This window comes from Prionailurus bengalensis, chromosome A1 (genome assembly GCF_016509475.1).
Source record: "Prionailurus bengalensis isolate Pbe53 chromosome A1, Fcat_Pben_1.1_paternal_pri, whole genome shotgun sequence".
NCBI classification, from domain to species: domain Eukaryota; kingdom Metazoa; phylum Chordata; class Mammalia; order Carnivora; family Felidae; genus Prionailurus; species Prionailurus bengalensis.
Genome location: NC_057343.1, coordinates 235,727,332 through 235,869,102, shown reverse-complemented (window position 1 = coordinate 235,869,102; position 141,771 = coordinate 235,727,332). Strand labels below are relative to the sequence as shown.

The window sequence follows — 141,771 nt, the reverse complement described above, 5'->3', positions numbered from 1 at the left end:
TGGATACCCGGGAACATTGAATTAAAGAGACATCTCGGAAAGCGAAACGTTCATCAATTCCCAATGCTTAGGGCGAAAAAGCATCGAAGCCTCTAGGACCAGCGCTGCGTGCCCGCTGACTGTTGCGGGGTCCCGTTAAGTGTCGTGGCCCACAGCCACCCAGCTGTCATGCAGCCCCACCTCCAGAGGTGCACCCGAGAGCAGACAGCGTCCAACTGGAGATTGCAACAGCTCAAGGGTCACGGTCAAACTGGACACCGAAAGTCCTGGCCATCATATTCTTTTTTTTTTTAATTTTTTAAAATTTATTTATTTAGATTGAGACAGAGAACGAGAGTTGGGGAGGGGCAGGGAGAGAGGGAGAGAGAATCCCAACCACACAGAGCCCAACGTGGAGCTTGAACTCACGAACTGTGAGATCATGACCTGAGCCGAAACCAAGAGTCTGACGCTTAAGCGACTGAGCCCCCCTGGTGTCCTGGGCCGTCACATTCTTATGAGTAGATGTTTGCTATCCCTGCTGATGTCTGTATATTAATACTGTCTGCCCACGGTGGTGAGGATAGAGCCACCGCTCTGTGCATCTCTCGCTGAACCTGACTCGGTGGTCCTCAGTGTTACCGTCCTAGTAAGCAGTGGCTTAGGGAGAATTTTCTGGAGCAAGCACAGACACTGAACTTCTTCAGTTTGACAGCATTAAAAGCAAGCTGGTTCTGTCAGTGAGATGATGATTTTCTTTCTCTCTTCAAATCCAGCTGGCTGGCCTAACACACACACGTGAGAGGCAGGATTGTGGAAATACCTGACATCTCTTAGTGTCTTACTCTTTGCAAAGTAGTCAGCAGTCTGGATTGGTTGCTTTCGCTCCATGGCAAGGCTGCAAAATCTGTTCTCAAAGGCTCCACGTGGCTGGGAAAACTTCATTCCCAGCTGGGACCCCCTAAGGAGGGGGTCTTATTTATTTTGAGAGAGAGAGGCTTATAACGAGAGCAAGAGTATGAGTGGGGGAGGGGCAGAGAGAGAGGGAGAATCCCAAGCTGCCTCCACCCTCAGAGTAGAGCTTGACACTGGGCTCGATCTCAAGACCATGAGATCACGACCTGAGCTGATAATCAAGAGTCAGAAGCATAACGGACTGAGCCACCCAGGGGCCCCTCTCCATTACTTTCGAAAGATGTGTTAAGAGAAGGTTTGGCCCAATTAGTCTAGAAACATATTTCTCTCATAATGATAAGCCAATTTATTCTGCTTACAAGAAGAAATATCTACATTAGGCCCACGAAGAAGAAGAAGAAAAAAAAATATCTGGGTAACAGGCATATGAACAAACACTCAATATCAAATTAAAACCACCCCAAGGTACCACTACATGCCTATTAGAATAGTCCACATCCAAAACCCTGACAACCCCAAATGCTGATGGGGTGTGGAGCACAAGGAACTCCCATACATTACTGATGGGAATGCATCTTGGGGCACCCACTTCAGAAGACAGAACTGACCCCATTCTTACCAAATGATCCAGCGTGTCAACTCACCTGGTTGAAATGAGCTGAACATTTACATCCACCCCAAACCCCGCACACGAACGCTTCTAGCAGCTTTACTCACAATTGTCAAAGTTTAGATGCCTTCCAATAGGTGAGTGGATAAAGACACTGGTCCATCCAGACAGTGTGATATTTACAGAGATCAGAAGAAATGAGCTATGAAGCCACAAACAGACAAGGAAGAAACTTGACCCATTTGCCGCGTGAAAGAAGCCAATATGGAAAGAGTTTATGCTGTATGACTCCAACTACATGACATCCTGGAGGAGGCGGAACCACGGAGATGATAAAAAGACCAGTGGTTGCCAGGGGTTGGGGGTGGGGACAGGGATGATGTGACAGAGCCTGGAGGATTGTTAGGACAGTGAAACTACTTTGTATGATACTGTAACGATGGACACACTCCATTATGCATTTGTCCAAACCCACAGGGTGGACAGCACCAAGGAGGCACGCTAACGGAGACCACGGACTTCGGTTCCTAATAATGGATTGTTATCATAATGTTATTTCATTATAGTTAGGTTTATCGCTTAAATTTTAATCTATTGTAGTTATTAAGTTTAAATGCTATTTATGTTTTCCTCCATTTGAATTATCACTACACTATTAATATCTCCAGCTGTTACAAATGTGCCACGCCAACGGACGATGTCACTAACAAGGGAATCTGTGTCCAGGGAGAGCACAGTAAGAACGGTAAACGGGAACCCCACTTCCCACCCAATTTCTGAGGCTCGGATTTTCACGGGGCTCTGCTCCAGCGCCCTCCTGCTAAAGACGGCCAGGAAAATGGACACTTGACTCTGAGCCACTTCACAGAGCCCTTGTGCTGGACGGATTTCTCACAGGCAGGTGTGTGAACTCCCAACAGGGGCTGCCCTCCCAGGAGTCGATCCCAGGACCCACTGGCACAGCTGGTCCCTTCTGCAAACCAGACCATCTGGAGGGACAGCTAAGGTGGGATGGGCCTGCCCCACGTGGTTGTATCTCAGGTGGCACTCTGGGGCACGTTATAAAAAGATGCCCTTCTTGGGGTGCCGGGCTGGCTCAGTCGATTAAGCATCTGACTTCGGCTCAGGTCATGATCTCTGGGTCGGTGAGTTTCGAGCCCCGCGTTGGGCTCTGTGCTGACAGCTCGGAGCCTGGAGCCTGCTTGGGATTCTGTGTCTCCCTCTCTCTCTGCCCCTCCCCAGCTCACACTCTGTCTCTCTCTCTCTCTCAAAAATAAATAAACATTAAAAAAATTAAAAAAAAAAAAAGAAAGTTACAAAAAATAAAAAGGTGCCCTTCCTCAAGACACTTCACATCTATCTGTCAGAAAATTGTTGCAATGTTCTGATTATTTCAGAACCAGACCCTTCCGTCCTCCTATATTACTGTTTAGAAAAACATAAACCTGTGCTGTTCACACCTCTGAGGGCATCCCCGAGATGTGGTACCCCAATTCAGCCACCACCCATCAGCTCCTGGCACATCCCCGGCTCGTGATGGACTCCCCGGACGACAGACCAGGACGCAGAGAAGCTTCCTTCTCCATACTCGCACAGCCCAGCTTAGGACCCAGAGACATTTCAGATGATGGTCAGAATCCCTTTGTGCAGCCTCATCAGGAGTCCTTTGTTTCTTAGATTAATAGGAAACAAACGGGCTATTGTCCCACATGTCTACATATTTCAATCAGTTGATTGGACTCAGTTCTGCCTGACCAGAAAGGGTTTCTATCTTGAGCCCTTTGGATAGAGAAGTCTTGGGACACAGTCCTAAATCTCCAGGGGACAGACTCCCCACACATCTCCCTCTGGTACTAAGTGGCAACTTGGGTCCTGAGAATGTCCGATGCCCACATCTTTGGGCTTTTTTTTTCCTATTATACGTAACAATTTAATATAGGAGAAGAGATACTATTCAAAGAAATAGAAATAATGGCCTGTACTGAGAGTTTTCATTGCATGGAGACTAATCCATTGGGAAATGCAAAATTACCAGGTAAATGCCAAGAATGAGAAGGGGAAACAGTTTGCCCACTTGAATAAATTAAAGAGAGAAGGACGTTACTTTCATTTTTATTAGAAAATATGTCTGATAACGACCCTTGATTTCCCCCTTCCTGATGGAGAAAACCCATCCTGCTCTACACAGAGGATAGCCTCTCAATATTTACTCCTAGCCTGACCTCCCTCCCATCTCGACCTTCTCTTGACAAACGCTCTCTCAGCACCCGCATGTGCCAGGCCCGGCCAGAGCACCAGGCTCACGGGCTAGGAGACGTGTTCGGGACAGTTCCTAACCCCAAGGCCCTCATTACCCGGTGGGTCTACAGACAATAAAATAATTTGTTGCCATGATGCAAGTTACGTACGAGACACAGCATACGTGGAGGGGAACCGCCTGATTCTGCAGAGAAGTCAGGTGACTCTTCAGATTGGTCTTTGCAGCAGAAAGAATTCTAATTATTGTCAACCATTTAATTACCTTCCTGGGCACCCCAGAGGATGACATTTACCAGCCCCCGTGTACCTGATGGGGCCGTAAAACTAAGCCCGACTGATGGAGTGCAGGTAGATGTGACGTCTGATACGTCCGGCCCCATAAACTGCCTCGTACACCCGATCCTTTCCCTCCTTCTCCTGTGGCAAAATTGGAGCCACTTTTTGGAAATGGCAGCATCCCAGGAGAGAAAGAGCCTGGATCACTGAGACGTCATCTGAAGGAGGTGCCCTCACTGGAAAATCTTCAAAGGACATGGGGAAGGCAGGAAGCACATTTATTTTGCTGTGCCTCTGCAATTTGGGGGCTGTTTCCAGCAACTAGCACGATTTATTTAATAGCATGGAGACTGGTATCTTGCAGGGGTATCTTGCTGCTAAAACAAAAAGATGTGGCCATTTTCTCAGCAATTGGGCAAGAGGTGAGGAAGACCTAGGCAAGCTGGAGGGCTGGACAGCTGTGGTACCTATTGACAAAACACGGCAAAACGGTTGTCCGCAGGGACTTGGAAGGCAGACCCATCACTGTAGGCTCCTGGGAGGAGTCACTGGAAAATGGAACATTGGAAATCTCTTTTAACTGGACGTTGGCTCTGTTTGGAGAGGCAATGCCAGAAAGAGATGAGCTCAGGAAGTAACTGGCTGTTTTTAAGCAGAAAATGATAGGTAATAGATGGAGTCCAGAAATCCTTGGCCGTGTAGGGTTGCCAAAGGTAAGCTGCTTCTAGTCCCCAAATGGTAAGTATGGGAAGGAAGAATAGTTTGAACTGATTGAGTGCCGGTGAGCCGTCTCAGCTACATGAAGTGACGCGGAGCAGAGGTGTGGACGTCCCGCTCAGCCCTGGGGCCTCCGAGAGGCTGCCGTCGTGTTGAGGGACAGATTCAGAGGAGTGGAATCGATTCCAGAAGGACATCCAAGAAACGACGTGGAGTTGTGGTATTGATACAAACAGATCAGAAGTCACTAAGTTTTTGAGATGATCACACCGCCAAGAAGACCACGCGTATCTGGACCAAAAGAAAAAAAAAAAATCCTTCGATTGTTTGGGACTCGAAAACAATCTTTGAGTCCCCAGCCTCTCTTAAGCAGGAGGCGAGCTCCCAAAGCTGTATTGCCACAAGGGGACAAGGGGAGGACACCACCCAAAGTCCATGTGGCCCTGCAGAGAGTAAGGAGCACCGAGGAGCCCCCAGAGGGTGGAGTCGGGGGCCGGGACCATGGGGGGCCCGGCATCCCGAGCAGAGGAACTTTGGCACACCTGTCCTGCAGGACTGAAGCACGTCTCTGGGCTAGTGCTGGGAGGAGACGCCCCTACTTCCTCTCTCCAAGGGGGGAGGCCTCCATGCAGGTCCCCTGCCCTGATCCATCACTGCTGATTGGAAATCAGGGAAGCCAGGCACAGATCAGTGATCTCTCAGGTCACAGGCGACTGGACCTCAGGGCTGTTCCTGCTTTTCACCGAGAGGCCGAATCCATTCAGAGATCCTGGATGGGTGTCCGCGTTCTCCGCCTTGGGCAGAGGGGGGCAAGTTGTATTATTATGTGAGAAGAAGAAGAAAGCAATTTGGTGACTCGACGGGTCCAGCGGCAGAGACGATTCTAGCTAGCACTTGATTAGGCTGCTTCATTTTCCTCCTGGGATCCAGTAAACGACATTGCCTTTTCTCCCGCCTGTGGGTATGACCTAGGATTCGTTCTGACCAGAACTGATGGGCAGAAATGATGCGAGCCTGTGTCGGCTTGTGCTATTTAAATAAACAACAGGGGCGCCTGGGTGGCTCCAGTCGGTTACACGTCCGATTTTGGCTCAGGTCGTGATCTTGCGGTTTGTGGGTTCGAGTCCCACATCGGGCTCCATGCTGACAGCTCGGAGCCTGGAGCCTGCTTCGGGTTCTGTGTCTCCCTCTCTCTCTGCCCCTCCCCGGCTCTCTCTCTCTCTCTCTCTCTCTCTCTCTCAAAAATAAATAAACATTAAAAAAGAAAGAAAAATTAAAGAAACAACAAATGCTTCTGCACGTCTTTCTGCTGCAGTGAGGACAGATGCTGAAGTGAGTTCACTGGAGCGGACCAGGATGGACGTCACCGAAGACAAGGACAGCCTGAGGATCTGTCACAGGCTGGAAGAGACTAAGGACACAACAAATTAGACCTGATGTGGAATCCTGGGCAATGAAAGGACATCTCTGGTAAAATTTCACAAGATCCTCGGGCACGTGGGTGGCTTAGTTGGTTAAGCGTCTGGCTCTTGGTTTTGGCTCAGGTCATGACCCCAAGGTCATGGGATCGAGCATTGCTGTCAGTGCAGAGCCTGCTTGGGATTCTCCCTCCCCTCCCCCCACCTCTCCCCTGCTTATGCTCTCCCTCTCTCTCTCTCTCTTAAAAATAAATAAATAAACTTTAAAAAAAAAAGTCACGAGACCTGCAATTTAGTGTTGATTTCCCGGTGTGATGACTGCGTGAAGGGTGTAGCAGGTACTCTCTACCACTTTGCAACTTCTCTGTGTTCATCTAAGCCCATGACAAAGTGAAAGAATTAAAAAACACATTGCAGGACATGGTATCAGATTGAACAGCGGAGCAGGCATTCAGGAATTCTGTCAAAAAGGCCTCTGGCAAGAGGTGGGTGGGGGGAGGGGTGGGAAGGCCGGTAGGATAGCAAAGGTGGAAAGAGGGGCAGGTGGAACCCTCCAGCCATCAAAGCCACGTACAGGTTACTCAGTCAAGGCCTCAGACTTGGACCCCAGCTGCCCGTGAACGTGGATGGGGCATGAGTCCTGACTCAAACGGATGTCGAGGGTGACTCAGTCTCAGAGATGGGACAGGCGCCTCTGCAGTCCTTTTTGTGTTCAGCCAAGATTTATCCTTGGAGCTGAGACGTGGGTAAGCCTGGACGTGGAGAGCGGCGAGGTGAGTTGGGAAAAGAGGCCGTCTCCAGCCAAAACAAGAGCCTATCTCCGGTTGAGAGATGGTCAAGATTCGGTATTCTACTGGTGAAACCCGACCTTTCCATTACGGGCTAGGTGCTACCTGACCCAGCCGGCTGGGCTGAGTGTGGCAACATTCATCATCAGGCGGGTGTTGGTGTCCACGCAGCTGGCCTCCAGCAGGTACAGAAGGCCCCAGCGAGTTGCATGATCGCGAGGTTCAGGGTCTGACACCTGTCCCTGCTATGCTGCCTCCTTTTCCTCGTGGGGAGCTCTGTATTCCAGTTGACCGGGGGAGGCCGTCTTGCGTGTGTTATGGATGGTCCTGCACGACGCGGAGGAGCCAACTGGAAGCGGTCTACTGAAGCATGTCAACTGACTTTCCAGTCAGGAAAGTCCCAGGAAGACCATGCTGGAGGGAGAGCTCCCCGAAAGGCGGGGCGTGAAGCAGTTCATCCACTCGTCCACTTTGCCTGGACCGAGAACGACCGGGACAGATCTACACTCGTTTATGCGTGACTGCTGATCTGTGTGGTCGCTCGGAGACTCAGAAGGCAAAGGATTGGGAGACTGGTAACGAGGAGACGGGAGGAGCAGGTACGTGCATGATTCTCTCGGAATTTTATGTGAAATCTCTGCAGTTTTTAGATGTAACTAATTCAAACATTTCAAAAACACTGCACAGGCCCAAAAATCCATGTCCTTGAGACACTCGTAAATTGTAAAAACACAATTAAACAAGCGCTGGAGACCTGACATGTGCCTGCACTTCGGGGACAAATTGGGACAAACAAAAAATCGAGACAAAAGGAGACATGTGTAAGCTTCTTCATTTTGGGCTCTGAGGATTGAGGTTGGGGATTCAGGTGAGCCGGGGTGCTGTGCAGCGGCCTCAGTTATCGTGGGAGAACGGCTACCACAGCTGACGACACCTAGGCCATGCTGCGCGTCGTATTTCTGCGACATTAGATACAGCCGGTTCCCGCCACCCACTTTCCTTACGCCTGCGAAGCTGCCCCACGTGTCAAGTTGGCAAATCCCGAGCCACCGCTCCTTGAGAAGGTGCAGGGTTAGCGTCCCGTGAGCCTCCCGTCATGACATTTTCACCGACCAATCAATACAATATTTTGTTTCATCATTGATTAATTAATGAGTTATTGAAGACGCCTTACCTGATATTGATCATTTCACGTTGGATTCACTGTCAATAGTACAACAGCATATGCGTGAACCCGGGTTATCGGACGCGTGGATCTCCTCCGTGAGGTGCATCACAGCCCTCTTGCCCTTAGGGTCACTAGACGGCGCGGCAGCATGTGCCGGGGCCACTTTACACGGGGAAATCCACAAAAGGCCCCAAAGTGAGGAAAACGGGGTCCTACACACGCCACCTAAAGGACTCTCGTTTACAGTGTGCAGTTGGGGGCAGGGAGACCAAGAAGGCAGAGTGCCACTCTGTTCTCTCTCGGCAGGAAACGTGCACGTTGGGTGATTCTTTTTATCCTCGCTCTATGCATGTCCGTGAATGGCCGCGGCAGTGCTGCAGGTGGTTGGCGGGGAGGGACTATCAATGTTAGCAAGTAGGTGAATTCATGGATATGGAATCCATGATAATGAGGGTTGACCCCATATGTGTGTGTCCACATATGTGAACATTACGTGTGTGTGTGTGTGTGTGTGATGGGGAGGGGTCAGGAGGCCAGCACAGACAGGTGCCGAGACAGCGGGGAGAGCTCCACAGCATCCGGGCCCCCGCCCACCCCCACGCCAGCTGCAGCACACCCATTACTGGGGCGTAGACTGCGGACAGGGCCGGGAGGGCACAAGGTGTCGCAGAAGTCGGGGAGAACGAATCTCGGAAGCTTCCATCCGGTGACAGATCTCAGGGGCTTCGTGTCCTCTGTAGAGCCCTCCCGGAGCACCCAGCCCCGGGGGGGAGCAGTGCCGGGGGACTGGAGAGTCTGTGGGCTGGAGGGCAGGGGCAGCAGGTGCACAGCCCTGCCAGCTCCCGCTCGGCAGTCCTACCACCTTTGCAACATTCCGGTGGGTTCCTACCACCAGATCTCCGGCTGCGAGGATTTTATTTCAAAGGTCAGATGGTGTTTTCATTTGTCAGTGGTCACTAAGACAGACGCTTTTACGCATAAAAGAAAATAACTAAGGAAGTTTTTTTTACCTTGTTTCAATTTTTTGAAAAGAACAAATCGATACCTTAAATTGATATAAAGCAGCGGAAAACAACCCCCACTCCCACCCGAGGGGAACCATTCAGAAAAAGCACAAATGTTCATGCAGCACACGTTTCTATTCATCATGACCAAAAATGAAAGTCCCCCGGGAATAAAATGTAGATTCTTGCCATTCTATTGCCTGTTCGGTGAGTATAAGAAGACCGCTGACAAAACAGCCCGTGCCTTTTAAGTACAATGTTCCTTGTTTAAGCCCAATTGAGAAGTCACCAGAAAGAAGCCGGGCTCCAGTTTTCTTTTGCCCTCCTGTTTGCCCCGCGTTTTATACGCTCTCTGGCGTGTGTGCTATGCTTGGAAGTCTGCCTTCAGCTTGTTCTTGAACATTGTGCCTCTATATTTTGAACACAGAAACCTACCAGAACGGACACCTTAAGTAAATTTTCTTCTCTAGTTGGGGCGCCTGGGTGGCGCAGTCGGTTAAGCGTCCGACTTCAGCCAGGTCACGATCTCGCGGTCCGTGAGTTCGAGCCCCGCGTCGGGCTCTGGGCTGATGGCTCAGAGCCTGGAGCCTGTTTCCGATTCTGTGTCTCCCTCTCTCTCTGCCCCTCGCCCGTTCATGCTCTGTCTCTCTCTGTCCCCAAAATAAATAAACGTTGAAAAAAAAAATTAAAAATTTTCTTCTCTAGTCAAAACTCAGCAATATTTATATAACTGAGAACACTGTGTTTTAGATGTGATAATTAAATATTAAAATATGATGCATAATATTAAGACTATCTTAGGATGAGTCATTCATAATAACAGTGAGGGCTTTCTATGAAAATTAAATAAAAAGAGATGTTTGGAGTCATTACGATGAAAGAGGAAGATAAAGTAGAGGGAAAAGGCAAAGCCTCTGACCGCCCGTGGCAGGGTTGGGCAAGCTTTATCTGAACGGCAAGACGGAAAATATTTTTGGCTTTGCGGGCCATAGCGTCTCAGTCACAATGAGTCAACTCTAATGTGAAAACACAAAAGCAGCCAGAAACAATATGGGCCAAACGGACATGACTGTGTCCCAATAAAACTTTACTTATAAAGACAGAAGGCTAGAGCGGGCAAGGGCCATACTTTTCGACCCGTGATCTATGGGAGACAGACGACGAAATTAATGATGAGTAAGATGAATCAGCGACCATCACAGACCCTCCATAACCACACAGAGAATATTAAAAACCACTCGGGACTTGATAATATGCCCGGGGCATCCATCTGCTATGAATTATTTCATACCTGCCTTTACAGGGAAAGCTTACATTTACTTTTCATTTCTAGAAGGATTTTAAAGTACGCGGAAGATGTATTTTGTTACGAGATAAACTGGCATGGCGGATACTCACAATAAATTAAACAGTGATTGTTCTCAGGGAGTAAGTGATTCTGTGTTTTCCAAAAGAAGTTGCTTTTGAATTTCTTGAATATGCATAGCCCGTGTTGAATTTACTGCGTGGGATCTAGAAACCGGGATTTTCAATATGGGTAATTGGGGGGTAAGTGGGGGCGGGGGAAATTTCTAACCTGATGAAGTATTGTAGCTAATTCATTTCAAAATAGTGAGAGGCCCGATCAGTGGGACGGGCTTGCGTGGCCCTTGAGTTGCTGTGTGTGTTTGTGTGTCTGGTTGCATGCAGGTCCTGTCTTTCTCCCTCGGGCGCATGTACAGCTAACCTCCAAATGGTCACAGGCCACCCCTGTCCTGGAGCAGGCCGCGTGGTGGGCAAGGATGGTGAGACAAAGACCCTTCGGGAGGGGCGGCCACCAGGTATAGGGTCTCTCCTCCAGGCCAGCTTAGAATCCCTGTCTCACTCTCCTGTCCTCCCCCCCGGGGGCCTGCGTCGTGCTCCAGAAAGAGCTGGAGCTCTGGATGGGCCCCCAGCACCCCCCTCACCAACCGTGTGATTCTTCATGTCCCTAACTGCTCTAAGCCTCAGTTTGCCCATCTGCAAAGTGGGAACAATCGAATTTCCCTGGCAGAGTTCCTCTGATTAAATAAGACAGCGTTTGAGCTCCCAAGGCGGGGACCCCAGGCGAGGCTGGCTCTTAGCCCAGTTCAAGGTCTGCTTAGCCCAGTTCAAGGTCTGCTTCCTGTATTCATTCAGTCTTCAGTGAACATGAGTGCCTGGTCCGCGTGCCTTCTTTAACAGAACATCACACACATACAGGCACGCTTGTTTCAATACCTACATCACGTTTAAATATGTACCTTTTCAGGGGCGCCTGGGTGGTTCAGTTGGTTAAACGTCAGACTTCGGCTCAGGTCACGATCTCGAAGTTCATTCTCTCTCTCTCTCTCTCGGGATTCTTTCTCTCTCTCACACACACGTTCAATCTCTCTAAAAAAAAAAAAAACAGAAACAAAAACACTTTTAATATGTATCTTATGAATCAGAGTTTTCTAGAGAAATGGAACCAATTGAATGGATGGATGGATGGATGGATGATCAATTGATCAATCAATAGATAGAAATAGAGGGATCTATTTCAAGTAATTAGCTCGCATTTTTGTGGAGCTGGCAAGTCTAAAATCTGTAGGGCAGACCAGCAGGAAGGCAGGCTAGAGACGATGTTGATGTTTGCATCCACAGGCAGGCAGGTTGATGTTTGCATCTTGAGACAGAATTCCTTATTCTCTGAGAGACTCCAGTGTTTGCTCTAAGGTCTCCATCTGATTAGATGAGGCCCACCCATGGTATTACTTGTTCTCTCTGACTTGAAGTTGGTTGATTATAAATGTTAATAATACCTACAAAATATCTTTACAAGAACGCCCGCATTAGTGTTTGCCCAAACAACCGGGCACCGTGGCCTAGCCTGGTTAACACATAAAGCTAACCATCCCAGTAACATTTACAAGCCCATAGCCTATTCCTAAATTTTAATCAAGAGGGATCCCACTAGGGGCGCCTGGGTGGCACAGTCCAGTAAGTGTCCGACTCTTGATTTCAGCTCAGGTCATGATCTCGTGGTTCGTGAGATCAAGCCCCGAGCTGGGCTCCATGCTGACAGCACAGAGCTTGCTTGGGGTTCTCTCTCTCTCTCTCTCTCTCTCTCTCTTTCTCTCTCTCTCCCCCTTTGTCCCTTCCTTGCTCTCTCTCACTCTCCCAAATAAATAAACTTAAAAAAAAAAAGAGGGATCCACTGTAAGAGTTTATAACGCTGCGGGGCAGGTCGAGGACTCGGCTGTTGGAAGCTGTCTGGGGAGGCAGGCACGCCTCCTCAAGCAGAGGGAAGTACAGAAGGCACACAGCCTGCTGCTCTGGGATCACCCCACAGCCCCCAGGGCTGCCATGAAGTCACACAGGCCTTCCTGGGCTCCCGCCTGCCGTGTGCTTGGGGTCAGATCCCTGGGGAGGTCCCAGGCTGGCAGGTTCCTGCCCTCAACCCTCCCCACCCCCACCTATGTTTACCCTTCCTTTCACAGTGGATTTATTCCCACCTTCATATTCATTGAGTATCTGCTGGCCCTGGAATGTGAGACCAGGAAGCCAGAAACCCAGAAGTCAGAAGGGGGTGGCCTCTAGGCTGACTGTGGGAGGGATAGGTTAGCTGTGGGTGGTCATGGGAGCTTGGGGTGAGGGGGGAGGGGAGGAAGGAGGGAGGGACATTCCTACATTTTGAGAAGGTCAGGGAAGGCTTCCTGGAAGAGGCGACCCCCACCAGTCTTGAAAATCCTTTAGCCCTTTTGTAAAAACAAATAACCTGAGGCCGTTTGTTAAGGTTCCAAATGATGGTGGGGAAATACAACATGTTAGGAAAGACTTCAGACTTTCTCTGTGACATGAATTATATAAACGGTCCGAGCTGAGTGTCACAAACTCCCATCTGCCTACTCTTCTCCTATTTCCCGTGCATCTGAATCGGGGTTCTCAGAAGTTATCTCTGGGAAATCTCATAAAAGTCTCTTCAAGACAACTTAGACTCATTTACACGCCATCTATAAGGCAGCTCAAAACCCAGCAAGCTGGGGGGGAAATGACTAAAAACCCAACAAGCAACGCGAGCCTTTCCAAAAAGGTTGAAAATCCAGTACGGGCGTGAAGCAGGTTGGAGGCCACCTAAATTAGCCGAGTGCCTTTGAAAGATCCATCAAGGCAAGTTTAGGATCCAGCAAACTGACAAACCCACGGGGACATCCGAGTGTACATTTACGGTGTGAGCCTTTCCGCTTGAGGGGGGAGTTAATGAGTCATTAATACACCACAGTTCTTTATTGAAGGCCCTCTCGCCACAGCGGCCCCTATTCAGTGGCATTCTTGGAGGGGAAAGTGGGCGCAGAAACGAATGTGTGCTCAGAAGTTTAATTTATACGCGAATGAAACTCGGGGACTCAGCAAGAGGAACAGCACGGATGCCTGTGCGGCCGCCACACAGACAGGGCACAGAGATGTTAATCCATGTGGGGTCGGTGAGCAAACGGTCCAGAAAGAATTCTTGAGACGTCTTTGGTGCAAAAAAAGCTGTCCTTATTACAGCACGGGGACGGGACCTTGGGCAGGAAGAGCTGCTCCGGGACCACGGGACTGGCTGATTCTATGCTTTTTAGTCACTGGGGGTCAGGGGTAGCATGTCTCTAAGGAATTTGTGTCTGCTGAAAGTGAGGTTCACAGGACCTTAGAGGGCTGGCTATCATCAAGATAAGGTTACCCTTTATTATCTAGTAAAACATTACTCATGAGACCGCCTACGGATGCCATGTTCTATCTGTCTCAGACGTGCATCAGTGAGCCACGTGTAAGATGATTTTTTTTTGGTTACATTTCCCTTGCTTTGGTTCTCCTCCGCATTCCCCTCCTGAACATTTTTGACTCTTCAATCTTTAAGGTTGCCGAGGGTGGTAGGTCTCATCTTCTGTAACTTCTTTGTCTTGAACGAGGGGTGTAGAGACATCCCTTCCTAGAGGCCAACATTGGTCGGTATGTAGGAATTTCGAAAGGCAGAGGCTGCCGAATCCAAGGTGGACAACATGTATGAGTCTCCTTGAGTAGAAAGGATCATCTGTCGGCTTCAAGTCACGGCAGTGAGAGAGACATTGGAAAAAAAGATCAAAACGTGATTAAAATCATTTTGAGGAAAAGAAGCCCGAATAAGAAATCTTTGATGATCACAATCCCCCTCCAGTCCAGGAGTTTAATTTTTTTTTTTTTTAATTTTTTTTTTTTTTCAACGTTTATTTATTTTTGGGACAGAGAGAGACAGAGCATGAACGGGGGAGGGGCAGAGAGAGAGGGAGACACAGAATCGGAAACAGGCTCCAGGCTCTGAGCCATCAGCCCAGAGCCCGACGCGGGGCTCGAACTCACGGGCCGCGAGATCGTGACCTGGCTGAAGTCGGACGCTTAACCGACTGCGCCACCCAGGCGCCCCCAGGAGTTTAATTTTTTAAGAAGAGGAAGGGATCATTTCAAGCACCAATTTGAGTACTCATATATTTTTTTGCCACGCTGTTACATTTTTGCGATCATCTGGAATATATACACAACATTCCATTTTAATAAATGGTGCAGGGGCGCCTGGGTGGCTCAGTCGCTTGGGCGTCCGACTTCAGCTCAGGTCACGATCTCGTGGTCCGTGAGTTTGAGCCCCGCGTCGGGCTCTGGGCTGATGGCTCGGAGCCTGGAGCCTGCTTCCGATTCTGTGTCTCCCTCTCTCTCTGCCCCTCCCCCGTTCATGCTCTGTCTCTCTCTGTCTCAAAAATAAATAAAACGTTAAAAAAAACATTTAAATAAATGGTGCAAATACCTCCTTGTGCTCCTGTCAGAACCTCCAGTGCCGTTCTGTTTTATAGAAGTTCTTTATGGAGGTGTGTGACTTCAGTATCTAATAGGGTCATGCTATTTTGGGAGTCATGTAGGGCTCTGACTGTGCACTTACTACGGATTTCCATGTGCCAAATGACATCTTCTAGTCTTAAATAGGGATCAAAGATGCATGTTAGGTGGTCATACCAATGAAACGTAGAACATGTCCACGGTTGTTTTGAACTTGGAAGGTTGGCTGGGTTGGGATGGTTTTAACAGCGTGTCCATTTTTTCAGACAAAACCCAGAGTGCAGTGACCTCTGCAGCCTGGAAGAAGCCATGCCCATAGCTTAGAGCTGCACAGCCAATGGGTTCTATTAGGAACCAGCCACCTAATTCTGGGCCTCCTTCTCCAGTCAGTAGCAAACCAATCAGTGGCCTGAAGAATAATAATTTATGAACATATTTCTTAACTGTCGTGTGCTGTTTGCCCATGTATCGTAAGTATGGTTTCTCTGTTCCCAGCATAGAATTGCTTTTTGCCTTAACTGTCCAGTTGTGGGGGTGAGCCATATGCATTTGTCCCAGATTTGATACATGCCTTCCTGTGTATACCGGTTAGTTGGGGTCTGTAATTTAGGCACCCTCTTGTGCCCATTCATTTGTGGACGAGTGAAGCCAGTCAGAACCTTAAGGGTTTGAGGGTATGAAGAGATCGGATTGCGGCCTGGGAGATTCCAGGTGGTTCTGACGGTAGGCCAGAGGGCGACATTTTGTTTTGCGATGGAGCTATCACGAAATACAGTGGTCCTCGAGTCACGCGTCGCATCTGAGACACAGGCGTACAAGGAACGCCAATCTGTGTGCGGTAATGAGGAGACCCACCAAGGCTGACCGAATGTGCTCGATGCAGGCAGAATTCCACATATCTAGCCAGCCGTTCGACTTTGAAGTTCGGCATAATGTTGTGTCCGTGGTAAGAGGGAGGAATCGTCAGTATAAACGGGGGGAAAGAGAATGAGGAAGACGAGTGCCACCTTTCTTGTCGTTTGAAGAGAAGTTCGAGGTCCTCTAGGCTTCGTGTGGCTTGCCTGGCTGCACGGTCTACTTGGTTATTTCCTCCAGATTCCATAGACATTTCCTTATGATGTCCCCTGAGGTGAATTACAGCCACCTTCTTAGGCATGTGTGCCGCCTCTAAAAGGGCTATTAGTTCAGGTCCGTATTTAATGGGAGAGTTATGACGTGATAATAACCCTCTCTCTTTCCACATTGTCCCGTGCGTGTGTAGGGCTAGGAAGGCATATTTAGAGTCAGTATAGATATTAATCCTGAGGCCCTTCGCCCGTTGTAAAGCACGAACGAGGGCTTTTCGCTCCACTTTCTGGGCCGACGTATTTGCTGGGAGGGCTTTGACCTCAATAGTCTGGGTTAGACTGACTACAGCCTACCCTTCACCGTGAAACTGCTGCCATCAGTAAAGCAATTGTCATCTGCACCATCAACAGGAGAATCTTTTCAGGTCTGATCTGCTGGAATGAACAAGATCAAAAGCGTCTGGACAGTCATGTCCTGTAGACGTACCGCGGTCAGGTCCCAGCATAAGGGAAGCCGGGTTGAAAGGCGGACAGGTCTTGAGGACCACTTCGGGTGTGTCTGAAAGCGCAGCCTTCTTTTACAGTCTTGCTGCAAAGCAGTGGGTCATTTGGCACGTGGGTCGTCCATCGGTGGCCTTGAGTTTCTAAAACACTTTGGACCGGACGTGACGGCATCACGGTCCAGGACCGTCCCATGGTCACTTTCGAGGCTTCCTCTTTCAGGAGGGCTGTGGCAGCCACCGCGCCAAGACAAGCCCGCCACCCTCGTGCTACACTGTCGAGGGACTTTGAGAAACAGTCCGCTGGTCTTTTTTCGTTTCCTAATTTTTGGGTAAGAACTCCCAAAGCTTGACCCGTTTCTCTGCTACATATAAAGTAAAAGGTTTTTTCTAAGTTTGGTAGAGCCACGTCTGGCGCTGATAAAAGCTTAGCTTTTAATGTTTTGAAGGCTGTCTGCTGGGCGTTAGTCCAGAATAAAGGCTCTTTATCAGGGCCTTTCACTGAATCATACAGTGGCTTGGCTAAGAGCCCAAATCCAAAAATCCGCAGGCGGCAAAAGCCTGCCATGCCCAGGAAAGTGCGGAGTTGTGTCTTTGTAGTTGGGAGCTCAAGATCTAATATAGCTTTTTTCCGAGTAGTCGATAGAGTACGGTGGCCTGGTGTTAGTTTATATCCCAAATATTGTACTTTCTGTTTAGATATTTGAGCTTTTTTTTTTTGGGGGGGGGGACATGATACCTTCTGTCTGCCAAGAAATTAAGTAAGGTTAGAGAATTGTTACCAGACGCTTCCTTTGTGGGACTACACGTTAAAATATCATCCACAAATTGAATTATATAGTCGCTCGAGGCAAGGCGACATCACGGAGGTCTTCACTAAGTGCAGCCCCGAATAAGTGAAGACTGTGTCTAAATCCCTGCCACGAGACTGTCCAAGTTCATTGAGCAGCCTGTGGACTTGAAGGTGAGGTCCATTCAAAGGCAAATAGTGGCTGCCTTCTCTCACTTAGAGGGCTGCAAAAGAAGGCATCTTTTAAATCAAGTACTGTGAACCAGTTAGCCTCCCCACGGGCCTGGGTGAGAATGGTACATGGATTTGGCACTGTGGGATGGGGAGACCCTGGTGCTTCACTTACGGTTCTTAAATCTGGGACCATTCGATAGTCCCCATTTGGGAATGGTAAAATGGCAGGGTTCTAAGAAGACTGACGAGGCCTCAAAATACCAAGTTGGAGAAACCTGCCAATAAGCGATTGGAACCCAGCTTTTGCCTCTGGTTTTAAGGGATACTGTCTCTTATGAGGTATAGTGGTTGGGCCCTTTAAGGTCACTTGAACTGGTTGGGTTTTTAGAGCCTGTCCTGGGACCCTGCAATCCCAGACGTGCAGATTTACTTCCTTCCAGATATTAGAAGGGATATCAGGCTAAGGTTTTAATTCTCCAGGTGTTAAAGGGAATAAGCCATGCCCTTCTTTAGTAACAGCAAACCTGCTTCCTAGACTGTACATTAACTCTTATCCAAGTAATGGAGTGGGACAAGATGGAAGGGCTCAAAAAACATGAGTAACCAACTGACTTCTGTATTTACAAGTCAAAGGCATTGTCTGAGGGCACGTTTTAGTCCCCCCCCCCCCCTATGCCAACAGTCTTATGGTGAGAAAGACAAATACCGGAGTGCAGAATAAGAAAAGACTAACCGTTCCTGTATCAGTAAGAACATTGATAAAGAAATTGTGGTTGACATACACAATGGAATACTACGTGGCAATGAGAAAGAATGAAATATGGCCTTCTGTGGCAACGTGGCTGGAACTGGAGAGTGTTATGCTAAGTGAAATAAGTCATCCGGAGAAAGATAGGTACCATATGTTTTCACTCTTATGTGGATCCTGAGAAACTTAACAGAAGACTGTGGGAGAGGGGAAGGGGGAAAAAAAAGTTAGAGAGGGAGAAGGCAAACCATAAGAGACTCTTAAAAACTGAGAATAAACTGAGGGTTGATGGGAGGTGGGAGGGAGGAGAGGGTGGGTGATGAGCATTGAGGAGGGCACCTGTTGGGACGAGCACTGGGTGTTGTATGGAAACCAATTTGACAATAAATTTCATATTAAAAAAAAAATACGAGGAAATTGATGAACTTACCTCCCACATCCAGGGTAACCCAGGGCTCAGACATCTTGATGTCAAAGGAAGTCAGACCAGCCTCAGGGCCGCGTCATGCCAGATCCCCCAGTTCCTGCTTTCAGGCGGGGAAGTGATTGCCTGACCACCCCCCTCTCTGGTGACGAGGACAGTCTCTCTTCCAAGGCCCAGGGACATCCTCTGCTCCAATGCCAGTCTGGTCACATCTGAAACATGGGCTCTCACCTGACTTCTAATGCGGAGCCGGCCCTTTGGCCCCTGGCTAGCCTGGTGTTATACAGAGCCCACAACAGCGGCAGCCAATACTCGGACGTGTATCTTACCCTGTAACTTAGCCCTTTGATTATTTTCCTGTTTTAATAGCACGTATCTATTATTAAAAACTCCTGTAGTCACCTCCAGGAGGTGTTGAGTGGGAGTTTGAGGGCCCAAAGCCATTTCAGTTCATTTTCACCAGATGTAAGGTGCCTACTGATTTATAAAGTGCATATTTAAAATAGGTACCCTCTCAGGTGTAGTCGGGTCCAGGTTTGTGTATTTACAGACAGCTTCTGTTAAGCGACCCTGAAATAGAGCTGGATTTTGATCAGCAATTTAAAGGACTTTCTGAATTTTGTTGAATTTCACAGGTTTGAAGAATCCTTTTTTTTTTTTTCCATTCCTTCTATCCGACCAGTGATCATAGGAGCCCATCTCCCTCTTCTTCGACCCTTTTCCTGGTAGGTCCAACGTGGCTCCGGATTGGGACAGCAGCGCCCCCTACCGGGTAACGTCCCCTGTCTCTTATCGCCTGTTGGTCAGCAAACCCTGGAGCCCCTACCCAGATACGGTTCTCTTCCTCAGGGGTGCAGCGGTGAGTTAGTCAGGTCCAATCAAACATGATGGATACTTGTTGAAAACCCTCGATAAATTAAGGGATAGTGACAGAATCAATGTCCTCTCTCTTTGGAGAGGCTTGTGATCCCTCTGGTAGCCTGGGCTTATTAGGAGGAATGGGCCCATTTAGACAGTCATCATCCGATATGTCGGGAGGGGTTTATGAGCCTGGTTGGTGGCCAATCACATTCCGCAAGAAGCCCTTAGGTTGGGGTCCTGATCTAGAGCCACCAAGGCCTGGACATGGGTACCTCAGCCCATTTGCCCTGTTTCCTGCAGAAGAGATCTAACTGATAGATCATACTGAAGTTTAATTTCCCATTAAGGGTCATTTTTCCTCGTCTCCTAAGAAGTACCGAGGCCATACAGTGTTACAGAGGAAGATCAGGCTTTCCTTTCTTAAATATTGCAATCCGAATTGATTCCAGTGGGTTAAAAGGCATCCCAAGGGAGCATCCCTGGGGACTAAAGAAGAAGATCTCATGTTCCTGGAAAAATAGGGAAGGCTTACTACCAAAAATCCATCCCCACCCCCAACTCTCAGGTGGCACCCTATACAGGGTATGTCAGAGGTTCCTAGTGTCAAAGTGACTGGAGGCGTTCCTCAAACAAAATCACTATGAACACAACCTTGCCCTCTGGGAGGGATCATGGCATTCCTCCACTACCCCATGGCCCCCTAGGCTACAAATGGGTGCCAGTGAACAGACATAAATAACATGCTGTTTTTAACCCATGGAAAACACCAGAAAAGTTTTACAAGTGGAAACTACCCAATGTTGTAATTTAAGTAGTCAGTAGGGGACACTGATGAAAACCAGTGGAGACGGAAATCCGCCATATTCTAAGTGACATCCCAACACACGAGGTTGTCACAGCTGACTTCCCTGGGAAATGCCCCTGGTTGGGCTTTAATTCGGTCGGGTCCTAGTTTCAGCTGGCTCTGGGTGGAGGTCTTGTGGCCCAAAGTAGCTAGACCAGGAATGTGGAGTGGACCACATTAGACCCATGAGGAGGACACCTCACATCTAAGTCTTTTTTTTTTTTTTATGTTTATTTATGTTTGAGAGAGAGAGGAAGAGCATGAGCAGGGGAGACAAAGAGAGAGAGGGAGACACAGAATCTGACACAGGCTCCAGGCTCTGAGCTGTCAGCACAGAGCCCAACGCGGGGCTCGAACTCACAGACCGTGAGATCCTGACCTGAGCCGAAGTCGGACGCTTAACCGACTGAGCCACCAAGGCGCTCCTCACACCTAAGTCTTAACTGAAAGTCGTGCTAGTCACTTAGGTGGCTGTCTCCTGCCCAAGACAGGCAGCTTTTTACAAGGACAGAAATAAAGAGAAGGCATCATGTTTCTGGGTCTCACTACCATTCTGGCCAGGGTACTAACTTCTGGTCAAAAGGGAGGCTTTTGTGCCTCCCTGTAGAGTAGCCACGGGCTACAGGATTGCAGCCTGAGCAATCGCTATGAAAGTGTTCCAGTAAGACCACACTCTCTGAAAAGGCCCTGGTATGAAAGTAAAGGAAGAGAAAGTACTCACCAAGTTTGCACTAAGACTCAGAGTCCCGATGAGAAGACAGGCCCCATGTTGGGCACCGAAATATGATGTATTGTCAGCGAGTCAACAGTCAAGAAAGAATTCTTGAGATGTTTTTGGTGCAAAAAGGTGCTTTCGTTATAGCACAGGGACAGGACCCTGGGCAGGAAGAGCTGCCCGGGGATTGTGGGACTGACTGATTCTATGCTTTTTAGTCAGTGGGGGTCAGGGGTAGCATGTCTCTAAGGAATTTGTGTCTGCTGAAAGTGAGGTTTACAGGATCTTAGAGGGCTGGCTATTGTCAAGATAAGATTACCCTTTATTATCTAGTGAAACATTAATCATAAGACCCTTTAGGGATGCCATGATCTGTCTGTCTCAGACGTGCATCAGTGAGCCGCATGTAAGACGATTCTTTTTTTGTTACTTTCGTTCTCCTCCTCATTTATGTTCTACCAGTTCTGGAGACTGGAAGTCCAAGACCAAGGTGTTTCTCCTGAGGCTTCTCTCCTTGGTGTGCGGATGGCTGCCTTTGCACTGTGGCCACATGTGGTCTTTCCTTTGTGATGATATCCATGGTGTCTCTCTGTGCGTCCAGGACACCAGTTCTGGGGGGCCTGGGTGGCTCAGTCAGTTACGCATCCGACTTTCACTCAGGTCATGATCTCCTCATTCATGCGTTCGAGCCCCACGTCGGGCTCTGTGCTGACAGCTCAGAGCCTGGAGCCTGCTTCCGATTCTGTGTCTCCCTCTCTCTCTCTGCCCCTCCCCCCACTCATGCTCTTTTTCTCTCAAATAAAATGTTTAAAAATTAAAAAAATATAAGGACACCAGTTCTGTTTGATTAGGGCCCACTCCAATGGCCTCATTTTAACTGAATCCCCTCTTTAAAGGTCCTGCTTCCAAAGACAGTCACATTCTGAGGTCCTGGGGTTAGGGTTCACATAGTAATTTGGAGGGACACCATTCAGCCCTTAGCACTTCTTTAGATGTTGGGGAAATGAGGAGGGGTGTCTGTGACCGCCTCTCCAAGAAGGTGACACTAAGGTGAAGGTGGGACAGGGGAGGAGTCAGACACGGCAGGGGGTGGAGGGCCTTCCAGATGAAGGAAGTGGCCAGGGGCTCCGGGCATTGCCAGGAGGCCAAAGTGGCTGCAGTTGGGTTCAGTGGGGTCCGAGGGACTAGATGGGCTGGGGGGAGACCTGGGTCAGATCTGTAGGACCCAGGAAGGGGTTGGGCTTGATAGAAACATAGGGACTATCTGGTATAGTTTTAACCCCAGAAGTTGCCTTTGCCTTCCTGGTAGCTGGCTGCTATTATATCTGACAGTGCTAGAGACCTGGAATGTTTTCTCAGTCGGGTAGTTTTTATAGGAATTCCTTTCTGTCCTCAAGACCAGCCTCTTATGCCCTCCCCCCATTATCCCCAAGGCCAGATCAGCCTGACAAGTGCTTCCAACTCCTTGGCCCAATTATTCCCACCAAATTAAATTTCTAGTGCGCAAAGGCCTCACTCTGTCTTCCTGGCCGTTCTGTCTCTTGCTGTCAGCCAGCGGGGTGTCAGGCCCGTGCCTTGATGGAAGGAGGAAGGCTGGTATGGGGGCTCGGGTGTTCCTGGCGGTGGTTAGGGGTCAGAATCCCAGCGGTATAAAGGGCCAGGGCCACACCCAAACCTCCTTTCTGGGCTGTCCTGTCCCCAGCTGCCCTGCCCAAGCCCTGGCGTGTCTAAAGAGAAGAGCCAAGGTCGACCAACATTGCATTCCAATAGATGCCAGATCTCTTGTAGGATAGCAGACATTTGATTTTCTCAGGGAGTCCCAAATTTAAGCCGGACGCTGTTCCCTGCTGCTCTCACAAGGCCGTTCTGAAAAGCAGAAGTGTCTCAGGCATCCCGTGAGGTGTTCCGGCGCAAGGTCAGCGAGGCTGAGTCCGTGAGCGGCAAAGCCCGCCCCGTAGAGCCGCCATCCAGGCTCTACAAAGCATTCGGCGAGACAGGATCAGAAAAACCAAGTTCCAGAGAATTGCCATCCCCTGTGGCCACACTTGAGAGGAGAGCGCACAGTCTGATGACCGGAGGCAAGAGAAGAAAAGTGTGGCCTTGACCTTTAAGTACCGTCCCCTGCGGCATCCCGCGGCGCGCCCTGCCCCGCACAGGTGAGCAGTGCAGGGCGAGCGAGGGCCACGCCTGGGGCAGGGGGGGGCGGATGGCTCACAGGGACAGGGAAATACACCAGCAACACGGAGGCCACGCTGCCGTGGGCAAGAAGCGGGCCCTGGGCCCAGACAGCCCAAGGCTGGACTCCTGGGAAGAGTGGCCCACGAACCTCGCTTTCTTACCTGGGAACGGGGACGCTCCCATCGTGGAGTTGGAGGCCCTCAGGGATGCCTTCTTCCTTGCGGACAACCGTTAGGACCACCTGCCTCACCCGATCACTTCCCTCTACTGTTCCCGTTTCCGCTTTATAAAAATCAGATGTTCCTGAGACGGAGCCGTTTCCCACCTCCCACACACAACTGCACCCCAACACACACCCACACACCACACGCTCCCTCGCACGCACACCGCACCCTCGCTCACACATATGCATTCCCCCGCACACTCACTCGCACTAGGCACACTCACACACATTCGCCCACATACACACACTCTTGCGCGGGAACCCACACCACAACAGGCTCGGAAAAGTGTCAGTCATTTCGCTAATGCACCAGCCTCTCAGGGACCCAACACGGGGCCGCCTGCATCGATGTTTATAAAATTTGACAACCGTCTGCTTCCGAGCCACGTTACCTTTTTTTCTTTTCTAGGAAAAGCCAGTTCCTGACCTTTTCGTCAAGTGTTTGGGACACCACATCTTTTCACCCACTGGATCTTACATCCACTGGGGTCTGTTTGGGTGCTCCCTACTTTGCTTCTTAGTGCACCAAACACAAGAGTCGCAGAATACCCTATTGTTGGAGCGTATTCAACTACCCAGTACACCCAATGGGTTGGAATCTGATCCTTTTACACTATTGTTTGATATCCGGAAGGACACGTTTCCTCTCATTAGTTTTCTTTCAAAATGTTCCTCGTTTAAAACATTTGTTAATGCTTTCAGACATTTTCCATTATTGCACGTCAGTCTTACTTTATCCCACATGCAATTTTTGCCGGTGGAAGGGGGCTAGATGACCCATAGTACGCTTTGCTGAGGGATTTGTTCAAGTTTTCCTGGCTCGAAGCACCCGAGTGAGTTAGATGAGGATGTGCGCCTCTCGGCTAAGACGTAAAGCAAAAGCTGGAGCCTGGAAAGAAAGTCAGACGCACGGCTGGCAGTGAGTGTAGGACTCTCGGAATGTAAATAACGCATTTGTTCTTAAAAGAGAGGATTGAGAATGTAAAAAACCAGTGAAATTAAATGAGTGGCTACAAGATGCCAGATCATATTTAAAGTGTGCAAAAGTGGATAGAAGATAGCGCTAAAATCAGCGTAGGGGGCATGTGTGCACTTGTGTGTACTTGGGGGGTTGGGTGAGATCCAGAAATGGATGATAAATCATGAAGTAACATGTAAACCTTCACTCTGAATTCGGGAAGGCTAGCTCATAAGCGTATATTAAAAGTAATCCATATAGTCATCGCCGGAATTAAAAGCCAAGATATAAAACTTTTAAAGACCAGAGCATATAAAGCACCTCCTCCAAACCAGCAAAAAAATAAATGAAACAAATAAAAACTAACAAATAAACAAACAAATAAGGGATATCAAGGAAGTGGAAGACAAATCCAAAGAACAAGAGAAATAAGTAATAGACTAAAAAAATATAAATGGGGTAATACCCTAGAGTAAGAAAGAAAACTTCCAGAAAGTTCCTTAAGACAAAATACAAGCATGTGCTCTTTATGAGTCATGCCTACAAAAAAAGCCGATGTTCATAGGTTAGAAGTTGAAGGAAGTGTCTAACAGCAGAAGGAAGCCAACTCTGTTCTAATTTAAGACTCTCTTGGCTATTTTAGCATTTTGCATTTCCATATACATTATGGAATCAGCTTGCCAAGCTTCACGATGCTGGAATTTTGCTTAGGATTGGGTTCAACCCACAGATCAATCCAAGAGAGTTGGCATCCTTACAACGCTGGCTTTCCAATCTATGGAGATGGAATGTCCTCCGCTCACAGAATCCTCCTTTCTTTCTCCCAAGAATGCCTCGTACCTTTCAGTGTAAAGATCCCACACGTATTTAAAAAAAAGATTTTTTTTTTACATTTATTTATTTTTGAGAGACAGAGAGTGAGTGGGGAAGGGCAGAGGGAGAGGGAGACACAGAATCCGAAGCAGGCTCCAGGCTCTGAGCTGTCAGCACAGAGCCCAATATGGGGCTCGAACCCACGAACTGTGACATCATGACCTGAGCCAAAGTCGGACGCTCAACCGACTGAGCCACCCAGGCGCCCCAATCCTGCACGTATTTTGATAAATCTTTATTTGTAGGTATTTTATTTTTATACTATTGTAAACGACGCAGTTTTGAAATTTCATGTTCTCCTTGTTTACTGCTGATATTTAGAAATACAATTGATTTTTTTTTTTTTGGTGTATTGGCCTTGTGTTCAGTAACCTGAATTTCCAAATAGAAATTGTTTCTTTTTCCTTTTTCTTCATCAATTTTATTGAGGATAAGAATATGCTTTTTGCTTTGTTTTTCTCTATTGTAAATTTGCTATTTCATGAATCTCTACCCTTGTTTTTATTCATTCCTTCTTATACATTGTAGATTTTCTATTCTTTTTCCAGTTTCTTGAGATGAAAGCTTAGATGGCTGACTTTTAGCCTGTCTTCTCTGTAATATATGAATTTCAGGCTGTGAAATTTGCTTTCAGCTTTAGCTTTCTAGTACAGTTTTAATATGTCATATCCTCATCATCACCTACTTCCAAATATTCTCTAATGTCTTTTCTGATTTCTCCTTTTACCTGTGGATTATTTAAAACTGTATAGTTTAATTTTCAAACAGTTGGAGATTTTCTAGTTTTTTTCTCCCGCTATGATACTTCCATTGTGGGAAGAATATTCTCTTTATTATTTTAATTTTTGAAAAGTTTTTGGAGGCTTGTTTTATTGCCCAGCCATGATCAATTCTGGCAAATGCTTCACATGTGATTTAAAAGAATGTGCATGTCGTGGGTTTAGAGTGCAGGATTCTACATATGTCAATTAAGCCAAATTTGCTATTTGTGTTATTCAAGTTTTGGGTTTTTTTCTTTTTGTAACACATATGAAAGTGTTAAAATCTACCATTATGATTGTGAATTCCTCTATCCTCTATATCTTGTCAATTTTGCTTTACATATATTTTGAAGCTCTGTTATTAGTTGCATAGATTAAGATTTGTGGTATCTTCTTTGTAGACTGATCCCTTTATCATGTTCAGATGTTTATCTCTAGCAACTCTTGCCTTAGAGTTGACCCTGTCTGATGTCAGTATACGTATATCAACTTTGTTTGCTTTACCTGCCATATCATTTTCCATCCCAGTACATTCAACCTTTCTGTGTCTTGATATTTAAAGTCTGATTTTGTAAACAGCATACAGTTGGGTTTTAAAAGCTTTGAGTTGCAGACTTCATCTTTTTCATGGAATATCTACACTGTTTCTGTTTAATGTAGTTAGTGACGAGAGTTGTGTTAAACTTGCCTTTTATTCCATTCCCCTGCTTTATGTTTTTTCTCTTTCACGCCTTCTTTTGTGCTAGTTAGATATTTGCATCATTTTATTTTCCCCACATTAATATTGGTTACACATTGGGGTGCCTCAGTGGCTCAGTCGATTAAGTGTCTGACTCTTGATTTTGGCTCAGGTCATGATCTCATGGTTCGTGGGATCAAGCCTTGTGTCGGGCTCTGTGCCGCTCTCTTTCTGCCCCTCCCCCATGCACATGCTCTCTTGTGCTCTCTTGCTCTCCCTCAAAAATAAATAAACATTTAAAATAATATACCGGTTACACATTCTTGCAATACTCTTAAACTGGTTAGAGAACTTTGTATTTTAAAATCAGAGAAAAAAAAAATCTAGTTAAACAAGTATCAAAGCGTGCTCCAGAGCATATTGGGAAAATCTATCAAAACGAAAATACCAATGACAAACTGTAACTCAGTGTATGTTGGTTTTTGTATTATATAAACTGAGTGCAGGCCTGATGAAACTACATTTCCCAGAACCCCCTTTTCTCTATGGTTCTGTTTACAGTTGAAAGGAGAAATGCGCAAAATTTGGAAGGTGGGATTCCTAAGCCTTAGAGGCAGAAGTCATTAAACCTAACAGGTTGTCCTGGTCGGCCACAATGACAGGCAAATGCAGACATGAGTGGCAGACCCCAGCTCTCTTCACTCCCCCCTGCTCTGGGTCCAACGCATCCTCCTAACTGCTGGCCCCGCTAACCAACCCTGTCTGCAGGCCACCACCAGGCACCTGGTGTGGACCTGCACAGATGGCGGTTACTCAGAGGCAGGCTCTCCCTTGAGGCAGAAGTTTCCGTAGAGTTCACCACAGACGCCACCCTCTGTGATCCCACTCTGGAGGCTAGACTTGCAAACTCCCTTATGTCCACCAGCTCTGGCACTTGAGGGGAGCTGGTGCGTAGCTTCTCTGATCCTCCCCTTCCCTTTCTAGACCTCCACTCACTGAGCTCCGCCCGCGCCTGTAAGCCTTCATTCCTAGGAGAAGTTCCTTATTCTCTTCATGCTAACAGTGGCTCTGTTCTTCTGATAGAACGCTGACTTACATACAAGACAAAAAGGACTGAATGGAGCACAGGAAGCCATTTTACACTGTTAGATTATACAGTTCAGAATGGATATATGACTCTAATGAATCTTCGGTTACCAAACAGCAGCGCTTAAAAACAAAAGGCGAAACTGTTCGGAAATACAAACAAGAAATGGATAGAAACGCCACTTCTTGCTCTCTCGCCTTGAAAACACTGATGTTTTGCTAGAAAGACACAAATAACTCAAGATAATAACTCAGGATTTGATAAGAAATAGGAAACCAGGAAAGAGCTCTTGAAATTTTGGAAGTTATCAAAAATCTGTCTTCAGTAATATTGTTGTAGCCACCTAATTTTACAAATCATTATCATGAAATCTTTAGGGAACAAATGCCACTCTTTAAACTATATAAGCGTCTCACAGATGCAAAAACTTTAATACAATATTAATGTATATCATCTAGTGGTCCATTCCAGTAATAACCCACCCAAAGTATGTCTTATTGCTGGAATGTAAAAATAATTTTAACGTAAATGAAGCCATTCTATAATTCTTTTTTTTTAAGGAGATGTTTATTCATTTTTGAGAGACAGAGAGCAAGTGTGAATGGGGAGGGGGAGAGGGGAGGAGGACAGAGGATCCAAAGCGGGCTCTGCGCTGATAGCAATGAGCCTGATGTGGGGCTTGAACCCACGGACTGTGAGATCATAACCTGAGTTGAAGTCGGATGCTCAACCAACAGAGCCACCCAGGTGCTCCAGCCATTCTATAATTCTTGAATGAATAAATAGGTCAAAGGGAAAAGGCTATATGCTCTTTTGATAAATATAAGAAAGGTATTTGATAATATTCATTGCTAAAATTTAAAAAAAGCTTCTAGAACTAGGAATATAATGCTATTTTCTTAGTAATCTAATAACCTACAGGGAACTATCAAAGTATATTTAGCAATTAAAAAATATGAGCACTCCCATTAAAATCAAGACTAAGGAAAACGCCTGCATCATTGGTTTGGTTCATCATTGATTTGAAGTTTTAGATAATGAAATAAGACGAGAAAAACATGAAGCCACATATACTGCAAAGTAGTAAACGGTGTTGTCTGTCTTTACATACAGATTGTCTACCTGAAGAGCCCAAGGGATTCAACCTATTAAAACTACTTTAATTAATCACAAACTCAAATGGAAGGGCCAGTTAGCAATCCAATGTACAGAAATCAATATCCTTCTGACATGCAACAATAAAGTCGTCTATATATTTTTAATAAAAAGAATAAAGATAGTAGCAATAAACTTAAAAAGAATGCGCAGTCTCTGTGAAGTCGCTAATCGTATTCTACTAAGAGACACAAAATTCCCGAATGAGGGAAGAGACAGAAAATTCTTCTGGGTTGGAAGATTTATATTAATTTTTATATATACCTAATATGATTTAATAGAACTAATTTATAGAATCTAAAAACATAATAGTTAATGTGTTTACATTTATAGAATTCTATTAGTTTTTTTAACCTTGAAAAATTATTCCAAGATTTACCTAGAACAATAATACATTTACTGAAATTAACATGATAATTTGTTTCTTATAAAATAACATTCAATTTTGGAGGACGGGAGCTCCCCCTTCCTTACCAGACATTAAACATCTCAATTTACAATCTAATAATTAAAATGGTATTTTTCTGGTCAAGGAACAGACAAACTAATAATGATCAGAGCAGAGAGAAACTTCAGAAACACGCTCAAGCGTTTGTAAGAATTTAGTAGGTCATTATCTCAATAATCATAGAAATAGTATATTGGATGGAATGACTAATTATTTGAAAAAAGTAAATTAGATTTCCCATCTCACATCATATAGGAAAATCAATTCAAAATGCACTGAAGATTTAAATGTAAAATACAAAGGCAGATGGTGGAAATATATGTATTTGACTGGGGGAGGAAATGCTAAGCATGACTCACAGAAAGTATCCCATAAATAGCTCTTCTCTTTGCTTTGGTTGATCATTAGCCTTCAAGTTTGGGCTTTGTTTTATTTTTTTTATTCTTTAAATTTTTTTTAATGGAATCTCTACACCCAACGCGGGGCTCAAACCCGATGACCCCGATATCGAGAGCTGTATGTTCTACCAACTAAGCCAGGGAGGCACCCTGGACCACCATTCTTAAAATATTATGCTAACCCATCAAACTGTTGTTTTATGTTTCATGACCTACTAGTTGAAAACAGTGGACAGGCTTTTCTCTCAAATTATTCAATCATACAAGGAAAAAAAAAAAAACCCTCACAAATGTAGAACGTATTTTCCAGTGCTGGGCTTACATTTACTATAAATATTTTTTTCTTCCCATGAAATTATGCATCACATTTTAAACATCAGGAGACTGGGTCCTCAGCTGTCCCAGGTTGAATTTCAACTTTTCTACCTTTTAAAAACCAACCGTAGAGAATGTGCCTGTGTTGGCAATAATTGTTCACAGCTATTTTCGAATCTCGAATTCTGGAAGTGCCTTTGCCTGGCTGGCATGTTTTGTTTGCTTTGGGCATTCTGCAAATAAGATGCTTTTGGAACAGTACTTTCTGTCTTCCCCCAAGATAATTTGAAAAACACTCCCATGGTTTGTCATTTCATTGTTTGGACATGAGGTGGATTCATCTGTCCATCACCAGTCAAGCCTTTATTAACTACTAACATAATTACAGCATTTATGCGTATATTTCCTAAGACACTTCAAGTTTCACTGACTTGTTCCTAGAAATCAGTGGTAAAGAACAAGGGCAAGTTTCCCCCATCTCCCTCCAGCAGCTGTGTGCCCTGTGGAAAACATGTACTATGTTCTGTGTCTCTAAAATAGGCTGAGAGCATTGTCCTAAAAAGAGCCAGCTTCTTTGGAGGAGAAAAAAAAAAAAAAAAAACTTAGTCAACTCAAACTGTATGATAAAATGTAGTGTTCCAATGAGAAAGCACGAATTCCATCACAAAAGGAACGGAAGTGAATTTTAGAAATATTGCTTGAGCCAAAGGTGAAGACTAAATAAATTGAATATTTCCCTTTACTGTAACTGACATTTTCTCTGAAAGTTTTAGCACCCAGATAATCCAACGGATTAGCGATTCTGTTGAGTTCATAAATATTACTTGACTAATTAAGCAACCCACTCCAGTCGTTTAGTTTTTACTTAATAAGTACTTCTTTTTCCAAACCAGTGTGAAAACCTCTCTCTTATCAAGGACTTGTAGACGGTGGCTGGTTCAGAGGCCGACAGGCACCCTGGGCCTGGAGGGGATACTCCTGAAATGTTCACAGATTCAGATACATTTTTGTCCTCAGACTCCTTTGTTCTGTCTTCGGTCCGGAGCGTTTGGAGGTGAACAGTATCCATCACCTGCTAGTTTGGGATTTTTTTAAGTTTTTTTTTTTTTTTTTTTTAATTTTAGTTAGTTAACATACAGTGCAGTATTGGTTTCAGGAATAGAACTCAGTGATTCATCACTTACAGACAACACCCAATACTCATCCCAGCAAGTGCCCTCCTCAGTGCTCACCCCCCATCTAGCCCACCTCCCTCCATCAACCCTCAGTTTGTTCTCCATCACTAAGAGTCTCTTGTGGTTTCCCTCTCTCTTCTTCCTCCTCCCCCTTCATACGTTTGCTTCTCAAGTGCTTCCAAAAGACCTACACCCAATCGCCGCTTGCCTGTGCGATGCAGGGGTCTCAGGACACCCCTGTCCCTCCGTGAATCATAGGGGAGGGTGCCAGAGGTTCTAAGTCGCCCATGCGTACCGAGCGCCTCCCGCTGGCAGGTGTGGGGCTGGGGCTGAAGGGCTCCGTCCGATTCCCAAGGAGGTCGGGCTGAAACTGAACACTCCTCCGATTCAAGGATGTAGTTGAATGGACAACGGCAGAGAATGGCGTCCTGGCCTCTATCGTTTTCTTAAACGTTGGTATGTGCCCTTTCTCTGCTGGTGGGGAAACTCCTGCCTTTTTCACAACTACCGATCTGTTAAGGAAGCACTGTAGCATCCCCGACTGACTCACAGCCTCGGAAATGCATTCCCCCGATCGCACACGCCTTTTCTGGGGTGTTGCCCTGTGTTTCTCACAGACGGGGTCCATCTTCTGCTTCTCCCACCTGCCACGTGGCCCCCCTTTGCCGGGGCGGGGGATCTGGCCAACGTCCTGCTGCTGTGCCTCACATTCAGAAGGAAGGAGACATTACGATGAGCACTTTTTCTCAACCAACAGCCGATTGGTGGGCTGGAGACAGCCCAGTCATAGCCTCCATCTGTTTTTCTGGTGGCACGGAATTCACTGGAAAGCTCTCTGCCAGCACGTCTCCATGTCCAGCCTCCGACTGTGCCTCTAAGGGGGCCCTGCGCCGCCGCCCCCCCCCCCCCCCCACTTCCTGGCTGGGCCCCGGAGGCCTCGCTGCCATGAGAAAAGAATCCACAGGTCCGCAAACTCGCTATTTTTAGGTCTTGGTGGACCTGAGCCAGTTTCCCGAGTGTAGTAATTATCCAAATATTTTATTGAATAGGGCCTTGAAAAATAACAACACACATCTTGAATCTGCTCGGAAATTTAAACAGGTTTAAAATGCCATGCAGCTAACTCACAAAGACAAACGGCAGGCACCTTGGCCCTGCGCTCTGGGGCCGGCCGCACCCCGCTCCTGGGTTCACGCCACACCCACCCCTCACAGGCCAGCAGTGCCCGGTTCGTGCCCAGGCACGCCTTTGCAGACCAGCTTCTCTTCTAAATGCAGCACTTTGTGTGCCCCGCTGCCTCCGGGACCTGTCCTCAAACCTGACCTTTCCAAAAGGGAACGCCTCCTGCTCCCCGCAAGGCGCTGCATCTGGGGAGAAGACGACTTCTTCAACTGCTCAGGCCGCCAAACCGGGTCCGATGCTTTGCTTTTCCCTCTGCCTTACTCCCCAGTTGAGCCTGATGACTCTCCCCTCAGACTCTCCGCTGAATCTGCTCCTCCCACCAGTGCCCTTGCCTTTTCCCGAGGAACTCGTTCCCTGCCTCGAGACTGGCGCCCCCCCCCCCCCCCGCCCCAGCCCCGGTACCTTTTCACAGACACACAGATTGATCTGTTAGAGAACGTAAACCCCATTTCGACTGCTTGGCACAGACACCCAGGTGGTTCCCACCTCTTGTCCTGGCCTGTGACGGAGGGGTGGCGTATCTGTGGGTTTTGAGGCCCCTCTTATCTCTGGTTGTTACATGTCAGCTACAGAAGCTCCTGAGTCAAACGGTGGTTTAGCAACGCGAGGTGCCTTCGGCCTACCCCCCTCCTCACCCCCAAGTCCCAGTTTGCACAACAGAACAAAACACTCACCCCAAGGGTTTGGCTGGGAACGGAGAACAGTTAGAGAAATAGAAAAATTAATGAGTTCATTAGGGTGGGGAGCAGTGAGCTGTTCCCTTCCATCAACGGGCAGTTGGGGCCTGCCCAAGAGCCGTGCGCCCTCGGCCCCGTCTCCCCCTCATTAGAGGACAGACCGGCAGGAGACAACATTGCAAGGGAAATTCCAGCTTCTCTAAGAATCTCGGAGGCATAACATCCTGAGCACAGGTCTGGCAGGTGCCGTGTATGGGTCACTCTGGCAAGCACCTGAGGTGCACTGATCCTTTTAACCTTCACACAATCCAAAGCTTCACTTACAACTATTGTCCCATTCTGCAGATGAGGAAACTGAGGCCACCGAGGTTCATGAGCTTGCCCGAGACCTCGCAGTCAGGAAACGGTACAGCCATTGCAAAGAAAACTCGCTCCACAGTCCCTGCTCCTAACCAAAGAGACAGATCTGAGTTTGGCAATGGGCTGTACGCCCTGACTCAAGTCCAAAAACAGAGGAATTTCAGCAAACTCCCTAAGCTGGACCATCGGGTTCATTTACCCACAACGGCGTCCCCGCACAGAGTCACAGCTCACGGCGCTTTGGGTTATGAAGACAAGGTTTGGACAAGGCTGCTGATGAGCTCAGTGCGAGAGGGACATGGCAGCCTGGGGGCGACTCAGCTGCAGGTGTCGGGATGGAGGAGGGCAGGGGATCTGGAGCATCACACGCGCCACATACGTAAAACAGTAACTGCTTCTTGGAAAGAGTAAAGGCAGGGAGCAAGGAGCATACTAGGAGACACTGGTGTAAGTGGAACACAGGCCACACAGTGAAACACGTGCCACACGTCAAGTGTCCTGTGGTGCTTTTAGAATGGACCCATTGCGTCACCTGCTAAGGCAGGGGCTCCTGCGCGCGCCCCCAAGGCATCCACCCCAAGCCCCTTGGTGGGAACCCGGAGGCTCTCCGCTCCGCCATGTGGAATCAATTACGCGGCCCGATGATGATTTTACCCCTGAAACATTCTGTGGCAGTCAGGGCTGTCTGTTGGCCAGACCCGCTTCCTTTCTGCTCTGGGCTCCCCGCTCCACTCCATTTTCGAGACTCCCTCACGGGATATGGGGCCGCGGCCCTGGTTCTGACAGCCGGGATGCGGGCAGGAATTACGTGTGGGCTCCCCAGGCCTGGGCCCTCAGCCTCCCGCAGGATCTCTCGTGCTATTTGGTCCCTCTGCCGCTGGCACTCTGCCGAGGACCGCAAGGCCCTGGGAATGGCAGAACTTCTGGATGGAGGAGGCTGGGTCCCCGAGTGACTGCGTGGCGTGGGCCCCCCCTGCCACAGCCGGGCCCCATCACAGACTCACACTGGACTCGCGTGCGAGTGAGAAGGAACTCGGCCTCGGGCAGGCCCTGAGATGTGAGCTTGTTTCCTCTGCCAACCGCGGCTGCTTGACCAATCTCTTCTCCTTGGAAATCCCTCCGAAGTTAATGCTGTGCCCGTCACTGCCTCTCTGCTTCTCTCCAAGTCTAGGAGACACCTCTCCTCCACCTCCAACCTCTGCCTCACAATGCCAGCCGCTAAGGCAGACTCAGCCTCTTAGGCCACAAGTCAGTCCATCGGCTCCTCAGTGTAAATCTTTCAATGGCGCCTCCAGACACAGCCTTCCAGGGGCTCTGATGTGGCGAACGGACTTCCTGTGACTGTCGGGTCTACAGCACCGCCCACGGGGGCCCGGCCGTGGGACCGCTGGGCATTTCTGCCCTTGGGGCTGTTTCTCTCACCAGCCTCATCCTGGAACATCCTTCCATCTCTCTGCCTTCTACTTCCCTCGGCCAGCTTAACCCCTCCGCGTCTTGTAGGATCAGTCTGGCAACGTCCACCGTGTGGTTCCCCACCCCCCCACCCCACCCTGGCCAAGAACCTGCACACTGTGCACGTCACCATGTCTTCTGCACCAAGAACACTTAGGACAGAAACTCTGCTTTGGTTGTCTGTGTGCCTGACACACAGAAGGGCCTCAACAGCTACTTCTCAGTCGTGACAATGAAAAATGTCTCCTGTTGGGGCATCTGGGTGGTGCTCAGTTGGTTAAGCATCTAAATTTAAAAATTTTTGTTTCTGTTTATTTTTGAGAAAGAGAAAGACAGGGTGTGAGTGGGGGAGGGGCAGGGAGAGAGGGAGACAGAGAATCAGAAGCAGGCTCCAGGCTCCGAGCCATCAGCCCAGAGCCTGACGCGGGGCTCGAACTCACAGACTGTGAGATCATGACCTGAGCTGAAGTCGGACACCCAACCCCACTGAGCCACCCAGGTGCCCCAAGCATCCAGCTTCTGCTCAGGTCATGATCTCATGGTTTGTGAGTTCAAGCCCCATGTCGGGCTCTGTGCTGATAGTGCAGAGCCTGCTTGGGATTCTCTCTCTCTCTCTCTCTCTCTGTCCTTCCCCCACTCGTGCTTTCTCTCTCTCTCTCTCTCTCTCTCTCTCTCTTTCTCTCAAAATAAATAAACTTAAAAAAATGGGCTCCAAGTATTTACCACTAATTTAGTCTTTATTTTTTATCATTGAGATGTTTAAAATAGACACCATACATAATACATCATTTATCTTACACTCTGAGGGAACAGGACTTTCCACACCAACTGATACTACAGAGAACTTTGTGTTGACAAACTTCTAATATTCTCTACTCTATACCTACTTAATATTAATCCTGAAGCATTTTGAAATATGCATTTTCTGCTTTCTCAAACCAATCTTTTAAAAATATGCTTTAATTTATGAGAATTAAAAAAAATTCAATCTCCTTTATATTAGTTTAATAATGATTGTATGTATTTAAGGTATACAACATGGTGATGTGATACACACAGTAACACGATTACTACAGTGAAGCTAATTAACGTATCCACCTTCTCACATAGTTACTCCCCCCCTTTTCTTTAGGTGGGGCCCTTTGACATCTTCCCTCTCCTACAGAGCCCACCTTCTGTTGTGCCCACCACGGTCAGGGAGTGCCTTCTTGGTCCAAGAGAGTCAAGGCATAATTTGGGGCTCCCTGTTTCTAGATTCCCTAACAGACTATCTCCCCAATCCTTGCACGTTCGATTATGTCATACTCCGCGTGACATAACAAAGTTAATTTTTATGGGGTCTAATTAGTACAACTTGTTCTGCTGAGCCCCCAACTCTAATCGTCCCTATTGGGCCTTTTTTGCGGGCAAGCCTCAGACTCCTCATCTGGAAAGACAGGAGACTGACCTGACCATCTGCAGGGCATCGGTTTCTCAAATCCCGGGAGAGTGGCAGTCCTGGGATCCCATGCTGTTTAAAGGGGATGGTTCCTACTGCAGAGACAGAGGAGCAGGGCTTGGGGCAGTGCTCAGCAAAGGGGCCCATGCTCACATCACCAAAGACAGCACCAGATGCCATAGGCCTCCAGGTGAGACACAGCATCACTTCTGCAGTTGTCTTGCCGATAAAAGACAGAACCCGAATTCGATCAAGACCTTAGATTCGATGGCCAGTTTACAAAAAACACAGATGACAGGAAATGTGTCAAATGATACCACAGGGAGATATAATTGGCAAAACGCAGACTGTGGGAACAAACGAACCATTTGTTCTTCAACAACAGATTGCCCCCCTGCCCCCCCAAAAGATAGGAGAAACCATACATTAAAAGCATTAGAAGACACAAATCAATGAATTGCAATTTATAGACCTCTTTTTTGAGATATCAATAACACATTTTATGATAATCAAAAATATGTATTATAGATCAGATGTTTGGTGATATTAAGTAAAACATCATTCACGCTTTGATATGATAATATTGTACTTATGTTTCAAAACGTGTATGACTATAACTTAGTGATGCATACTGAATTATTATTTTTTAATGTTTTTATTTCTGAGAGCGAGAGAACGAGAACAAGCATGGGGGAGGGGCAGAGAGAGAGGGAGACAGGATCCAAGGTGGGCTGTGTGCTGACAGCAGTGAGCCCGATGTGGGGCTTGAACTCACAAGCCACGGGAACAGGACCTGAGTCAAAGCTGGACGCTCAACCGACTGAGCCACAAAGGCACCCCCCACCACCGCATACTGAATTATTTATGGGTGAGATGAAATATTATCTGGGATTGGCTTCAAAATGATTGGAGAAGGAGAAAGCAGGTGAGGACACTGGTGAACAAGTGTGACCTCGCCTTGGAGTTACTGAAGCTGGGTAAGGAGCACACAGGAGTTCAATACGTATGGTCTCTCCACTTTTTGTCGAAGTTTGCAACTTTCCTTAATTAAGGATAAAAGGATGATCATTTTGCCAAAAAATCCATTCCCAAGATTTCCTTTCACGAGCGACACTGGGTGCTTGAAACTCAAAAACCTCAGCAGCCACCTGGGCAGGAACGCCGCTCTCCGAAGGAAGCCTGTCTCCGTGAATGCGCACGGTATCGCCCGGCCACCCCATCGTATCACGTGCTTTCTGGGGATCGGAGATTACTCACCAGCCAGACACTACTCGCCTCCTACTGTCCGCTTTCCATGCTGCGTTGGCACTTTCTGAACTGGCTGCTGCTTTAAGGTGCTGTCCATAGCAAGTGGCAGTGAGATGTGTCCAGAAAATGGTACAAGTCACCAGAGAGCCTAGCGCTTCCGATGCCAGGGAGCTGCAGGGGGCCCATGGTGGAGCTCGTTCTGCTGCTTGGTGGCACGGTCCAGGCTGTCTTTCCCTCATTCGGCCTGGTTCCTGGGGTGGTGGTCACATCTCTCCTCTGGCCTCAAGGTGGCTGCAGCTGTCCCAGGTGTCCTCTGCGGATGCAACCCTGTCTAGGGGTGAAGCAGGGAGTGTCCCCCTGCCGTGTCTCTTTTTATTCATCCACAAGGCTTTCCCATGAGTGTAGTGTCCTGGCAGCCTTTTCCTCTAGAACGGAGGCGGGTATTGTGCTTACATTGGTGCTGGCAGAGAGGATGAGACCACCAGCAGTGCCTGGCCATGAAAATACCTGAGCAGAATCAGGGCTCTGCCGGCTAGAGCAGAAAGGGGCAGTGGGGACAAGGGACTTGTGTGGGCAACCAGCAGCATCCACCTAGAGGTTGACATTTCAAGACAGGAGAATTCAGGCTCACGGTGCCACAGCTGGTTTCTCAGGAGAATGGCCGTCTCGCACCTTGGGTGGCTCCCGCGTTCCCCCCAGCTGCAGAGGAGTGGCTTTACACCCCTTTACACCAGGCAGGTGCTCTCTAGGACCCTACCGTCCCTACTGCTCCTGGCTCACGTCATACTGGGGCCCTGATTATTCCCCTCCCAGTGTCCCATGCCCCTCACAATGTGACTGCAGCTTCTGCAGAGGTGGAGGCTACACCCCCCCCCCCCCTTGAATCTTGTCAAGGCCTCATCACTTGCTCGAGCTCACAGAATGGTGAGGAAGGAAGTGAAGGCATGCCAGTTCATAATTCGTGCATGTCTGCTTGCCTTCCTGAAACCCTGTTCAGCGACCCTGAGAACAAGCTGGGGCTAGCCTGCTGGATAATGAGAGATACATGCACCAGTTGACCCTGGTGTCCCAGCTGCCCGCCAGACAGCCAGACAGCCAACGGCCGGCCGTGTGAGTGTGGCCACTCTAGACCAGCCGGCTTCAGCTCACCTGGCCGAGGACTGCAGCCTGGAAGCGGTCCGTTAGCCAAGATGAGTGTCTGAAGCAGATCAGTAGAACCACACAGGTGGTGTGCAGACTTCTGAGCCACACTACACCTTAATTTTAGGCCACTGTGTTTGGGAGTGGTCTATCTCCCAGCAGTAGCTGTCTAATACACGCACACCCAGATTTTTTTCCAGCTTTTTTTTTTTTCTTTCAACGTTTATTTATTTTTGGGACAGAGAGAGACAGAGCATGAACGGGGGAGGGGCAGAGAGAGAGGGAGACACAGAATCGGAAGCAGGCTCCAGGCTCTGAGCCATCAGCCCAGAGCCCGACGTGGGGCTCGAACTCACGGACTGCGAGATAGTGACCTGGCTGAAGTCGGACGCTTAACCGACTGCGCCACCCAGGCGCCCCTCCAGCTGTTTTTATAACCTATTCAGTTCCTGTGAGCAATTGGGCTCGGGGACCCTGAATTAGCCAGAGTTTTTCCAACTTCACTGTGCTTGGGAATTGGCCAGGGAATTTACTTATCCAGATTCCTGGACTTCACTCTTAGAAACTTTCCATAGATTGGGTGAGCTCCAGATATCTGCATTTTAACCAGCATATCTGATTCTGGCACAGGAAGCCCATGGTAGTGTCAGCTTCGGAAACCATTTGTTCATGAGAATGAATCACTAAACCACAGTATAATCTCTAACATTACCTGTCCTTTAACATCAGGAGAGAGACCGAGAAAAGTTGATTTTGGCCACAGAAAAAAAAAAGCATGCTTATCTGTGAAAACTGATAAGCAACGACCAAGACCTCCCCTACCCAGAGTCACAGGGGATGCAGCTGACTTAGTATCATTTCTTGTTTTACAGAAAGAAATATATTGCTTCTCATTTATATAAAAACTCATGATCAGATACATAAATAATGAAACCCTGGATTTAATGATAGGAAGTTAACTATGGCTGATGAACCAAAGTTAGAGGGATCAGCTGGAGACAAAATACAAGCATAGAGCAGACAGCCATGGGGAAAACAAACTGAGAACGTTGAAAAAGAGTAAACAACAATCTGTGGAAGAGATCCTGGAAGCCAGGAAAGGCTTTCATTCCTGTTGAGTTGGTCAACCGACCGTTGGCCATTTCACCAGCGTTCATCCAGGACTTACCATGTGCCAATCACAGTCCTCAAGCTTGCACACAGCAGGGAAAAGCACAGATAAACAGCCCTCTCCTTGTGGAGCCTTAGATTCTAATGGGGGGAGGGGACATAGATAATAAACAAGGTAAATAAAATTCACGCGATGGCATAGCGGATTGAACTGTGCCCCTCGCCCCGCCAAGATGAACTTCAAGTCCTAACCCTCCAGGAGAATGTTAGCCTTATTTGAAATAAGGTCTCTGCAGATGTAATCAAGGTAACATGGGGTCATTAGGGTGAGCCCTAATCCAGTATGAACGGCATCTTTCTAACAAGAGGAGACATAGACACAGGGAAAACGCCACGCAATGACGGAGGCAGAGCCCCGAGTGGGGCACCTATAAGCCAGAGAATGCCAAAGAAAAGAGCAGAAGCTAAGAGAAAGCCATGGAGCAGGTCCTCCCCTAGAGACCTCAGAGGCAGCCTGGCCTTGCTGCCTACATTGCGGGCATTTAGCCTCCAGAACCGTAGGAGAATAAATTTGTTGTTATAGGTCACCCAGTTTGTGGTATTTTGTCATGTTCGTGGCCCTAGGAAACCAATGGAGATGCATGCTAAGAGAAAAATAAAACGGAATGGACGGGGGGAGTGCTGAGGATCAGGTTTGCGAGAGTGGGGAAGGAGAAAGCCAGGTGCGGACGTGGGGGAGGAGAATCCAAGTGGATGCAGCAAGTGCAAAAGTCCTGAGGCTCAAGTCTGTCTGCTAATGCTCGTGGCTTGGAGCAGGGTGGGTTAGGGGAAGAGCTGAAAGACTAAATGAGAGATAAAGGGATGAGAACAAGACAAGGTAGGGACTTATAGGTCACAGTAAGCCTCAGTTCGAGAAAGAAAGCCACTGGAGGCTTTTGAGCAAGAGAGCGTGATAACCTTCTTTTTTTTTTTTTCTTTTTAAACGATCACTCACAAGCTGCTCTGTGGAGAAAAATGCCAAAGAGGGCAAGAATGGAATGTGGAAAACTAGCAAGGAGGCACTGGCTTAAAATATGCTAGAAATAGCAGTGGCTTGAAGGGGCTATAGGTGAGAGCAGGGAGGGAGCAAGGGGTAGCTGTTGGATTTGGATGTTTCTTGCAGGTAAACCCAGGAAAATTTTTTGGTTATGGAGAGAGGAAGCTGGGATGACTCCAAGAATTTTGGCCCTAGGCCCTGGAAGCAAGGGGTTCCAGAATAACGATTTGTTTCTCCAGTTTGTTTAACGCACACGTTCTAATCCTTGGTCGTGATTTCCACGTGTACAATATACACTGGCTGAAAAATGTCTGAACCAAAATAGTCATTTTTATTATTTATACCATTTGCCAAAACGCCTCCGTAGGCAATCCACGGATTTTTCGCCGTGTTAGGATGTTTGAAGTGTCAGCGCTTAGTAATGTGTACTCACCTACGGCAGAGGCCAGGCAGGAGAGCATGTTGAAAAGGCCTTGTTTCAATATGTTTCAAAGGAATGCAGCCCAAGCGCTGCGCTTCCTCGAAGTTGCAGGGCCAGGGCTTGCATCCGCTGGGCGGGGACCAGATCTCTGGCGGAGGGGGTGTGGGGGCTCTGGAAGGGCCATGGTGTCCGCGCTGGCCGGGCTCCAGTGGCTACACGCAGACTTACATAATGACACTCTGGCGTTTGCCTTGGACTTCACAAAACGTGTGGTTAGCGTCACATTCCAAACAATACCATTGTCACACCGGGCTTAGAGCATCCTCGGGCACCCGGGACTCGCACTGCGTACAGGACCTCTACGGAATCCTGCCAACCCAGTGCCGGCCTAGAGGCCAGACACCCAAGCACGCAGGCAGCACTGCCAAGTCGGCCTCGGGGAATCGCACCAGCGAGCTAGCTTGTAAGTTTTAACTTCATTTTCTTCATAGAAAATCATTTTTAAAAGGAAACAAAAAAGCCTTAAAAAAAAAAAAAAAACCCGCCAAGGAGAGTCCTGCTCCGGGGCCGCGACTTAGCAGGCAGTGCTGCCCAGGCCGCCGGCGAACACGTGGGCGGGCACGAGTGACCGCAGCGTGACCGGCTGCACACGGGCGCCTGAGGATGCACGGGACGGGACTCGGGGCATTTTTGTCCTTTCTCTAAAAGAGCGGCCTATCCGCGGTCCTTGCTGGCCTGGCCCACACGCACGGCCAGCGGGCAGCCCCAGGGCATGGCTCCGGGCGGGATCCCCGACCCCGCCCGGCGGCGCGGAAACTTCCACCCAGCCGCGGCGGCCGCGGCGGTGGCGGCGGCGGCGGCGTCTCGTCCTTGCGCACGCGCAACGTGACCGGGCGGCTGCCGGGGACCCCGGCCACAGCGCGCATGTCTCCACGCCTCGGCCTTCTCGCGGCGGCGGGAGGTGGGGCCCGCAGACGTAGCCCGGCCAAAGGCGACGCAGCGACCTCCTCGTTTCTCCCTCGCTCACCGCAGCCAAGTCTAGTCTAGGGAGACCCACGCCACCGCCGCCACCGCCCGTTCAGTCCCTCCCAGTCGCGTCTCCTTCCGACGCGTTGCTCTCCCCACCCTCTCGGAGGAGCGCCCTCGTGCGCAGGCGCGGTAACCAAGGCGGCGGTGTCTAGTGAGGATTTGAAATCAGCCGCGCGTGCGCACTGACGTCTCGGCCCCGACGAGGGAGGCCGCGCTTCCTCCCCGCCCCGCTCCCTCCCCGCCCCTCATTGGAGCGGAGGCGGCGGCGCCCCCTCCTTCCCCCGCGCCCTGTCGCCGCCGAGAGTGTCTTTTCGCCGCCGCCGCCACCGCTGCAGGAGCACGGAGCGAGCGGCGCGAGCGTGACCGAGGGCCCGGCGCACGGCGGCGGCCCTCCCGCGGGTCCCGGGCCGCGCGGCGCCTGGGCCCGCCCCCTCGGCCCGGCCGCCCGCCCCTCTCCGATGGCCTCTCCCCCCGGCCCGAGTGGAACGCCGCCGCCGCCGCGGCCCCCGCGCCCGCCCCGCGCCGCGTGAAGGGAGCCCGACAGGCCCGAGCCGCCCGCCGCGGCCTGCCCGGGCCCGCCCCGCGCCGCGCCGGGACCCCGACGGGAGACGCCGCCGCCGCCGCCGCCGCCGCCGCGAGCCGGCCGGAACCGGGGCACAGGCCCGCGCGCCCGTCTTCCCGTCCGCCCGCGGCCCGTCCGTCCGTCCGTGCGCGGCGCGGCCGGGGCTCGGGGCGCGGCGGGGGCGGGGCCGCGGCGGGGCGGGCGGGCGCGCGGGCCCGCGGGGCGGCGCGTGGATGGATCCGCGCGTGGCCTGGATCCAGCCCGAGCAGAAGGGGCCGGCCAATGCCCTGTGGATGCAGATCTGGGAGACCTCGCAGGGCGTGGGCCGCGGCGGCTCGGGCTTCGCGTCCTACTTCTGCCTCAACTCGCCCGCGCTGGACACGGCGGCCGCGGCGGGGGCGGCGGGGCTGGGCGGCGGCGGCGGCGGCGGCCTGGCCGGGCCCGCGCTGCCCGCCGCGTCGCCCCCGTCGCCCGTGCCCGGCCCCACCGCACTGCCCCCCGCGTTGCTGACGGCGCTGGGGCCCGCGGCCGAGGGCGCCCGGCGCCTGCACAAGTCGCCGTCGCTGTCGTCGTCGTCGTCGTCCTCGTCCAACGCCGAGTCGGGCACCGAGAGCCCCGGCTGCTCGTCGTCGTCCTCGAGCAGCGCCTCGCTCGGCCGGGCGGGCGGCGGCCGCGGCGGCGGCGGCGGCGGCGGCGCCTTCTTCCACTTCGCCGACGGCCCGCCGAGCGCCCCGGGCGCGGCCAACGGGCACCCGGGGCCGCGCGGTCCCGCGCCCGCCGGCTCCCCGCCGCAGCACCAGTTCCACCCGGGCCGCCGGAAACGCGAGAACAAGGCCAGCACCTACGGCCTCAACTACCTGCTGTCGGGCAGCCGCGCGGCCGCGCTGAGCGGAGGGGGCGGCCCCGGGCCCCAGGCGCCGCGGCCCGGCACGCCGTGGAAGAGCCGCGCGTACAGCCCGGGCATCCAGGGGTGAGTGCGGAGCCGGCGGGGACCGGGGCTGGGGGGGGGGGGAGGGGAGAGGAGGGGAGGGGGGCCCGCTTTGTCCGGAGGGTGGCTGCGGGAGGCCCGGGTTCCACTCTGTGCCCCGAGGTGTTTAGTTCTATGAACAGTTAAATTCCTCTTGTAAACGAGGGCTCTGCTCGGGCCCTAAAACTGACAAGCGCGAGGAAGGGGCCCCCGAACCCGACATGTGCAGAGGTTTTCCTTTTCAGCCTCTTGAGTGCCCCTGGAAGGGGGTACGGATACTTCTTTCGTCCTCTCCCCGACGCATGTTAGGTACCCTTCCTTGGTCAAAGCGGGGTGCATGCAGATAGCTGTGGAGTTTTACGTCAGTTGCAGACGGTGTCAGCCTTGCCAGGAACTTGAATCAAGTTGAAGGCAAATACTGGTTAAATACTAACTTTTTTTCCTGAGAAAATCCTTTTGAGGGATGATTGGTTTCTTTGGTAGTGATACAATGTAACCAACAGTGAGTTTACAAGTGACTTTTTGGGATAAGGACTTGCCTGTTGTAATTTAATTTTATGCAGAAAATAACATAAAAGTTATTTTGTAGTTTTTAAAAGCCAGTTAATAGCATTTGAGGGGAATAAAAACATTTGTAGCACATATTCTTTGGAAGATGCCATCTTTTCTTGAAATATGTTCTTCTCAGCCTGGAGAGGAGGAGAAGTTCTAAGTTTAGTGCAATTACGGATGGCAAGGTCCGGTTAAAAACAAACAAACAAGCAAAAAACCAAAGACAGCGTGGGCGGGGGTGGGAGGGTGGGTTGAAGGAGTCCCAGGTGAGGCTGCTCAGGTGGAAACACCACTTACCCTGCTCCTTTGTCTTTCTGTGCTCTTCTGAGCACCTAGAAATGAAGTATTTGTACCCAGGTTTTATGTCAGTATTTCAAGACTTAACTCATCAACTTTCCTTGCACATCGCACCCTGATTTAAAAAGGCGCTCGGTCAAGGATCTTCTAGGCTGTTAGGGTATTCACAGATATTAGAGTTCTATAAATCTTGCAATGGCTAGATACTGAGGCTACTTCTTAAGAAATTCTCTTTTTTCTTGCTGCTTCTTTTTTTAACATGTCTGTTCATTCAAGTTGGAAAACACTTAAGCTGGTGCTCCTTTAAAGTCTGTGAGGTGCCCACGGTAAAAGCTCCATGCCCAGCAGCCTGTTTCACCTGGTTGGGGTTAGAAGTGTTACTTTGGTAAATTGGCCGAAGCCGGAGCATGCGCCTCAGCCCCGAGTAGGAGCCGTTGTGGACCTGTCCAAGAAGAGGTGTCGCGCAGTGGGTTCTTGATGTTGGCCTTTGACCTGAGTTGTTGGGGTGGGGTTGGGGACAGGAACCACAGGTTTCCAGCCTGTCCTGTCGCTGGAACCGACTCCGACTCCGTGTCTTAGCCCCAGGAAAGTAGGAAGACACGTGTTTTTCACTGGGAGAGCATTTGGGGGCCCAGACAGTCCCAAGTCCCACGTCTTCCTTCCGTGAGCTTCTAGTGCTGGTGGCGCCAGGCCCTTCTGCAAATTTCTCAGGCCCCAGAACCCCTTTCCTCACCCCTCGGTTTCCAGTGAGCTGCAGTACGTACGTTGGTGTTGCTTTTCTTTACAAACGAGCCCACTGTGTACCGGGTTCTTTGCTAGGATCTGGGGGCAGGGTCGGCCTGGGAGACCCCCCTCCCCCCCGCCCCGTCTCTAGATCCTGACTCTGAAACCAGGCCCTCCGTGAATGCCGCTGGCCAGCACACAGCAGTCCGGGCTGTCCAGGCGTGTGGGTCCTCCTTCTCGTCCCCAGTGTTGTCTTTCAGTAGGTCCTCTGCGCCTTCTTCTTTCTCTGTACCCTTTGCAGAGCGGTCCCCTCTCCTCGAGATTGCTCCAGCGGCCCGTGGTCATCTGACACGCACTTGCTGGCCTCTGGGCCTCTCCCAGAACTGCCAGTGGGATAATGGCCTCGGTCAGCAGCTTTGGTCAGCTCCCATCCGTGTAGAACCGGGTGATGGCACCTCCCGCGTCCTCAGCCTGAGCCCTCAGCATGCCTCCCGGGCCCTGCTGCTCGGTGCCCTGTCTGGGGGCCTGCTGACGGTCCTGCCCCTTCACGAACCCTGCTGGCCCTGTTGGACCTGTGCAGAGGCCACGTGTAGGGTTGAAGAGTAGGCCCCGGGGGCCCCCGGGAACTCTGCATTCTAACTTACCTAAACGGGAGCCACTGCAGCAACGCGTGGGGTCACGCTCCCGTTTTCTGTTTTGCTGGCCCCCCTTCCTTGCCTGCCTCTGTGGGTCGCGTGCCCCGCTCTGGGTCTCCCCACTTCCTGCCATCTGTGCCTGGAGGGAGGACCCTGTGGGATTGCCTGCCGGGCGCCTGCAAGGGCTCTGCTACTCTGCACGCTTCCAGCAGACCCCGTTTCAGGAGGGACAGAGGAGAGGAATGGGAAACCTCGCGAGCACTTGAGCTGTGCCTGCAGTGAGGTTTCCGCCGAGGCCCGCTGGGCCTACGCGACAGAACTTTCTGGCATCGAGAAGTAGCGCTGGTCGAGAACTTGGCTCCGGGCGCCGGCTTCCTCCAAGCGACGAGGAAGGGTCACCACGACGTGGTTCTTCTGTAGCTTAGAAAGAGGGCCCTCGGCCCGGTCAGTAGCAAGGAGCCTTGGTGATGAGGAGCTGCTCAGGCTTCCTGTGAGTTCCCAGGACAGGCATTGCTGGAAAGATCGTGTCTGCGGCCCCGAGAACGGGTGAGCGGGAGCCCGGTGCTGCGGGAGCCAGAGTAGCATCAGCCAAGGCCATTCGGGCCTTTGCGTGGTAGCCCGTGTGGCAGGCAGCCTGCACTGCTCGTTCCTTTCTGGGGAGGGGGCTCTGCCCTTAGGAACCTGACCTGGTGGCCCAGCCCTGGGGGAGGGTTGCCGGTCTGCTTTCCTCCTGGAGTGAGGTGAAGAAAGAGAGTGGAGGAGGGCACGGGGATCAGTACAGGAACTTCCGAAGCGGGGAAGGCAAAACGCTGGTTCCGGAGTGCTCCGGATCGCTCTAGTTCGTGTTCTGCGTTTTGGTTGAGCCGTCCAGCTTTTTGTTTTGGGAGCGGTGTGAGTTGTGCCCTCTACCCAGGCTTCTGACTCGGAGATGCAGGTGGGTGTGGACAGGCTCACGGGCCCTGCGCATCCCAGCCTCTGCCCCTGCCCCTTCCCTTTCCCCATGCCCTCCCCTCCTCACCCCCGCCCAGCAGTGCATTGTTACTTTGCCCGGCTTGGTCCTGAATCCTTCAGAAACCTCCTTGAAGGCCAAGAGAAGGCCCGGGTGAGAGGGCGGGAGCGTGGACCGCAGAACTCGGCCATGTCCTGACAGGTGCCCTGGGAAGTCCCGGGAAGAGCACAGGGGAACGAGGCAAAGCCTCCAGCTCCTGGCAGGCACCTGCAGGCCTGCGCCCCGCCCAGGCTTCCCAAGGGCTTTGGCCCTCGGCAGGTCTTCTCTGGCGTGCCTCGCTCGGGCCACATCCTCTCTGCGGGGTACTCGGCAATGTTTAATTTTTTGACATCTATTCACTCAGAGAAAGACAGCTCTCGATCTGAAGTTGGTGAGAGACGGACACATGTCGCTCAGAGGATGTGGTCAGCCACGCTGGCCTTGTTACTCCACGTGTGCTCTCTTCGCTCTGTTCTGAGAGCCAGCCTGGAGGCGCGCCTGGCATCCCTCGTCCCCCTCTGTGCTTGCGGCCTGACTTGGCATGCCGGACGTAGTGCCCGGCACTCCCTCCCGCAGCATGGCCCTGCGGGGACCCGGTGGGAGGGCACAGGTGAGACCCGCGGGGCTGCCGCAGACCCCAGCGTGCCTTGCCCGCACACCCCGAGCGATGCATGGCAGAGCTTAGTGCGAGACCTTCCTCAGAAGGTGATGGGTGCGTGGGGGGCCTCAGTGGCTCGGTTGGTTAAGCATTTGATTTTGATTTGATTTTCTTGATTTTGGCTCAGGTCATGATCTCAGGGTTCCTGGGTTCGAGCCCCATGTCAGGCTGTGCGCTGACAGCGTGGAGCCTGCTTGGGATTCTCTCTCGCGCCCTCTGCCCCGCCCCCCCGTAAATAAAGTTAACAAAAATTTTTAGAAGGTGATGGGGGTGCACATGGGCCTCCCTTCCTCATGCTTGTCCCCTGTGACCCCAAAAGTGTAGGGCCATAGATGGAAATAGGAGCGACCACATGGTGCACACATGAGATGAGCCCCCACCCCGGAATTCCTCCCCACTTGGTAATAGCATCGCCTGGTCCAGCCCATCCTGCTGGCGGCTGTCACTGCACAGTGATGTCGGGAAGCTCGTGCAGGGTGCCGCTCTGGTGAGGTTGGACACACTTCCACCTGCTCCCTGATAAATGCCCATGGGCAGGGTGAGGACTGCGGACACGGGAGAGGGGCACCCAGGAGGAGGTGGAGGGCAGGACGGGCGCCCCAGAGAAGGATGGGGCAGTCCTGTGGGAAAATCGAGCCCACAAATGCTTCTGCAAAAACTGGCCTTGGTAACGCTCCTGCTGAGGACGTCTGAGTGGGGGAACGGGGACCCCGTGTTGCTGCTGTGAGCTTGTGACCAGAAAGCAATGACACAGTGCTGTTCGTGCCTTAGAAATAACGTGGCCTGGACCGAATGCCTTCGATGATGGTTTGTAAGTCAGTGTTTTAAAGTATCGGGTTCTCATAATTTTAAGATTTGTACTTCAAGGTTAGGCCTCAAACCTCCTTTTGGTTGCTATTTGATAGGAAATTTGGGTTCCTGTTTTAAAGAGAGTCCCATACCTCCGATGGAAGGAGGGATGATCGTTATCCTTGGGAAATGAGGATTTTCTATACCTTGGTATACTCTGGTATTGTTTAGGATCTAGGTTTTGGGTTATGCAATAAAAGTGGGTTGTGAAAAATACAACAAACCGAAACACCCTGTGATGCAGAGGTTGGGAAACCGGATTTTGACGCTGCTGCCACAACACAGCCCAACAGGTGAGGGGTAACTGCCTCGTGCTAACTACGTCCATAGGACATTGTGTAGCCACAGTGCCACCTGGAAGTTGCTGCTGGCTGTGGCTCTGGAGGGGCCCCTCCAGAAGGCTCTGGGCAGCCTGTCAGGGGGTTCTCTTTTCCTAAGGCTGCTGAGGGAGCGGGGCGGCCGAATAAAGGCAGACAGGTGATCTTGGTAACAGAGACAGTTGCCCCCCGTGCAGGTATACGTCTCAAGCGGGGTGGTCAGGGGCGCATCGTCCCTACGGCGTGGGATTTGCCCTGCAAAGTAAGTGTCTTATTTTAAGAATCCTGTGCGCAGTGTTGTTTTTTTTCCTGTGTAACAAATGACCACAGACTTAGCGGCTTACACCAGTACTCGTTTGCTGTGCCTCAGTCTCTGCGTGTCAGAGGTTGGGATGGCTGGGCTGGGTTCTTGCTCAGGCTCTCCCCAGGCTGAGGGCAGACTGCTGTATTGTCAGCTGGAGCACAGGGACCTCTGGCAGACTTATTCCTGATACGGGCAGAATTCAGTTCCTTGCTGTTGTAGGACTGAGGTCCCCGATTCCTTACTAGCTGCCAGCTGGGGACCTATCTCAGCTCCTTGAAGCCATCTGCCTTCCTTGACTCGAGGTCCCTCCGTCTTCCAACTGGCAACAGTGCCTTGAATCTCTCTGGCCAGGTCTCTGCCCGCCGGAGGAAGCCCTGTGCTTCAAGGGCTCGTGTGCTCAGATCAGGCCCACCTAGGCGATTGTCTCTTTTCAGGGCATGTACTAATACAGTGGGACCACAGGAGTGATGGTGATGTCGTCTTAGCCACAGGTTCTGGGGGTTGGGGCCCAGAATCTTCTGGAGGCCGACTGCCATGTGTGGAGGCGTGCTCCTGTAGGTAGACTTCCCTGCCTTAGGTGACAAGGAGGTTGTGGTTTTTTTTGCCAGCTCTTCTCTCCCTTGACTGGACTCCAGCCCATCATGATGACTCTGGTAGATTTCTGGTCCCTGTCCTCGGGCTTGGCTGTCACAACTGAACTCGGACAACCAGAGTGACTAGCTCTGAGTGCCTTTCTGTGCCTCTCTCATGTGAACTTCTCTTAAAATCTGTCATCAGAGAAAAGTGTACGTGGAAGCCGTGTGACTGAACGCACGAGAACTGTAGTGACTGACGGACCATTCAGGAGGCATCCTGCATGGGCCCGCTTAGGAAAGCTGTCCTTCCTGCGGTGGGGTCGGGCGGCGGGGAGGTCAGGGGTGCTAGGTCATCCATCAAGCTGTCTCTGGAACTTCTAAATCCATAGCAGTCCGTCTTTGCTTTGAGAAGACGCCACACCACTTAGACGGCGGCCCAAGTTCGTGGGGGTGACCCTGGCTTCAGAGCCCTGTGCCGCCTCCAGGCGGAGCATGAAAACCCCACACGGTGCTTCCCTGGTCCCTTCCTGCGATTCCCTCTGCTCTGACACTGCTGACCTCTGTCCTCCTGCAGCCCCGGGTCTCAGCCTGCCTTCCCAGTGCCAGTACCCGCTGGCGGCCACCTCCCAGTGAGCGCCTGGTGACCGAGGGAGGGAATGAATGGCAGGATCTGCCCACTTAGGTGAACGGATGAGGAGGGGCAGGGCTGTATAGTTGAAGTCAAATGCTGAAGGTAACTCATATGGTTTGTCTTAGAACTTTTGAAGATTTGATGGCCAACCTGAAGTTATATTAATGCAGAACATTAAAATAAAATTGATTGCAGTTTATCTGCTCATCATCCCAAAGAGCGTGGTTAAACCAGTTTAATATCTTGCAACGTAGAACACAAAGCAGAAAGCTTAAAAAAAAAAAATCCTGTATTTGAAAGGCATCCATTTAGATTTAGCCAGTTTCTCTTTGTTATTGTAAAATTAATACCTAACCCTGAAAAGTTAGGAAACACTAAGAGTATAAAGACAGCTTGCCCATCCTTCGGCCACCTGGTGCGTGCCCGATGATCAACGTAGGGGGTCCTGAGCTCCCGAGGCCTGCTTCCCGTGTGTCGGTGGCCAGTGGCGAGGCGGGGCTGGGTCTCCAGGCTCAGCAGGCCTCTGCACAGGTTAGCCACTGACAGGGAAGCCTCGATGGCAGTGTCTTGGAGGTGCCCAGGTTCCCGTTGGCAAGGAATGTCTTTCACTGTCAGCGACGTGCCTTTTTATGGTGGGTCTGTGCTCGTTTTTAATTCCTAAACCAGCCGCTCCGTGGAACCGTTTAGGCTCCCCTGTGGTTTAAGACTGGAGTCCATTTCCTAAGTGATAACATGTGGATGTAGGTAGTTTTTATCTTTCCGTGTGTGATCCTCCTGTTTCTGCGATCCCGTGGATCCGAAGGAGTGGCTGGGATGCAGGAGTCCAAGGGAAATGCAGAATCACATCATTTCCTTCTTGCTTTGAACCCTCTGACGGGAGTCCGTCTCCCACCGCTGAGGCGGGCCTGTGGCCTGGAGCTCGGTTAGCCTGCTTCCCGCACCCCAGGGCCTCGTTCCCAGGTTGGGTTTTGACCTCTGAGCCTCAGTTTCCCCATCTCTGAAGTGCAGTCTGCCACATCGCCCTCGCAGGACGGACCGAATAAAGGGGACTTGGAAGAGCCATGTGAGCTGTCACGTGGAGGACGGGGACGGCCGCTCCTTGCCTCCCCTTTTCTTCTCTCTGAGGAAATGGAAACCAAAAATTAGGCGGTGCTTGTTGCCAACTGGACAGAAAAAGCCTTTCGCTCCGGGTTTGAAAATACAAGTTTCCCCCTCGGGCCAAAGCTTTTCTCGGAGAAATTGCTAAAGCCTGAAGTTCCAAGTCCTCTGGGGCCCCTGCCATGCTGTGAAGACGCTTCTCCCTTTGAAGGAATTCTTCTCCAAGTTTAAAAATTTGAACTGTGCCTAAGTAATGCGTTCTGCAGTTTTTAAATAAGCGTCTTTCCAGAGCTTTAAGGGCACTCCTGGTCTCTTAGGTCTGTCTCCGCATGTCAGCTGGTTGAAGTCCTTGCGGGTTTTTTGTCCTGTGTGCATGGTAGGAGTGGCTGTTGTGTTATTTCTGTGTTATTTCTAGAAGCTCCTTGCAGCTTCTAACTTCCGTTCTGGTGTGGTGGTGCACACAGCAGGAAGGGGCAGGGAACTTGCGACGTAGAGCAGACTGTCTGGCGGAATGTTCTGGGAAGATGGAGGAGTTCTGTGTCTGTGTGGTCCAGTCCGGTAGCCACCAGCCACGCGTGACCCTCGAGCGCTTGCGGTGTGGCTGATGCAACTGTGGGACTGAGTTTTAGTTGCATTTAATTTTAATGAAAACTTAGATAGCCTTGTGTTTGGACGGCACCAAACTAGGGTAACTTTAGATTCTTTATTCGAAACACAAAGTTTGATTCAGTAGCTGCTGCCTAAACGAGCCCAAACCTGAACAACAGCAAAAGCCGTGGTGCTCGGCCGGTCCCCACTGGGAAAGCTCTAGAAACTGCGTTTTGGAATTCCTAGCATATATCCTCTTCAAAGGGCTGCTGTTTCGGTGGCACACGAAGCCTGGGCTCCGTCCGTGGCAGGGTACCAGACGGAACCACTGCGTGTGGCTCAGAGCGTCCAGTCTGGCCCGTGGGCGGTGGTGTCAAGCCCCCTCTGCCGGGCGCGTGCCGGAACCTGGACGGTCCCGTCTTCCCTGTCACGCAGCGGCCACGGAGGCTCTGTGGGGCTCGGCTCTCTGCGCGAGCCTCCTCCCTGTGTTCTGAGAGCAGGCCCAGGAAATGGGAAATACCACCCCTGTCTTGCAGACAGAAAAGTAACTAACGCCTAGACAGGCGAACATGATCGTTCCAGTGTCGACGTCAGGAGCTCCAAGCAACGCTGAATGACGGAGACGTCTTCGTCTTCGTCTTCGCGGGCGACGGTTCGCAGCTCACCCTGCAGATCTGGCTCCAATGTGTTTGCTTTCCTGAAGAGCGAGATGGCATGGGGGAGAGGGAGGGCGAGGTCCTCCTGTGGGGGCTGTGAGACACGGCAGATGATGACAAAGATGCTGTGGGGGAGGCTCGGGGACAGGGAGCCAGTCCTGCGGCCCTGGGAGCTGCGGTTCCTGCCTTCTGCAGACATTCCAGAACCGGCCTGGAGGGAGCAGGGCTCCTCCCATCTGGAGCTTCCTTACGAGCTGCCATCTAGGAAAAGTGGAGCCCGTGATGAGTTGCTGTTTTAGCTGAACACAACTGAAGGCCAAGAGCAGGACCCGTGAGCGTTTTTGGACTGCCTCCTCCCGGCTCTTCTTGACAAGAGCTCGTTTTAAAGAGAGAATAAGCTTTAGTAGATGAGGCACCTTGTCCAGGGTGCACCTAGAAAACCAGAAGAGCTGCAGCCCCATGGCGGGCCCGCTTGACCACAGAGCCCCCAGGCCTCGCCACTGCCCCTCCGGGAGCAGAACTGGTGTGCTCGGGTTAGGAGCAAGACGCGAGGACTTGGTGAATTGGCAGAGAAGGGAGCCATAGGGCAACGCAGTGGAGTATCTTGGTTATAGACGTCGTCTCTAAGTTTAAGCAGAGATTTCTAAAACTTGAAGGACAACTCTGAGTGATCCAAAATACAGAAGAGGATACCTTACATGGTTTGTGAAATGCAGACATCCCAAGGTCTTGCTATAAGTGAGCTCCTGGGAAAAAGCTGATGATGAGTCTGTCTAGAGAGTTTGTGGCTCTATCAGAGACCGACTCACAAGAGATGCAGGTCTGCATACAAGCACAACGTAAACGAGCATGGAACGGAGACCAATTCCAGGTGAGAATTTGTCACAGGTTAAAGTTTGGAATGAACTGAAGCTTGCAAAATTGGTAAGAGTGAAAATGGCCTTTTAAGATTGTGTTTGGGTAAAGACGGGCAGAAGTGAGAAGCTTGTGGTTGGGGAAGATGGCTCACCGTCCTCCAGTCTTCCTTCACAGGCGAGCACTCCAGTCTTCCCTTTGCTCCCGTCTAGCCAATGGCCTACAGCACCTGTCACTGTAATGATAATCACTGGCCCTGTTGACTCTCACCCCTTTGTGTAGCGGCTCCTGTGGCCCACGGCCGGGAGAGGAGGAGGGTGTGGCTCTGGGCAGGGCGGCCCCTGGCTCACACAGCTGGCAGGTGCCATGCTGGTTTTGGGTCCCAGGCAGTCTGAGTCCGCAGTGCGTCGTGTCAACCGCGAGACGTGCAGAGCAAAGAGGGAATTGTTCAAAGAGGTACAGCAATAGGAAGAAAATGATTACGTTGAATTCCGGTCTCTCGGCTTGCAGGTGGCAGCCTGAAGTTCTGCCCAGGCTCCGAACGAGGCAGGGACCCCGAAGGTGGGCTTCTGTGCCTTGATCTCCCCAGAAGGAGCCCGAAGTAGTTTCGGACCAACCCAAGTGTGAGGTCCTGGTGCCGTCACCCGGCATTTCGAAGTGATTCCTGTAAGCGGCCAGTGATGCCACTGCCACATGTGATGTTGTGCCTGTTACAGTTCTGTGTGCTGATTGCTTTTTTTTCTTTTTGATATTTTTTTAACATGTATTTTTGAGAGAGACAGAACACGAGTTGGGTAGGGGCAGAGAGAGAGAGAGAGAGACACACACAGAATCCGAAGCAGGCTCCAGGCTCTGAGCTGTCAGCACAGAGCCCGGCACAGGGCTTGAACTCAGGGACCATGAGATCATGAGCTGAGCCGAAGTTGGATGCCCAACCGACTGAGCCACCCAGGTGCCCCTGTGCCCTGATTGCTTTAGAGGGAGTTTCCAAGAGTGCTTTCTGCTGATTTTTAAATAAGTGTATTATTTTATTAAATGGACTTGTGTGTGTTTGTGTTTTCTTAAAAAAAAGAAAGCTTAAAAATCATTACTTTCACCACCTGGAGAAAAGCAAAGTGCAATTAGGTGACTGCCATTGGGGACCTCTCTCTCTAAGCCCACGCACGGGTGGACACGTGGATTGACCAACAGAAATAGTTGCATTACCATTCACGTCTCTTTAAATACACTCACTACATTATTAATTTTGCCTAAAGTGAAAGTAATGTTGAGCATCAGATAGAAATACTAGCTTCTGAGAGGTGTTGTGAAGACCAAGAACATAAAAAAAAGATGGAAACCTTAAGTGGCTAAGCGCAAAAAGATCAGAGTAAAACTTTTAATGAAATCATAGCAGTTTGCTTCCTGCTGTGTAAGGTAGACATGTTAAGCCCCTGCTGAGGACTGAATCACGTCCCCCTTGAGTGCCTACATTGTCGAAGCTCCAAGCTCCAAACCCAGTGTGGTGGTATTTGGGGAAGGGGCCCTTGAGGGGGTGATTAGGTGTAGATGAGGTCACGAAGGTGGGGGTCTCACCCTGGGATTAGTGCCTGTGAGACAAGAGGCCAGAGAGCTCCGAGGCCCTGTCCGTGAGAAGGCAGCCGTGTGCACCCCGGGGAAAGGGCTCTCGCCGGAACCTGCCCACGCCGGCGCCCTGATCTTGGACTTGCAGCCTCCAGAACTGTGAGAAATACATTTCTCTTGTTGAAATTGCCTGGTCTGTGGTGCCCTGTTACGGCAGCCTGAGCAGACTAAAAGAGCCCTTTTATACATCTTTACCTCCCGATTTGCATTACATTGTTTGTCATCATGAGTTAAGCGTTTGTATTTTGTTCTGCAATTAGAATTGCTACCATTTACTGAGCCTTTACTGAGTGCCAGATCCTATTCTAAGTGCTTCGTCTGGATTCATTAAATCTTCATGACAGTGACGTGGGGGGGGGGGGAGGGGTGGGCACCGTGCGCATCCGCGCGTGTCTCACGTGGAACAGCGCAGGGCCCCGCGAGGTCTCCCAGCTGGAAAGCAGCAGGGCCTCTGACCCCAGGCCTTCTGGATGCCTGGTGACTCTGCAGTGCTGCCTGGACACCGGAAACCACAGTTTACAATCGATTAGTCTTGGTTTTGTGTTTATGTCAACTCGGTGCTCACCACCAGGACTCTTACGGGGGTTCCTGAAGATTTCCGAGTTCTCGGCGGGGTCGCTGTTTCCAGTGGGCCTCACCGAGGGTGCGGCTTCGCTGGCAGAGCTCTCAGGAGCCGTGCCTTCTTGCCTTCAAGGTGCTGTCGTCGGCGTCGCAGGAGCAGATCCTGCTCCTCTGGCCGTGACCCCGGCCTTGCTCTGCTCTGGCCGGGGCGCCCCTGTTCCTCGCATGGAGCTCCGCTGAGCACCGGGGGCCCCCGGCAGCCCTTGTGCGTACTCAGCAGCTCTGCGTGCAGAAGCCTCTGGAGTCTCTCTGGTATGTGCCTGCACTCAGGTCTCTAAAGGGGAGCTCTAACTGGGGCCACGTTCCCGGAGGCCCGCTGCGGGCCCCGGTGCCAGTCTCCCCGCCTCAACCTGGCTGTGTGTCTGGCTGTGGATGCTGTCCGAGATCGGAGGCAGGTGGGACTCCCCCGTGGGTGAGGGTGCTTCGCATTGGTCGGTTTGTCAGTCGCCTGTCCCAAGCCTTCCCCTCGCCTAGGCACGGTCCTCTGTGCCGCGGCTGTCCCAGCGTCGGTCGCACCCGCACAGCGGGCTCTGCCCTCACTTTAGGGAGACCGGCTGTGCCGCGAACGCCTCGTCCTCCTGTTAATGGGGTGTCTTTTCCCTCCGGAACCTTCTCCCCTCGGATGACTGCAGTCACTTCCTCCTACCCTGCGCTTGTTTTGTGGAACGAGGCTCCTGTTGCTTCGGCTCCCATTCGGTGTGCTTAGCACTGACCACTCCCGCCCCTCACTCTGCTGTTTGTCAGCAGAAGTCGGGTAACCCCGACTTCCTGGGCACGTTCTTACCGAGGTTTCTTCTCTGTAGAACAAGGCTCCAGAGCACACTTGTCCTGATCTCCGCTTGTGCCTGCCTCCCGGCTGACTTCCTTGCTTCCGTTGCGTACTGGGTTCCTCTCTTTTCTTTGTGTTGTGTTTCATTTCGTTTCTTTTAGCTTTTCTTTTCGCTGTGTTCTGTTTCTTTTCTCTTTTCTCTTCCTCCCCCCCCCCCCCCCCCTCCTCACAGGCCACCTTTGTGCCCACGTGGCACAAGTGTGTTCCTGCTGTACCCTTCCCACCTCACTGAGAAGCTTCAGCTCAGGCTTGAAAGGCCGTGTCTGAGGCCGGCCTCTCCGGGACCTAGCAGCCCTGCGGGTCTAGAGGAGAGGCTTGGGGGACTCGGCGGGCACCTTTGTGGGGGCTGGAGTCTTCCTGAATGACTCCGGCTTTTGCAGGCCTCTTGGGCCCTCTTCCTTCTGGCCATGGGGTGTCTTCACATGCCCACAGTCTTGTTTGCTCGGGAGTCAGCCCAGGGGAGCTGCCTCTGTGTCCCGGGCTTAGGCTTTCTCCGCTTCCCCAGGCCTCCCGAGCTCACCCTTGCCGCACCTCCTTCTCCCGGAACGCTGCCCCCTCAGCTGTGGGGTCTGGCTGCTGCTGGCCCTGAGAGTCCAGCACCAGCCCCGGCCCCTCGGCACCCAGCCTCCGGCAGCACGGGCACGGCCGGGCTGTGCGTGTGGTATTGCCTCCCCTCTCCACGCTGCCCTCTCTGCTCTCCCAGACTTTGAGCAAGGGCCTTACTTACTTCGTCGTGCTCCCTACTCAGAGCCAGCAGCAGGGTAGTGCCTGCTGTCTCGTAGGTCTGCGGGAGGAAACTGGAGAGAGAGGACTTGCGTCTGCTTTCTGCACTTCGTGTTGCCTTAAACCTTTGGATCCGTTAAGCCCTCCCCCTCCTCCTCTCCCCTCCCCAGCAATTACCCAGTCCTGTTGTACTTTTTCTTTCTTTTTTTTTTTTTTTAATTTTTTTAATGTTTATTTTTGAGACAGAGACAGAGCATGAGTGGGGGAGGGTCAGAGAGAGAGGGAGACACACAATCCGAAGCAGGCTCCAGGCTCTGAGCTGTGAGCTGTCAGCACAGAGCCCGACGCGGGGCTCGAACTCACGGACCCGTCAGATCATGACCTGAGCCGGAGTCGGACGCTTAACCGACTGAGCCACCCAGCCGCCCCTTGTTGTGCTTTTTCTTAAAAACGTTTTCAGTCCTCTTGGAGGGACCTTGGGAGGTTGCTGAGTGCTGAACCCTCTCCCGAGCCTTAAAGAGGCTGTGGTGTCCCGCGTGGGCCCCTAACAGTCGGTCCTGTAAACTGGACGGGAGCAGTCGTGGCTGGCTGAAGAGTATGCATACAGTAAGTGAAAGTCCCGGGAGCTTTTCTCGTTTGGGGAGTGGACGTTGAACTGTGACACACGTGGTACAGGACGTGGGCAGGTCCCGGGGAGGCGAGCGCGCCAGCGTGTGGGGTGGATGGGGGCTCGCGGCCCTGGCGCCGGGCAGGTGATGACCGCCTGCCATGTGCCTGTCGGGGGGGGCCACTTGGAACCGGATGTAGGCCTTACCCAGTGCCTTTCCGGTCTTGGTGACAGGGAAGGTGACCTCACGTCCTCCGTCAGGGGCGTCGGGACGACTTGTCTCCTTAGAACAGCACCGGCAGTGAGACTGTGCGTGCCTCTGGTCCTGCTGAGTGGTCAAGGCCAGGCAAGCAGCGGGTGGCGGTGGAGGCTGGGGGTCCCAGATTCTGCAGGAAGCACACGGGAGGGCGGCTGAGTGGGAGGCTCCAGGGAGCACTTTGCGCAGCGGGAGCAGAGGCCGCCGGGGCGCTGACCAGCCTCAGCTCTTTGTGCAGGAGCGCAGCCCCGGTGGGTGTTGAACTGCCGAGCCTCCCATCGGACGGGGTGATGCTGGTGGTTACCCGGGTCGCGCTCAGGAAACGTGTCCCGCGGTGCCTGCACAGAGCAAGCCGGTGGTACATGTCAGCTGATGATACGCATGTGGCCAGAGAGTTGTGGGGTTTTTTCTCGCGAGTCCACGTGTAGCCTTCGGACCTCCCTCCACACGCAGCCCTTGGGCAGCAGTGCCTTTGATGACCTGGCCCAGCAGAGCGGGCCTGTCAGCCGTGCCTGGTGTGGGGTGGCCAGAGAGCCTCGCACACGTCTCCTCTGGGTTCATCCTTCGGCACCTGCGGAGGATTTTCTGGGAACGTGAGGGTAGTGTTTCCAGGAGCCCCGTCCTTGGGTGGGCATTGCGGGGGCAGGGGGTGAACGCTGCGGTCTGCGGTAGCTTCCTGAACCAGTGGCTTGGCTGGCTCCAGAACCAGAACGTTAGCGGTGAAGGGGCCTCGGAGCTGAGCGGGCCTGGAGTCTCCTCGAGAGTCGCGGCGCTGGGCACGGCTCTCTCGTGGGCTGACAGGGCCAGAGGACGCACCCTTGCTGGTGTGCCCGAGACGTAGGGGCAGGAGACCAGGGTCTTAGAGAAGACTTACCACAGGTACAGGGATGTCTGCCCTGGAACCTTCGGAGGTAGAGAGGTGTCAGTTCACGAAGCTGATGGGATGGTTTTTTTGGTGGGTTATGGTTATGAGAGCAGTAATGTACTTGTTGAACAGACCTGGACAATAGGGAAGAGGAGTCACCCATGATTTTCCTGCTGGCACTCAAGTGTGTTTCTCTGCTGTTTTTAGTGCTACTTTAAATACACTGCACAGGTGTCATTTTGTGTTTGTTCAAATCTAATTCGCGATCAGTGCTTCCTCGGTCATTGGAAAGAAAGCTCTTTTAAACAATTTAAAAACGTTATGTGGATGTACGTTATTCCCCAAGGAGAGTTATAGTCATGACTTTGCATTCTTTATAAAGGGACCCACGTTGCAGAAGTTTCTGCACAGGTTTCTGTATGTCGGGCCACCTCCTGAGTGTGGCTTCCCAGCTTTGTGGCTAAATGCTGAAGTTCAAACTACACAGCTCTGGGTCTGAGTCTCGGTTGCATGATCCTGGGCTGGCTACCACCTGCCTAACGAATAGTTTTCTCATTTGTAAAGAGAAGACAGTATTTGCTTTCAGGACTGGGAGGCTCATGAAAATGCTGTTAACGTAGACGATACTGTGTAGCATTCCGGAATATTAACGTTTTCAGACTCTTACTAATCTTCTTCAAACGATGATTGTCTTCATGGAGGGTCGGGATCTCTGGAACGAGGACAGAACGTATAGCTGTGTTCATTTCAAAAATGGTGCAGCAACTCGAGCTGGCAAACAGGGCTCGGGATCTGGGCTTTTAGACGCAGCCATACGGTTCCCCCTGAGCACCCTACAGGTGGCCACGGTGCTTCCTGATTGTGCCGTGGCTGCTGTGCAAGTCTTGGTGGCAATGGCCTGAGCCAGCGCAGGAGAAAGCCAGCATATGTGGCTCAGCAGAGTGCCTTCTTGGCCTCTCCTTGCCCCCCAGCAGCTCTCCTGGCTGTGAGCTAGTCCTTAGACTTGTAGGTCGTGGATTGCACTGTGGGCTCTGTAGGGCACCAGTGTCAGGAGACTGAGCCCTTTGTTCATTTTTGCCCCGATGGATTGTGGACGTGCTAATAAGCAAACGGGTTTTCTCCAGCTGGTACCCGTGGCATGGGATAGGTTCTCGGGGGTAATAATACAAAATGGTTCTGAGTAGCACTAACCCCACCACTGGACTTTCTATTGACTCAGCTTGTGAAATGCTGGGTTAGATTCACTCTGGTCTGTAGGAAGCTCCCGGGTGCCTCACTAGAGTTCTCTTTCTAGAAGCCATGTCAGAATATCCTTTCTTCTCTAGCAGTGAGTTCAGGAGAAATGCGTTAAATTAAGTACTTTTGTCATGGATTAATTATAAGCTTCTGGTATCTGAGTTCTTGCTTTCTGTTGTGAGGGGAAGAGAAGACTGCTGTGGATCTGTGGTGTCTGAGTGGCCCCAGGGCCTTTGCTTGGCATGTGCAGTGCGCTTGGGTTTGCTTTGCTAAGGTAGAAGAGTGTCATTTCCTTTGCTGGCCTTCAGCTTAGGTTCTGAAAGGCCCTCAGACATCTGCCTGCACCAGGACTCACTGTCGGCCGAACGATCCCAGGAGGGGTCTTGGACGGAAGGGGATAGAAAGCGCACTTTTATTGGGAGCTGAATGTGCATGGGACCAGAGTTACAGCATTGATGATTCCAAAGCTGCAGCGCCCTTCTGACCTGGCTGTTTTGTGAATGCCAGCTGGGTTTAGCCTCTTCAACCTGGGTTGGCCGTGGCCTGCCCCACGGCAGCTGTGCCCTCCCAGCCCATCCTGCCTGCCCTCCCCCAGGGAGTACCTCCTCTTCCTCTCTGTTGCTCTCAACCTCCTCCCTTTGTAGCAGCTTCCCAAGGGCCTCGCTCTTCCATTCACATGTTACACCACGTGCAGGTCAGCTTTGTTCAAAGCCCTTCTGCGGAGAGACGGGGACACAGGTGGGTCTCTGGAGCGGGAGTGCTGGGGTGCAGGCCCTTCACGCAGGCTGACGGGAGCCTGGCGTGGAGCTGCCGCGTCAACAGCAGAAGTAGAGGAACGCCCTGGAAGCACTGGGTTCTGATCTGCAGTTCTGGTGGTTTTCCTTCCACTTCTGAGCTTGTATTTTTATTTTATTTTATTTTATTTTATTTTATTTTATTTTATTTTATTTTATTTTATTTTATTTTATTTCATTTTATTTTATTTCATTTCATTTTATTTTATTTAATTTTATCTTATTTAATTTTATTTATTTTTAAAAATTTTTTAATGTTTATTTCTGAGACAGCAACAGAGCATGGTGGGGGAGGGGCAGAGAGAGAGAGGGAGACCCAGAATCCGAAGCAGGCTCCAGGCTCTGAGCTGTCAGCATACAGCCCGACGCGGGGCTCGAACCCACAGACTGTGAGATCATGACCTGAGCCGAAGTCACTCACTCAACCGACCGAGCCACCCGGGCACCCCAGTGAGCTTGTATTTTAAAAAACAAATACATTTTTGAAAGCCTTCTTCAAGGTTTTCTAAATACTTGGTGCGGATGTTAATTGCCTTGTAATGTAATTAAAAATAAATAAAAATGATTCATAATTAGTTCATTAACCGTATCCGTAAATGGGTAATTTAAAGAGGATCGTTCACCCCCGAAAATAGAAATGATTCAGCCTTTCCCTCGTGGAAGTCTGCACTTGCCGTTGGCTTAGCAGCCCATTCTTTTCGGTTCGGATCTGAGTCAGCACCTCCCTCTCTGCCGTCTGTGCAGTGGGGTGGAGTCTGAGTCCTTCGTCCCCCTGCAGGTTCATCGGCGCGTGCTTCAAAATGGACAGACTCCAGTGGTTAACTCCAGATAGTTTCATCAAGGCAGTGGTTTTGGCAAAAATGTCAACAGTGAACATGTGGAGTCAAGGGGAAGGAGCTCCAGTTTATGAGAAACCACTGGCTTTTTAAGGCTTTTGAATGGTTTTTTGTTTTGCTACAGTTTATGTATTTATTTTGAGAGAGAGCATTTGCTGGTGCGCAGTGGCGGGGGCGGGGGCAGAGAGTCCCACGCAGGCTCCGCGCTCAGCACAGAGCCTGATGCAGGACTTGAGCCCAGGAGCTGTGAGATCATGATCTGAGCCAAAATCAAGATTCAGACGCTTAACCGATGGAGCCACTCAGGTGCTCTGACGCTTTTGAAAGGTTTTAAGAAGAGTTGGAGGAAGTGGGGGAGAGGAGGGAATAAGTTAACAGTCAAACGCAATTTCTGGTGTTTTCTATTGCATTTTCCTTTGTAATGGAAAGCTTGCTTCTCCCCCAGCATTTGGAATTGACCAGGTTCGTGGGGCATATGGTAAAGGTGTACTGGAACGTGTGGCTAACAGGACTGACAGGGACCATGGGGACCAGGGAGGGGTCTGGGGACCAGTGTTTAGGGTTTGAGACTTCAGTGAGCCAGGAACATCCACCCTGGTGGCCCTGTGGAGCACAGCTCATATTTAGAGAGGCGGGTGCTTAAATCGGGGCTGCGTCCGAGGCCCTGTGCACGTTCGTTGGCATCCCTTTTCCCTTAAGGAGATGGTGACCAAACCCTCACCTCTGGCCATCGCTTTCCTTGGAAGAAACCGCGGGATTTGAAATCTAGGGGGACAGGCAAACCCACCTGTGCTTCCCGCCTCCCGGGCCAGCATCGTTACCTGTTCAGCACGTTTCCTTTGCCACTTTTCTTCCCGTGTGTCTTGCTTGCAATACGTTTGATCATCTTTGCTTCTGGCCCCTGTGTCTTTGTGTCCGTTACCTGCAGCAGCACCCCTACCTGTCCTGCGTGGTGGGTACAGAGAAGCCACCTTTGGGTCACTTGGCAGAGGGTGCCGGGGCTGGGAGGGGGGTAAGAGCTGGCTCTGCCTGGGGCTGGGCACCAAGTCCCCCCTCCCTGGGGGAGGGGGGTACTCGCCCTGCAGCACCTTCGGAACCAGCCAGCCCTCCTCGCTGGCTTTGATGCAGATTAGACGAAGTTGGGAACCGTGTAAGCCCGCCAGCTCAGCTTCTAAAATCAGACGTCCTCCCGCAGTGGTCGTCTGTGTTCATCAGTAGCCCCAGGAGCTGCTAAATCAGATGGTTGGGTTTGCTAACCAAATAGTACATTTCACCCTCCAAGTAGCTCACGGAGTTGGGTTTCATAGATATTTACAGCAACCATACACCAGGTGCTAAGATAGATACTGAAACATTACTGATCTTCATATTTGGTACGAAAAGCAGAATTTGCAAAACCGACTAGAAATCGAGCAGTCATTACCTTTTGAATGGGGTTGGACTCTTGGAAGAGAGCAAACTGTGGATGAGAAGTGTCTTGTTTTTGAAAGAACTGTATTTTCTAATCCTTAGTTTAAGAGTACGCTGGGAAATGGTGCTTCAGAAGTCAAGTACTTTCATGATTAAAACTGAAATTTACTGAAAACTCTGCGCTCACCATTCCCGTCTTTCTTAAAATACCAGAAAATGCATCGTTCAGGGCTCTCTGCAGCGAGTGCCACGTGCAAAGGTGAGATCTCCCACATGGGATCTCAGAGCGCACCCGACCCGAATGGGCCGGGCGCCTTGCTGGAGCACCTGCGTTCCACCGCCCACAGACGCACACGCTGCTCGCGGCTTCCTTTACCACCGCGCCTGCCCAAATTGGTGATCCGCTTCCGATGAGGCTGCGACGCCACCACTGAGCAGTCAGAAGAGCAGTGTCACGGCCCCCAGCAGCACGTACACCTGGCTTCTCTGCTTAGTAGGAAGTTTGCGCTGCGCAGAGGCTCCAGGGTTTGCGCACGGCTCTGAGGCTGGAGAGTGTGGCGGGGAAGGCGTCACGTTCCCGGGGGTCCTTGCTGTTACTCTTGTTGCCTCCCCGGGACTGGACGCCTTGTGGTCAGCTTCTAGTTCCCGCATTTCTTTGGGTCCTGGTGCCATTGTATGCAAAACCCTGACCCATTTGAAGTTATTTTCGTGGGTCAGAAATATAAACTTCATATAGACAACTTCCTGGAGAGATCAGCTGACCCGAAAAAGATGCACCATTGTGAAATGTACCATGAAGGAAGAAAAGTGTTTAATTTTAAAATTGATCTGATGCCCGGGCATTGATTGAAAACTGCATCCCAGTTCCAGGCATGTTAGAACGTTGGGGGAAAAGAGTGCCTTCCAGTGAGACTGGAGGAATAGTCTGCCCAGTTCTGTAAGTAGATCAGTGCCTTTGCAAAATGCCATAATCAGGCACCATTGTTACTAACATCTTGTTAAGCTGTTAAACCACAGTTTTGTAAATGTAACAGTAAGTATGTGTCTAAATTCTATCAAGAACTGTAATGTTTAGTTTTGACAGACATGACTCTCTCCTATCCACTTTTAGCCCTGAGATTTAAGAACATCCGTTTTGGAGAAAGTTTGGAAAAGAGAGTCCCAAGACCTGTGAGAAGTTGCCTTGTCTTGTTTGTTTTTAATTGGGGTAGAGTGGGTGTGTGGTGTCAGTTTCAGGTGCACAACATTGATTCACCAGTTCCCTACATGACTCAGATGTGGCCACCATCTGTCACCGTGCAGATATTACGGTACCGTTGACTCTGGTCCCTGTGGTGTACTGTTCATTCATCTCCGTGACCAATTTTATAATTGGAAGTCTTCCTCTTTTCATCCTTTTCGCTTATCTGCCCATCCCCGCACCCCCCTCCCTTCCGGCAACCACCGGTTTGTTCTGTGTGTTTAGGAGTCCACTTCTGTTTTTTGTTTGCTTGCTTGCTTTATTTTTTAGATTCTACATATAAGTGAAATCATATGCTGTTTGTCTTTATCTGACTCACTTCACATAACATGCCCTTCAGGTCCATCCTGTGGTCACAGATGGCAAGATGTCGCTCTTCTCTGTGGCCGAGTGATATTCCATTGTGTAGGTCCGCCACATGTCTGTCCATGGGTCTGTCAGAGGGCACTTGAGCTGCCTCCATGCGTTGTCTGTACAGACGGCCAACAGACACGCGAAGAGACGCCCAAATGCAACTCAAAACCATGATGAGATACCACGTGTCAGAATGGCTGGTACCAGAAGCACAAGAAATAACCGGTGTTGGCGCGAACGTGGAGGGAAGGGAACCCTGTGCACCGTCGGTGGGAACGTCAGTTGGTGCAGCCGCTGTGGAGAGCAGCCTGGGGGCTCCTTAAATGCGCACAGAGCTACCCTCTGATCCAGCAATCCCTCTGCCGGGTATTTGCCCACAGGAAACGAAGTCGGTGCTGTGAAAAGGTCTGTGCCTCCCTGTGTTCTTTTGCAGCATTATTTACCACAGTGCGTTTTTGTCCACTTGGGCTCTGGTTGGAGGGTTGTGTGCGCCTGGTGGAGCCCCGCAAGCGAGACCGATCCTTGGGTGGGGGGGTCACTTCTGCTTTCGGGGGCTGCCAGGTCCGCCAAGGGCGAGAAGAGGGAGGATCTGGGGGATGAGACAGAGCCCGTGCGTGCAGTTCTGGGAAAGCTCGACAAGTGTGCCCTAAGTGGGGCTGCCCCTGCCTGCCCCGTGTCTCATTTAGCCTGTCCTGGGGGGGGAGTCAGGAAGCGGCCGCCAGGGCCGCGCGAGAGGCCCGCTAGTTCGCGTGTGGCTGTTTAGATTTACGTTCAGGCAGATTAGAGCCCCGGGTCCGCGGTTGTGCACGTGCAGTACTACGTCCCGGGTGCTCAGTGGCCCTCGCACAGCACGTGCCATCCCCACGGCCCACCGTGTGGGGGGCAGGTACCCCTCCTTCCCCGGAGGCGGCCTTGGTACCTGCGCGCCCCTCGCCGGTCTGCTCTGGGAGACCTCTCCCGGAGTCGACTGCCTCGTGTGGGGCAGATGGGAGGCCTGACTCGATACCCTCTTTTCTTTTCACAGCGTCTATATTCATCGTTAGAAAATGCACAAGGCAAAGAGAACTTAAAAATCACACTCTGGTCGTCTAAAATGCAGTTGACTCTTTGTGTTCATTTTTTAATTTGTATGATGAGCACATTCTTGAAAAAAAAAAAAAAAACCCAATCTGCATAGAAGTCTCGAGATTCGAAAGTGGACTATTCTCAGGCCAGCCCATCTGAGTCTCCTGGGTGGGAAACGCTGTGAGCGTCAGCAGGTGGCCTTTTAGACCTTGTCCTGTGCTTAGTGCTGCACACAGGGAGGGGCCGGGCACTCAGACGCAAGTGGGGCCGGGTCTGTTATCAGTCTTCGTACCAGCAGGCTGTCGTGGGATCTTCCTCACCGGGGCACTCACGTCTTCCGTGTTCTTAATGAGTGGACAGCATCTCCTGTGGGACCAGGTCCAATGGCCCAGACCTGATGGCCCCAGTCCTGCACTGAGCAGGCCCTGCAGATTCTGGGGGTGGTTCAGGGTCTCAGCACAGGTTTCCGGAAGTGGAGTGACTGGGCTCAGCCTTTTGATAAATTGTCAGCTTACCCCAGAGTATGCCAGGGCCTGGTCTTTCTGCAGAGTCGGATTCGTCCTATTTCTGCCATGTGCAGTTGCCGGTCGCTTTTTAATTTGTTTACTGTCAGCATGTTTTTGGAGAGAAGTTCTTCAGTCTCTGTGTTGTGATTGTTGTCGTTTTGTATGAGAGTGTAGAAAGGCCGTCTTCAAGTCCAAGCTGCTGATGGTTCCTTGTGGGTTTTTCCTTCTCGTGTTTGGCTTTTTTCACTTAAAAAGTTCCACTCTGCATCTGTATTACATTCTCAAGTGTCGAACAAGGTGGGACTCTTACACCGTTGTTTTTAGGCTCCTGTTCAGGATTCAGTTTGGCTACAGAGAACAGGAGTAATGGAGTGTTGGTGGTCCAGTCTAGATCATGGGGTTGGCCCACTGCATTCACCTGCCCTCCTTGTTCCGTACCTGGGGCCTTTCTCGCAATCGATCACGTGGGCCTCTCTTCCCTTAAGAAACCTTGCCAGGAAATCTCATTAAATAATCGTAGTGTCCTGGTGGTTTTGAGATGCCCCTCTGTGATCCGTTAATAGAGGAGATTTTTCTATGATGGTCACAGTACAGAAATTTCCATGGAAGATTTGGAGACCGAATGCTGGTGGCTGACATTGAGCCCTAAGAGATCATGACTAATCGTAGATACGGAGACTTCAGTGTGGTTTTATGTAGATGTCTTGTCAGATGTGCAATGCCTTTGAGGTTTTGATGTGTGAGAAGAGTGAGCCTCCTCGCTTTTGTCGCTGTGTGGAAATGATCACGTGGACATAAATGATGACGGACGAAACTCTGAACCACTTTGGAGAATTGAGTGTGCCGGTGGATTCAGGGTCGGGAGTAACAGACTAATAAATTGACCTGTGGGGTGTCTGATGCCTGCAGTTGGGCCTGTGGCTGATAACACTTCATTGTGAAAGTGTATCGTCGACAACATAAGGTGCAGTTTCTTAAAGTGATGAAAACTACGCGTAATGTTAGGCGTGAATAAAATAATTCAAACTTGTATTTAGCCCTGTTTGGAATGTTAAGTTTGGGTGTATTTCATGGGGAATGTAGATGTTAAATGACAAGGTCCTAAGCAAAGCATTCGTTTAATCAGAGCTTGCTTTGATTCATCCCACACACTCCAGTCAGATGCTCCCCAGGAACCAGCACTGTTCAGGCGCTGGAGGCCAGGCAGTGAGCGGGGAGGCCCTCGCCACGCTGCGGGAAGGACGCAGGGGGCAGTGAAGGGGGAGGGGTGGGAGGGCAGAGGCGTGCTGTCCCCCTTGTCCTGTGTTTTTTTGTTTTTTTCTTTTCATGTTTATTTTTGAGAAAGAGTGGGGGAGAGGTGGAGGGAATGAGGGAGAGAGGATCTGAGCGGGCTCCGAGCTGTCAGCACAGAGCCCGACTCGGGGCTCCATCTCATAAACCGTGAGATCACCACCTGAGCCGAAGTCGGACGCTTAACCGACTGAGCCACCCAGGCGCCCCTGTCCTGTGGTGTCTGTTGAATTGCTCTGATGGCACAGTCCTTTTCGGGTTGGGGTTGGGCGGTCGTCTGCTCCCTGCTCAATTCCCCCACCCTCCTCGCCCAGTCCTGGGTGCCTCCTCAGCTGAGGGAGGGCTCCGCAAGGACCCTGCTGAGTAAGAGCAAGCAACCGAGGGGGCTCTTGGGGTCTGCCCACTTGTGGTGATGGCTAGAGCTTCCTGTCCGTCTGGCCCACGGTGCCATCGCAGCCCAGAGCGCCGTGGTCCCCGCAGCTGCAGGAGTCGCACTGTGGCTCGCCGACCCTGCTCGCCTGCAGAAAGGGCCAGCGGGGGCTTCTCATCCAGTCCCTGCGTGCGCCGGGAGTGCCCTTCTTATTCCCAGAAGGCAAAGCAGGAGTCCTCTTGCTGTCTGGTCCCTGTCACAGCTATTACCGGTTAGGCCTGACGAAGGCCGCATTTCAGGTCGGTGCGTTGTCAGTGCATCTTCTCTTCTCGGCGGAACGCGACCCTGAAACCGGGAGGCCTCGTGTTGCACTTGGCACCGCTTCGAGCTCTGGGAACGTGGGCCTGCCTCGACCTCTCCTGAAATGTGGGCGGGGGTGGGAGGGGAGACGTCTCACTCCAGTCAGCCTGTTCGTCTCTTCTGAAATGTGGGCGGGGGTGGGAGGGTAGATGCCAGGCAGCCCCGTCTTCTGTCTCCAGCCCGTCAGCGGACCTGCGCTAAAAGGACACGGCGCGACACTTGCTGGTGGTGTCTGTGCAGACGACAGCGAGGGGTCCCTCCTGCTCCTCCCTTTTCTGGAGCCTTGAGGGTGATGAGGGCAGAGGCCTGGGATGTCGGGGGCTGAAAGTCTTAGGTTGTCACTTGAGTTGCACGCGGCTTAGAAGGAAGTTGACGGTCCTTGGTACCTTCTACCCTGCAGGTGCCGGCCTGCAGTGAAGTTGTGGGAAAGTGGCACGCCCCGTTTGCCAGATGTTTTCATGGGTTAGGCGTGTGGGATGTGGATAGAATTCCAGATGCTGGCTTGGGTATTCCCCTTCTGCGACTTGGGTCGGTCAGCTGTTTAACTTCTCTAGATCTGTGTCTTTATAATTTTGCCTCCAAATTTCATACCTCTGTCATCAGAGGGGTCCTGAGAGGCCCTGGAGCCCGTGTGCTCTTGTGCTGGCTCAGGCAGCAGCGTGCTTGGGTGGGATTTTCTTTTTTTGATTTCCTACAAAGCTGAACAAGATAGACCTGATTTTAAGCTCCAGTGGTGGCCTGAATCTAACTGGCCTACATCCAGTGCGGGCGTACCCAGGGCAGAGGTGTGGGGGATCGCCGACTGCCAGCTAGAGCCCCCAGCGAGCTTTCAGCGGCCTCCAGGAGCCTGTCAGCCGGCTGCTGAGTGCTAGGAACGGTCGCTGCACAGGGATTTCGGGGGTGCCGGGGCAGAGCTCCAGGCGAGGGAGTGGAGGGCCGATGTGACTCGTGAGGGGATGTGATGCCCCTTGCCTTTGTCACTTGACACTAACAGGTCCTGTTGAGAAGTGTCGCCGTCTGTCACGCGGACTGTTCCGCTGGCTGTCGCGGTAACGTTATGTTGTTATCGAGCAGATTCTATTTTGTCATTTCTTTGTTCACTGATCAGACTTAGAGAGGAAGTAGGTGAATTGGATTTGTTTTGCTTCCCAGGATTAGATCACCTGCCCCATAATTTAATCCCTGAAAGTGACTGAGGATGACCGTATCTCCCTCCTGCAGAAGGAGGCTTCCGTGTAGATCCTTGGCCCTGAAACCGAGCTCCATGAGCCAGGGCCTGCCACGGGATGGGCTTTTCCGGCCGCTACTTAAGGAGATCTCTGTTAGGGAGAGAGGGCCTCGCACTGGCACCGCGCCCGTGTCTGCTTGTGGGCCTCCTGGTCGGCTGGCGCCTTTGGGGGGCGTACCCCCAAGTGTGGTGGCAAGGGCGAGGGGGCTCTCGTCCCCGGGGTGCGGTGGGATCGGAGGCCTGGATGCCAGGCCGGCCCCGCTCTGCGCTCTGTGGACAGGCTTCCCTCGGCTTCTGAACGTGGTCCCTGTGGGGATTGTTCTGGAGGGTCCTGCAGGGCCGAGAGGAAGCCTCTGTGTCCTGGCAGACTTCCCCGAGTCCGCCCGTGGTGGCCAGGCGTGCCGGGCCACCGTCGCCCACGGCGTGTTCATTCCGTCCTGTGCTTGCCGAGGGGAGAAGAGCTGGGGTGCTCTGGGCCCAACGGCTATTCCAGAGTCCTGTTGATCGAACAGCAGAGTGGACGTGGTTGACTTTCAGAGCAATAATGCGTGTGTTTTCTCTTTTGTCCACCAGACTTCATGAGGAAATAATTGACTTTTATAACTTCATGTCCCCTTGTCCTGAAGAAGCAGCCATGAGACGGGAGGTGGTGAAACGGATCGAAACGGTGGTTAAGGACCTCTGGCCAGCAGCTGATGTGGGTGCCCTGTTCACTGTGCTTCTGTGTCAGGCCAGGACCTGGGCTCTCCTTGCCCGGGGCCGTGCTTCCCCAGGGGCGGCCCTGGGGGGGCAGCAGGCATCACCCAGGAGTTTGTTAGAAATGCACGTTCCCAGGCCCCCGCCTTGCACCTTCCGGACTCCGAAATCCGACCCCTTGCCCTCACTCCGCAAGCATCCTGTGCCCACGGCACCCATCCTGATGTGGGCCCCCCTCCTGATGGCCGGGCTGGTGGAGGGCGCGGCGGGGTGGGGGGGGTCCCCGTGGGCACGGGCGGCCACTGCATTCCCTTCCTCTTGGAAGATGACCTCCCACACAGTTGTCTTTCAACCTCTGCGCCCTGGGGTTGGAGGGTTTGAAAGCAGCTCTGAAAAGTCCTCTGCTCTGAGCACTTGTGGGAAAGGCCAGTAATTGTTTCATCTCTCAATTTTGAGTTTTAAAAAATTCTTCTGCAGGGGGGTGTGGGGGGGTGGGTGGAGGGCTGCCTGCTCACACTGGCCTGTGCTGTAAGACGACCACTCTTTTCTTTCAGGTACAGATATTCGGCAGCTTTAGTACAGGCCTCTATCTTCCCACGAGGTAAGTACCAGGCTGCCCTGCACAGGCCGGCCCGACGGCCACTCAGCTGGGGCGGGCGACATCTGAGTGTGCGGTCAGGGCTAAACGCAGGCTCCTCATATTCAGATCCCAGGCTAGAAACGTAAGCTAAAGGAAGAGACGGCAGCACAGAGGGAACAGGGCAGGAAATAGCGTTTAATCTAGTGTTATAATAACTGATTGCATTTCCTGTCTTGTGCTTGATTTGGGGTGTCGCAGAAATGCTGGCCGTTAGGAACGTAAAGATGAGCGGGAAGACAACGCGGTAGAGAAAACTCTGAAAGTTTGGGTGTGTTTTTGAAAACTGATCTGATGTTTCAATGAAGATTCCAGCAGAATTCTATTCAAACAGTATTTTGTATTTGTATTTATTGAAAAGCAGCCAACGAGGTAGCCTCCTAAAGTTGTGCTTCAGTATTTCCTCGTCAAGAACTATCTTGGTACCCAGATCAGTTTTATGTGCAGTGTTTCGTTAACAGCTTATTTTCTCCGAACCCACTGTTAACACTTGGAGACTAAACAGGGCTGTAATCCCAGGATTTGGGGATAGCCGTGGCAGGGCCCGGAGGGAACGGAACAGATCCCGGGTACCCAGGAGCCACAGGTCAGCCAGAGTGGTGCAGTGTAGACAACAGTGTAGACGGAGGGCCAGGAAACCTCCAAGGAGCGTTTCAACCTCCTTACTTACCTGAGGATGCTGGGAGGTTCTTCCCGCCTCTCGGCTCTCCGCCCACACGTTACCAGCAGCTCGCACACCGCGTTTTCTCTCCCTCAGAGAGATGTGCTCGGTGGGGGTGGGTGTGCCCCTCGAAGGAGTTGTGAGCGTGTGCCCCACGTTCGCGTGTTACTGCACAGTGATGTGAGCGGGTGGCTCATGGTCACGTGTTCTTCTGTCCAGCGACATCGACTTAGTGGTCTTTGGAAAATGGGAGCGGCCTCCTCTGCAGCTGTTGGAGCAGGCCCTGCGGAAGCACAACGTGGCTGAGCCGTGCTCCATCAAAGTCCTTGACAAAGCGACGGTAAGTGCGGGCGGCTCGGGCCCCTCAGCCCCGGTTGGCGCTTTTGCACACCTGCCAGCTGCGGTGACTCTCCTGTGTCTGAGCTCATGCTGTTTATGGGCGTCACCGCGTAGGGTTCTGAAGAGTTCTCTACTTCCGGTGTAAATGTAGCCGTGTTCGAGTAGTTAGGACTACCAGCCGAGCACGTACCTCATGGCACGTTGTGAGAGCATCACACGGTACTTGGCGCTGAAGTGCATGCTCGGGCCAGGGCCAGCCTCCGTCCGGATGCGTGAGGAACTGACGCGTTCTGTGCTGCCCAGTCTCGCTCCCGTAGCCCAGTGATTAAAACACGGCATTTGTTACACAGAAGACAATGACTGTTTGCCGGCTTCTAGTTAAGCAAGAACCTGCCCGTTCCTTTCATCGTTCAGACACGTACCTGTGGAGACCTTTTATCTCGGGGACAAGTTGCAAGATGCGGGTGCTCTGACGTGCACTCATCCAGGTTTACCCAAGTCCAAGTCTGGGGCACACTCTGCTCGGGCCCTCGACTCTCACTGGTGCCTCGCGTGGTGCCTCTCAGAGCCCCCCCACCCTGCCCTCTGGGGCTCTGCCGTTTGTCCTTGACGGGAACGAGATGGCGGTGGTCTCTGACCAATGTCCGGGTTAGATGCAGAGGAGCGGAAGAAGGCCCTGCTTGCCCTTGGCTCGGAGCATGGGGCGGACAGACGGTCCAGTCGGTGTCACAGGAGCTGCTGTGCACACCTCTCCCTCCGCTGCCAGGGGCCCGGTGTAGACTTCAGGGGAACTGAGCCACGCGGGTCCAGCACTGCTCGGTTCTCTAAGCATGAGCTGACGCTGGGCCGCCTTTTCTGCTGGTGGCCTCACCTGCTTCTCGTCCCGGGCTCCGGAGGCCAGCCTGAGAGCGGTGTTTAAGAAGGAAGCTTGTCTGTATTGAGCGACCGAGAAATAAGTATTGTGGTATTGTCGCTAATCTCTAGAATCTGTGAGTGTGTAGGAGGGTGTGTGTGTGGGGGGATGGGGTGGGTGGGTGTGTGTGTGTGGGTGTGTGTGTGTAAGCCAGGCGAGCACCGGGAGGGGTTTTGGGAAAGCGTCCCGTGAGTGTAGACAAGGAGGTGCCCAGCGGTGATGGGGAGCAGGGATTGTTCATGAGGAATTGACTGTGCTGTGGACACGTGGGCTCCTTCTGAAACACTGTCTGGGAAGTTCTTTGGGAAAGCATTTTGGTTTTCTGCCCTCTTGGACCACACTCACTGTAGCGGCCCATGCTTTCTGGTCTTGCTGGTCTCCAGGAGTCACAGTCACCACCCGCTGGCCCATCCCTGTCACATCCCTGTGTGGCCTTGGCAGTTTCCTGCCAGGTGCGTTTCAGGGCCCAGAAGAGGTGCGCACCCTGTATCCAGACCTTTAATTAGACCAGTCGTTTTGGTGAGGGAAAGTGCTTTTTCGTTGCTTCCAGGCTGCCTTTTGTTCTGGAAGTACACAATTCATTTTCTGTGGGGGGTGGGGTGCGGAGGGGTGTGGTCAGTATGGCTGCTTGGGCAGCCCTCACGAGGCAGGTTTTGAGCACCTTGCACGTCTTTATGATGAGAACCTTTCCAGTCTAGCTTCTTAACTCTGGGTTTTCAGGAAAGTGGTTTTTTGTGTTTTGTTTTGCTTTGCTTTGGTTTTGTTTTTTAGTTAAATTGTCTTAGTGAAAACCCAAAGTAGGATTGTTTGGAGAAACATCAGCACGAAACATAATTTAAAAGCTGGCTTTGGAGTTCCTTTGAGCGTTTGCAAAAATTCTCGCAAACATAATTTGGGGACCTGGAGTGTTGCCCCATCACCAGGTGCCCCCGGGGGCGGGACAAGAACTTAGCCAGCTTCTCCTTGTGGAGCCCAAGCCTTCCCGCAGGTAGTGGCCATGACTGATGCTGAATCCGGCCAAGAGGGCTGGGCAGAGGTGAGCACCGGCTGTTGTCGGGGGGTTTGGAGGAGGGTCTGGGGCTCCAGGGACCCATGAGGTCAAGGTTCACACTGCAAAATCTCTTTTCTTCTTTAAAGCCTGGGACTCATGATCTCTCAGCTCTTTTGTGAGTTAGAAAAGAAAACCCCTCTGTACAAGTTCGGAAACATTTTGATATCAGACTGTGGTGAATGTTGGCCAGTAGAACCTAGTTGTTTTTTTAAAATTCAATCTCTGCAGGTACCGATAATAAAGCTCACAGACCAGGAGACTGAAGTTAAAGTCGACATCAGCTTTAACATGGAGACTGGGGTCCGGGCAGCGGAGCTCATCAAGAATTACATGAAGGTGCTGTCGTCCACGTTAGCGCTGTAAAAACGGGCCTTGTTACGTCAGCATCTCACTTTAAACTCTGTGATAGTCTTCATGATAAAGGCAATACAGTTGAATTACTTATCTCTGATATTATTTCTAGAGATGCTTTGAAATTGTGTAGCTCTTTTGTAAGTTTTCACTTTTCACGCTGACCAGGAAGTAGAGTGTTATTTTAGAGAGCTTGGTTAAAATGTTCTTTCTCATTATTACAAACTGACCGTCCCTGGAGCTCAGTGTGCCTGATTTGCAAGGGGTAGTTTACCGGAAGTGGAAGACGTCCTGACATAGTTTGCTTACTTTGGATTGTCTCGGTGCCTGAGGGCGGGGTAGCCGACTTGTTCACTGAGCCCAACAGGTGTGGGGGTCCAGTGCGACAGGCGGTCTTTCCCTCCTGTTACAGGGAAAGAGGTGAAGCCCCTCACAGAGGCAACCCCAGTGTCACCGTCTGGACGCTGCCTCTTCCTGCAGGCCCAGGGACCCTGGTCCTTCAGTTTTCCCTTTCTTCTGCCACAGCAGAACGTGAAAAACAACAGCAGCTTCCACACTGTCTCCCCACCACCCCCACCCCTCACCCCCCACCCCCCTGCTTCTCCAGCCTCTGCATTTCCTTGTTCCCTTCACCCTGCTGTCCGTGGCCCTCTGCTCCTGCCCTCCCGACTCACGAGCTGCACACACACCCCCACTTGGTCCTCTCTGGGTGCCTCAGGTGTTGTTTCCGGGTTCTTCCTGGCTCACTGCCACATCCCTCCTCTGCGCCTCCTCGCCCCCCACCCTGCACCTGTCACAGGGCAAGCCGGGCCATGGGAAATCATTTGAAGGAATACACTCATTGTTCCCTGACCTCCTCTTTGGGGATTGTTCATGCAAGTGTCCCTACCTCATCCCTGCAGAACCATAACCCGGGATGTGGCTCCTGGTGGGGGGTGGGGCATGTCTTAATAAGCCCCTCACATAATGAATTCTCAGGCCCCTAAAGTTTGAGGATGACGGGCCCAGAGCCTTCCAAGTGGCAAGAGGATTAAGCTTTTCTTCCTACTATGTGAAATTGGCTATGTGAAATCTTTAAAGGTATATTAACTAACCAATATTTTCTCTCTCTCTCCCTCTTTTTTTTTTTTTTTTTGGAATTTACAGAAATATTCATTGCTGCCTTACTTGATTTTAGTATTGAAACAGTTCCTCCTGCAGAGGGACCTGAATGAAGTTTTTACAGGTGGAATTAGCTCATACAGCCTAATTTTAATGGCCATTAGCTTTCTCCAGGTGAGTGTGTGTGTGTGTGTGTGTGTGTGTGTGTGTGTGTGTGTGTGTGTGTTCTCCCTAGAGACCTTGGCACTGAGACTTTGTAGGAGTAGATGCTTCCGTGATGTTCCAGAGTCCCTGCTCCACGTGAGAAATGAACCTCTGATTGTCAAGACAAAATTATTTTGATGAATGCTTCTTTCATTTCTCTCCTTTATAGGTTATTTTTTTAATTGGTTGAGCTGCTACAGGGAGGGCAGGCTTGTCTGGTCAGAGCGGTCAGGCGTGCACCAGTCTGAACTCGAGGGCTCCGTACATGTGGATGCTCTCGTGCCTCGATAGACCATAAAAAGCTGGTTTTCTTGGTTACTAACTGTGGCTTATTAAAAATTTGTCGCAGAAGAAAATTGGGTACCATATACAGTTGAAAAGTTGCTGAAAAGAGAGTCTTTTTTCTCAGATTGACAAGACACAAATACTTGGTCTTGAATTTTACATTGCCCTTGTTTTGTTGAGGACCGTGGAGCAGCCTGTCAGTAGAAAACCTCCCCGAGTGTTCAATGCTGGGACGTTGATAAACTGTGCTTACGCTTGTTACCATGTAAGACAGTTTCTAAGTGAATGGAAACCTTGATGACCCCGTTTACATTTTCTTGAAGGATTCTGTGTTCGTCACACAAACCTTGCGTGTGTATTTTAGCTGTGCCGGGCTACTCCTCCGTGTTTACCGTTGATTTTTGTACTTGTGATCGTGCTTGGGATTTGATATCCAAGGTTTGGCCCCTTTTTCTCCTTATTGTTCATACTGCTGGCTCAAGGCATGGTCACACCGCCTCTCATTAGTCTGACTCCTCTGACTCGGGGGCACGTCTCTGCCGGAGATGCGTTAAGAAGAGCGACACTGGGATTCCACACCTGTTTTCTTACAGTTTCTTACAGTTTGCTCCCAGCGCTTTGCCTCCACTTTGGCCTCCGTGATGCTGCCCTTGGACCCATTCTTCCCATTACTTTGAACTAAGTACAACCTACTGTTCTGATTCCCTCCCGATTTCCTGATTGGAACTATTTCAGTCGCCTGTCGTCATGGCTACTGCCTGTTTGTATGGTGCCGGGCACTGAGCTCGGTGCCTCCTGGCACATTCCCCACGGGGTCCCGGGCGCAGTCCTGTGACCCCGCAGAAGGCCACACGCGGTGTGCGTGGGATTGCCACTGGCCTCGTGCCCCCTGCTGCCCGGTGCATCATGCCGCGAACCTGGGCCCCTAGCAGCGTCTGAGTCCATTTCGCGGCCCACAGAGGTGAGAGCCCCAACCTTGCACTGGGTGGCGCTCAGGTACTTGGTTTTGACTGGAGGGCAAGCAGGAAGGAAGAGAAGCGGGGAGGGCAGGAGCACGAATGCTGCCCTTGTGCCGTTGGCGCGTGCACATCCTCAGTTCTTGTGAGCCCCGGAAACACCTGTCGGTGCCAGGAGCTGTCTCTCCTCAGGGACCTGTGTGAGTTTTCAGGAACTGTGGCTTTCACCCGGACATGGCCGTCATTCTCCAGGCCCGCCCCGGCCGGCGTGACGCCCCACGTGTCCCGCAGTGGCGCCATGAGCACACGTGCCCACTGAGCCCTCGCAGCCTGGCCAGCAAGGCCGACAGAGTTTTCAATTAATCTGTTTTAATTAATTTAACTATGAATGGCCACACATGGCTTGTGGCTGTCACTGTGGGCAGCGCAGGCCTGCCTCCCGAGCCTCTTAAACAGGAGGGTATCGAGAGGCTGCGTCCTAGGTTCAGAATAAGTCCGTCACCCGCTTACAGAAAATGGGGCACCAAACTGAGGCTGGCACTAATCCGTGTGACGAGCAGGGATGTAAATTTGGTGTAAATGTTATGACACAGTACTAATCACCTGTACACAGTTAAAATTAATCTTACATTCTGGTTGTATGTCACGCTGTGACACTCTCCGGTCTGATACTGCCCTCTATGGGTTGTATTTTGGAATAACGGAATTAAGGTTGGATGGAGTCTGTAACGTAGCATTCACCGGCCAGAGGACTCTACGTTGTGGAGAAGACGGTCTGCGTATTTATCGGTATTTGCTAATCTGTGGTTAATCACATGTCTGCGTTAGTAGGAAGACGCTCTGTGGGTCACGAATTTCGGAGAATTAAACTGTAATAAAAAAACAGAGATGAGAAGGTTTTATTTCTTCTGAACTCTCTCTGTTGACGAAGGCTCTCCAGGCTCGGTTAGGGCCTCCCCTCTGCTGCTCGGAGCGTCCTCACAGAACTGGTGAGAGCAGGTGCCCCGGAGGGCATTTCCTTGGAGAGACCTGTAGGTCTCCTGATTTCATGCCGTCTATTTAGAAAGTGACTTGAATCCAAATTGTGGATATATTGCTTTTACAGTTGCATCCAAGAATTGATGCCCGGAGAGCTGATGAAAACCTTGGAATGCTTCTTGTAGAATTTTTTGAACTCTACGGAAGAAATTTTAATTACTTGAAAACTGGTATTAGAATAAAAGAAGGAGGTGCCTATATCGCCAAAGAAGAGATCATGAAAGCCATGACCAGTGGGTACAGACCATCGATGCTGTGCATTGAGGACCCTCTGCTGCCAGGTAAGGGCACCTTGCTCCGAGTTAGCTGGTATCTCCAGTGCACGCCGTGGCCGTGGCGGGGCGGGGCCGGGAGGGGGCGTGTCTACAGTCCCTGCGGCCAAGGGCAGTGCACTGGGTTCCAGGCGGGTTCCTACTGTGCTAACAGTTAAGCGGGATACCTTCAGAACTCTTTCGTTTAATGCTTCTAGTTCTTACAACGTCGGAGTTTTGTTTCCATTCCTTGATTAACCAGAAAAATGTAGAAAGCGAAAATTAAGAAAAGTGTATTTTTTCTGATTAGTAAAGTATAACATATCCACATATCCATCGTAGACCATTCACTTCTGAGAAGCAGGTCACACAGAAAATGAAAGTGTGCCGCAATCCCCTTCCGTTTCGGCGTGTTATCTCTCCAGGTTTTTCCTACACGGATATTAACATTTGTTATTGTGATCTTACTAATTAAGTGGCCCCCATAATGCACACAGCTTTACAACTCGTCGTTCTAGTTAACAGCGCATCCCAGGCCCCTTTCCTCTGTGCGTAGGCGTGTTCTGCTACAAGGATTGCCGCGCAGACGGTCCTGAGGCGGCCTCCTTTCTCCACTTTTACTCCCACGAGCGGATTTGATGGCGCTCATGTCCCCGTTAGTGTAGGGACAGTCTTCTTAATCTTTGCTGGTCTAACAGAACCACGTAGTATAAATTTTCATTGAGTTTAGATTTCTTTTTCTTTCTTTCTTTTTTTTTTTTTACATTTATTTATTTTTTGAGAGACATAGAGCACAAGTTGGGGAGGGGCAGAGAGAGAAGGAGACACAGAATCCGAAGCAGGCTCCAGGCTCCGAGCTGTCAACACAGAGCGTGACGCGGGGCTCAGACTCATGAACCGTGAGATCATGACCTGAGCCGAAATCGGACACCCACCCGACTGAGCCACCCACGTGCTCCGAATTTAGATTTCTTTCGTGGTTTAGTGAGGTTGACCCAATTTTTATCTATCGATTCCACAAATGTTTATTGAGCGTCTATTAGGTGAGACACTGTTCTTACTGTTGGTGATAAAATCAGTGACGGACAGGTGACAGAGAAGGTGGGGGGGGCGGGATGTCAGCTCCAGGTACACTGCCCTTCACCCAGAGTGGTTCTGGGAGATCCTGCGCGAGTGTTAGGGAAGCTTTCCTTGTCATCACTCTGTCCTTTATTTCTCCCCAGCTTGTCTCTCACATCTGTATTTGGCATTTCTTGTTCAGTTACTATATATTTTTTAATGTCCTCAAGTGTAACAGTTTTTTTGTTTTGTTTTGTTTCGGGGCTGCTGGAGTGTGGAATTTACTTCTTAACAGCCTCTTGAAAGGAAATGTGCTGACTGTTCTGTCGTTCATAAATGACGTGACTTAACGCCGTGCTTTTTCTGTAGTGATTCCCCAGCAGTGTAGGAACACGTTTCACGTCTGTCTGTGTCCAATCAGTTAAGTTGGAGGTATTTCCAGTGTCTTCACTATCTGCTTAAATGTACTTAAAAGAGGAAAGCCCACGTTATCACTGGATTGTATTACCAAATCTGGAAAAGGAAAAATCCCAATACTTAGAATGTCTCCTAAAAAAGTCCTGCTTACTTGGATTGTGAAGGATGCTGATTAAAATTCAAAACTGTCCTGTGACAAAAGTTCCTCGACTGTGGCTCACTTGGTAACTTCCCTGTTGGCTCCATGCGCCCCGTGCCCGGCCGGTCCTCACCGTGGGAGAGTCTGGGCCTGCGGCCTTCCGCCCCGAAGGGCGGGCTTCCCCGCGGGTCCCGGCGGTGCTGACGGGATTTCTGTGTCTCGGGCCAGCCACCCGCCTCGTGCACGCCTGGCCAGCACCACCGTGGTCGGTCACAGTCGCTGCCTTGACTCTCTGGTGTCTTTGCCACCTGGGGAGCTGCCTGACTTTTTCACGGACTGTTACTCTGTCTCTGAATGACATCGCACGGAGGTAGACCCGGATCGTAGCCCGCGAACGTCAGGAGATGGCGCCAGTGACGGGCAGCGTGTTGGCAGGCGCCTGGCTCGGCCTTCCTGGTGCGTCCAGAAGTGGGGAGGGCCCGCTGCAGAGTGACTCACGGGAGAAGACGGGAAACATCTGGATCAAGGGCCGGATGTTGGGCAGGGTTTGACAGCTGCCTCTCTCTTTCAGGAAATGACGTGGGCCGCAGTTCCTATGGGGCCATGCAGGTGAAGCAGGTGTTTGACTATGCCTACATTGTTCTCAGTCATGCCGTGTCGCCCCTCGCGAGGTCCTATCCAAACAGAGACTCGGAAAGGTAACGCAAGTCCCCTGTCGCTGTCCTGGGCTCGCGGCCCCCGCAGTGTGGCGGCCACACACCTCGGCCTCTGTGGAGCCTGCCCCTGTCATTGCTTCCGTGAAGTCACTGGCAGATGTGCCCCCCGCCTTGTAGCCCAGAAAGATGCTGATGAGGAAGGCCGGGCGGGAGTTCAGGGTGGCTCGGCACCGAAACTTTCTTGTTTGGGGACTTGGCGGTTTCTTCAGGGCGTTTGATTTTGGGGAAGTGATTTCTGGCTTTTTAAAACTTGGGAACGTGATGCATTCCCTTGAGGCTGTCTTCAAAATGCACATACTGAGTTCTGAGTGAGTGCGTCTGGGCCTCTGGGCGCACAGGCCCCAGCCCTCCTCCCTTTGCTTGCTCGTTCTTGAGTCTCCATTTCAGAGGACTCTTACGGGTTGTGAGACGTGCCTGCGGCATGGCTGAGGGGGCGGACGGAGTGAGGGGGCGGTGGGAAGGAAGAACAATGAGGTGGTGGCCAGTGCTCGTGGAAGCTGTGCCGGACGGACGGGGAGTTTGAGGCCCGGCACTACCGGTGATCGGCTTGTCGAGGGTTTCGAGCCTCATTCCGCGCATGGTGCTCTCCGGCAGGGCTTTCGGCCCGGTGCTGGGTGCTGGGAGTCTCGGCCCTGGCTGCCTCCGCAGGAGATAACGCCATGTCCGACCTTCGTGAGTGCTGGGCGGGGGCGGGGGGCACTCCCCTGCTCAGACACCTCCTGGAAACCGTCTTTTGTAGGTAGCTGTAGGCCCTGGGACGTCTGTATAAGCGAGCCCACCATTTCTATGCTATGATCTCAAAGCACATCTGGGCTCAAGCATCAGAATTCATATAGGCTTTGTAAACTTATTTTAGCTTTCTCCCTACTACCTTTCACTTAGCAAAGGGATACGTTGTTAAAAGTAGAGAATAGCCGGTCGGAAGGGCTTGTGGGCTCATAGTAGCTGCCGCCCTCCGCTGACCACCCCCCGCCGTGTCCTCCCGCAGCACTCTGGGAAGAATCATCAAGGTCACTCAGGAGGTGATCGACTACCGGAGGTGGATCAAGGAGAAGTGGGGCGGCAAGGCTCCCCCCGCGCCCGAGCCTGGTGAGACTTCCCTGCTCGCGTCTGTCACTTGCGCACTTTGGCACCTCGTGTGGCAGTGCCTCTCGGTCCTTCCGTGGTAACTGTCAGACTAAGTGCCTCGTCTTCTGTAACGTAAGAGTTTGCAGCCATGAGATTTAGGCCCCTGGACGTACGACGTGTGCCACAGGTGGACTTGTAGCGTCTCTTCTAGTAACTGCATTAAAAATGTGAAAAGAAACAGGTGAAACTCATTTTCACGTATTTTATTCAACTTCTGTTCAACACGCGACGTGTATAAAACATTTTTGAGAGATTTTACTCCCGTGCTGCTGGGCCCGTGAGACCCTGCGTGCACACCGCACGCTCCCCAGACATGGGCTGCGTGTTCAGATTTCGTAAGGTTTACAGCCGGAAACTGTTCCTGTAGCCACCTTGTTCTAAGCACAGTTGAAGGTGTCCCAGTGCTGAAACGCACAGCTTTAAAAACTAAGAAAATTGAATAAAATTAGGAATTGAATTGGTCGGTCTCGTTCGCACCGGGTCCGGGCCCAGCGGCACCTGTGGCCCCCTGCCCCCCCCCCCATCCTCTCAGTGAGGTCACTCAGGCCTGTCTCCCCCGCAGACGACAGAATTAAGATAAAGGAGCGAATCAGCGCGTGTGACGGGGACCAGCCGCAGCGCCGGGACCCGGAGTCCGCCTACAGCCAGCGCCTGACCCTGTCTCTGCCCAGCCCCCAGCTGCTCTCGTCCGGCTCCTCCACCTCCTCCGTGTCCTCGCTGTCGGGAAGCGACATTGTGAGTGCGCCGGCCGGAAGACGTCTCTGGCTGGCCTTTGAACTCTAGCAGCCCGGGGGTCCTCTCTCCTCCGTGCGTGTGTGGGTGGGGGGCACCCCAAGACCGCACCGACGGGTCCCCGCTCTGCCGCGGGCCTCTCCCGACATTCGGGGACCCCGGTCTCCACGGGCCCCAGGAGCCGGCGTGCCGTCCACACGTCGCTAGGGCGGACGCCCTCGAGTGGTTTTTCAAAGGCCGTCTGGAGACGAAACGTTGACGCGAGGGGTCTCCTGCGCGGCTAGAATGCCGTTCCGTCTGGAGACGACTGGAGGCCCCGTTGGGCAGCCTCGGGCTCCTGTGGTGGGGGGCCGGTGGGCACGTGGGCTCCCGACCTTCGCGTCGGCGCGCCCGTCTTCAGCTCCCCGCCGTTGTTCCTGCTTACAGGATTCTGACACGCCGCCCTGCGTGACGCCCAGCGTCTACCAGTTCAGCCTGCAGGCGCCCACCCCCCTGCTGGCCAGCCTGCCCACCGCCTTGCCGATGACGAGCGGCAAAGCCCAGCCCTCCACCTCCAGGACGCTGGTGGTGACAACTAACACTCAGGTACGTGGCCGGCCAGCGCCCGTCCTGGGGGCGGGCCCTGGGACCGGCCGATGCTGTTGAAGCGTAAATGACTCCTGAAGTCTGCGGCAGGCACGTTTCTGCCTCGCAGGAAACCCTCGTCTTTCGCGGATTGGTGGGCTGTGACTTGGGTCGTTCTGCGGGAGAGCGCGTCCCCGAGGCCCACTCTGGGCAGGCGTGCACTGGGGGGACAGCTGGCCTCCCACCCTGACAGGGCTCTTGACGGGGAGCGGGCCGACCGTCTGTCTCAAGACGCCTCTGAGCCCCGCGTGTGACTGTTGTCGTTGGCGGGTCTGGCGCTGCCCCTGGGCAGGGAGGGGCCGTGGTCTCGGCGTCCTCTCCCGGTCTCCAAAAACTTCGACTGTCTCATGTCACTCATTAGGCAGTATTTATAGGGCTTTTTCTGTTAGAATATGTTTCCTGTTGTTGTTTTTTAATTTAGACAAAACTAGATGTCTGAAAGGTAATCTCAAAAAACACTAAATCTGGTGGCTCTTCCCAATTACACACAATTGAGTACGTGTGTGGAGAAACCCAACACGTGGATTTGCCTTTCAAGAAAGGTCATCTCTACAGTGCGGGTTATGAGGTGAGCGTAGAGGGACATGGGCGCAAACGTACGGGCTCATTTCTCTGTGGCTTGGAGCTTTGCCCCGGGAGGGTGGCCTCACAGGACGTGCCCCAGACTGCAGGCCGAGGGCAGCGTGCCGTGACACGGGGTGGCGACGGTGGCAGGCGGGAGGGCCCCGCCAGAGCTCCTGGGAACTGCGTGCGGGTGTAGTGCTGAGGCGGCTTCCTGTGCTATGAACGTGGATTCTGGGGGCGCCTGGGGGGCTCAGTCGGTTAAACGTCCGACTTCTGATTCCGGCTCAGGTCATGATCTCACGGTTCGTGAGTTGGAACCCCACGTCGGCCTCCACACTGTCCACGTGGAGCCTGCTTGGGATTCTCTCTCCCTCCCTCTCTCTGGCCCTCCCCTGTTCGTACTCTCTCTCTCGATAAATAACTCAAAAAAAAATTAAAATATATTCTGCCACGAACTCTGGGGGTGGTAGTGGCCACGGTCTTCCTGGATCAGTCATCGGGTCTGACCTTGCCTGAGGCCCCCGGTCCCCCAAAGGCCAGCGCGGCCGCCGCGTGGTGGTCCAGCCAATGCCGACCGTGTGATTCTGGCAGGAAGTGCAGGAATGTTGGGGGGACGGGTCGAAGGCGGGTGCTGGTGCCGTGGTCTGCTCTGTCACTCGTGCTGACAGTGGGGAGCCTAAAGCTGCGGTCATTCGGATTTGAAGCCACGGCTTGAGGCCCACTTGGTTTTCTTTCTGAACTTCAGACATTACTTCTAGCAGAGTAACTGAGTAAGCCGCTCCTGTCTGCAATATCTCATGCGTGCGGTCTCCATGGAGTTGTCCCCCGCTCGAGACGAAATGGGCACGTGGAGCTGGGGCATGAGTCTGTCAGACCCAGTGGGCTCTTCCCGGTGATGCCAGCTCCTGGGCAGGGCAGAGCGCCCACCGACAAGAGAGAGGGCCCGTGTGCGCTGCAGGCCCCGGTGGGGAGCTTCGTTTGGTAGAGCGTAAGGAAGGGCCACTGCCTGTGTCCGGTGCCCTTGTCACCCTGCGGCTGCAGGTGTCACAGCCTCAGAGTGCCATCTGGGACATCCCAGCACCTGTCCCGGCAACCTGTTCCAGGCGCTGTTCAGGGTGGGGGCTGCAGTCCCCAGGGGTCTGTGGGGCACACGGAGGATTCTAAGATGTGGGCAGTGCCTTTCTCAACGGTCTGAGAGAGTTCCCAGGGGCACCCTGTGCAGAAACAGAAGCAGTCCAGGGGCCGGAGAGGACGGGGAGGGGCCAGCCTTCCCCAGCACCCCTCCACAGGCCAGCGCGCGGCCTCTGAGCCTGTGTTGGGGCGGGGACTATGCTTCAGCTCTTTCCAGAGATGCGAGGGGTGGTTGTCACTCTGATGACTCGTTTGTTACATTGGTGTTTGGTCTTCCAGGAAGAGCAAAAGCTTTTATGACTTGGCCTCCCGGGCAGACTTCATACTGCAAATGCTGTTTCAGAATGTGAAGTATTCTTGTGGCAAAACAAAGTCTTGTCAGGTGATAGGAAAACACAAACGACGTTCGTGAACCTGTTTGCCAAGTGCTGTTCCAAAGTAGCGCCCTCCCTTCTCGGGCTCAGCATGACAACTGGGACCGTGACCTCTGTCGGTTTGCTGCCTCACTGATGTCTCCGCTCCTTCTGTTCCTAGACCAGGTTCACGATACCTCCACCGACCCTCGGGGTGGCCCCTGTCGCTTGCAGACAGGTTGGCGTCGAAGGAGCTCCAGCGTTGAAAGCCGTTCACCACATGTCTTCCCCGGCCATTCCGTCCGCATCTCCCAACCCGCTCTCGAGTCCTCACCTGTATCACAAGGTAGGCCGCCCCCCTTGCTGGTGGTGCCCACCCACGCGGGTCTGTGACAGGCCGGGGCTCCATGCTCTCTCCGCCCGAGACAGGGCTCCACAGAGATGCTCTTTACTATTTATTTACTCTTACGATTCTTTTAAGTTTGATTATTTTGAGAGACAGAGGGAGAACGAGTGGGCGGGAGGGGCAGAGAGAGAGGGAGACAGAATTCGAGGCAGGCTCCAGGCTCTGAGCTGTCAGCACAGAGTCCAACGTTGGGGCTTGAACTCGTGAACCGCGAGATCGTGACCTGCGCTCAAGTCGGATGCTTAACTGCCCCACAGAGACGTTCTTTAAGATGGAATTCTTTTTTGATAATCCATAACAAAATGCATGTTTGCTTTTGTTTGTAATGAAAGAAAAGTATTAAGATATTTTCAAGTGTAATATAGTTTTAAGCATCTCCCATAATTCTTTGATTGAACCTGTTAGCATAAAACTGAAGTTGGAAAGAAGGTTGAAAGTGGGGAATATTTTGTTTTCATGTTCATTTGTTAATTATATGCCAAATGCTTTGGATTTCAAGAAGCCAGTGGTACAATCCAGAACAAATGCTGGCGTGGCCCAGTGCAAGGTGTGGCCGTGTGATCTCACCCCCCTTCTTTGTGTGTGCGCCCAGGGGTGGAGAGGGGCCGGGGTGCGCTGAGAGGGCCCTCATCTGACCTGGTTTCACCGGGGTCCCTGAGAATGTTCATGTCCGTTCCCCCTGTGGCTTCTCCAGATGCTGCACGTGAGAAACTTGGGTGATGGGAAAACAGGTCATCATCAACTTCGTATGCTCTCAAAGTGCCGGAGTGTTTCCGAGAGCAGGTGTCTGCCCATGGGAATGAGGGTGCAGTGTCCCCAGGCAAATGTCCCCTGTCTCTGAGGATACGGGGACACTCCCCTCGATGACTCCAGTCAGTTCCTCTGATGCTTATCTGATCGTATTTTGCCAGTGAATTTTTGATGCTTAAGGTCTGGCTCTTGGGAGCTAGGTCATTAAGTCCTGACTGGTTTTTCTATTTGGGGCCGAGTAATAGACATTCCTTCCTGGATTTACCCATCCTGTCACGAGGGGTGTTCATGGCACCCCACGGGCATCATGCTGCCCTGCTAGAAACAGGGTGAAGGGACGACTTCGAGAAGGGAGGCACTTTCGTGAGCCTTTGCTTTGCTTGGCTTTGCTTCCCACCCCCTGCTGCTTGTTTGCTGCGACACTCCTGACCGTGGGCATGTTTCCTCCGCTCTGCGTGGAGCTTCGGGCGTAGGAGCGCCAAGCGCCGGCCACGGCGTGTCCAGCGTCACACCCCCGGGGGCTCAAGCTCCCAGCCTCCTGGGCACAGAGCTCGTGCACGTGTTCCAGAATTTCAGAGCCAAAGCGGAGGAAAAAAACCGAGGGGCCCCTTAGTTCTGTGGACACATAGGACCAGTTGGAAGTGTGGTGCTAACATCTTTGGGCGGGAACGTGTGTGGTTTGACCCGGGTGGGTCGCCGAGTGGGCGTGGGACTTCCCGCCTCACATGCAGTGGCCGACGTGACCTGGAAGAGGTGACTTTCTCTCAGCTCCTCCACATTTAGTGTCACGGGGACACTGTGCGTGCAGCGGGGACCAGACTGCTGCGTGGCCGCCACGGGCAGCCTGTGTGCGCCGTCCCCGTGCACGGGCCGGGCCGGGTCTCCAGCCGGGGTGGGGGGGGGGGGAACGTGGCTTGGGGGACGCTCCGCGGCAGCCGCGTGGGGGGCCTCCCGTGGCCGTGGCGCCTGGTGGCTCCGGGGCGGCCTGTGACCCTGGTGTCCCCTCTGTCTCTCCAGCAGCACAGTGGCATGAAACTGTCCATGAAAGGCTCGCACAGCCACGGCCAGGGCGGCACATACGGCTCCGTGGGCAGCGGAGGCGTGCGGCCCCCCGTGGGCAACCGGGGCCACCACCAGTACAACCGCACCGGCTGGAGGAGGAAAAAACACACACACACGAGGGACAGCCTGCCCGTCAGTCTGAGCAGATAATGGCCCCGACGGCGCCTCCCGGCCCCCGCTCTCCGCAGACTCACGCCGGGCGGCCTCGCGCCCGGCCGGGAACTGAGACCAGCATCCAGCACGTGGGCCGGGCCCCTCGGGGCGCCCGCCGCCGCTCACTCTGCATGTTCCTCGTGTGGTGGTCGCGTCCATCTTCAAGAACAGCTCCCTGTGCTCGTCTGTGAAGCCTTACTCGGCGCGGACGCTGTCCTCCGCCTGCCCGGGCGTCTCCCTCGGCGCCTGGGCAGGCCTGGACGGGGCCTGCAGGACACGACGTCGGCCTCGGCGCTCCTCGGCAGCGGGTCTGGCTCCTTCGCGGTGCGGCTGTTTTCGTGGCGCGTCTGTCGGCGCGACAGAGGCCGACCCCGGTCTCGTGTCCTCCTCGGCGGGCGGGGCGGGGAGGCCGCCATCGTCTCACTGCCCTCACGCTTCGTGTCCCGTGTCAGAACTGTTTTTCTATGTAAATACTGAAAAGTTATGATTTGTGCAATAACTCAGATATTTTTATTTAATTCATATTTTCACATAAGTTATATTTAAGGGAGGAGGTTTTTTTTAAACAAGCTTAGGTCCTTTCCCGAGTCGCATTTTCTAAGTTGGGTTCATCGTGTCGGCTGGTTGTCTGATGAGCACCGTTACCAACACCGCGAGTGAGGGGCTCGGGGTTTGTTTTCGTGTTTTCCTTTGGTCAGACGCGGGCGAGGCCTCTCAGCTCCCGGCGGGGGAGCCGAGTGGCCCCGGCGGTTCTCGGAAGCGGCTCGGCCCCCAAGCCCTCTGACCAGCTGCCCGCCGGCCCTGCCCTCCGGCCCGTCTGTTGTCTCGCTCTGACCGCAGAGCTTAACGTTTTGGTTTTTGGTTCTTTTAAAGTAGACAACAAATCCAGCATTTAAAGTGCCAGAACTTTCTAAGGGGAGAAAGGGTTGTCACATTATAAAATCCTAAAAAAACAAATGTGAACTTTGAGATGCTTCCGTCAGTTTTAGTAACGTGGCCTGTAAGGATGGGTCTGGTGAATATCAGTACGGACAATGGTACCCAGTTTTAGGAATGTGGAGAAAGGAATTATGTTGATTCCGTTGAGGAATCTGTATAGCAGTATGCCTTCGTTCTGTTAAGAGCAAACCTATGAGGAGTCCTTCAGCTGCTCAGTGCACCGTGGGGGGTATTTTTAACGTATTGCAGGAGAGCACAGCCCAGGGGTGGGGCCGGGGGCGGCTGGCGCCCGACTGGAGAAGCCTACAGGCGTAGTACGCGGGCGCAGTCTGCCGCGGCGGCCACTGTCCTTGGCCTTGTTCTCAACAAGAATATGTCCATCCTGCCTAACCCTGAGTTTTCGGAGCACCACAGTTGTCCTGGGTGTTGTTGGCTGCATCTCAGAGGCCGTCTGAGCCCCCAGTTCTAAAATGGGGGTTCCGGCCCTGCTGAACACTACAGGTAGGCTGGTCTTTGAAGTCCACTAGTGGAGAATGTCGAGTCGCGAGACTTACTGCCATGACACCTGATCGATGTGCCGAGTGGGCGCTCTGGAGTGCGGCCTGGTGGTGGGGCCCCAGGGAGGGCGACTCCGCATTGTTGCGGCCGGCCTCGGACCCAGGACTGGCTCACAGCGCCGTCGAGAGCTGGGGCTGTGGGCTGTCGGGGTGGGGGGGGGGGGCGGCGTTCCAGAACAGAGTAGCACATGTCTGCAGTTCTTGTTGATTGAAAGTTATCAAAAATATTTAAAGATATTTAAATTGTGAATCTATTGATAAAGAAATATTTATAAAAACTGATACGTAGGCCTGTACTAATCTCCGCACATTAGCAATATTGACTGTAACCCTACATCAAGGAGCCACCGCGGGGCGAGGGCCCCGGGGGGTGTGCATTTTAAAGCTCGATTCGTAGACACAGGCGCCACACCCCGTCCCCGTCATGGTGAACCGAATGAATTGGCCTGGCTACCACTGTGGTCACGCGCTACAGGTTGAACAAAACGATATCATGTTTCGATTTTTTTTTGTGTGTGGACAACAATGTGGAAGCTAAAATTGACATATTTTTATGTAAAGTTTTTCTATTCTTTGATTTTTAATAAACTTTGGAAACCAGGTGGTGTCTGTGTTTGAACGTTTGCTTTCCTTTCAAGAGGAGGGGGAGCTTCTCTAAGTTCATATCCCTGAAGTTTCTAAATAGAGCAGCGAAAAATTATTTTATCACTGGTTCAGGAAACCGGAATCCAGCTGACGTGCCAGGCTGTGCGCAGAAGAAATGGGGCCGAAAGGCAGTCTGCGCTCGCATTCCACGCCAGCCCGGCGGGTTCAGGAACGCCACTCAAACGACGCTATTTACGTGCCGTTTCTGACAAGGGGATGGTGTGATACCACTGCGTACTGATAAGACTTTCCAGTGAAACGCGTCCGTCTCCGTCTCTCGTAGGTCAAATTATATCACTCAGAAATAACACATTTGAAACAGCCAAACAGAATGTAACTTAAAATGTGACACATTTAGAACTTACAAGGAAGTATCTAAAAATTGTTACAGAGCAGTGAGTGTCAGCTGCAGCCCCCCCCCCCCCCCCCCCGCCACCCCCCTGCGTGGAGTGTGCATGCCAGACTCCTCAGCCACAGCCTGGTACAACCCTCACTCATCCGCTCCTCCCTTCCACAGAGGTTTCGAGGGTGCTCCAAGCAGGTGCACCTGAGTTCCTTCCAGCAAGGCTGCAGAAACCCCCAGAAAGCAACTGATGTGCCAGATGTCCCTGTTGTGGCTGGAGGCAGAGTGACAGGTGTGTCTGCGAATAGGACCGACCAGGAGAGGGCTTGAGCTGGGTTAGGGTTAGGGTTAAGGAGCTGGCACGTTGGTGGCACCGTAAGAGGCCGGTGGCCGGGAGCAGGTGCAGAAGCAGAGGCTAGAGGGAGATGAGCCGGGACGGACGGGAAGTGGGAGGGCTTCTAAGTCACTGTGGCCGCTCATCGGAGAGCGGGCAGGAGGAGGACGTTGAGGTGGCCCCGGTGAGCAGGGGTGGCCGCGGGCAGCTACGGGCAGGTGGGATGGGACCGGCAAGGCCACCTGATGGACTGGGCAGGGTGGGAGGGCAGTGGCCCCACACCCCCGGTGGGTTTCTGCCCACGGTTCTCTGAAAGGCGCGATCTGCGGAGCCCCCGGCCTCCGGGAGAAGCCCGCTCAGTTGGTAGGTCACGCCTGTGAGCCCGGGGCCTCGGGGAGGGGGAGGGGGAGACTGCAGTTACCTGAAACGTGAGCACCCCCACCCACCCCAGTTGGGGATACCTGCACCCACTGTCCTGTGACGGCTTCAGGTCGGTCACCTGCAGGTCACGACAGTGACTCCGTCCGCGGGACATCCTACGATTCCAAATTAGCTCCCTTGTGGCCACTGCTCCGTGACCGCCTCTTGGAGTTGCTTGGGGCCTCGTGTCCTCGCTGTCTCTCTCCCAGGTTCCTGGCGTTCTGTGTGCAGCGCGGGAGGTGGGACCTCTGTGATGCAGACAGACCAGCCCACGTGTGCACGGTTTTGTTGCCCTCGCCCTGTGATGATCTTCCTGAAACTTGGGAGAGGAGAAGGGTGTGCTGTCGGTATTTGCTAAGTGGCAGAGTCCTGGCCCGTCGTGGGGTAACTTACATGACCAGAGGAGGCTGCCCGAGAAAGGATGAAACACACAACAGTCCAAACACCCCACAGTTGGGGCTAATTCTTGTCAAGAATGGCTTGAAACTCGGTTTCCTCGCTGTGCTTCCACAGCCCCGTGGGGGTGGGGCAGTTCAGAAGTCATTTGTCACGAGCCACCGTGGACAAAGCTGGCGGTTCCACGCACCTTTAGTCTCCCGGCTTCAGTGGGTCCCGGGCAAGGGCCAGCCCACGGCTTACGAGGCCCTGGAGTGAACTGCGGGCAAGATCAATAAACACAACTTGGGTTCTTGCAGATGCTGCGCGCTCTGTCCGTGACCTCTGAACCCGGATATTTGAGGCACTGACAAGTGTTACAGGTCACACGAAGGTTCTCTTGTGGGTCCTTTAAAGTTTTGGTAAGAAGCGGGCGGCTCGCAGATTTCAGTTCTTCCTGCCTGAATCTCCCGAAGTCCCGAGTGTCTCCACGGTGATGGGTGTGGACGGCTGTGGCCAAATGCAAGCCTACTCAGCAGGTGTGTGCTCGGCCCCAGGGGAATCACGAGAGGGTTGTGAAGACGGAAGGGCTCTGGAGCCCAGCCGGGGCAGCTCTGCCCCAGGTGAGGACACTGAAGCCCGGCCCTGGGAGCGGGGTCTCGGGGCCACAAGGCAGACCTGAGGTGGGACAGAAGTGATGACACATCCGGACTGTGGCGGGTGGGGGTGGGGGGCTCTTCACAAGCAGCTCGGCCACCCTTCTGGTCCTCCGGTGAGCTTAGAGCCGCTGCCTGGTTTGGGCAGAAAAACCTCCACTTCCATCATTGAGTCCCGTGAGCTTCCAGACTGTGGCCTGATCCGTGGCTCCCTGTGGACAGCTGGCCCGGACAGTGGAAATTCTCATCACGCAGCAACCAGTGATGAGAGCCGCCCGGCTTGATGTGTTTCGATGGTGAGGCTAAAGCCTCCTGGCTCGTGAAATGTGGAGGTTTGCCGTCGGCCTTGGCCTTTGCGGTCGGTGTTTATGCTTACCGTGCGGGTCCTCACCAAGGCGGGCTCTGGAAAAGCACGCTCCAAACCCAGCCGGTAGTTGGAGCTCCATCTTGACTCGCCCGGCTTCTGGCAGCTTCTGCCGTCTTCCTCTGTCCCTGGCGCCTCCTCCCCTCCCTCGGCCCTTCTCCCGGTACACGCAGGTGTGGGACACCGGGGCCTCCGGCCAAGGCCACGCAGGTGGGCCTGACGCTGAGAGGAGGCTGATGTCGTGAGCACTTGGTGGGTCGGCATGGCTGGGGCACTGGGCCTGGACCATTCATGGACGTGAGCTAATGACTTCAGGGGCCTGGCACGCCGTCACCACCCCCGCTGCCAGGGCGTAGGGGTCCTTCCCACCTCCAGAGGAACAAACCGTCGCACAGAGAGGTTAAGCACCCTATGTGCCGCTTTTTGAGAAACTCAGATGGGCGGGGTCCACAGAGATCCAGGTACAGTGAATGGTGCTGAACTCTGTCTGGAGTACAGATCAAAGCAGTTGGGGTGTTCGTGGCAGGCCTCCCTCGCTGTTCGTGTCCTGGATTTTCAGCTCGTTGCAAACTTTCAGAAGACCCCAGGCATAGGTCTGGTGCCGGGAAGGGGGTCCTGCCTGAGTTTGGGAGGCCCTGACACCCTCGGTCTCCACCTGTGTGTCCCATGTCTCTTGGAGCGCCGAGCGAACGTCGGCTGTCCTCGGGGGCCACCTCGTCCTCCATGATCTCTGTCCACCCTTTCTGGGACGGGCCCCTTCGCCCACGTCACGTGGGTCCCTTCTCCCCCCAGAGCCACCTGAAGGGGTCCAGAAGGATTGTTTTTGTCTCTTCTGGTGTTCAGTCCTGGAATCATCACTGGCCAGTTGATCTTCCTTTTGACATCTGCTATATCATGGCAAGAAAGTGGCATTTCCTTTTCAATTTCATCTTCCTAATAGATCACGAGCCTTCTGGAGGCGGGGTGGGGGGGGAGCGGGTTGTGCACGCACCTGTGAGCATGTTGCTCCCAGGATCAGCACCCTGCTGGGCGCCACCCAGAAATTGCCTGAGATGCTCACTGGTTTATTATGAGGACGTAGCTTTGCGCAGTGGCAGTATCGTAGCCAATGAGGTTGATCCGAGGCGCGATTATTGCTAATTGAAAACTATTATGGGGACGTGGTCACGCTTCCCTTGCTTCCGTTATTACATACCAAAGAAAGTCTGGAACAAACAGACAGCAAAGCTTTAGTGAGTGAAAAATTTTTTCACGTTACCAAAAGCAGCAGCAACTAGATTTAGGAATCAAGGTGCTTTTTTTTTTCTTTTATGGAAAATTGGAATCTAGATATGAACCAGAATTTTTATTCTAATTTTTTTTAATGTTTATTTTTTGAGAGAGACAGATAGAGCCTGAGCAGGGGAGGGGCAGAGAGAGAGAGGGAGACCCAGAATCCGAAGCAGGCTCCAGGCTCTGAGCTGTCAGCACAAGGGGCTCGAACTCACAGACCCTGAGATCGTGACCTGAGCCGAAGTCGGACACCCAACCGACTGAGCCACTCAGGGGCCCCTGAACCAAGATTTTTAAAATACCAAGTCCTCCTTTTAGCTGTGACCGGAGGGTGGAGTTCGGTGTTTCGATAGCGTGCCTGCCGCCTTCTGCACTGGGAGAAGGAAAGCTGAAGCCAGGAGGGAGCCACGTAACGGCCGACGCTTTGTTTCGGCTTTATTGGGTTCCTGGATGGGCTGTGTCCGCCGACATGTGTCCCCCACTGCCCGCTGCTGCCTGCTAGGGGGGCGAGGGGGTGTCAGGTGGGCATCGCGGTCTACCCCCCCCCCCCTGCCCCCTCCCCGCTGCCACGGCCTTCCAGAAGCTCTGGCTGCTGTCTCCCTGCAGGGAAGAGAGAGGGCGCCCTTGCCTCACTGGTAGGCTCCCTCAGCCCTGCAAACCTCCACACCCCTCCCTCCCTCCCTGGCCACAGGGCTCACTCACCCCTGGCCAGAGGGTCCCCTGAGGGTGGGTGGGTGCCCCCCCCCCGCTCAGGTGGGCTGTGAAATAAGTTAATATTGGAAAGGAAACCATGTGCTGTGGTGAAAAACAAGTACAGGGAAATCAGGCTGCCCCTTTTTTTCTAGAACTGAAAAAAGGAAAAAGATCTGCAAAATCCTAAGAGTGAGGAATATCTTCTGTGGACTCCAAATCCACTCTACCGCTGGAACCAGCAAACTCCGCCCTGGAGGGCGGTGGGTTTTATGGCCACAGCTTCACAGATTCATTATGCCGCCCTTATATTTATTATAAAAATCTATAACTGATTTGTCATAAACACTGAAGAAATTACAAGAGTTATGAAGCTAATTCCCTTTTTGCTCCTTGTGCTACTGCTCTTCAAGGCCCTAAAAATGGGGCCTGTGGACTCGGATGTGGAGACCTTGGCGGGGAAGGGCTTCTCTTCCAACTGGAGGAAGGGATCTGGTGAGATTCCCTCAGGTTAGCAGGGCAGTCGTTGACTCACGTCCACAGACGGTTACATCCGGCGAGATCCAGGCATGGGGTCTTGTCCGGGCGGCTGGATTCAGAGGTGCGCAGAAGGAATCTGCCTGCCAGGGCCTCCCGGCGTGACCAGCAGGGACTGGGTTTGGTTGGAGCAGCGTGCGGGGAAGCGTTAAGAGACACGCGCGGTCCTTAACCATTCCCAGGGGTCACCTCTAAGCCCCTGTGATGTCCTGCCCGACAAGAGCGTCTCTGTTTATCCGGGGCTCTGGGCCCTGACAGCTGCCAGGCGGGCAACGTGATTCACGGGGGCCGCGGGGCCCACTGCCTCGGTTTGACCTGCAGAGGGGCTGAAGCCTGAGAATTGAGGTCGGCCACGCACAAAATCCCCGGACCCAAGGCTCTGGGTGAGCTTCCCCGGCTGGCAGTGCTCCACGTGTGTGGCCACGCGTCCCTGCTGTGAGAATTCAGGGCTGTCCGCACAGGTCCCCGGAACGGGCCCTTGGAAGCTTGTGCGCCATCTGTCCCGGGCTCGCCCCTCGAGGCTTTGCTGGTTACGGCCCGTATCCTGCTGCCGCTGTAAACCCCAGTATCTCAGCATTTCCGAGTGCTCTGAGTCTTTCTAGCAAACCACGGAAACCGAGGGGGATTTGAGGACCCCAACAATACTCCGGGGGCTGCTATTCGCAGACGGGGCTTGAGGATGAGGGGAACAGAGGGGATTCAGCACGGAACACGTTCCTGCGTCGCGTTCCTGGTCCCGCTGCTGCTGGGGGGCAGGGCCAGGCTCCAGGGACGGGGGGCGACGGAGGGGATGTGCGGGGTCCCACTGTCCTCAAGAGCCATCCACGGGCTTCCTTTGTAGTGACGGGCACGCGCACAGGAACTTCCTGGGTGGGGGTCTCTCATTTGCGGTGCTGACAGCAGGTGACCAGGTGGGTGGGGTGCAGTTTGTGGACTCAGAGGTTGGGGTGCACGGCTCTTGCTCCTCATCTTTGGAGGAAAAACTGGAGAGCAAGGTGGCCTCGTGCCCCCCTCACCTCCCCCTGCCTCACCTCCCCCCGCCTCACCTCTCCCCCCGCCGTCTCACCTCCCCCCACCCCACCTGGGCCCCATCTCACTTCCCCCACCTCACCTGACCCCACTTCCCCTGGGCCCCACCTCAGGTCACCACATAGGCCACCCGCTCAGCGGCTGGCCTGAGTCCTGCCCCCAAGATGTTAGGTCAGTTTCCTGGGGCCACTGTAACAAAATATCACAGACCGGGCGGCCTGGACGACAGACCTTCATTGTCTCACGGTTCTGGAGGCCTGAAGTCCACGGTCAAGGGGTCAGTGGGCTATTTTCTTCTAAGGTGCCTGGGGAGAATGCGTTCCAGGCTACTCCCCTAGTCTCTGAGGGTTTCCTGGCCATCTCTGGCACCCCTTGGCTTGTGGACACATCACCCTGTCTGCCCGCACCTGCACATGGCCTTCTCCCTGTGTGTGCGAGTCTGTGTCCACATTTCTCCTTTTTATAAGGACACCTGTCAGATGAGGGGCCTCCCCTGCTCCAGGGTGACGTCCTATCAGCTAGTTACATCCACAACAGCTCTATTTCCAAATGAGGTCATGGTCCAAGGTACTGGTTAGAGCTTCAGTGGGAGATTTTGGGGGGGGTTGGGGGGGCAGGTTCAGGCCCGTAGCAGCTGCCCGTGTCCTCATCCCCCAAGCCTGTGACGTTGCCGTGTGCAGCAAGGGAGGCTTTGCAGATGTCATCAGTTAAGGAGCTTAAAATGGGGAGACTGCCTGGGATGACGTGGGTGAGCCCTGACTATAATTACAAGTATCCTACGGGGTGGGGGGAGGTAGGGGGAGGTCTGACGACAGAGAAAGAGAAGCCAACGCAGTGATAGAAGCGGAGATCAGAGTGACGTGGCCACAGGCCAAGGAATGACAGCAGCCACGTGCAGCTGGAAGGGTCGAGGGGCAGGTGTGACCTCCGACCCCTCAGAAGGAGCCGGCCCTGCCTCAGCGCTAACCTGCGAACTGAGTTTGGACTTCCGGCCTGCAAAACTGTGTGGGGAAAGATCGGTGTCATTTTGAGCCACCAGGTCTGTGACCATCTTTTACAGCAGCTGCGGGCTGACACGTCACCCCTCGGGCTTCCCGAGGCGGGAGGAAGGGCCCTGGGCCCGGCACTTGTGCCCTTAAGTCCTTTTGCTCGCGCTCTTGGTTCACAGGGAGACGCAGGGGCCTCCCCGAGGAGTGAGAGAAAGTGCTGACGTGCGCTTCCTTAAATTAGGTGAACGTGGCACCCTGTCGTGCAGGGCAGTGAGGCCAGAGCCCTGGGGACAAAAATCACTCACAGCTCCGAGCACCTAACTGGCCTGGCCTGCCGTCACAAGGAGGTCAACCCAGCACACGTCCTCCTTTGGGAGGGCCGGGCTTCAGGCGGCTCTGAGGTGACGGAAGGGACACGGCCCAGCTCCTGCCTCACTTCCAGGCCTCCGGGGGGTCGTCCTCACACACTCAGATGTCCCACGTGGTGACATCTGCGACCTCTCTCAGCACGCGCATGGGGACAGACACCAGAGGGGCTCGGAGGGGAGTGAGCCTCTGGCTGCCACTCACCATCTCAGGAGGCGGTCCTGGTGCCCCCCACGGCCTGGACGCGGGAATCACCCACGTGTCCAGAATAGCTGTTCAAGCCGAGGTCTTGGAAATGCTTTTGCGTGGTGACAGGGCGCATGCTACTGGTCAGCGTTCCTAACACGCGCTCCCCAAGAAACAGACCACGGCACACGTCCCCTCCAAGGGGGGGACTCCGCTGTGGGGGGGGTGCTATCTTGCTTTTCCTTCTGTTGCTCTTGGTTGGTGCCCACGTGCGTGGGCAGGGGGCTCGGCATGGCAGGGTCAGGGTCTGGGGTTGCTTGCACCGGGGACGGCTGCCGGAGGCTGAGCCCCACGTGACTTTGGCCCGCCTCACTTTGGTCAGTGCGCAGCCTGACGCTGGGGGCTACGGGCTCATGGGTACGTTCTGCTCCGCTGCCGTGGGCCCCGGATACTTGATGTTCGCGTGGGGTTTGGTGGGGTTTGTGGTGGGGGGTTCACAAGCCCCGTCCTGGGAGGGCCCCGGCTATCTGGGGGCGGCGTCTCCCTTTGCGGCGTTGGAGGTGAGCCGTGCCTGGTTCCCCGGCTGCTCCTGTGTCTCTGGTGCAGCTACGACATTAAGGCCTCCAGGGACAGCTGCCGGGGCTCTTGGAGCTTTTCCTCAGCCAGCCCGGGGAGGGATGGGCACAGTCCCTGGTGTTCCCAAGGGTGGTGACTGGAGGGAGCCCCAACTTGCTGAGAGGGCCAAGCATGGCGGTGTGCTGTGGCCGTGAGAGCTGGTGATGTGACTGGCCTGTGCCTACACTGGTCCGGGCAGGGCTGCGGGGATGCTGGCATCCACCCCACCCCCAGGCCCGTGGTCTCTCCGCGACAGCTGGGAGCTCTTGTCCTTGTCCACCTGCAAGCACTACTGAATCTCCAAGACCCATCCAATGTCACCTGCATGAAGCCCACCTGCCCCCAGCCTGACTCTTGCAGGCAGATTGATGACTTAGAAGAACTGCACAGGGGGTGCCTGGGGGGCTCAGTCGGTTGGGCGTCCGACTTCGGCTCAGGTCACGATCTCACGGTCCGTGGGTTCGAGCCCTGCGTCACGCTCTGTGCTGACAGCTTGGAGCCCGGAGGCTGCTTCACGTTCTGTGTCTCCCTCTCTCTCTGCCCTTCCCCTGCTCGCGCTCTGTCTCTGTATCTCTCAAAAATAAATAAACGTTAGAAAATTTTTTTAAAAATTAAAAAAAAAAAAAAAAAAGAATCGCATGCTTGTTTCCCAGCCCAACACCCTCCCTGCCCCAGGATAACATCCTGCTTCAGAGACTGCATCTGGGAAAGGCTCGAATGATGTAATTTGATGGAATGGGTGTTAATGGTCAGTGACGTGTATGGACGTGTGCACTCACCTCTACGGGCGTGCATGCGTGTGTGTGCACACTTATACGTACATGTGTGTGCACACCTATGTGGGTGAGTGTGCGGGGGGCAGGAAAACACACAGTCAAACTCAACGCAGAGCCTGTCAAATAATCACCCGGCGGCTTGTGATCGGGCCCCGTTGGTTCCATCTTCTTCTAATTGCATTTTCTCCCTGAAACAATTTCAGCTAAATTTCTGTTTGACAGGATTTCAAGTGGAACCCACCTGACCTAGAAAATGACAGGAACGCTGATGATCTTTCCAACTTAACCTTTTCATCCTGACTTGACCTTTCCCTTCTTGACGTGAAGGAAGAGAGTAGGCCCCTGGCTGGTATTGATTGAAGGCTGGTATTGATTACACAGGCCCGGCTCTGGAGGACGAGCTCCTTGGTGGCTGAAAGGAGGCGGCCGTGCGTGGGCTCTCGGGCCCCTGCGAAGAGGCTGTCCAGCCAGAAGCACATACATACATACACACAACTCGCTAGCGGTCCACACGGGGCTCACTGTGCCCCAGGCACCGCTCTGAGCATTTGGCTCCTCCTGATGTGTTTAAATGCCCGTCACGCCCCAGGACATAGCGATGGTAATATCAGCAGGTTGGTGGGGAGGGGGAGGAGGTAGGAGACGTGCGTGCCCCCCCCCCTTCGCCGAGACCCTCACCTGCAGCTCAGCGGCCTCTGCCCCCAGGCCTCCTGGCTTGCCTCTTCTGTCCCTTTAGCACAGCAGGTGCACAGGGCTGGGAGGGGTGCTGTGGGCCCAGCCGGGGCTCCGTAAGCGCTGAAGCCCCAGGGCCTGAAAAGCCCAGACGCACATGGCTGTCCTGCATAGAAACTCACCAGAGGCTGTCCTAGCGTCCCCAGGCCGCCCTAACAAAGTGCCACACACTGGGAGGCCATGGTCTTTCAGAAGTTTCCGGGGGAGCGCCCTGCCTGGACTCTTCCAGCCCGTCACGGCGGCTGGCAGTCCCTGGCGGGCCCTGACTTGTGGCCACCTCGCTGCGATCACTGCCTTCGTCCCCCCATGGCCGCCTTCCCTCTGCGTCTGTGTCTGTGTCCATTTCCCTCCTCTTCTCAAGACACCGGTTTGGGGTTAGGGCCCACCCTAATCCAGTTAAGACCTCATTTTAATTTACCCAATGACATCCGCAAAGACCCTATTTGCAGTCAACATCCTACTCTGAGGTTCCTGGTGGATGTGCATTTTTGGAGGACGCAGTTCAGCCCCCCACCCCAACCCACTGCTTTCTCTCCCCAGTCCTCGTCAGCTTGGCCACTGCGACAGATGCCACGGGCTGGGCGGCTTCCGTGGCAGACATTTACTGCTCACGGTTCTGGAGGCTGGAGGTCCACGGTCGGGGTGCCAGCAGGTTTGGTTCCCGGCTGGTGCCTGGCTGCCTTCTCACTGTCCTCATGGGGCTTTTCCTTGGTGCATGCCTGCGAAGGGAGAGATCGGTCTCCGTCTTCTACAGAAAGGACACTAATCCTCCACCCTCCACCAAAGGGCGCTGGACCTTTGGAGGGGGCTCCACCCTCCTCCAGACCTAACCACCTGCCACAGCCCCACTCCTAATGCCATCCCACTGGAGGTTAGGGCTTTGACACAGGAGCTTTGGGGGACACCAACATACAGCCATAATGCTCCCTCCCTGCCTCCCTCCCTCCTTCAGATGAGGTAAGCAGTGGCTTGTTGGCGGACGTGGTCATGGTCCCAGCTTCTGTAGACGTTGCCTCCTCATGCCGGCAAAGAAGGGACCGCACGGCGGCGAGGGCTGACCGTGGGGAAGACACAGGGCGCTGTGGGGCAGCGAGGGGGAAGGGGGTCACGTCTTCAGCAGCGCATCCCTCTGGGCACCAGTGATGCTAAGGCTGTGATGTGTCATCGGCCTCGTGGGGAGCAGGACAATGGGCCTGCGTCTTCAGGGCAGGGCTCAAGCTCAGGGACCACTCCCCTGCCCCTGCGGGGGTCTGGTGCTCCTACTCTCTGAGAGGGAGTTCGCGGTGGATGTCACATGCAGCCTGGCGACTGGCCTGGTGTTTGAGGGCAGACACTGAGGGCAAAAGGGTGAAGGGGCTCCTTTCTCACCTCCTCGGCAGCAGGTGGAGCCCGCACTCGGGCTCCTGCTTGGGAAGGGCTTGAGTTCTGGAGCCCGCCAGCCCGCTGGGGGTCCACCGTGTCTCCTCGGTGAGGTCTCAGCCTGGGACCTATCTCGTCTGTAAAATGGAGATAAAATAATATCTGCCTTGTGGGTTGTGTGGAGGATGGCGAGGCAATTCCTGTGCAGAGTAAGTGTTCACTGTGGCTCTTTCTGCTGTTCCTGCTTACCCACTGGGTCCCCTCACTCTTCTCCTGCTGATGTCTTTTTTTTTAATTATTTTTTCAATGTTTATTTTTGAGAGAGAGAGAGAGAGAGAGACGGACTATGAGCGGGAGAGGGGCAGAGAGAGAGAGGGAGACACAGAATCCGAAGGACGCTCCAGACTGTCAGCACAGAACCAGACATGGGGCTCGAACCCACGAACTGCGAGATCATGACCTGAGCCAAAGTCGGACGCTCAACCCGCTGAGCCCCCCAGGCGCCCTTTCACCTGCTAACGTCTTATTCCTATTCATGGAATCATGCAGTGACGTCACCTTCTGTGTCTGCCCTGTTTCACTGAGCAGAAGGGAGAAGTAATTCATTCCTTTTCCTGGTGGAGCGACACTGGACTGTGTGGATGTACATTTCATTTATCTCTTCATTGGCTGATGGATATTTGGGTCATGCCCACTTTTTTTAGCCATTTCGAACAACGCTGCCATGAACATTCACGTGCAAGTTTCTGTCTGGACGTCGGCTTCCACTTCTCCTGTGTATACACCTGGGAGTGAGATGCTGCGTCATATGATGACCCGGTGTGTAACTCACCGAGGAACGGCCAAGCTGCTTTCCAAATTGTCTTTACCATTTGACGTTCCCACCAGCGATGTGGGAGGGGCTGGCTCTCCCCCATCCTCACCGGTACTTGTGATTACTCGAATTTTCAATTCTAGCCACCCTAGGGGGTATGAAGCCGTATCTCATTGTGGTTTTGGTTTGCGCTTCCCTTATATGCAAATCCGTAGACATAAAGCAGAGCAGTGCCTGCAGGTGGGGAGAGGGGGAGAATGTTTGGGACTTGGATGGTTGGGGTGTTTGCACAACAACACGGCCAGTATCAAAACCACTGAACTGTGCACTTTAAGATGGTGAATTTTATCTTGATGACAAAACGTCTTATTCCTCCTTTGAGACACAACTGTCACGCCATCACCCCCAAGAACCTTGGAGGGTCTTCCTCCTCCTTACTTACATCATTCGTGCTGCGACCCTCCTCTCACCGTGCTGTGGTGTGGACAACGGATCCTTCTCACGTGTAAATTTACTGCCAATGACTTAACTCTTCACTGCCGTCCACAGCACATAGCAGTTGGGAAGTTTCTTGAAGCACGATCCTTGGGTCACGAGTGTGGGAGCAGCTGGCTGGTTTGTGAGGTGGGTCCCCCTGCACCCAGTGGGTCCCCCTGCACCCAGTGGGTCCTTGCCACAACTCCTCCAAAAAGGATCGAGTACCTACCTAGAGGTAACGGAATTCGGGCTTCTTTGCAAGAAGAGTGCTGACGGAAACCAGTCACTTGCGACCATGTTGGATGCAAGATAGAGAGTGATGGGGGCACCCGGGGGGATCAGGTTAAGCATCTGACTGTTGATCTAGCTCAGGTCAGGATGCTATGGTCCGTGAGATCGAGCCCCATGTCGGGCTCTGTGCTGACAGCTCGGAGCCTGGAGCCTGCTTGGGATTCTCGGTCTCCCTCTCTCTGTGCCCCTCCCCTGCTCGCTCTCTCGCTCTCTCTCAAAAATAAATAAATAAACATTTGAAAGAGAGAGAGAGAGAGAGAGAGAACAATGCTTGTCGGCTATAGAACAGAAGTTTCGGAAAAATGAAGCTGACGTGTCCAGTCGACAGGTGGCTTCGGGCCAGGAATGTAGGACTGCTCGGGACTCCTGTACAGCGTGTGTAAACGCAGCATCACTTGTGAAATCCTCCCAGGAGTGTCCCTTTGTTTGTTTACTTGAGAGGTAAAGCTTTTCACAAACTAAAAGGTTGCCAAACGTTGAGTGGAGCACAGACACAGGAAATACCCATCTGACGGAATGGGGGTCCAGGAAGAAGCCGGAGCAAATGCCTGCGTGAGGCGCTGGGGGCAGGGGACTGGTGGCCGGGGGCTGGGCTGCAGCTTTCAAGGGCCCTGCCTTCAGTGCAGAGGGCGGGAGGTCTTTCTCCGCAGGTGCCGCCCCCCCACCCCCGGGTGGATCCGGCAGGGGAACAGAGCCACCTCCGCCGGGGCGGACTTGCCCCTCCCAAAGCCAGGAAGCAAGGGCGCCACCCAGTGGCCGGGGCGGTTCCGTGGCCGATCCTCCTGCGTTGGAAACTGGAAAACCCTGGAACCAACCTAAAGGCGCCTCCAGGGGGCAGTGGTGAGATAAGCCGAGGTGCAGCCAGCCCCGGAAATACTTCCCGGCCCTTAGAGACGAGGAAAAGTACCCAGGATGCATTTAGTGCGTGCGTGCGTGTGTGTGTGTGTGTGTGTGTGTGTGACCCCCAAAGCACAGAACAGAACGGGGCGGGCGCAGCCCACCATGGATGCCTCCCCCACCCCAGACAGTGGGCGTGGCTGGATGCTTTATTTTTTTAAGTCATGTGAACGTATTCTTGTATTATTCCTGCAACAAAACCACATAGTGTTAAGGACAGCCATGCGCTTACGTGCTTTCCCTCCGCGCCATAAGGTTTTATTTATCTCGCTACCAACGAACAGTATGTTTGTGTATGAAAAGTGAGCAGCCCCACCCCCCGTTGCCCTCAGGGAGTCACCGAAGCCCCTTCTTCCCTTCTTTCTAGAGCGCAGGCTGGGTCTGACTGCCCAGAGAGGCCTCCGCCTTCCCCCCAGAACGCACAGCAAAGGAGGGAGAGGGGTAGAGGAAGGGGACCGGGTGGGGGGGCAGCTCCGCACCTTCTGGAGTCCTCCCGCACGGGGGGACCTGCTCCCAGCTGCCGGGCAGGTGGCGCCCTCCATCTGCCCCTTGTCCCGAAGCTTCCACACCAGCCCCGCCAGCCCCATGGGCAGGAGCAGGGTGGCCGGGAGCGAAAACCACGAGGGTGGATGGCGCCGCGACGCTGCTCTCATTTACCGCGGTCCAGGGTCTGCCCCCAGCCCTGGCCCCAGCGGGCGGGGAGCAGACCCAGGCCGGGCACGCTCGCCTCGGGCCTGGTGACACGCTGGTGGCACCGGGGACCGACTTCCAGCGTGCTTCTCTTGAACCACATCTCCCCCGGTACCTGCGACCAGGCCCCTGGGGGTGAAGGCACTTCAGGCTTGTGCACCTGCGCCAAGATGGGCGGGGCCAAGTGGGGGCGGGGCATGCACCTGTAACAGGAACCCATCCTGCCCCAGGGAGGGAGCGCACTGAAGTCCTCTTTAACCGACTTTTCAAGCCTTTGCTGAGCACGTAAAGTGTTCTGTGCTGAGCACGTGAAGCATGAAGTGTTTTGTGATCAGAAGGGCTGGGCGAAACCAAAGTCATGTCAAGTGTGAAGTCACCGTGATCGACATTTGGAGAGTGCAAATGGGAAAGAACGCAGGCCGCAGACAAAGCTACCCTGCTTTGTATCCTGTGTGACCTCAGCCAGGCTACTAAACCACTCTGTGCCACCTGCACTCCTTGTCTGTAAAGTGACCACAGTACTTAGCCTCTGCGGATTTGGGTGAGGAGTTTCAGTCCATCCTTACAAAGCTCTGGGGTGCTTCCTGGCCCACAGGACAAGCCTGCTACCCCAGCAGAGGGAGATCTGGGGACAAGCCTGGAATGTGTCTCTTCTTGACGAAGGAGCTGACGGTGGCCGTTTCCCTGTCACTCAATGTGTAGACAGGGCGCCGTGGCAAACCCCTTCCTTGCGTGATGCCGGTGGCCTAGGTTCGCCAGACGATGAGCCAGAAGAAGGGACCCAGGGTGCTGCTGCCTGGTGCGTGTGCCCCGGAGACACTGGCCTCTGTGGCCGTGTCCAGTCCCCTGTCGTGGGTGCTGGTGATTCTCCTGAACGTGACTCCTGTCGCTCTGTTCCTGGAGTGTAACACGCGAGCCTGGCTCTCTGCCCTCCTGGGGATTTTGATGGCCACCTGGCCCCTTATCGCCCTGTCCGGCTAGACGGGAGCATCACGCACGTCCCACACAGGTGACAGTCCGCAGACATCGAGGGAACCTTGGAGCATCGGTCGGGGTGGGGCTGAAGCTCCTACTTCTTATCCTCTGGGGGGCGGGGGCCTGGCTTACGTGAGCCTGGCCACATCATTCCAGCCCGATGTCTGCCTTTTCAAATGTAAAGATCATTCTTTTGAGAATAAACGTAAAATGGATGTGCTTTCAGGTAGCTCCTGATGGAAAGGTCTGAGAAGTATTACACCACACCAACAAAAAGAAAGCGCAAAGAGACAGCATCCCCAAAAGCATACAAGAAGATAATAGAAGACAAAACCCACCGGTTACGACAGTGCATGTGAATTAATGAGCTAACATGGGAAGGGAAGGCAATATGACGAAGAAACCACAACAGATTTGTAAAGGAACAGTCAGCACAGAAAAGCTGAAATCTCTCTAAAAATCAGATGAAACCCCGCCTTTCCTGAGACCCCATTCTCACCACCAATATGGCAAAGATACATAATCCCAACATCTCTGCACACATTTTCCTAACAGACCCTCACGTCTCCTACCCGTCAAAGTGCGTATTGGTGCCGTCTTCTTGGAAGGCATTTTTAAAATACATTTTGGGGCAAAGTTTTGTTTAACCTTCAACACTAAAGTGCTTCTTGGAAGTAACCTTCAGAAACTTCCCGCCAGTTTTGTAGACAAATTTCAAATATTTAGTTACAAATTTTATTCATATTAATGAGTAACTGGCTGTAATGTAACTTACCCTGAACACATCGGTGTCAGAGTCCAGTGGGGAGACAAAAGCCACGTGCTTATTGGAACAGGGAAACTCCCAGGCAACGAATTCTAACAAGCAGAAAGTGATGAGCTACTACAAAGGACAAAAATTCGAAGGGCTGTAGGAGCAGCAGAGACTGAGAGCAGGTACTGCCTCTGGGCCACGGGCTGTCTCGCTCCCACGGCAGTGTTGTCCCCACAGATTTTGATGGCTTCCTGTCTTACATTGAGGTCTTTCGTCCATTTTGAGTTTCTTTTTGTGGATGGTGTAAGAACGTGGTCCAGGTTCATTCTTCTGCATGTCGCTGTCCAGTTTTCCCAGCACCACTTGTTGACGAGACTGTCTTTATTCCATTGGATATTCTTTCCTGCCTTGTCGAAGATGAGTTGGCCATATGTTTGTGGGTCCATTTCTGGGTTCTCTCTTCTGTTCCATTGATCTGAGTGTCTGTTTTTATGCCAGTACCATATTGTCTTGATGATTACAGCTTTGTAGTATAGCTTGAATCTGGGATTGTGATACCTCCTGCTTTGGTTTTCTCTTTCAAGATCGCTTTGGCTATTCGGGGTCTTTTCTGGTTCTATACAAATTTTAGGATTATTTGTTCTAGCTCTGTGAAGAATGCTGGTGTTATTTTGGTAGGGATCGCATTGAATATGTAGATTGCTTTCGGTAGTATCGACGTTTTAACAATATTTGTTCTTCCTATCCAGGAGCATGGAATCTTTTTCCATTTTTTTGTGTCTTCAATTTCTTTCATAAGCTTTCTACAGTTTTCAGCATATAGAGTTTTCACCTCTTTGGTTAGATTTATTCCTAGGTATTTTATAGTTTTTGGTACAATTTTAAATGGGATCGATTTCTTGATTTCTCTTTCTGTTGTTGCATTGTTGGTGTATAGGAATGCAACCAATTTCTGTGCATTGATTTTATATCCTGCAACTTTGCTGAATTCATGAATCAATTCTGGCAGTTTTTTGGTGGAATCTTTTGGGTTTTCCATATAGAGTATCATGTCATCTGCAAAGAGTGAAAGTTTGACCTCCTCCTGGCCTATTTGGATGTCTTTTATTTCTTTGTGTTGTCTGATTGCAGAGGCTAAGACTTCCAGTACTATGTTGAATAACAGTGGCAGGAGTAGACATCCCTGTTACTATCAATGAGTTTTTCCCTATTGAGGATGATATTAGCATTGAGTCTTTTGTATACAGCTTTCATGATCTCAAGGTATGCTCCTTCTATCCCTACTTTCTTGAGGGTTTTTATCCAAAAAGGGTGCTGTATTTTGTCAAATGCTTTCTCTGCATCTAATGAGAGGATCATATGGTTCTTGTCCTTTCTTTTATTGATATGATGAATCACATTTGTTGTTTTGTGGATATTGAACCAGTCCTGCATCCCAGGTATAAATCCCACTTGGTCTTGGTGAATAATTTTTTTTTTAATGTATTGTTGGATCCGATTGGCTAATATCTTGTTGAGGATTTTTGCATCCATGTTCATCAGGGAAATTGGTCTATAGTTCTCCTTTTTAGTGGGGTCTCTGTCTGGTTTTGGAATCAAGGTAATGCTGGATTCATAGAAAGAGTTTGGAAGTTTCCCTTCCATTTCTATGTTTTGGAACAGTTTCAAGAGAATAGGTGTTTAACTCTTCCTTAAATGTTTGGTAGAATTCCCCTGGAAAGCCATCTGGTCCGGGACTCTTGTTTTTTGGGAGATGTTTGATTACTAATTCTATTTCTTTACTGGTTATAGGTCTGTTCAAGTTTTCTATTTCTTCCTATTTCAGTTTTGGCAGTGAATTTGTTGCTAGGAATTTGTCCATTTCTTCCAGATTGCCCATTTTATTGGCATATACTTGCTCATAATATTCTCTTATTATTGTTTTTATTTCTGTTGTGTTGGTTGTCTCCTCTTTCATTCTTGATTTTATTATTTGGGTCCTTTCCTTTTTCTTTTTGATCAAACTGTCTAGTGGTTTATCAGTTTTGTTAATTCTTTCAGAGAACCAGCTTCTGGTTTCATTGACCTGTTCTACTGTTTTTTTTTTTTTCATTTCGATAGCATTAATTTCTGCTCTAATCTCTATTATTTCCTGTCTTCTGCTGGTTTTGTTCTTTTTCCACTCCTTAAGGTGTAAGGTTAGGTTGTGTATCTGAGATCTTTCTTCCTTCTTTAGGAAGGCCTGGATTGCTATATACTTTCCTCTTATGACCGCCTTTGCTGCGTCCCAGAGGTTTTGGGTTGTGGTGCTATCATTTTCATTGACTTCCATATACTTTTTAATTTCCTCTTTAACTGCTTGGTTAGCCCATTCATTCTTTAGTAGGATGTTCTTCAGTCTCCAAGTATTTCTTACCTTTCCAAATTTTTTCGTGTGGTTGATTTTGAGTTTCATAGCATTGTGGTCTGAAAATATGCACGGTATGATCTCGATCTTTTTGTACTTATTTAGGGATGATTTGTGTCCCAGTATATGGTCTATTCTGGAGAACATTGCATGTGCACTGGAGAAGAATGTATATTCTGCTGCTTTAGGATGAAATGTCCTGAATATATCTGTTAAGTCCATCTGGTCCAGTGTGTCATTCAAAGCCATTGTTTCCTTGTTGATTTTTTGATTAGATGATCTGTCCATTGCTGTGAGTGGGGTGTTGATGTCTCCTACTATTATGGTATTACTATCGATGAGTTTCTTTATGTTTGTGATGAACCGATTTATATATTTGGGTGCTGCCACATTTGGCACATAAATGTTTACAATTGTTAGGTCCTCTTGGTCTACAGACCCCTTGATTATGATATAATGCCCTTCTGCATCTCTTAATACAGTCTTTCTTTTGAAGTCTAGATTGATATACGTATGGCTACTCTGGCTTTCTTTTGTTGACCATGATAGGTGGTTCTCCATCCCCTTATTTTCAATCTGAAAGTGTCTTTAGGTCTAAAGTGGGTCTCTTGTAAACAGCATATAGATGGATCTTGTTTTCTTATCCATTCTGTTACCCTATGTCTTTTGGTTGGAACATTGAGTCCATTGATGTTTAGAGTGAGTACTGAAAGATATCAATTTATTCCCATTTTGATGCTTGTAGAGTTGGAGTTTCTGGTGGTGTTCTCTGGTCCTTTCTAATCTTTCTTGCTTTTGGTATTTATTTATTTATTTATTTATTTATTTATTTATTTATATTTTCATCTTTTTTCCCCTCAGAGAGTCCCCCTTAACATTTCTTGCAGGGATGGTTTAATGGTCACAAACTCCTTTAATTTTTGTTTGTCTGGGAAACTTTTTATCTCTCCTTCTATTTTGAATGACAGCCTTTCTGGATAGAAAATTCTTGGCTGCATATTTTTCTGATTCAGCACATTGAATATATCCTGCCACTCCTTTCTGGCCTACCAAGTTTCTGTGGATAGGTCTGCTGCAAACCTGATCTGTCTTCCCTTGTAGGTTAGGGACGTTTTTCCCTTGCTGCTTTCATGATTCTCTCCTTGCCTGAGCATTTTGTGAATTTGACCATGATATGCCTTGTTGATGGTCGGTTTTTGTTGAATCTAATGGGGGTCCTCTGCATTCCTGGATTTTGATGTCTGTGTCTTTCTACAGGTTAAGAAAGTTTTCTGCTATGATTTGCTCACATAACCCTTCTACCCCTATTTCTCTCTCTTCCTCTTCTGGGACCCCTATGATTCTGATGTTGTTCCTTTTTAAGGAGTCACTGATTTCTCTAATTCTTAAATAGTGCTCTTTTGCCTTAATTTACCTCTTTTTTTCTGCTTCATTATTCTTCATAAGTTTGTCCTTTGTATTGCTGATTTTTTGTTCTGCCTCATCCATCCTTGCCACTGTGGCATCCATTGGAGATAAGCTCAGTTATAGCATTTTTTATTTTATCCTGACTAGCTTTTACTTCTTTTATCTCCCTAGAAAGGGACTCCAGTTAGTATTCTTATTATCATGATTCTAAATTCTCGTTCAGACATCTTGCTTGTATCTGTGTTGGTTAAGTCCCTGGCTGTCATTTCTTCCTGCTCTTTATTTTGGGATGAATTCCTTTGTTTTGTCATTTTGAAAGGAGAAAAGGAATTAATGAGGTAAAAAAAAATTAAAATTAGAAATCATTAAAATTAAATAATTAAAAACAAACACACACACTCAAAATCGAATAAATGATGCAAGATCCTAGGTGTGTTTAAGTCTGGGTACTGAAAGGGGCTTGATAGATTAGAGAAAAAAGGGGAAAAAAAGAAAAAGGAAATCACTTGAAAATTTGAAAAAATGAATACACTGAAGTCGACTAAAGTGAAATGATGGAAGTAAAATAGAATTTGAAAAAATTTACACAAAAGTAAAAATATAGTAGAAAAAATTTTAAAAATATTTTAATAAAAATTGAAGATAAAAATGAATGTTTTTCTGTATTCAAGAAAAAGAAAAGAAATGAAAAAGAGAATAAAGAAAAAAGAAAAAAAAGAAAGTAAATTCAATAGCTGGATTGGTGAACAGACTGAAATACAACTGAAATTGCTTTGTTTTCCCCTAGAAATCAAACTACGAAGTGCTTTATAGGCCGTAAACTAAGCAGACGGTGAGACTTCTGCTCTTGAAGAGTGAGGTTGGCCCAGTTGGGCGCGGCTCATCGTAACAGCTTTGCTCTCCACTAGATGGCGCTGTTAGACTCCTGGGGTGGAGTGTTGCGGTGCTCGTAGGTGCCTATGCGCCTGCGCGGGAATGGTAAAAATGGCGTCACCCAGCGCACCCGTCCTCCGTCTTCAGCTCTCGTCTGCTCCCCGCTTTTTCACCGCCCAAGTCCAGGCCCCCGGTAGCACCTCTCTCCCGAGTTTTGTCTCAGACGTGGCTGTTTTCCCCGGCCCCTTACTCCCCAAGGACCGTGGCCTTGACCCGCTCCGCCCCTCTGTGGGAGGGTCTCCCCGAGCGATGGCGGAATGAGCAATGGCCGAATGTCCGCCGCACCCAGGAACACCCGCGGGACCCTGCTGCTGCCGGTGCCCCGAGACTGCGGCCAGGTGCTACCCCCCCCCCCCGAAAAAGTTCGCGAGACAGGGTAGCAGCAGCTTTTCAGGGATGATGGAAAATCGCCACACACACCTGGCACCAGGCTTCACCCTCAACGACCTTGTTCAGCACCAGCGAACGTGGCCGCCTTCCGGGGTCTGCCGGGACTTGGGGGCTTCAACAGTCTCCACCAAACGTCCTTCCGGCAGTGGAACCGCTTCTCCCCGTGTGGCCCGAGCACCTCCCGGACCCCACTCGGCTCCCGGGGACTCGCCCTTCCCACCAGAGCACCGCCAGGTATGGAAACGCCGAGTTGCAGCCTTTGCGCTCCCCTTGTTTACAGTCTTAATGGAATTTAAACCCTCGCCTCTCTCCCTTCTCCCTTCTCCCTTTTTAGTTCAGTCCCTGCGGCTGTTTCCACTTTTCCACTTTCTCTCCAGCCGCTTTTGGGGGGAGTGCTTTTCCCGTATTCTCCCCCGCCCCCCCAGTCTCTGTCCTCTCTCCGCTCACAGAAGCACCTCCCTTCCTGCACCTTCTCGCTCCCCAAGTTCAGCTCTCCGCGCCGCGTACCTGCTGAATTCTGTGGTTCAGGTTGTGCAGATTGTTGTGTTAATCCTCAGATCGGTTTTCTAGGTGTGCAGGATGGTTTAGTGTTGGTCTGGCTGCATTTCACGGACGCGAGACACACAAAAAACTTCCATGCCGTTCGGCCATCCTGGCTCCTCCCATGATTATTTATTTTTTGAGAAAGAGAGAGAGAGAGAGAGAGAGAGAATGTGAGCAGGGGAGGGGCAGAGAGAGAGGGAGACACAGAATCCAAAGCAGTTTCCAGGCTCCGAGCTGTCAGCCCAAGGCCTGACGCGGGGCTCAAACTCAAGAACTGAGAGATCACGACCTGAGCCAAAGTCAGACGCTCAACCAGCTGAGCCACCCAGGCGCCCCTGCCTGTTTTTATAAATATGCTTGTACTGGATCGCAACCCTATTGCTTACATATTGTCTTGGGCTGTTTTCACGACACAGTGATGGAGTTGAGCGGTTGTGACAGCTACTGTGTGGTGTTGCACCCCCGAAGGCTGAGACACAGGCTTTCAGAGGAAAACAAGTGCTACAGTGGGAAAGAAAGCCTGTTTTAATTTGCCCAGAAACACCTCCTGGTCTTTTCCACCTCAGCCCCTGCATTAGCTGAGGGCCCACTTTCCTGGCACCCGCAGAACTCTCGCTCCCCCTTGCTTCCCCACTCCTGGGTCTGCCAGGGGACTAGCCCAAGCGCCGTGTCAGAACCAAGGCATCCAGTTGAGCGTGACTTAGGGTCACTGCAAGCTAGCACTGAAGCTGATAAGCTCGGCAAATAACAATTCAAGCCCCTGTTCGTAATTGAGGCTTCACACGTCACGTGCGGTCTCAGGGCAGCATGGCCACAGGGAGGTGGCAGGGAGCAGGGATGGGGACTGCGTGTGGCACTGACTCGGTGCCCCCAGTCCATGGCAGTCTGGTCTGGACAAGTGGATTTCGATGCCCCGGACTGGGGTAGCAATGGCATGGCGGCACAGTGCAGCGCAGGCTGCCCGGGGAAAGTGAGGCACGAGGAAGAGGCTGTGCGGGCAGAGGCTGGGAGGTCTGACGTGGCCCAGAGTGCCGACCTCGGCGCTCCTGATTCCACCCTCTGGGCTAGTTCAGGGCCCCACCCGTCTCTCTCCACTGTGCCTGGCTCACGGATCAGCAGGTACCCTGTGCGTGCTTCCTGCACGCCTAGGTTCCAGGTTGACATGACCATCCTGAGAGCGACCTGACAGTCCAATCCATGACACCCTGAAATCAGCCCCCAGAAAGGGGAGCAAAATCAGCTGGACTGGGGAGGCTTTCTCCTGGCAGGCTCTTTTACAGGGGAGGAGAAGGTATTTCAGAGACTCTTCCGCCAGCAGACTCCCCTCACGTCTCCTTGGCCAGCATCGGTCACCTGCTTCCGGCTTGTCAGGGACGATCCCGCCTTCTCTGCCATGAAGGGACCTCTGCCTGGTGGCTGAAGCAAACTGGGGGTCAGTTGCTGGGGAGGCAGGTGGGAATGGTTTGGGGCAGGCAAGGAACGGTGTGAGGGGACATGGAATCCCGCCCTGTGTCTGAAGCACAGGTCTCATCCTCACTAACTGTCGATGGAACAGATTCCCTGTCTGACCACAAACTTAGCTGTGGGGTCGTTCGCACGTGGGGCATGCTTCCCTGTTGTCTGGTAGCCATAGAGACCCCAGTTTGGGGGGGGGGAGGCGGGGAGGACAGGCAAACAACAATAAATAAGCAAGCGAGAGCTTCGGCTGAAGTGTCAGGAGGAGGGAGCCTGCGGGGGGCTGAGCTCGTGGGCAGGCCGGGAAAGCAGGTGGATTGCAGGCTTGCCCGATGCCAGGGAGACCCGCCACACTCAGCCCTGCGAGTGGAGGCGCCGAACACACCCGGCGTGTTGGACCCTGCTTGCGGTTTTGTGACTTTGACGAAGTGAGCACGCCTCCGTGGAGTGGGAATAACAGGTCCCGGCATTTACTGGACACGGAGGAAGCAGGGGTCGGAGGACTGAAGCGTTGCTGGAGACAGAAGCAGGGGGGCGGGCTGAGGGCAGCAGTCAGAGGAAGGATGCTTGCAAATGAGACGGACTGAGTGGGGAGGATAGAGAGGAGGTAGTGGCTTTCCCGGGAAGGCCCCGGCTGTGGGGGCTGGGACGGGGCCGGGGGAAAGCCTCACCCGGACCCTGACCACACAGTGCCTGTTGAGAGTGCCCAGCCTCCTTCCCTCTCTCCTGGAGGAGCTTCCATTGGTGAGCACCCCTCGTGTCTCTGCTCCCTCCTGGCTCGGACTCATCCCCGGGAGGAGGGGAGGCCTTGGGCATGCCTCAGCCCCTGGCCTTGGCTTTCTGTCTCCTCGGGATCTGCAGAGAAGGTCTCTCCTCCACTGCTCCTCCATGGGGTGGGGGGTGGGGGGTACATCCTGCAAGGGCGGGCGTGCATATCTGGGCTAAGTTCTGCTCAGGAGAGGCTCAGAGAGTTCCTGACATCCTCTCCTGACGCACCTGCTTCCTCCAGCCTTCCCAGTGCTCAGGTTGGTGTTTTCATTGTCAGCCTGACTCCTGGCCCTCTCTCCCAGTTCAGTAGTCTCTTTCCAAATTGAGGGGGTAAACGTAGGTGCTGTTATGTCCAGTGACCCCCAACACCTTAGTGCTTCATGTGCGATGGGTGCTCATTGAAAGCCGGTTGGAGAAGGAAGGAATGAATGAGTTAAATAAGACACTGTTAACTGAATCTTCAGTCTCTTAAAGTTCTAATGAAAGACGATGTAGAAAGCAGCGGAACATTCATGAAAATGCACCATCTTCGTAACCCAAAAGATCTGACTCCAAACCCACATGCTGCCACTAATCTCTGGGTAGTTTCTCAGTGGGGTCTAGACTTTGGTAACATTATCATCATCATTATTATTAGCCAATGGCTTCGCAAGAGTCTCAGTTACAAACCTGATGGCTGTGTCCTCAGGTCTGCGAGAGAACGTGGCTCCCGGTCGGGGGTGGGGGGGCCCACACCCTATGAGGGTGCAAGTGTGTTGCTGGCGGCAGGTAGGGAACACCCTGAGACGGTGTCTGAGGACAGCGCCGGCCCCTCCCTTCCCGGGAAGGGGCCCAGACGTTGCCTAGCTGGGTTTCGGCGGAGGTGGTATATTTGGGTGGGAGCCGCCAGCTCGGGAATCTTGTGCATGGTGTGTGGAGCCCTGCCTCGAGCAAGAGAGACTTACGGATCTTCACCAAATTTGTGCTAAATTTCTTGGTGCCAGATCCATTTAGACTTTGAACTTTAAGAAAGCAGCTCCTTGGGTTATGTAAGGCACCACGCTGGCCATGAGTCGCAAGGAAGTGCCAGGAACCCTCGTGCCCAGAGCAGAGCCGCTTCGCTCCTGCTGCAGGGCAGCTGGTGTCGGGGGTGCAGGCGGGCTGCGCTGTGGGTGGTGCCTTCACTGGGAGCCTGACTTGTGGATCCCCACACACTGGGCTCTGCCTCTTCCCCCCCACCCCCCCACAAGCCCGACAGAATTACCCCTCCAGGGCCCGTTGCTTCCGGGCTCTGCGGGGGGCCGGGTAGATGGATGGAACTTGAACTTCAGGTGTCGGTGCTCTGAGAGTCTGACGTGGCTGTTCTCCACCCCTGACCGTTCCCGACACGCGCCTGGGAGCTTGTAAAACTATTGCGATCAGGGCCTCGTTCCCAGAGATCAGGATTTAATTGGGTTGGGTTTGAGCCGGGATGTCCACATTTTAAAGTTCTCTGCATTTTTGGTGTCTACCCAGGGATGGGCTCTGTGACTGAAGGGGTTGCTTCCCCAGATGACATTCATGGATTCACAGAACTTTCAGTGCGTTGGCTTCTGAACCGTAGGAAGGGTTTGACTTATACGATCTCTTTGATCTGCTGGACCCAGGGTTTTGTGATCCTGTGTTCAAATGCTGTGGGATCCCTACTGGTGCTTGAGGCCACAGAAGCTTCCCAAAATAGCATTGTAATTTTGGCTGTGTTATACCTGCAGCTGGGAAGGGAGCAGGGTGCCTACAGGGAATTTCAAAATTCCTGATGAGCTCATTTATTTTTTATTTTATTTTTTAATTTTTTTTTAAACATTTATTTATTTTTGAGACAGAGAGAGACAGAGCATGAATGGGGGAGGGGCAGAGAGAGAGGGAGACACAGAATCTGAAACAGGCTCCAGGCTCTGAGCTGTCAGCACAGAGCCCGTCGCGGGGCTCGAACTCACGGACCGTGAGATCATGACCTGAGCCGAAGTCGGCTGCTTAACTGACTGAGCCACCCAGGCGCCCCTATTTTATTTTTATTTTTTAAATTTTATTATTATTATTTTTTATTTTCCCCCACCGTTGCATGTGCAGCCATGTGAATTTTCAGAGGCTGAACCCATCCATGCAACTAACCACCAGCCAGAGCAAGACACAGAGTTTGCCAGTCCCCTGGAATGTCTCCTCGTACTCCTTTTCAGGCACTACCCTCTGTCCCCCAAGAGTAACGCCTGTCTTGACCTCTGGCATCATTGATTGGCTTTGCCTGGTGTTGGACTTGGGGTCGGTGGCATCACCCAGAATCTTCTCTTTTCCATTTGGCTTCTTCCACTCCACTGTGTCTTTGAAATTCATCCATAATGTTGTGGCTCAGGTTTTATTCATCCCTGTGTGCCGGGGACTGAATGTGTCCCCCCCACCCCTGCTCCAAATTCATATGTTGAAGCCTAAACCCCCAATATGATAGTATCAGGAGGTAGGGCTTTGAGAGGCGATTAGGTTATAAGAGTGGAGCCCTCATAAGTGGGAGCAGTGCCCTTATCGGCGGACGAAGGGACCAGAGCTCTCCCTCGGCTCTCCACCACGTGAGGACACAATGAGAAGTCAGCCATCTGCAAACCTGGAAGCAGGGCATCACCACCCCATCTGCTGGCACCTTGATCTCGGACCTCCAGCCTCCTGAGCTGTGAGAAACGCGTGCTTGTCGTTGAAGCCACCCGGTCTTTGCTGTCCTGTTACTAGCCTGAATGGATAAAGACACCGTGTTATATTCCATCGTCCGAATACAGCAGAACACATTCTTCTTTCCTCTTGATGTACCCTTGGGCTGTTTCCAGTTTGGGGCTATTTTAAAGCTACCAGGAACATTCTTACATTCATCTCTGATTTTTAGCAAGCGATATTAACTTGGATATGTGTCATCAAAACTTTGAAATGCTGTTGAGGCCATTTAGGAGGAAGGGGACACAGGACATGTGCCTGCAAGAAATCTATTTGGTTTGGATGCAATGTACAGAATGACACGATCCTGGCATTCAGGTTTAACGGGGCTGTTGGATTTTAAAGATGTGCTTGGCCGCTGTTGTGCTACCTAGGAAATGGACAAATGCAATCTGTGCTGGGCAAGTTGTAAATGAGGCACTGCTGTGGCTTGTCCCCAACCCTCCTGGCTCAGGGGGTGAGTGGGAGGAGCCGTAAGTGATATGTAAAGATGGAATGGAGGCAGGAGATACTCACGTGTGTGGAGCTCACCTGAACTGTGGGTGTGCATCCTGAGGTACACCTGGGCCACCCCACAGAGTTCCTGCTCAAGCTGAACCTTGCCCTTTGGAAAAATAACACGAATGTTCATAGATGATTTCTGAAAACTATGTAATTAGAGCAAATGACTGTGTTTTCCAAAGTTCCTCCGGGTTTGTGGCTGCACTGGGAAAAAATAAATATTATATTCCATTGACTTCATGGAGGTGAAGAGATGTTCTACCTCATCTGGAAAATACCACATTCATGTTGATGTCTTACTGGTTCTGGGGTATCTGTGTGGCTCCGTCATTGGGAGCGTCTGACTTCAGCTCAGGTCATGATCTCATGGTCTGTGGCTTCGAGCCCCAGGTTGGGCTCTGTGCTGACAGCTCAGAGCCTGGAGCCTGACTCAGATTCTGTGTCTCCCTCTCTCTGCCCCTCCCCTGCTCACGCGCTGTCTCTCAAAAATAAAAAAAAAATATTAAAGAAAGAAAACCAAGCGAATCTCTGATCCTTTAAGAAAACCTTATTGGTTCTTCAGTTCAGCCACTCACTTGAACGATGTAACACTTTTTTTTTTCACCTACTAAACTAGTTAATCATGTAGCTGAGCATTTTTGCAAAGCAAGACTTCATAAGGGTTGTTTCACTTAAATTTAAAGGTCATGTAGGGTGTAGGGATGAACTTCAGTTCTGAACACAGGAAGAGACATGCAGCACAGTTTGGAAAAAGTAAGTTCCTAATGGGATTCATGATATTCAGGGTATCTTGCTAACTGCTTCCTTTTTAAAAATACATTTTTAGATTAGTGAGTTATTTGAAGATTAAAAACCCTTGCAACAATCACCCACATTAAGAAATAGGATTTTGTCAGCCTCCCAGAAGAATCTCGTCTATCTTGGCCCTATTGCTAGTTTGAGTTATTAAAAATCATAAATCAGCTTAAATTGTATCAAATGTTGCTGTTTACATCCCTTGAATTAAAAATATGATTTTTTCTCCTTAGTTTATTTTATGATAACATTATGAATTGGACTGATTGCTTTTTGAAAAAAAAATTTTTAATGTTTTTATTTATTTTTGAAAGAGACAGAGTGCAAGCAAAGGAGGGGCAGAGAGAGAGGAAGACACAGAATCTGAGTCAGGCTCCAGGCTCTGAGCTGTCAGCACAGAGCCCGATTTGGGGCTCGAACTCATGAACCGGGAGATCATGGCCTGAGCCAAAATCAAGACGGAGCCACAAAGGTGCCCCTATTTTTCTTCCTCATAAGTGCAATTTAATCCTTTCTCCCCACCCCCAACTCCCTGCCCCTCTGCCCAGTTCCTGCAATGGAAACTTAAATAATTGATTTTTCAGCCTTTATTCTTCCTTTAATACTTGCATTTAATATCATAAATTTCCCATTATTTTCTGTGTCTACCATTTCTTTTGAGACATCAGATTTTTGTCTTAGTTTTGCTTATTTGAAGGCAAAGTATTATTTCTTTGGCTGCTTTTAAGGTTTTCTTTTTTTCCTTGATTTTCAGCAGCCTGACATTGAGGAGATGAATCCATGACATTCTGTTTATTTGTTTAGCTTGAAGTTTACTGCATTTCTCCAACGTGTGGGCTGATGTCTTTTGTCAGTTCAGATGGTTCTCGGTCATATCTCTCTGAATGTTCTTTCTCCTTCGTTCTCTCCCCTGTCTTTCTGGTAATCCCATTATATTAATTTAGCGCTTTTGAGTACATTGCACATGTCTCTTAATTTTTAAAATATTTTTTCTTACATTTTAATCCCGATCTTTCAGTTTGGGTGCCTTCCAGGTCATGAATTCTGGAGATTTTCTGTGTCCCAACTGCCGTTAAAACTATTCATTGAATTCTTAATTTTGGATTTTGTGGCTTTAAATTCTGCAATACCTATTATTTTTAAAACTAAATTCCAATTCTCAATTGCAATTTGCCATCATTTCATTCATACTGTCTCTTATTTCCTGTTTTCTTTTTTTTTTAAGTTTATTTTATTTTGAGACAGAGAGTGAGAATGCACGTGTGTGGGCAGGGGAGGGGCAGAGACAGAAGGAGAGAGAGAATCCCAAGCAGGCTCTGCACAGTCAGTGCAGAGCCTGATGTAGGGCTCAAACTCACAAACTGTGAGATCATGACCTGAGCTGAAACCAAGAGCCTGACACTTAACTGACTGAGCCCCCCAGGCGTCCCCTCTTCTGTTTTCTTGGGCATATTGCTCACGGTTATTTATTTATTTATTTATTTAAATTTTTTTTTTTTAACGTTTTATTTATTTTTGAGACAAGGAGAGACAGAGCATGAACAGGGGAGGGTCAGAGAGAGGGAGACACAGAATCTGAAACAGGCTCCAGGCTCTGAGCTGTCAGCACAGAGCCCGACGCGGGGCTCGAACTCACGGACCGCGAGATCATGACCTGAGCCGAAGTCGGACGCCCAACCGACTGAGCCACCCAGGCACCCCTTTAATGTTTATTTTTGAGAGAGAGAGAGAGAGAGAGAGAGAGAGAGAAAGCATGAGCCGGGGAGGGGCAGAGAGAGAGGGAGACACAGAATCTGAAGCAGGCTCCAGGCTCTGAGCTGTCAGCACAGAGCCCGACGCGGGGCTCGAACTCACGGACCGCGAGATCATGACCTGAGCCGAAGTCGGCCGCGTAACCGACTGAGCCACCCAGGCGTCCCTGCTCACGGTTATTTTTAAGCAGTTGTCTACTATCTCCAGTATCTGGGTCATCTGAAAATTTAATTCTGTTGTTTTAAAAATTTTTAAACATTTTTTTAATGTTTCTTCATTTTTGAGAGACAGAGTGTGAGCAGAGGAGAGGTAGAGAAAGAGGGAGACACAGAATCCGAAGCAGGCTCCAGGCTCTGAACTGTTCGCACAGACCCTGATGTGGGGCTTGAACCCATGAGCTGTGAGATCATGACCTGAGCTGAAGTTGGATGCTCAGCTGACTGAGCCACCGAGGTGCCTCTAATTCTGTTGTTGTTGTTGTTTTTAAATCATTTAGCATTTTGTATTCTCTTTTCACATGGCTAGTAATTATTTTTTGTACGCTGAATATTATATAAAAAAGACTGTAAAGATTCCTATTGTGTTATCTTCCAATAAAGAAAGTTCTCTGTCTTCCTCTGAGAAAGGGATGATTGAGAGAGGAGGCTGATTACCCAAATCCAATCAAGAACTGGGCTTTGGAGCTTCTGGGGAGGGGGTCAGGGGTTTGGACAGCTGGACTGTATCACCCACAAACCCTCAGAACTGAGGAAGCAAAGGCTTCCCATGCTCTTCGTTGAGGCCCTGGGAGCAGAGGTAGGTTGACTCTAGTCAGAATTTGGCAAGTGTCCTGAGGGAGTGAATGACTGTCTGGTGTGCCCCAGCCTCTAACTTTGTCCCTCTTGAGCACCAAAATCTTTGCCAATTTTTCTGCTTTCTGGCAGCAGTGTTTGCCAGTGGCCAAGCCTCATTCTCAGCCTCCAGCTGAGCCCGAATCTGTCCAGTGCCCGGAGAGTAGCTGTGGGTCCTGGTGTCCCTTCACCGCAGGCTTACATCTTGACGCTGTTGTCTTTTCGAGCTCCTTCCCTCAGAGGGTCTTTGCTTCCTCATTGCCTAGAGATGGACAGAATTTGACTCTCGGTTCCAGGAACTTTTAGCCTCACCCTTTAGGCCCTGCCTCCCCTGGCCACCGAGCCAGAGAAGCCCGCCATCGTTGTGTGGAAGAAACTAGGACCCCTCACCTGAAGAATGATGTGTCGCCGTAGCCCCCTCACCACCAGTGATGGGTGTTTCTGGATTCTCTTTCCCTGCCAGCACCCACTCCCTGGCCCAAGTCTGCTGACCGGGCTTGCATCTAGACCTGGAAGCTGTTTCCAGGGAGAAGTGGGCATTTGTCCTCCGTTTTCCTCTCTCTGTGATTTCAGTTCATTTAGTCCGTGTTAATGCTGCAGCTTTCCAGTGCTTTAAAAACGATTTTTGTGACGTGTCCTTCCCTCCTTTTAGGATTCTGAGAGCCGGGGCAGGGTCTGTGACCTATGCTTTCCTAAGTTAGGGGCACAAGTTTTGACTTTCCCATCATTTGGTGACTCTCCACAGTGTATAGTATTCCTTGGACTCCATGCTTTTACTTGTAAAACTCTCGTGATAAACGCATTTTCAATGGTCATGGGCTGGGATTTGCTTTGTGAAGCTGGGTAGTCTTTAAAAGAATGGAACAAGTGAAACCAGCTTTATTGGAATTAGGACACAATTCTCCAGTTTTCAGACCCATATGGCTCAACTTCGGGCCACATTTCTTAAAGATTCTCGCCTTCATTGTAAAGTGATGGTGTGGCTGAAGTATCCCGTGAGGGTCAAGCCCTTTGATTCCTGCTACTCTCAGATTTGTTCCCTTTTAAAATTTTCCCTTTGAAGGCACGAATGTGGAGGAGGGATTTTACTGGGATCTGGGGTTTGGGGTGTAATTGATCGAGGTTGGGGGAGTAAGTATCAGCCTAGGGAATATACAGAAAGAGCTAGATGCATATCTGCCCACACTTTTTGCTTTGACTCAGTCAGAGTTCATTTTCTTTCTCACGTTTCCTTCCTCAGGCTGGCTGGTCCTGGAACCACCAACACGTGCCAGTCTCGCGTGTCAAGTTAATTGGATATTTTTTCAATGATGCTTCAAGAAGACTTGCTCTCACCATCTGAGTTACAGACGTTAAGCCACTGAATGCCGTATTTTGATTATTTCTGTAATCCAGGAGCACACGTAGACTCGTTTTGTCTTGTACTGTTTTCCCCTGTATGATTGTTGGTGAAGAGGGCAGACACTTTGAGGAAGAGGTTTTTAGCGTGGTAGAGAAGGAGCCAGATGGAGTGGGGCCTTATCTGATAGTGGAAGTGGCTTCCAGGCTGGGAACGAGGGGTACACCAATTCCCCCGAGGGAGCAGGAAAGTGTCAAGGATGGGTTCTGGTGGGGTGCGGTGCTGCCTGAAGGCAGAACTGGCAGTCTGGGGGTGTTCCCATGTGCTGAGATCACACAGGCCGTCCAATTTAGTGGAAATTATTTCTCTACTTCTGTCTCTCATGCTTGTCTTGGGGCCACTGACCGTGCGTCCTAAAGTGTCCTGATTCCCTCCGCTGGAAGTGACTGCTTCCACTTTGTCACTCCAAAAGCACAGGGCAGGATTTATGTATCGCAGTAGTTGTTATTGTGCTCTTAAGTCAAAATCTTACCAATCTTCTTGGTGGTGTAGCTTGAGGTTGTCTTGAGAATGTGCCCTGGACTCAGATTTCCTGGGTGCACATCCCTGCATCCGCTCACGGGCCGTATGCCCAGCAAGTTGACTCTTTCCATCTGTGAGATGGGCCAGAACGTGGTAACAACTTCCATGAGTTTTGTGAGTTTTATGAAAGTCATTTAATTTAATTACCAGGTACACAGCACTTAGAACTCACTGAGTGCTCAATCGTGCTGCCTGCCACCTCGTTTCCTAGTTAACTGAATTAATACACACCAAGCATTTAGGATACACTACTTGCAAGTGTTAGTTTTCTTAGTTGACAAGTTTTTGGTGATAGATGTTGTGCCTCACCTGTCGTGAAAGGCACACTGCATTGGCTGCTCCCACCCTGGGGTTTTAGTGAGGTCACTAAGCATTTTTAGTGGAAAGGCCTCCTGGTCCCCAGGGAAAAACATCACAGGAGCCTGTGATGGTTAGTCTTCCAGATGCACATAGATCTCATCTTGAACTGTGAGGGTCAAGGTCTGAAAGTCTAAAAAGGGTATATGTGCTCACGTATAGGCTCGCCTGGTTAGACTCTGCCGGGAGATTTGCAAGAACTGTGACACCGAAGAAGGGGAGCCCAGAGGAAGGAAGGGAGAGGAGGGAGGTCGCAGTCACGGGGGGGAACTGGAAACTCAGTGCACCGCTGTGACACCCGTGCTCAAAGTGGCCTCTGAAGCTGTTAGTGGAGGCATCACGGACTCCTGTCTCACCTCTTGGAGGACAGGAAGCTGGGTTGATCCTCAAAATTTATTTGCTGAATAAATGAGTTCCATGAAGATAAAACATGAGTTCTGTGTGAGGAGAAAAGCACAAATTGTCATCTTAAGCCCGCAGGAGCCCACCTTTCCCTGAATCCACCTACATCTGGGAACAAGGCTCATATGATGCTTGCCCTCAGTTGAGGGTTTCCTGAGGCAGAAACTCAGACCCTTACAGCTCGGCCCCGAGGCCCTGACGGCCGCAGGACAGCTGTCCACAGGCCAAGGAGTTGAGTTATACAGTAGGGCGAACCCAGGCGTAGAGAACAGTGTGACTAGAGAAAAACATTCCTTATCTTGCAGTCCCAGGATGTGATATATTCATGGTTCGGGACATTTTAAACAAAGAAAGAATAATAAAAAAATATCTTTAGAAAAACAACTAAACTGGCAAACGTGTGATGAAATATTTATAAGATGCGGGGCCTTTTTATATGCAAGAATTTATTAAGTAATATTTTATCCCAAGAAGGGCTATTTTTGGAACCAATGAAATTGTTCTGGGAAAATGCCTAAATCAGCGAGGAATAAAAACAATGCAAGAAAGCCAAGACTTTAATTATTGTGATTTAATTATATTTTGGGGGGAGGGAGACTTAATGCAAAGCCTATCTGCACTTTTAATCTTTCTACATTTGAAAAAAATGGTACTTTAATTTCTTCTGTAATGAGACCAGAACTCGAACTCTCTCATAGTCACTGGTCTCATCTTTCCTACAGACACGGCATCATATCGATACTGTGTATTTCAGGGCTGGCTACCAGAACTTTCTGTGATGCTGGAAATGTTCTCTGTCGATGCTGCCTGATGGGGTAGCGTGCACTCAAGTAGGACCGCTGATCACGGGAATTGGGGTAGTATAATGGGGGAACAGACTTTGAAATTTCATTTCATTTTACTCAAATTTAAATTTAAATAGCTGCATATGGCCAGTGGCTTTTGTATCAAACAGCGAGGATCTGCATTATTGATTCTGTATAATTTGGGGCATATTTTACCTTTTTCATTGCTAATGATTACTTATTTATTTATTAAAGTTTATTTATTTTTTAAGAGAGAGAGATAGAGAGTGAGCAGGGGAAGGGCAGAGAGAGAGAATGCCAAGCAGGCTCCATACTGTCAGCCCGGAGCCCCACGTGGGGCTTGCTCCCACGACCCCGAGATCATGACCTGAGCAGAAATCAAGAGTCAGTGGCTCAACCACCTGAGCCACCCAGGCGCCCCTGTTGCTAATGATTTATTTATTTTTTTTTTTTTTAAATTTTTTTTTTTTCAACATTTATTTATTTTTGGGACAGAGAGAGACAGAGCATGAACGGGGGAGGGTCAGAGAGAGAGGGAGACACAGAATCAGAAACAGGCTCCAGGCTCTGAGCCATCAGCCCAGAGCCTGACGCGGGGCTCGAACTCCCGGACCGCGAGATCGTGACCTGGCTGAAGTCGGACGCTTAACCGACTGCGCCACCCAGGCGCCCCGCTAATGATTTAATAAAGATAACAGCAAACTTTACCGCGGTATTTGATCAAGTTTATTTCTTACATCATCGTGTATCACTAGCAGCATCTCCTGGATTTGTGTCTTCTCTTATTTAAGTGCTTCACCTAAAAGTTTCATCAACTTGGGTCTCTGGTAGCCACATTTCCAAGATTTTATAAACCGCATGATATTCTTCTCTTATTTTAGAAAGAGAGAAAGAAAGAGAGTAGGGGAGGGGCAGAGGGAGAGAGAATCTCAAGCGGGCTCCACGCTCAACACAGAGCCTGACTCAGGACTCGACCCCACGGCCCTGGGATCAGGGTCAAAATCAAGTGAGTCAAAATCAAGTCAAAATCAAGAGTGGGATGTTCAACTGACTGAGCCACCCAGTTGCCCCTAAGCCTCCTGATAGTCTTACCTGATTTAACAATCTAGGAGACTCAGTATTTTGAAAACACTCCATGGTTTTTTCTTGCATCCATTGTTGCTATTGAAAAATCTGATGTTACAATTCTTTTTTTTTTAATATTTAAAAAATTTTATTAGAGAGAGAGAGAGAGAGAGCATGCACAAGTGGGGGAGAGGCAGAGGGAGACAGAGAGAGAGAATCTCAAACAGGCTCCACACTCAACACAGAACCTGACATGGACTCAATCCCACAACCCTGAGGTCATGACCTGAGCCAAAATCAAAGAGTCAGACACTCAACCAACTGAGCCATCCAGGCGCCCCAGTTGTATATGATATATTCTTTATTTCAGGAGGTATTGAAGTTTGTCTTTTTATCTGATATTTTGAAATTTCATTAACATATATTTAATTTATTTTCTTCTTTGGTACTCCATGAAAATTTTCAATATGAACCATTGCTTTATTTTTGTTTTCTAATTCTGGAGAATTTTTTTTTTTGAACATTGCTTCAAACATTTACTCATCTCATTTTAATTATCAGCACCCCCCCCTCCCCTGCCGCCCTCCCCCCAAAGCCTCCTTGTGTTTAGATTTCTGTGCATTTTTTCTTTTCTCCATATCACTTTCAATTTTTCTGCATTTTCTAATTCTGTCATTTCCCCTTCCTGGGATTGGTATTCTTGCAATACTCTACCATCTAGTTGTTATTCTATTATTCCTCTGCTGCATCCATCCTGCTATTCTGCCTAGTCATTCCATTCTCTGTTTCAGCTATTACGTTTTTCATACAAGATGTTTCTTCTGTTCTCTGATTTTTTTTCTTTTTGCTTCGTATTACTAACGTATTGCCTATTTATTTTCAAATGTCCATTGGTCTAGTTGTAAATGCTTCATCTGATGTTTCTGCTTCTGGCAGAGCCTGTCATCCAATAAGCTTTTCTTGAGAAGATGGCGTGCCTGTCAACAGTGTTGCCTCTTTTCTGCTTCGTCCTGAAATTGCCTTTCCCCCTGTGTTGCCCACCCCCTGTCAGCAGAGAGTATGAGAAAGGTCCGACTTCACTGCCCTGGCCTAGGTGGGAGGTGATTGGAATTCACCAGCCCCGGGGCAGATGGACAGCTACTGCCGGAAGTCGGTCTGTCTCCCCTCACGTTGCCAACTCCTTGTAAGCACAGAGCACCTGGTCCCGAAGTTCCTCCTGTGGCCTCCGGACCGTGGCCTAGAGCTGCCCCAGTTTTGGGGGTGGATGCTGCTTCAACACAATGACTGACACATGCAAGCTGAACTCCCCTAAGTCCTTCCTCAGCTCCCAGGCTGCGCCTGCCCCAGCCCCAATCCACTCTCCCCGGAGTTCAAAACAGCACCGTCCAACCTCCATCGCTTGGTGTTTTATTTTCAGGGCTCTCCAACTTAATCTTAGCCAAGTGAGCCTGGGGTCCTGCTAGTTCACATTTGGTTGAAAATTTCTAAGTTTTCTTCTACACAAAGAAAAAATGTAAAAAGTCCTTTAATTAGAGCCTCATTTGTTTGCATATAATTAAGTGCCACAAAAAGCATATTCCCAGAAAGGTGAACATCGCTGGCTTCAACCAGAATCCAGCTTGATTCAAAGTTTGCCATAGTTTGGACGGAGTTCGAGATGTTTTACCATGTATCTTTGAATGTTTATGATCAATAAAAACAAAGTGGCATTTTGGCTTGTGACCATTCTCAAGGCGGTTTAGGGGGACCATTATGAAGTGTGTCTTCCTTTCGGATAAAGTTGGTGGAGAGATGTCTCTTCCTGGGATGCTGACAGTTAAGCTTATGGAATTAATTTTGGAAGTAGATAGCTTGGGTATGGTTTAACTCCTGGTTGCTATTAAGTAAATAATGCTTGCGTCTAGGAGATAATTGGCCAAACCTGAACTTTGCAGGGCAAGAAACAAGATTGTATTTCTATTTGTAAATTTACGCCTTGAGGACATGATGAAGAGCCCAGATGAGCCGGCTTCGGTGAGATCACCATTAACAGAAATTTATTACTTACTGAAGGTCATAATTTTTAAATTCCGGAGGATTTAAAAACATGGGCGCCTGGGTGGCTCAGTTGGTTAAGTGTCTGACTTCAGCTCAGGTCATGATCTCACGGTCCGTGGGTTCGAGCCCCGTGTCGGGCTCTGTGCTGACAGCTCGGAGCCTGGAGCCTGCTTCGGATTCTGTGTCTCCCTCTCTCTGACCCTCCCCAGTTCATGCTCTGTCTCTCCCTGTCTCAAAAATAAATAAACATTAAAAAAAAATTAAAAAAAAACATGGAGAAAAATACACAGGCATGGTCATCCATGATTTAACAGATGTTAACATTTGGGTACTTTTCCTTCATGTTGTTTTTGGTTTTTTTGTTTTTAATTTTTTGAGGTATGATTGGCATACGCTATTATGTTAGTTTCAGGTGTGTAACATAGTAACTCGACACTTGTATACATTGTGAAATGGTCACCACAGTGTCAGTTACCATCTGTCACCTTGCAAAGTTAACACAATGTTATTGACTATATTCCCCAGGCTGTACATTATACTTTCCTGTCTTATTTATTTTGTATTACATCTTGCACTTCTCTGTATTTAATGTGTTTCTAAAAAATGAACACAGAAAATTGTGAAAGTGATCATGATCGTGCATTTGGTGAAATTCTTCAGTGCTGCTGAGATGGACAAAATAATGGGAAGGCAGGGAGTCAAAGACCTAGTACAGCAGGATTCTCGCACAGAGAGTCGTGACCCCAAGGCTTTTTTTTTTTCCAGGAAGCAACTTTATTCCTGCCGACACCGCTCAGCTGGGTTCGTACCAGAAGAACTGAGCCCCGAATACCAAGTGGCATAGTTTTTTAAAATATATTTTCTACTTCTTTGTCTCCCGTATATGGTAACATACAAAATGCAGTCTGGTTAAGTGGTCTCATGTTACAAGGTCATGAGCATATAGCCAGGTTGCTTTGAGGTTTGTTTCCCCCCCCCCCCCCTTTCCTTAGGGAGGGGACCCTACCACACTAGTGTTTTGTCCATTTGTGGATGGAAGTGTGTCTGTCCACTCATATGGAGACTGGACTGGTCTCAGTAATTACCTAAGAACATAACACATGCAACCTGGAAAAATTTTAACAGAGAATCAGATAATCCTTGTGTTCAAGGGGCTCTTAGATCACCTCGTCTGACACCAGAGTATACAGATGAGAAAACTGAGCCTCTGGTGAAATGAAGCTACTAACAGGGTCATATTGTTCTAGTAACACAAACCTGTTCCCTGAAAGCCGTCTTCTGAATAAACTGAGAACTTAAGCTATGGGTCAGGAAAAGATTCTGAGAAATGACGATTGCTTAAGAATGGGTTATAAATGGGAGCTTTGAAATGGTTTGTTTTCTAAATGGCAACCTGGAAATTTCTCTGCTGCAGCCTTGCAAATGCACAAGCCAGAGTCTAAAATCAATCTTGGCTGGTGCCTCTCAATTTTCTCCATGCAACTTTTGTGGATTTAGGGACATTGGTTATTAAAGGTGACAGCACTGCCTCCAGCAAAAAGTGAGTGACATGGGGTCATCACGTGTTGTACACTCTCGGTTGAGAAAGTTAATTTTTTTTTTTTTAACTGGGGGACTTTCAGAGGATTCTTTGCCGATGCACAGTGCTTCTCAAACTCATTTAATCAGGGTACCCTTGCTTGGAGCGTGGTACCAGGCAGTGCCCCACAGAATCTAGGCTAAGAAACAGTGACCTAAAGGTAAGAGGATGTCAGTGAAAGGCTTCAAATAAAAATGATCAAATTGTGTGTAAAGTGCTTTATAGGCAACGGAGCACTGAATCTTTGCAACAACCTTGCAAGGCAGAAACCAGATTACAGGAGAGGAACTGCACAGAGGTCCCATGGGACTTGTGAATGGTGCTTGCTACTAAGTGGCAGTTGAGCTCAGCTCCAGAGACCAACCTGCTAAGCCCTGGCCTCTGTGGGCTGTCATTGGCTCCCAGAACTGCCTCTCAACTTCTGGAATCAGCTCTTTTCCCTCCTGTCCTCACCCCTTTGTTACAAAGCTGTGGACCTTTGGCCTCTTTTTAATTCCTGCAGCAAATTATGCAGCCTCCACCACAGGGCCTTGGAACATGCTCTTCTCGTCCTCCCTTTGTTCCCTGTTAACACTAACTCAGCCTTTAGATTTCAGCTCAATGTCACTTTCTTGCAATGCCTTTCACGGTCCATCTGACTAAACTAGGTTCTTCTGTTGCCTACCACCGTGTAGCTTATCCCAGGTCTCATAAATATGTATATGAGATGTAAATTGGGTCACTGATTGATGTCCTTCCCCTCCCTGTCAGCAGGAAGCCTGCCTGGTTTGCCATGCATGAGCTCCAGTGGTGCTAAAGGCAAGTGCTCAGTCAATGTAGCAAAGACAAGTGTCTTCCTGCTGGTTAGTCCCTCAGCTCTCTGGTAGGACGGAGAGCTGGACAACTTCCTTGTTGGCTGATGCGCTTGCTCTGTAACTTGCAATAGTTAAAACATTTTTTGTGTTTATTATGGTTTGTGGTCTTTTTTTTTTAAATTTTTTTTCAACATTTATTTATTTTTGGGACAGAGAGAGACAGAGCATGAACGGGGGAGGGGCAGAGAGAGAGGGAGACACAGAATCGGAAACAGGCTCCAGGCTCTGAGCCATCAGCCCAGAGCCTGACGCGGGGCTCGAACTCACGGACCGCGAGATCGTGACCTGAGCTGAAGTCGGACGCTTAACCGACTGCGCCACCCAGGCGCCCCATGGTTTGTGGTCTTAAAGTCTGTTTCTCCAGAATGGAGAACACACACACACAACTTTCTATTTCTGTTTTTATTTTTTATTATGTTTTTAATGTTTATTTACTTTTGAGAGAGAAAGAGAGAACGAGCAGGGGAGCAGCAGAGAGAGAGAGAGAGGGAGACACAGAGTCCGAAGCAGGCTCCAGGCTCCGAGCTGTCAGTACAGAGCCCAATGCAGGGCTTGAACCCACCAACAGTGAGATCATGACCTGAGCCAAAGTCCAGGGTGCCCTCTCTGTTTTTAAATAACAAAAGCTATGTCCCCAAGTACTAATTAAAGCAGTAGCTCTTTTTGACCTTTGTTGGTGGTGGTATTTTTAGATATGATTGTCTGGCTCCTATATGATAAGAAGAAAAACACTATCACTCTTCTATTGACGCAGTGGACGAAATTTACTTCCATTAACAACTTTCAAAAGTGGCAATCTGAATAGAATGAAATGGCTGTCACTTATTGTCAGCTTTATTTGGAATTACGGCATCCTAATCTAAGGATCACATTGTCCTACTTCCCTGAGAAGATAGGAGGGACCATTGCTGACCTGCCCGCACAGCCTGCGAGTGGAGATAAGGAAAGCTGGTTGCAAAGCGCTTTGCAGATGTCAGATGTTACATAAATACCGAACTGTTGAGTGCGACCATCCCTTCAACCCCCCAGTCCCCATTTTGAACCTTTTCTGGCAACGATCATTTTAAGACGGGAGTTTTTCTTCATCTGGTTTAGAGAAAGCTCAAAATCAAAATCTAGCTTACAAATGTCTTTTATATTTGAAAGCATCTTTACAGGGTAATAATATGGCTAGCTTTTCTGCTTCCACAGCTAAGCCAGAACAGCAAAGTTATGAAGTGCCCTCATTCTCTGGAAGTTTTGAGGGTTTTTTTTTTTTTTTTCTGTCATTTCTGCAGAGACGGTGTCTCTCGTTGCTAGCCTTTGAGCGACCCTGAGAATCTAACGGAAAAGCGCATTGATGATGCCTGCCCGTCTGAGGTCTGGACCCACCATCACTCATGTGCAGAGATCCGAGATTCCTAACTGGGGGTCCCCACGACAGCGGGAGCCATCACTGACCTGGGGGAGTGGGGACGGGTATTTTGTGAACCCCACGCCCTGTGTGAGCAGCCGTCTTACTTTGAGACTTGCTCATCTTTCCTGTCTTGGAGCTTGGAAGCCTTGCAGCACCAATAAGCAGGTGTGTAGTGTGTGAATCTCTGATCCTGGGCATCAGCAACAGTGACATTTAATCCCCACCTGTTTACCACTGCCCTTGGCTGCCGGCCAAGCCCTGGCCATGTGCCCCTGGCTCAGAGACAAAACATGATCTTCCTTAGCCATTGTCAGATGGTTGCTCCCGAGGACGTGGAACTCAGTACCGCCTTTGGAGAAATGAGAGTCCCTGGCTAGTGGATCCGTTGTAACTGGGTGAGGCTCTCCAACAACAGAGCTTCTGTCTGGTAGCAAGATCAACTCAAAAACCTTACAACTGCAAGAACCTCAGAACTGTGAGAACCTTTGGTTAGGTCTCAGGACGTTGAGCTCAACATTGGGCCCGCTCAGGGCACAGTCTGCAAAGAGCGATGTGGCTGAATTGTGCAACCCTAGCTGGCCTGGCTGTCTTAGTTAAGTCTCAGGTTTCTGGGGGCGCCTGGTGGCTCAATGGGTTAAGATCCGACTTCAGTTCAGGTCATGATCTCACAGTTTGTGACTCTCAGCCCTGTGTTGGGCTCTATGCTGACAGCTCAGAGCCTGGAGCCTGCTTCTGATTCTGCGTCTCCCCCTCTCTCTGCCCCTCCCCTGCTCATACTCTGCCTCTCTCTCTCTCTCTCTCTCTCAAAAGTAAAGGTGTTTTTTTTTTTTTCAACGTTTATTTTATTTTTGGGACAGAGAGAGACAGAACATGAACGGGGGAGGGGCAGAGAGAGAGGGAGACACAGAATCGGAAACAGGCTCCAGGCTCTGAGCCGTCAGCCCAGAGCCCGACGCGGGGCTCGAACTCACGGACCGCGAGATCATGACCTGGCTGAAGTCGGACGCTTAACCGACTGCGCCACCCAGGCACCCCACAAAAGTAAAGGTTTTAAAATAATAAAAAAAAATTAGAGTCTGTGTCCCTGTGTCCCTGGGCATAGGTGTGCTGGCACCGTTCACAGCCACTGTGAACATCTCCTTCCAACTCCGTATTCAGTGGCATCACATCAGTAGCTTCGAATCTGCCGTGGTGGCGGTGTTGTGTCGCGACCATCAGCAAATGCTACAAATTAGGTCCTTTTTCTCCTCGGGGGTGTCTGTGGTTAAACATGTGCCAGTACTCCTCTACGTCCATCTTCCAGTATTTGGAAGAGCCCGATTTCACTACGGTGGCTGTAATTTACATGTGACGGCTTGAAATCTCTGGGAGGAAGTGCTCGGTGATCATTAGTGTTATTAGAAGCACGTGCAGTAGGAGGCACTGTTCTGTGCAGGAAGCCTGGTCTGAGGCTCAGAGGAGGCTGCTGTCACAGGCCGTTCTTTGTTCCCAGCTCCAACGCTATCAGGCCCATCCTGGTGACAGTTGGAACAAATACTCTTTATCTTGCGTTTCGCAGCCCCTTTTCGGTGCCCAGACGACAATGTCCAAGCAAACGTGTTTTCGTACCTGATGAAAAGAGCGTTTTGCTAATAAGACTCACCGATCACCTTAGATGCCGCCTTGCCCGTCGCGGGAGTTGTGACACGTAATCTTCCCATCTAGGTCTGTGGCTGAGCGCCTGGCTCATGACCCAGCTGGCCCATAGATGCAACAGAACGGACGCCTCCTCTAGACACACGTTAGGATGCAGGCACGTCTTGCAAATGAATTTACTGATAGGGACAGACCATTCAGCTTTCCTGGACACCAGTTTAGTAATAACAATAATTTCCTTAAGAAGGAACCTTCTAATGAGTCTTCAGAGCCTTTTATAACACTCCCTTGACTGCATAAGCATTGTCTGCAGGTTTTTTTTTTTCAGCTTATTGAATCATAATTTACATAACACAATTCATCCACCATAAATGCACAGTTCAGTGGTGTTTTAGTAACACGCCCTTGTGCAACCATCACCACAATCCAGTTTTAGGACACTTCCATCTCCCCCAAAAGTTCGGTGTATCCCACCCGCACTCCTGGCTGCAGCCAGCTAGGGCCCCTCGGTTTCCGTGTTTTTGTCTTCTCTAGCCACGTTCGCATAATCGGAATCATGCCATCTGAGCTCTATGTGTCTGACTCCTTTCACTCAGCATAATGCCGCGAGCTCCCTCCTTGTGTGAGGTGTGTCAGAGGTTTGTTTCCTTAGCTCTGAGCGGAACCCCAGTGTACGGATGCACCTCACTTGTTCATTTACTTCCTGGTGGACATTAGGTGGTTTCCAGTTTCCGGCTGTTACGGATGCTGCCGCTGTGTGCATATGTCCATGTCTTCATTGGGCAGATAGATACCTAGGGGTAGAGTGGCTGGCTTGTGTCGTATGTATAACTTTCAAGGAAGCTACTGAACTGTTTTCCTTACATTCCGCCTGGCAAGTGATGAGGGCTCCGTGTTTTCCACATCCTTGCTACACTTCTAGTTTTAATTGTTTTGATTACTGTCTTTCTAATGGGAATATGTAGTATCTAATGGGAATATGTAGTATCTCATAATGGGAATATGAAGTCAATATGTTGACTTCCCTGGCGGCTAACGGTGTCCATGATCTTTGGTGAACTGTCTTTTCCAGTCTTTTGCCCATTTAAAAAAAAATTGGACTTCTTGTCTTATTACTGGGTTGTGATCGTTCTTTATATAGTCTGAGAAAAGTCCTTTATCAGATACGTGATTTGCAAATACTTTCTCTCCGTTTGTGGCTTGTGTTTTTACTGTCTTATATGTCCTGAAAAGTAAAAGTTTTAATTAATTTATTTATTTGAGAGAAAGAGAGAGAGAGAGAGAATCCCAGGCAGGCTTTGCACTGTCAACACAGAGCCCACTGGGGGGGTCAAACCCACGAAACCGTGAGATCATGACGTGAGCCAAAACCAAGAGTCGGACGCTTACCCGACTGAGCCACCCAGGCGCCCCGGGCATACAGTCTTATCGTCAGCTGTCACGTCAACTGTAGGTTTTTGTATACGATAAAACCTTGGATGGCCAGTGACTTGTTCTGTGAATGTTGCACAAGATGAGCAAACATTGCTAACAAATTTTAAGTTGATACACGAGCGATGTCTTCCAGTAGGAATAGTACATGACGCCGAATGTCCCATGATCACACTGAGCCGATGGTTCTTGAAATTCGCTTTGATATTCGAGTGCTGTGGAGTACACGCGTGTTTCCAGAACGCATTGTGCTCGCAAACCAAGGTTCCCCTGAATTTCCTTTGTCAGATTGGGGAACCTCCCTTATATTCCTCGTCTTTGGAGAGTTTATATCACGGATGATGGAGTTGGTCAAACGATTTCCCAAAATCTACTGAGATGGCCGTGTGGGTTTTGTTCTGTATCCTCCTTATGTGGTTTGTTACAGTCATGATTTTCAGACGCGGCACTTCTCACCCTCCTGGAATAAACCCCACTTGGTCACGGTACGGAGCCCTTCTCATCTAGTGCCAAGTTTGGGTCGTTGCTATTTTCTTAAGGAGTTTTGCGTCTGTGCTCATTTTCTTTCTGTTCAAGATACTTTCATTTCCCCGTGAGTGCTTCTTTGGTCTGTCGGAGACTTGGTGTGCTTTAATTTCCAACAGTCTGGGGGGTTCCCACATCATTTTCTGCGTTTTTATTTCTAATTTCTAATTTCATTATATAGTTTCAATCTTTCAAAATTCCTATTCATGACCTAGAATATGGTCTATCCTGGAAATTAATTCATGTGTGTTCATACATGTGTTCTGGCATTGGATATACCGGAACATTCTAAATATGTCAGTTACGTCAAGCTGGTTGATAGTGCTATTCAATTCTTCTATAATTCACTGAATTTTTGTGTAGATTTTTTTTTTAATCAATTGTGGAGAGAAGTATTATGGTCTCCAATTTTATTTTGAATTGCTTATTTCTTTTAATCTGACAGTTTTTGCTTTGTGTATTTTTGGGCTTTGTTATTAAGTGCAAAGACACTTCTAGTCGCTAGGTATTCCTGATGGAGTCATCCTTGTATCTTCATGAAATGTCCTTTTTTGGCTCTTTCAACATATCTTGTCTTGAAGTCCATTTTGTCGGATGTTCCCAAAATTCTCCAGCTCCCTTTGGTTACTGTTTTCATAGTAAGTATTTTGTTTTCATCTTTTTGCTTTTAATGTACTTGCATCTTTAAATCTAACATGTATCTCTTGTGGGCAGGAGACGGTTGGATCTTGCTTATCACGCTGACAACCTCTGCCTTTTGGTTGGAGAGTTTAATCCATTGACATGGTTGCAGTTATGGCCAACATTTTTTTCCTGTGTGTCTCACGGTGTCTCTGCCCCTCTGAGCCTTCTTCGCTGCCTTCCTTCATGTTAGACAAACGTGTGTAGCATGCCCTTTCCGTTTCTCTGTTGTATCTGTAGACGTTTCTGTTGCTGTTGAGTTGCAGGTGCTCTAGTCGTTTCTGATAGGATCGCGAGCCTTTTCTGGGTGCTCCTTGCGTTACACCCAGCTGCTCCTCAGAGTCCCCTCTCCCAGCGCCGTCCCCCTTCACAGAAGGGTCTCTCCCCTCCCCTCTCTCTTTTGGAGCCACGAAGCTTGCAAGCGTCCGCTGCCACATGGCCAGAGTGAGGTGGTGTCAGCTCGAGGCCGGCCTGAGCGCCAGGCACGGTCCCGACGGGGACCAGCTGATCCTGACCCCGCACGGTTCTGGCACTGGCCCGACACTGTCGCTTCCTTGGCTCCAGCAGGAGTAGAGGCCAGTCCTGTTTGTTACAAATCGGGGCCATTCTCACAGCTCCCTGACTGGGGTGAACCCTTGGGTGTGGCCACTCTTCCAGCAGAAGCAGGTCCTGAGCCCTGGACTCTGACAGCCGGGCTCCCACAACGCTTCGATGCCTCTTGGGGGCAGTTTTCCAGCTCTCTGATGTGCTGTCCCCATGGTACGGAGAGAAACAGGTTTCACAGCGTGCCGTTCATTTGTATTTGCCGCCACATCTGCTTCTGCCCGTCTTAGCTGCTCGCTGCCCTCTCCCCTGCCCGGCCTGGCTGGATGCATCTGTGGGGCCCACACTCTGGAGCTGCAGACAAGAAGCAGGAATCAGTTCTTTATTTCCAAATACACTCCCTTCCTCGTGGGCTGTGTGTGTGTGTGTGTGTGTGTGTGTGTGTGTGCACGCATGGGTGTGCACTGACAGAGTAATGGGCAGCTGTGCAGAAGCCGTCCTGGAAACAATGAACTCCCTGCTTCTTACTTTCTTCCCTCCCACTCCCTCCTTCCTCTCTCCCCTACCGTTTGCGCAGTCACCTTCCTGCACCTCATCTGGTTTATCGCGGTCCAGCTGGGATGGTTTCATCCCTGTCTGCACTGTCCAGCCGAGGCCACCAGGAGTGCACCTGTAGCTGACAGTGTGGATTTACTGCCCGTGGAGCAGAGGAGAGGACTCAATGGGTGTCTCAGTTGCAGGGTGTTAGAACTGGACAGAAGATTTGGACTTTGGGTATGTGATTTGGGACAGGATCTAAAAAAGCAGGTGTTTGCTCCAGCCCAGAGGCCATCAGAGAGCAGGGATAATTCCATGACGGGTGTCTCGCTACATCGTATGAATAGGGAGGGTAGACTGCAGCGGGGGGTAAAGCTGGAGTTGGTGAAGAAGTGGCAGCCATTCACTGTGACTGAGAGAGGGGTGTTAGTGCCCGGTGGGCGTCAGGGGGACCTCGTTTTTGTCTGAGCTTAGACAAAAATTATGAAGGGACATGCCCTGTCTCACTTCATCTTGGTCTCAGAGGACCCCTCTCTGAGGTTGGGTCTCTGTCGCATCAGGTCTGATGGGAACGACGTGCCTGGTGGTGAATGCCAGGCTGCGTTCCAGACATCAGGCGATGCTTTTCTTTTCTCCTTTCTTACCCGGCTCCCTCCTCGCTGCACCCCGTGGTTAGTTAGAGATGTTTGTCCTTGACACTCATTTGTGTGTGTGCGTGCGCGTGTGCACCCGTGTGCACGTACACGTGTCTATGGGGATGACAAGCAGGGAGGAGCTAGGACTCGTTTCGTGTCTCAGGTAAACTACCAGAAGATCATGCTTCACATCTCCCCATCACATTTGAACTTGGTCATGCCGGTCGGCTCTGCACACAAGCGATTTCCTTCTGAGCCGTGCATCCTCACACATCCTGCTTTCGTCCTTTGCTCATCACCCACCTTCCTTCTTCTGCCCTATTTTTCTGGCTCCCCTGTGGAATATCCCGGCCGTGTGGATTATTTTGTGGTTTCACTGCATCTCTTTTTAGCGTCCCTGGTCAGCTCCCAAAGTTACTTGAGAAATCATCTGTGGTGGACAGTTATGTAAGCTCATAGCTCACCAGTTCTTCTGGAAGCCATTTAAAGTGCCCAGAAACGCACTAGGATTTAACCATCGCAGTACAGCCGAGATCCGAACTCCTATGCCCAGGAGGTCCTGCAGGATATACAAGGAAGCATCACTGGGAGGTGCTGTTTCTCCACTGAGCCTACAAGTGGCTGAGCGTCAGGTTCTCCGCCTCTTTTAATTCCTCTCCTCTGCGTTCATAACTGTGTAACGTTGCGTATGGTCCATGAAGAATTACCACCAATTCTTGCCTGCTGGCTTATTACGGCCTGTTACTTCTCTAGTCAGTCACACCTTGTCTGCCCCAAGTGTCTGAGCTGATCTGTTTATCGTGGTACCTAGCTTAACATTATTCCTCCAGGACTTTATTTTGAAGGAAGCTGCCTCCTCCCTTCTCTTTTGTATTTACTGAACTAACACAGCAGTATACTACTGATGAAGGCTGCATTTTCTCCTGGATAGTGTACAAGTGGGGTGGAAATTCTGGGTTAGAGCTTCCCCCTCAAAAATAGTAACCTTAAAATATTTTTGCAATATGTCATGTAGTGGTGCTCAGTGACTATCGACAGGATACCCACATTTCCCAGCCTCCCTTAGGTAGGGCCATGTGGTAAGTTCTGGATAGTGGTCCCAAATCATAAGCATCACCTCTGGACTTTTAAAGCACTTAAGAGCAGGTGCATGATCTACGGTTCTCTTCCACTGATTCAGTGAGCTGGAAACCAAGGGACCCAGGTGCCGGCTGTAAGAATCAGTTCACCTGGATCTCTGAGTCACCGAAGTCAGAGTCCCTGGAAAGTGGCTGAAATCACAGAGGGCTTTGTGAGAGAGACAAATGAACCTTTATACACAAAGCCATGGAGATTTCCAGATCTGTTTGCAACGGCCACATGACCTACCTTCTTCTGACTGATCTGCGAATCAGTCACGTGCTAGAGAGTGACTACAAACGCAGGAACTGATAAGTGAACTAATGCACAAACACAGGAGGTAACCAACAATTTAATAGCCTCTTAAAAAGCTCCAACTTCCTCGTGCTTAGGAAATGGAATTTGAGAAATTTCTGGGAATGGGCTTTGCAGGGAGAATCGAAGGCTAGCAGTTAGTCATGCTGTTTGATTTAATTTCAAATGCCTCCATTTTTGTTACCTTGATACAGATCCCAAGCATGATTAGAGTCTTCCTTTGGGGAGCGTGGGTGGCTCAGTCGGTTCAGCGTCCGACTTCGGCTCAGGTCATGATCTCGCCGTTCGTGAGTTTGAGCCCCGCATCAGGCTCAGAGCCCGGAGCCTGCTTCGGATTCTCTGTCTCCCTCTCTCTCTGCCCCTCTCCCATTCACACTCTGTCTCTCTCTCTGTCTCAAAAATAAATAAACATTAAAAAATTTAAGGGGCGCCTGGGTGGCTCAGTCGGTTAAGCGTCCGACTTCAGCTCAGGTCACGATCTCACGGTCTGTGGTTTCGAGCCCCGCATCGGGCTCTGGGCTGATGGCCCAGAGCCTGGAGCCTGCTTCCGATTCTGTGTCTCCCTCTCTCTCTGCTCCTCCCCCGTTCATGCTCTGTCTCTCTCTGTCTCAAAAATAAATAAACGTTAAAAATTTTTTTTTTAAATTAAAAAAAAATTTTTGTTCATAAGTACAAATAAAATTTATTCTCCTTAGATAAGAATAGTAAAACCAAAAAAAAAAAAAAAAAAGGGAAGCCTTTTTCATGAAAGTGTGAGAAAATTATTTCTTTAGGTGAAAATACCACGGGTGTGAGTAGCAGCAGAAGAGAAAGGAAAGTCTCTGTCTTTTCATGATTGTCATCATAACTCATGACTTCCAAGAGCCTGGCGATGTGGGACTTAAAATGTGACAGTTCTCTTACTGGCCTCCAGAGGACGCCACTATCCCAGGACAGCTTGGTTGCTGAGTCTGGCGACCTGGCAGGCAGGCTTCAAAGACTGGCTGTCTGAACAGAGACAGCATAAAAAACTTGGGTTGTTGTTTTTACACTCTGGAAATTGTTTCTTCCGTGTAGCAGTTGTAAAAATTAAAGGTAGACAATGTAGGTTAAATTCTCCTCTAAATTCAGATATTTCATTCCTAAGAACACCCAAAGTGTTTTGAAAAAGTCCATATCAAACAAAACACACAGCAGAGAGTGGCTGTTATGACTTATGAAATAATTTGTATAGGAATTTATTTTAGTAAATGGTAAACTTCCTACTTTATTTAGTGGATTTGTAATCATTTCTTTATGCCAATATTTTGGAACACAGATTTATTTAGTAAAGTGAGGAATATAAGCGCAAGGCAAATCTGATTTAACTTGGTATTGACTTCCCTGGACTCTGATGACCATCTATTGCCATAACATGGAAGGAAGCCTTCTCTGGTGACTTCCCAGAGGCACGTCTTGTTGACGCAAGTCTGGAAAACGTTCTTGCTCATCACGAAGCCATAGTACGTGCTCAACACTTTCTAGTTAATGGTTGCTGAACAATCATGTGCCGTACGATTTTTTGCTATTCAAAAATTTCTTCAAAAAATCTTGAGGTTACACAAACTATACACACGTAAGACGTGTGTGTGTGTGTGTGTGTGTGTGTGTGTGTGTGTGTGTGTGTATGTCCCAAAACAAGCTTGGTTCTTCCTGTCAGTGGGAAACAGTAAAAATGTGGCTTGGGGGAGAGGCACCTGGGGAGCTCAGTCGGTTGAGTGTCCAACTTCGGCTCAGGTCATGATCTCACTGTTCGTGGGTTCCAGCCCCGTGTCAGGCTCTGTGCTGATAGCTCGGAGACTGGATCCTGCTTCGGATTCTGTGTCTCCCTCTCTCTGCCCCTCCCCTGCTTGTTTCTCTCTGTCTCTGTCTCTCTCTCAAAAATAAAGAAACGTAAAAAAATTTTTAAAAATTGTGGTTTGGGGGTAAAGCAATCCTTCAGAAAGTTTCTAAGAACCTATGAACTGAGGAGATGAAGTGTCTACATCGCATCTTTTAGGTCCGGGAGTATTACTTGGAGCTTTTTGTTTTCATCTTTTTAGGACATCTCTTTAGGATTCTGACTGTTTCCTGCACAGAACTCAGGCGAACACGAAGCAGGATGTATTGGCAAGATTCGAATACTAGCAAGCATCAAGGGGTCTGAGGTGAAACACAGGTCCGGACTTCCCCGATGCCCGGCCAGCCCAACTTCAGCCTGGTGGTCCGGAAGGGGAAACTGATCGCGTTCAGCAGAGGTAAGCTTGTTTCAGTACGCAAAACACAGACAGCCCTGCTTGATGTGAAGGTGCCCCACGGCACGCTTTCTGTGGCTCCGTGGCCAGGAGGCTTGGGGTCTGCTACGGGGCCGCACGGCCTGAGCTACACGGGAGGGTGCGTGCCGTTACGACCCTGTGTGTCAGGTGGGATCGGTGTTGCAGGCAGGCAGGGCCTGTCCAAAGGTGAGGGTCTGGACAAAAGCCTGCACTTCCTGGAACATGGGCGAGCATGGCCTCTGACAGCGTGGCAGCCTGGGGCCCAGACCGTACGTGATACGAACATAACACGGCCGGCCGGCCAGCAGCACAGCCAAACGGCACCAGGGACACAGCGTGGTGACGGGAAACGCGCCGTAACATCTGAAAGACGACAATGATTCAGAGATCAGAGCAGTGAAAGGCTGAAAATCATTGAGGTTGGACACTCCACCCTTATTACCCCAGTCTGGCGGCCAGGAAATAATAAGATGTCAGTGTTTACCCAGGGAGATGAAAACATTCTTTAGGAAATCCAGCCACGTTTTTATTAGTAATTGCCCAATAAGCTTACTCCAATTTGTAGACCTTTTAGACCCTGATTTGGGGGCTCCCATATGTGACACCGCTGTCCTTGGCTTGGGGCATCACTGTCTCTGGGTTTTAGGTGGGCGTAGCTCACTCCTTGGCTGAGTCCTTCCTAGCATCTCTGCAAGTTCGTGCCCGTGTTCTCAGGGCTTTCTGGGTCACCACTGAAGATGCGGCTGTGTGTCAGCTGCTTCTTCCCCTGACCTGCCCTCGCCCCCGCCGCTCCTAGACTGGCGTGAAGGCACGCTGTCTTCCCTGGGAAATCCAACCAGACCAAGCCTACCGGGATCTCTGTGGGAGGCCTGGGTGAAGGCTCGCCTCCAGGAGTGCAGCCTTCTCGTGCTCTGCTGTCTCTGACTCGTGCTCTGTTGGGCAACTTCTTTCCTCCCCTTCCGTCTGCCGCATCGTCCAAGGCTCCCGGTCTGCCGGCCTCCTGGCTTGGGTAGACCAACGGCCCATAGAGGAGAGGCTGGAAGAAGAAGCCTGGGTGTTGCCCTGCTGCCTCTCTTCAGGCAGTGTTTCCAGCAGGAGCTGCGCCCTGCTGTGACTCTCACCTTCGTCAGAGAGGCCTGCTGTGTCTCCGGCTCTCCATCCCACGGGCTCACCCACGCACGGCTTCCGACTGGCCGTCTGGCCAGGGATGGCTGTCGCTGTCTGTTGCTGCTGTTTTCTTTCTGGGTTCTGTCCTGTATCACGTGTAACCAGTGCCCCTATTAATTCCCTGCCCCATGGTAATTTCCTGTCAACTCCCTCTGTAGTTGTCCCACAGTGTGCCAGCTGTATCCCGGCCAGACCTGCAGGCACGCGGTGGCCCCCAGGAGCTCTTCATTTTCTTCATCCTCACTGTGTGCCGTTAGTACTCTTCCGTCTTCCAGAAGTACACAGTCGCACCACAGAAGCCCCTGTCACTTTTCTCCTTCCAGAA

General features: G+C 51.2%; 1 protein-coding gene and 1 pseudogene across 2 annotated transcripts; both read left to right on the top strand.

Annotated features, from left to right (window-relative positions):
• The first annotated feature begins 43,180 nt into the window (after positions 1-43,180).
• Positions 43,181-89,708, top strand: TENT4A (terminal nucleotidyltransferase 4A). 2 transcript variants are annotated; one of them, XM_043601313.1, is made up of 13 exons: positions 43,181-43,958; positions 70,468-70,591; positions 71,145-71,191; positions 72,108-72,228; positions 74,420-74,527; positions 75,689-75,817; positions 78,194-78,407; positions 80,564-80,690; positions 81,697-81,797; positions 82,399-82,571; positions 82,995-83,153; positions 85,422-85,586; positions 87,417-89,708. In XM_043601313.1, the coding sequence occupies exons 1-13, from the start codon at positions 43,222-43,224 to the stop codon at positions 87,606-87,608; spliced, it is 2,397 nt and encodes a 798-aa protein (XP_043457248.1). In that variant the 5' UTR covers positions 43,181-43,221; the 3' UTR covers positions 87,609-89,708. The 2 variants fall into 2 exon arrangements, with proteins under 2 accessions (XP_043457248.1, XP_043457238.1); XM_043601303.1 differs by having other exon boundaries at positions 43,182-43,958; positions 87,414-89,708.
• Positions 89,709-93,323: 3,615 nt separating this feature from the next.
• LOC122496982 lies at positions 93,324-93,509 on the top strand (annotated as a pseudogene).
• The last annotated feature ends 48,262 nt before the right edge of the window (positions 93,510-141,771 follow it).

Excerpts from the sequence above, each read along its gene's own strand:
- TENT4A (XM_043601303.1), top strand. The coding sequence starts at position 43,222 with ATGGATCCGCGCGTGGCCTGGATCCAGCCCGAGCAGAAGGGGCCGGCC. Across the intron at positions 81,798-82,398 it reads TCCCCCCGCGCCCGAGCCTG|ACGACAGAATTAAGATAAAG; the intron begins GTGAGACTTCCC and ends TCTCCCCCGCAG. Across the intron at positions 82,572-82,994 it reads CGCTGTCGGGAAGCGACATT|GATTCTGACACGCCGCCCTG; the intron begins GTGAGTGCGCCG and ends TCCTGCTTACAG.